The following is a 107,404-nucleotide window of genomic DNA, read 5'->3' as shown; positions in this document are numbered from 1 at the left end:
TGGTTATTAATTTAACCATTTTAAAAAAGTAATGGTAATAAACCTAATTCTTATATTTTTTGCATCCCAGACCGTATAGATTGTAAAGAAAACATGCATTTATATTGTCTAAAAACCTCTTTTCTAGGCGATGACTGGGGCTTATTTAGATAACATTTTCCTAGCAAAACGTTTCCATAAAATATTGTTGAATTTATAATTAAAATACATTGTTCTTTTTATTTTTACTACTGATTCTCTCCTCTGAATAAGACATTTATAAGTAGTATTTTAAACAGCGTAAAAGTAAAAAAAAAAACAGTCTGTTCTGTTACATTATGAAATTTTTTACCTTTGCCAAATTACGCGGATTTTTTATGACTGTGACGTAATACTAACAAGGTAGCTGACGTCATTAACACAGAATATTGAATTGTCCATGTGTTCGTTATTAAGCAATTTGTAAAATCATTACAATCAAAAATTATCTTTAGGCTATTGCTTATCATTAAAAGAATAATCACTGCATTTTGATACTTGTAAGCAAAAGTTCTGGCGTATCAACTGCACAAATTTGACACAGTTCTGGCAGTAAGAGGGTTAAACATGTGACTATGTTGGCCAATTCTAAAATGTTTTCACGTTCATGAAACCAATTTTTAAAAATAATGATGTCATGAACCCCCCCAACCCCCAACCCCCCCCCCCCTGCTTTTTGCTTGCGATTTATCGGCTCTTGAATAATGATACTATATATGAAAGAACTTATTTTCTTATTTATATAAAATCAAATTTTGTAAAAGAGGAAAAGGCTTTACAGATGACAGGTAAGAAAAAACTTGGATAAAGTCGAGACTGTACACATAAAAATATTTCCTGTATTTAGGCAAGTTTAATTTCGCCACTGATAGAATTTACTCTTTAATTCCTGAGGAAATAAAAAAGAAATTTTACTTGGAAATAAGATAAATAATAAAGCTAGAAAGCTGCCTGCTCTCATTTGTTGCATAATGCATGTACAAATACTTTTTTTTTAATACCGAGTATCTATTAAGAATTCAATCAGATGTTTTACATGTAATCTTCATGTACGTAAAAGACATTAGTAATTTAAATAATATATAAATTTGAATCTATGGTTACACTCATTTAAAAACAGTTAAATGACTGATAAGAAATAAAAGACAAGCATATTTTTCTGATAAATTAAAATGAAGAGCCAAATTTAGGAAATGTTTCTAAATTTACAGTAAAAACCGATCCCGATCCGATCGAAAATAATGCAAAATTAACAAATTTATCAAACTAAAGGCACCTGCCACCTATATAACATGTTAAAAAAATAAATCAAGTAAGTTTTTACTCATATTACAACAAAAGAGCCAAATTTAACATTACAATTATAGTATTTTTTTCTTTATATAATTCCGGTCGGGATCGGTTTCATTTGGGAAAATTATAAAAAAAAAAAAAAAAAAAAAAAAAAAAAAAAAAAAAAATTTGACTCCTTTTATTTCTTTCAATATACCTGTTCCCACTGATTTTATTGAGTGATTCAAAAGTTTGTACTTTGTATTCATAATAACATAAGAAAAAAAATCTGTCCTTGTAATGTATTGGGTTTTATAACGTAATGAAAATTGGATACTGAATTCAAAAAGTTACTTGCTTAACTCAAATTTGGACCATATAATTTTTTTCTAAAGAAGTATAAATTGGAGTCTTATTCATTAATAAAATAAAAGATAAGAGTCTATTCTATAAATAATATTCATCGACACATCCAGCTTTTTAGTATCTGTTACATATAAAACAAAATAAAAACGTAGTAATTTTTTTTACCCTTATGTTGACCTTTTTGCACTTAAAATTAAGCATTTACCAAAAATAGGACTAGAGGAGCACTAAAATTTTTTTAATGTTGTCATGTGTAAACACTTGCTTTAATAAGTCTACATGCAAAAAATAATTAAAATCCATGACATGCGATGTGCCACCCATTGCCTGGTTTTTCGGTGGACTGCCTCTTAATCAAAGTCATAAATTTTCAAAAGTAAGTCATGATGACCTACTTTTCAGTCAACCTACTCCGAAGACCCAAGATGCATCAACTGACAAATTTTGATGATTCTAAGCCAAATAATACCCGCAAATATTAAATACAGCCATAAAATTTCAAAAATAGGTCACTGTGACCTACTTTTCAGTTGTCATACTCTAAGGACCCAAGACGCATCAACTGACAAAGTTTGATGATCCTAAGTCAATTAGTACCTAAAATATTTAATTAAAGTCATAAATTTTCAAAAGTAGTTCACGGTGACCTACTTTTCAGTTATTTAATTAAAGCCATAAATTTTCAAAAGTAGGTCACAGTGACCTACTTTTCAGTCTACCTACTCTGAAGACCCAAGATGCATCAACTGACAAAGTTTGATGATTCTAAGCTAATAAGTACCTGAAATATTCAATTATAGTCATATAAATTGAAAAGTAGGTCACGGTGACCTACTTTCAGTTGTCGTTTTTTTGAGGACCCAAGATGCAACAACTTACAAAGTTTTAAGATCATGGGCCTTAAATGTCCAAATTATGCCTCTAAAATGCTTTGATATCAAATGCCTGCAAAGTTCAAAAAAAGTAGGTCACTGTGTTTTATGGCCTCAAGATGCATCATCTTACAAGATTTTTAAATGATTCTAAACCTCTCAGTATTTGAGAATTAATGACCTTAATTGTTTTGAAAAAGATTAGTCATAAAATTCAAAACGTAGGTCAAGGTGACCTACTTTTTAGTCGACATACTCCGAGGACCCAAGATACATCAGCTGACTAAGTTTGATGGTCATAGGCCTTAAATTGTTCAAAATATGCCTCTAAATCATTTTGAAAAAGAATGGCCGAAAAATTTAAAAAGTAAGTCACCGTGACCTACTTTTGAGTCAACATGATTTGAGGTCCTAAGACGCATCAACTGACAAGATTTGATGATCCTAGTCCTTATAGTAAGCAAAATATCAACATTTAAATAAAATGTAATTTTTGGTCAACTTTGAAGTGACCTTGAGACCACGCCCTTTGCCCCAGGGTAAATCCCTGTGCAAATTTTAATCTACAACATATCTTTATCCTTTTGAGTAAGTTTGGTAATAATCCGCTCAGTGGTTCTTGAGGAGGAGATTTCTTAGCAACCAGTACTATTGTTTCTATTTTCCTAATTATCTCCCCTTGTTTAAGGGTCACAACCCTAGTTTTAGTAAAACGGGAGCCCTCAGGCCAAGGAACCCTGTGACAAATTTAACAATAATTGGCCGAGGGGTTCTTGAGTTATGGCCCATATTCTAATAAAGTGCCCCGAGTCGCCCGCGTGGCGCAGTGGTTAGAGCGTCTGCTCTAGAGTCGCGAAGTAAGGAGTTGATCCTTACGTCGCGGGTTCGAATCCCACTGTGGGACGTGGAGACCGGTCCTTCGGATGAGACCGTATAAACCGAGGTCCCGTGTCGCAGTAGGTGCTGGCACGAAAAAGATCCCTCACTGCTCAATGGCCGTAAGTGCCGAGTATAGGACAAAATTTGCAGCTCTCCACCGGCAAATGGTGGCGTCTCCATATGAGTGAAAAATTCTCGAGAGGGACGTTAAACAACATACAATCAATCAATAAAGTGCCCCGCCACAGCATGATACGCCCATCAAATATTGTTCAATTATCAAAAACAGTTTAGAGTGCAAGAAAATCTTGTCAACCTTGATACCCGTACAAGGATTTCCATGATTTTTCCATTCCTTATAATATTTGTTTATACATCTCCTGTGGTGTACGCATTAATTTTAACAAATATTACATTATAGATCCTCAACTGGTTGTGTTAGAGCTTGACAAATGCCCATCTGCAAGATTCATCAGCTGACAAAGTTTGATAACTCTAGGCCTAATAGTATTAAAGTTATGAGCCGGACACGAAAAAGCTAACAGACGGACGGACGTAATACGTCCCGTCTTAAGACAGGCGTATAAAAAGTTACGCACATCGCACAAGTGGCCATAGCATTAGCTCTTTGAGCCTTTTAAACCCCTGAGCCTTTTAAACCATCTGACGTCACAAATTATTTCATTAAAAATCAAATATGGAATGCCTTTTCTGTGTCATGGATTTATATAATCTGGACTTAATTAGAATATCTTGATTTACATGTATATACCATGTTACAATCACATTTATCAAAGCTACAAAACTTCATACATACACAGTCAACAAAAAGAATAGAGTTACGAAGTTAATTTTCAAATTCGATTTGATAATAGAAATTTATATTTACATGTGGATGTACATTTTCAAAATCTTAAACCCATGATGTTTTTCCCTATCATATAATGGAAGATATCTATTACACATTCTGAAAATCCCAATACCAAAATACAAGTATATATGTATATAAAATAATAATTTCACACAGGAACTGATTACTCATCATTTATGCACATACATGTATCTACATTTACCATTAACATCACACACTAATACACATGAAAAAAAAAAATCACAAAAATGATTTGATCGGGACAATCAATATTTAAATATCATTGAAATAAATACTAAATAGAATGCTCCAATAAATTATCAGCACAAATATGTCCATCAAGACCAGGTACACATAATTAATTTGAAAAAAATCTAAAGGGAATAAATTCTATCCAAAAAATCACAGTCCATCATTTATCAAGCTTCAACAATAAGCAAAAAAACAATAATTAGAATTGTGCAGTGTGGATTTTTTTTGGTCCCTTACATGGGAACAAGAGCAGACAACTCTAAAGGTCTATACATGTCACAGCACCAGAGAGAGTCTTTGTATCCACACGAAACTTCCCCTTGGTTTTTACTGATTCCTGAAAATAAAAAAAAAAGACAAACATATTTCATGGGCAGAATAGCCAGGGCATTTTGAACATAAAACTTTAGAGGGATGTACATGTAAATGAAATGGTATAATAATGGTATAATAATTACTGGTAAGCAGCAATACTTTCAATTCTAAGAAGTTTGCACAGTGTACTTACCCTTTGTATTTGAATTTTCATCATTTCTTCCTTTAACTTTTGTAAGAGAGGTTCATTTGGTTTCTTTGAGCGGACTTGGGACTGCAATCCAGTTATGGCATGTTCCTCTTTCTACAAAACACACCAAGTTGTAAATGAAATTTTTCAAAGTCTTAGCCAATATTTCTAATGCCCTGTTCACACGGAGAGTTTAATTCGCAGTAAATTAATTCAAAGTAAACTAATGCGAATTAAACTAATGCGAATTAGATTGCGTTCACACGAGAGCTACTGCGAAGTAAACTAATGCGAATTAAAATTATATTTCTACAGTAAGGCTATTCTGTAAGCCTATTATGACGTCATTTTCAAATCACGTCACATTGTGCAGAGCAGGTACATTTTACATAATGTCATAATGTCTGTACACATTTTATTGATTAACATAATTTTCTTTGGTTTTCCACTCAAAAATAGCACAAGTTCCTATATCTGACCACCGACAAGTGGTCTTTGACTTAATTCTGCCCTTACGCATGCGTCAAAATTTAATTCGAATTAGCTTCGCTTAGCGTTCACACGGAGCTAATGCAAAGTAATTTAATGCGCAGTAAATTAATTCGAATTAAACTAATTCACATTAAATTCTCCATGTGAACGCGGTTCAAATTTAATTCGCAGTAACTTACGTTTAATTCAAATTAAACTCTCCGTGTGAACAGGGCATTAGTATAACATCATCATTCTCAAGCAATTGGTAACATAATTCATAGACTACATATACAACCTTCATTTAACTTTTATTTTCAAAAATCAATTATTTACTAGCATATTAAACATCTAAAATGAGAATAAATTACATGTAGGAATGCCAGCAAACCAGAAAATGAAAATTTCCAAGAATTTAAAATAATTAATAATGAATTGTCAGAGTATCTGACGAAAATCGCTCAAGTTTTTGCCAACACAATAATAAACACAAAAGAAAAAATGAAACTTTTTGGGCCAAAAGTACGATGAGGAATTCTTTTAATAGAGAAATTATTTTTCTCCTTTAATAATTAATTTTTTGGAAATGATTTATGCAGATTATCTGCAATATTCCAGTAAGATCTGGAGAGACTGATGATCATGTTCACACAATGGCTATTATATAGTATACATTCCTGTTAAAATACACCTCTCTTTCAAAAATGTGTTTCCTAATTGAAAAACAGATGTACCGACCAGTGAAAGTACATGAATTTCTTGATAAATATACTAAAAGGAAAAAGAAACACATATATTTGATTGATCTACAACATCATGGTTAAAATAGTTTTGAATTTATTTGAGCTTTAAATAATGTCCAGCAATCGATAAGTGATACAAAATCATTCAACCGTGACTCTAGCTGACTCGACGTGAGCACGAGTAGTTTGCATATGAGCTTCCAGAGGAAAGCCACATGGCTGGAATTCTGGCTATGTCAAACTAGTTTTTGAATTTCTGAAAATGTCAGGAGAGAATTTGTACAGATTTTGACCTTGAAAAATGCCATGCCTAACTGAACTTCAAAGAGGTTAAGTAATTGCTTTACTTATACAGGGACATCATCAGAATGAAATTGATAGGGATTTTATGTGTCATACTACTGTATTATGGCTTAAGTGAGGACTCATGTTAGCAGGAAGAATTATAAACTGTCCAAGAAGTGGTTATCCTCGGTTGACAACTGAACGTTAGGACAGAGAGAACCATTCTATCCATCTTCAGAACAGGTTTCAAACTGCAAGTGACACTGCTGCTAGCATTCTTGGACGTAACAATGCCAGAATTAGTGAGAAAACTGTAAGCAATAGGCTCAAGAAGGCAGGTCTTAAAGTGCAAAGGTCATACAAAGGTTTGCTGTTAACACTGAATCCAAGGGATGTGTGGCTAGACTTGTCACAGACATTGTCAAAACTGGTTCACAATGCTACAATGGAGGACTTTTTTATGCAGTTATGAATCAAGGTTTACACTTTTTCAAGCAGATGGGAGAAAAAGAGTGTATCGACGTAGATGCAAATGGCCTGTGTAATATATATGGAACTTGACAGTTTTGGTGGTTCTATCACGATTTTTGGCCAAACCACTATTGTTAAAATCAATGGATCTTTAACAGTGTTTACAATACCAATACATCATTTTTTTTAACCACACATTCTCCTGTTTTTGAGCCAAAACAATAGCAGGACAATGCTTGGTCGCAAGTTCCAAGAGTATGATTTTCTTGAGACCAACAAATTATAGGCACTAGAGTGGCCCCATATAGCCTGACTCATCTCCAATTAAGCATTTATGGGCCGAGATGGACTGATGAATTAGAGTTAGAAATCCATTTCTTTACACCACCAATGAGCCGAGGCAAGCCCTTACAGAACTTAGAAGAGTGGAATAACATCCCTATGAAAAGAATCAACCAGCTGATCAATTCCATGCACAAGAGAGTATGAACTGCAGTAAAGGAGGAGAACAAAAGATATACAGTGGCGCCGCGTTTATCCAGACGCCATTTATCCGGACGCTTCACCATCCGGACGATATTTTTTGGGAACCGATTTTTTCCACGTTATTTTGTCTCATTAATCTGGAAATTCGCGTTCCGTATCCGGACGGTCAATTTCTACTACAAAACGTAATAGTTCATTGAAAAATGACTCGTTTATCCGGACGGTAATTTTTCAAGAAACGACTTTTTCACACTTCGCTTGCATTCGTGTTAATTGTTGTAAAAACATTGGCCATGCAGTCAGTTTGAAGACGGTTACATGTGACCTACAAACAATAGCGTCTATAATTAGCGTGTGTTTACCCTAATTCAATCACACGTTTATCTTTAATATTTAGCTTACACTGTGCATTAATTAAATAATAATCTGTTCAAAATCATATTGCTAACCGTATGTACATCAGTAAATTCATGAGAATTTTGGAGAGTTGTAAATAAAATGAACAATAAAAAACGAGCGATTTCTTAATGCTCTTTATCATGTTGATTGCGTTAGTTTTAAATACTGTTTTCCATTTCTAAAAACGTAAATGTATTTGAAACGCTTTTTTCCCCACAAAACAGTTTAGAAAGGTACATAACTGAAGAAATATCTCTATTTAATGTACTACCGTTTACAAACGTCCATTGCTTTAGAAAAGATATATAAAACTGGCGTTATGTACAGAAGTTAATTACGTTTATCAAGGTATTTTTAATGATCGAAATTCAAACTTAGCGTCTGTAGAAAAAAATATTGATAATCATGAAGATGACTTGTGTTTACGAATGTTTTTAATACTTTGTTTGAGTAAGCTTGCAGTTAATTTTATAGTAACCCTGTGTAATGAATATACGGGGTTAGTTTATATTTGAACATTTTTAATGATGATGCTGAACAGTTCTGTCATATCATATGAGCTTCAATAATTATAATATATGGCTAAATAAAACAACTGTAGATCAAAATTTGCTCAGCCCATGAAGTCACAGGCCAAAGAATTAAAATAGGAGGTCTGCATAAAATTGCCCATCCATTTTTTTTTATTGTGTAAATTACATCTTAATATATTTTTTTCTTTAATCAGTTACTGCTTTTAAAACAATAAACCAAAATATAATTTAAAAGTTTTTTTCTTTGCTGTCACATTTGAAACAAGAATGTGCATATATACAATGTACATGCTTAGAGAGTGCTTTTTGAGATGTGATTCAATTATCCGGACGATTCATTTATCCGGACGATTTCGTTGGGGACAGAGGCGTCCGGATAAACGAGGCGCCACTGTATAACTTTCCAAATTTTGAATTTTAAAATTCTGACCCTACTCCCTAAAAGTCAATAATTGTACAGTTAAAATGTCCTTTAATTTGATAATCTGCCTTGATTTATGACAATTGTAAGTTAAATATTACATAAAATTATATTTGGCTCTCATTGTGCTGCACAGTAAATATAGTTTCTTTTATCATTTAGTTATGCATTTCTTTTTCCTTTCACTATATGTTAACATGCATTTATTCATTTCAATGTCCCAGATCAGACACTTTAAACTCTTCAGGCCAATCTATGGCAAGGATACTGGTACATACAGTCAATTTTGTTATCTCAAACTAGATGGGACTGAAAAACAAGAGGCCATGAGCCACAAAGCTCACCCAAGTAATTTTAGCCTTGCTGAATTTGCAAATTATTGGTTCTACTGTGATTTTTATGAGGAGGTTTGAAAATTTTCTCATATAGTTCGATGTAAAACATTAATCTCTTATTGTGTCCCCCGAGGGCCATGATTTGAACAATTTAAAATCTACATCATGTCAGGAAGCTTTCAAAAAGTTTCATTTTTCTTGTACAGTTGTTCTTAAGAAGATTTTTAAAGATTTGTTCCAATATATTCGAATGTTAAACATTGATCCCCTGTTGTGGCCACATCCTAACTCTGGGGGCCAAGATTTGAACAATTTAGAATCTATCTGGAAGCTTTCACATAAGTATTCATGATTTGAAATAAAACTTGAATCTGCACTACCTGAGGATGCTTCCATATAACAATATAAATATGACTTATCAGGACTTTGCTGTTCTTGAAAAGAAGATTTTTAAGATTTTTTCCTTTATATTCCTATGTAAAACTTTGATCGCCTATTGTGCACAATAGACAGATGGACAGACAGATAGACACACTTTTAGATCAGAAAAGCTCACTTAATTGAACCTGTACCTCTGGTACGCTGAAAAGTGCTTTGGACTTCCAAATCACTTCCACATATCCATGGTATTCTAGATATCGATGTTCACATACTAAAGATCAACTGTACATGTAATTACAAAATACCTTTACACTACAAAGTAACAAACACATTAGTGACATTAAAATACACTGACCTTTTTCTCCTTGACACTTTTCCAAGAAGACCTTCCATACAACCTCAATAGAGCACCAAGACTGTAGATATGTGGGTGAAGTTGCTGTAAAGAAAAAAATATCAATTAACACACATTTACAAAACTAGAAAATGTTTCTAATTATGTTCTTTTTCTAAATCTGTTCTTATAAAAAAAAAAAGGAATGTTTAAAGAAAAATATATCCCCTACCTTCTATGGGAATTTTAACTTCAATTTTAGAATGTCGGTAATGAAAGTGAAATGAATTGGCCATCTTCTAGTCAGGGCAAATATAACAGTAATTTTGATCTCTATTAGGCCTGAATATCATTTGGGGGTAATATACTTCTTAGAGTGTACCAAAATTAATGTCTGTAAATCAAAAGGTTCTCAAGAAACTGAGCTGACAATATCTTCCTATGTCTAGTGTCTATGTTGTTTAACCCCCCCCCCCCCCCTTAACCTATGAGCTTGTGACATCAAAAATCAACAGGCATAATCTTCTCCAAAGGGGGAATCAGTCTACCAAATTTGATGACTGTCAAGCAAAGGGTTGTTAAGATACTGAGCAGTCAATATCTTCCTATGTCCAGTTTGACCCTTGACCTTTGATCTTGGAACCTCAAAACCAATAGAAGTTACATTCTCCTTAAGGGGAACCAATGTACCAAGTTTGATGCTTGCCAAGCAAAGTGTTCTCAATATATTGAGCAAAGAATGTCTAGAGTAGTTTGACCCTTTACCTTCTGATCTCAAAACCTGTAGTGGCCAACTACTTCTAAGGAAAAACCAGTGTACCAAGTTTTGATGTCTGTCTAGTAAGGGGTTCTCAAGATATAGAGTGGTGAATATTTTCCTCTGTTTACTTTGACCCTTGACCCTATGACCTAATATACAATTAATTACCCCTTTTGAGGTCAACATAGTGAAATAAGGACCTGAGACCTGGCCCATAAGGTGACCTGGCCTGACCAAGGCTGTGTAGATATTGAGTGGTCAATATATTCCTATGTTCAGTTTTACCCTTGACCTTTGACCTCAAAATCTATTGTGTTCATCTAATCAGTGTACTAAGTTTTGGTGTCTTCTAGTAAAGGGTTCTAAAATTATTGAGGGGTCAATAACTTTGCATGTTCCATTTGACCCCTGACTTTGACAAATCTGACCCTTGACCAAATCTTGTGATCTCAAAATCAATAGAAGTCACCTAGTCCTTAACGGGAACCAATGTACCAAGTTTGATGTCCGTCAAGGAACTGGTTTTCAAGATATTGAACAGGCAAGATCGTCCTATGTCTAGAGTACTGTGACCATTGAATTTGTGACTTCAAAATAAGTGGAGGTAATCTACTCTTCAGTGGGTACCAGTATATCAAGTTTGATTCTGTCAAGCAAAGAGTTCTCAAAATACTGAAGCAGACAACACTTGGTTTACCGACATACCAACTGACCATCAGGTGCAAAGCAATATGCTCCATTTTTCTAGGGGGCATAAAAATTAAGAAGACAATTGTTCTTTATAAAGAAACATACAAAGCTGCAATAATGTATCCCTCCCTAATTTCTTCCTTGAAAATGTCAGTTAAAAACTATCAGGCAAGATTACATAATTTCAGATAGAACATATTCCTCAAATGAATTAACTGAATACATATACATAAAATTTCAATAAACTGAAGTTTGGAAAAGTGGTACTTGGAGTAATATTAAATCCAAGACACTTACCTTTAACATAGCTTGAGCAGCACTCTGCTTGCCTTCTCTTTTATTTTTACACACAACCTGGAAGAAAAGCAAATGCATATATGTCTAGTACTTAAGACAAATGCTCTGAACAAATAAGAAAAGACTTTTCATTACCGTAACAGAGTGTTTTCCGACAGTTAGAGTGTATTCACTCTTCTGGTGCTTCAAAGTTTTGACATCTATTTTACACTGTGTATCACCTAAGCCATAATTCCTAGTAAAAAGAATTCATTTTCAAATTATTCAAATTCTATTTTCAAACATAGGTAATCAAAGATTACGAAGCTCACCTCGACGAATGTTATCTACATCTAAGGCAAATTTCACATCATATTTTTTTCTAGTTAGGGTACATCCCAAGATCAATATCCATGCAAGTTTGATTTAATTATAGACCTGCTCAAAAAACTTTTGACCTGTTTAGTAATCAAGAAAATTTTGGTCAGGTCCAACATCCAAAGCAAGTCTGGAAGTTTTCATCCTTAGATGCACCATCTATGCAAGTTTAATCATAACAGGCCATAATATTATACAGCTGCTCCAAAAAAATTACCCTGGTCACTCACCTGGAAAATGTACGTCAGATTCAGAATCCAAGGCAAGTCTGGAAGTGTCCATCCCTAGATACATCATCCATGCTAATTTGGTTAAAATATGGCTAAAATTCACTCATGTGGAAAATCTAGGTCAGATCCAGCATTCGAAGCAGGTTGGTTAGTGTACATCCCTAGATGCATCATCCATGAAAGTTTGGTCCAGGTAGGGCTTATAGTTACTTGGGAACGAGACTACTCCTAAATCTAAACCTGGTCTCACATGTGGAAAATCTAGGTCAGATCCAGCATCCAAAGCAAGTGTGTTAGTGTCCATCCCTGGATGCATCATCCATGCAAGTTTGGTCCAGGTAGGGCTTATAGTTACTTGGGAATGGACCTGCTCCTAAAACTTTAACCTGGTCACTCATCTGGAAAATCTAGGTCAGATCCAGCATCCAAAGCAAGTGTGGTAGTGTCCATCCCTAGATGCATCATCCATGAAAGTTTGGACAAGGTAGGGCTTATAGTTACTTGGGAATGGACCTGCTCCTAAAACTTTAACCTGGTCACTCATCTGGAAAATCTAGGTCAGATCCAGCATCCGAAGCAAGTGTGGTAGTGTTCATCCCTAGATGCATCATCCATGCAAGTTTGGTCCAGGTAGGGCTTATAGTTACTTGGGAATGGACCTGCTCCTAAAACTTTAACCTGGTCACTCATCTGGAAAATCTAGGTCAGATCCAGCATCCAAAGCAAGTGTGGTAGTGTCCATCCCTAGATGCATCATCCATGCAAGTTTGGTCCAGGTAGGGCTTATAGTTATTTGGGAATGGACCTGCTCCTAAAACTTTAACCTGGTCACTCATCTGGAAAATCTAGGTCAGATCCAGCATCCAAAGCAAGTGTGGTAGTGTCCATCCCTAGATGCATCATCCATGCAAGTTTGGTCCAGGAAGGGCTTATAGTTACTTGGGAATGGACCTGCTCCTAAAACTTTAACCTGGTCACTCATCCGGAAAATCTAGGTCAGATCCAGCATCCGAAGTAAGTGTGGCCATGTCCATCCCTGGATGCATCATCCATGCAAGTTTGGTCAAGGTAGGGCTTATAGTTACTTGGGAATGGACCTGCTCCTAAAACTTTAACCTGGTCACTCATCTGGAAAATCTAGGTCAGATCCAGCGTCCGAAGCAAGTGTGGTAGTGTCTATCCCTAGATGCATCATCCATGCAAGTTTGGTCCAAGTAGGGCTTATAGTTACTTTGGAATGGGACTTGCTCCTAAAACTTTAACCTGGGACGCCGACGCCAACGTTAACGCCGACGCCGGGGGTATAGCATAAGCTCATCTTGACTTCGTCGAGGTGAGCTAAACAAGAGGCCCATGGGCCACATCACTCACCTGAGCATACTGGCTACTGACTACCTGATGATGCTTTCATGTCAATATAACAAATGAATTTGTTGTACTTGAGACGATTTTAAAAGAATTTTCCCATTTATTCCTTTGTAAAAATTTGATCCCCCATTGTAGCACCTCCCTATCTCAGGGGTCATCATTTGAACAAACTTGAATCTACATTACCCGAGGATGCTTCCATATCAATAAGACTAACATAGCTTTTCTGTTCTTGAGAAGAAATTTTTTTTACTATATGTTCTTATGTAAAACTTTCGATCCCCCATTGGGCCCCACCCCACCCCCGGGGGTCATCATTTGAACAAAATTGAATCTACACGACCTGAGGATGCTTCCATATAAATTTGACTCTTCATGGCTTTACTGTTCTTGAGAAGAAGATTTTTAAAGATTTTTCCTATATATTTCTAAGTAAAATTTGGATCCTCCATTGTGGCCCCGCCCTACCCCCGGGGGTCATGATTTGAACAAATTGAATCTACACTACCTGGGGATGCTTCCATATAAATATGACTCATCATGGCTTTTCTGTTCTTGAGAAGAAGATTTTTAAAGATTTTTCCTATATATTTCTATGTAAAACTTTGATCCTCCATTGTGGCCCCGCCCTACCCCCGGGGGTCATGATTTGAACAAACTTGAATCTACACTACCTGAGGATGCTTCCATATAAATATGACTCTTCATGGCTTTACTGTTCTTGAGAAGAAGATTTTTAAAGATTTTCCTATATATTTCTATGTAAAACTTTGATCCTCCATTGTGGCCCCGCCCTACCCCCGGGGGTCATGATTTGAACAAACTTGAATCTACACTACCTGAGGATGCTTCCATATAAATATGACTCTTCATGGCTTTACTGTTCTTGAGAAGAAGATTTTTAAAGATTTTTCCTATATATTTCTATGTAAAACTTTGATCCTCCATTGTGGCCCCGCCCTACCCCCGGGGGTCATGATTTGAACAAACTTGAATCTACACTACCTGGGAATGCTTCCATATAAATATGACTCATCATGGCTTTACTGTTCTTGAGAAGAAGATTTTTAAAGATTTTCCTATATATTTCTATGTAAAACTTTGATCCTCCATTGTGGCCCCGCCCTACCCCCGGGGGTCATGATTTGAACAAACTTGAATCTACACTACCTGGGGATGCTTCCATATGAGTTTCATTTTTCCTGGCCCTGTGGTTCTTGAGAAGAAGATTTTTTAAAGATGCTATTCATTTTTCACTAATTCTTAATTATCTCCCCTTGAAAGAGGGCGTGGCCCTTCATTTGAACAAACTTGAATCCTCTTCACCCAAGGATGCTTTGTGGCAAGTTTGGTTGAAATTGGCCCAGTGGTTCTGGAGAAGAAGTCGAAAATGTGAAAAGTTTACAGACAGACGGACAGACGGACTACAGACAAAATGTGATCAGAAAAGCTCACTTGAGCTTTCAGCTCAGGTGAGCTAAAAATGGTATTATGCAAATAGGAAACAGATTCATGATTATCAAGATTTGCAAATACATGTACATTGTATTAATTTTATAAAGAAAGCCACAGACCTCTTGAGACACTCCAGTAATATCTGAAATGGACTAGGTTGACCTGATTTATTGCACAACTCGTAAACCCTGGGGTCCTCAATTTTAATATCATCGAAAAACTAAAAGAGAAAATTGTAAAATTAAATTTTTCCCATCAAATTACACAGGATAAGCATGTCAATAAATCATTAATTGAATGTACATGATGTGAAGGCACACGTACCGAGAGATCCTCCTCCTCCTCCACTTGTTTCTCTATTAACTTGGACATTTCTGGAATCAGGATACTCAGCGTAGCTTTAGCTGCAAAATCACAAACATTACTTTAAAATTCTATACACTGTACATCCTTATATAAATGATGGCCTATTGACCATGAACTCCTTTACTAGCCGTATCATCAACTCACACACCTGCTTCCATTTTAGCTGCCCTTTTGCTGCCAGCAAATCCTGTACCATACTCAATCTCATTTATGATAATTGTAGCACTGTAAGGATTCTGGGCATTTTCTGCAATTAAAAAGAATCAAAATGTTTGTCTACATTCAGTTCAATTCATTCAGTTAAAATATTCCTTTTTCATTCTCAACTAGAACATTTCAAATCACGCTATCAAACATTAACATGTCTCAAAACCTGTTTTCCTTGGTTATACATTGTTATAGATGAACAAATAATGAATCAGAACTTTTGCAGATGGAAGTATTTTTTTATGCATGGTTTTGACTTTGGGTACTTACCAAGCTCTTTGAAAACATAACGAGGTTGCACTCTCAGTGTATGCTGAGCATATTCATGCAGAATACAAACATAGGATTTCCCTGTTGGATTCAATACAAACTCTGAAACACAAATGGAATACATGTACATGGATATGAAGACACAAAATGATGGACTTGTTTCACTCGATTCCTTTTTATTTCTTTTACCTTTCTTCCTTGGTTTATGGTCTCCTTTTTCTGCTGGGACTTTACAAGTAATCAGTTTGGTGTTGGAGGGCTTAAAAAAGATATACAAATATAGGCCTACTACTCAAATATACAGATAAATTTACAAATAAATATGTCCTGAAAATGAGCACCTCATGGGTTTCTCTTTTTTCTATCCAATACACAACAACATTGGACAGCCAATTAAATGCAAAATTTCTCAGTAAGCATATCTTCCACAAAGTAGAATATTTAATTTTTGCCTGGGGGATGATAGGGTACAATATAATGATTTGATAAGCCTTGTAAATCTACTTACTAGTGCTGGTCGGGACTGTTTTTTAACATTGTTCAAATGTCTTCTCCTGTCCTTCCATGTTCTAAAATATTAATAATAAACAATCTTCAATAAGAGTTCATCACAAAGTATAAAGATTCTTAGCAGTGTAGACAGAGAAGTAACCACAGTTTATTCTAAAAGCATTGAAAATTTGATTCTATCTGTTTGCTTCACTAAATAATATGGATTTTTAAGGTATTAGAGGTGTAACAAGCCATTTCCGGTAAAAATGACGGCATTTACCGAGGTGTCTGACATCGGCAGTTTTCGGAACACTGTACTTTGTAAACAAAAATGGCGTGTCGTCAAGACGGCCTAGGACGCTAACATAAAACATACACTAAAGAAAAGGAATATAACTTAGCGGAGGAGAGAATAAATATGATATTATGTAGAAAACATGTTAATATATTTTGTTAGACAAAATATGCAGTCAAAACGATGATACCTTCAAATACACACTTCATGGGTTTTTCCAACTTCTAAAAATAGCACCATTTTCGAAGAACGAACGAAGTAGGTGCCTATACCTTTCTTGAAAACTTTACATGCACATCGCGATTTCTTGTGATTCTCTCAATATCAGCAAACTGTTTGAGGGGAAAAAATGTATGTAATAGGTAGCATTGCGTGCATTGTAGAATCTGCAATTTATAAGTGACATCCAAATTCCATACGTAAAATATCTGAGATGTTCAAAATATATCAGTAAAAATAGAATGTAAATATGTTTACAACATTAAAGAAAAAAAAATTAATATTAGATATGGGAATAAATGATTTATTCTGGGTTGGGTTAGGGTGATTTTTGTTATTTTATTTACATTAATTAATTTATTTATTTTTACACAAGTTTACTGTTTAGAAGGGGGGGGGGGGGGGGGGAGGGGGTCGAATATTTTTTTATTGATATTTTTTATATACATGTGGGGAACAAATTAGATTTTTTTTACCTTTTGATTAGTGTTTCTGTCAGTATATATTTTAGTCTACATTGTATAGTAATGTTTTGATCTGTAAAGAACTTCATGCACATGGAAGCTGCAAAAATGTAGGTCATTTTGCAAATCTTTGTCTGGGTCAAGGTCACTGTGACGAGGTCAATCTTCTGAACAAATGAATCTGACTAAAGTGAAGTGTATTCAATATGACAATAACCTGTTGTTTATATATGCTCATCATTTCATTAATTATCACATATCCCATGACATTTACAAAAAATAATGGCTTAAATTTTTAGGGGTACATTGCTATGATACAGAATATAGATAAATATTGTGGATGGAATAATTTTTTTTTTTTGTTATATTATCACAAACACACCTTACACAAAATTGATATTGTTTTTTTTATTGATCTTTCCTACCATATTTTTCTTTGACAGAATATTACAAACGGTTTTATGAAAAAAATCGCCAAAATTGTCACTCAAAGAAGACAAGTTCTCTCGATTACAAGTATTCATATATCATACCTGATGAATTTGAACTAAAAAGAATGCATATATGCAATCTGTACTGCTTAGTGTTGCAGCTGAATACATGAAACATTCAACTGTTTGCGACTAACTAGAGTAGAGGTAAAAATTACATCTGTACCTTTTGTCTATTAAAGGTGCACCAGTGGTTAGAGGGTACAGGCATGAAAATAAGTATAGAAAAATTATGTTTGGACAGAATTGCATGAAACTTTGGGAAATACTGCCTGAAGTGTTGTCCATTATAACTAAATTGAATTTAGTCATATTAAAGGTCATGACCATTACACCCCTAATACCTTAAACATAGATATGAAAGATATTTACAGATATAGATAGATATAGACATTTATTATTCCAACAAACTTACTTGAACTTATTGACAGTGATTTTTCTAAATTCAAACAGAGATTCACAGTATTTTCTCAATTCTTCAGGCTCTGTAAAATATGGAAACAGTAAGTGGCAAAAGTGCTGAGAATGGATTTCGTAGAATTAATTTTATTCCATATGCATAATTTAATCATTTGCTTTTTGAAGAAATTTTTGTACATTTTTTATTATATTGTATCTTCTTCAGCATTCTCTAATCTACATGTATCTTCTAAAACACTTATTGGTATAGAGAAATATCAAGATTTTTTAAAATTTAATTTTGTATGTACACCACAGTTAAACTTGTCTAATCTGAATGTGTGTGTATATTACCTAGGGAGTTTTCTTTCTCTCTCTCCTCTGCGTACTCTATCTTGACAGGAAGGCTGGCCAGTGTCGGCTGTGAAGTATCAACAGGCTGCTTCTCTCCACCATTCTCTGCGTCTGAAATGTTGTTGCATACAAAATGCAAGAAGGACTCTATATGGATACAGATATATTGATTCTCTAAATTGCATTTAGTGATTGTTTACTGGTATATTCATGCAGAATCAGTACCGTAATTATACAATTGAGGGACATAGGGATTAATTTAACCAATTCACTAGAACTCAAATCTCACATATAATACGTGTAGAGTAAAATATGGTTATAGCAAACATGCTATGAATTCACGCTTACAGCAAAGTGATTTTCATTCCCTGTGGTTATAAAACATTTTGAATTTAACAGATACAATGAACAAGAGGCCCATGGGCCACATTGCTCACCTGAGCTAGGCAAAAGCACAAATCAGTTCAGTATTGAAAAGATTAGGGGGGCTTGAATTTTAAACTACCTTCCATGTCAATTTAACAAATGGCTTTGTTGCACTTGAAAAGCTTTAAAAAAAAATTTCCCATATATTCCTTTGTAAAAATTTGATCCTCCATTGTGGCCCTGCCCTACCCATGGGTCATCATTTGAACAAACTTGAATCTACACTATCTGAGGATGCTTCCATATCAATATGACTAAACATAGTTTTTCTGTTCTTGAGAAGAAATATTTTTTTCTATATGTTCTTATGTAAAACTTTCGATCCCCCATTGGGTCCCACCCTACTCCAGCAAAGACAGATCCAGGGCCAGTGTGCCGGGCATGCTCCCCCCGTTTGAATTTTTTTTTCATGTAGAACTTATATGTCCATTATCCTAAAATCAAGGAAAAACATCTCTTCTTTGTAAGAATTTGTCAGCTTCCCAGACCCCCACCAAGGCCTTGCTCTAGATCCACTTGGGCTTCAATGCAGCCCCGAGACCCACTGCCTCTACTCCCCCCCCCCCTCCCCTGGATCCGCCACTGCCCCCAGGGCATTTGAACAAAATTGAATTTACACTACCTGAGTATGCTTCTGTATATCAAAATGACTAAACATGATTTTCAGTTCTTCATCAGAAGATATTTAATTTTCCTATATGTTCCTCTGTAAAATTTTCAATCCCCCATTTGGCCCCACCCTACCCCGGGGTCATCATTTTAACAAAGTTTAATTTACACTACCTGAGGGTGCTTCCATATCAAAATGACTTATCATGGCTTTGCAGTTCTTCAGAAGAAGATATTTTCCTATATATTTCTATTTAAGACTTTGATCTTCCATTGTGGCCCCACTCTACCCCCCGGTAGTCATGATTTGAACAAAATAGAATTTACACTACCTGAGGATGCTTCCACATAAATATGACCAATCAGGGCTTTGCCGTTCCTGAGAAGAAGATTTTTAAAAGATTTTTCCTTTATATTTCTATGTAAAACTTTGATCCTCCATTGTGGCCCCGCCCTACCCCCGGGGGTCATGATTTGAACAAACTTGAATTCACACTACCTGAGGATGCTTCCATATAAATATGACTCATCATGGCTTTGCTGTTCTTGAGAAGAAGATTTTTAAAGATTTCTCCTATATATTTCTATGTAAAACTTTGATCCTCCATTGTGGCCCCGCCCTACCCCCGGGGTTCATGATTTGAACAAACTTGAATCTACACTACCTGAGGATGCTTCCATGTAAATATGACTCATCATGGCTTTGCTGTTCTTAAGAAGAAGATTTTTAAAGGTTTTTCCTATATATTTCTATGTAAAACTTTGATCCTCCATTGTGGCCCCGCCCTACCCTCGGGTGTTATGGTTTGAACTAACTTGAATCTACACTACCTGAGGATGCTTCCACATGAGTTTCATCTTTCCTGGCCCTGTGGTTCTTGAGAAGAAGATTTTTAAAACATGCTATTTATTTTTCACCAATTCTCTATTATCTCCCCTTGAAAGAGGGTGTGGCCCTTCATTTGAACAAACTTTAATCCCTTTCACCCATAGATGCTTTGTGACAAGTTTGGTTGAAATCGGCCCAGTGGTTCTTGATAAGAAGATGAAAATGTGAAAAGTTTACAACACTGCCGCCACCGACAACGACAGACAACCGACAAATTTCGATCAGAAAAGCTCACTTGAGCCTTCGGCTCAGGTGAGCTAATAAGGTCCTGACACTTTGCTATCGTGTTTAACTGTATATATATTTTCATGTATTTTTGACTTGAGAAAATGAAATGCAATTAAGTCTATCTTACTATGACTTTCCCCATTACACACAATTTCCTTTGTATTTGTGGTAGCAGCCTCCTTGCCTGCCTTCTGTTTTGCTTCTCTCTCTTTCTCCCTTCTGTAGTATAAACATGGAATGCCACTCACAGGAATGTTGTGTTTCTGATGAAATAAACATAGATTTTAACAATGCCTTGTTCAGTACACATTATCTGAAGAAATTATTTTTGAACATATATACACTCACGGTGACTGTGTAAACATGCATATACTATGCAAAAATACATACAACTTATAGCGTTTGAGACTCAATTCAATGCTTACCCTGACACTTCCTGGCCCTATAAAGTAAGGCTTGGAAAATGTCACCACTCTGGACTGTTTGTGAAGATACACCGGCATACCACTGTTATGTGTGACCAGCACCCAACCCTCGGGTAGCATGTCAAAAGGATCACTCCCTTTCTCTGCAAAATTAAAGATATGACATCCCGATGTCTTACAATGTAACGGGGATGTATAATATCCCTATTTAAAGAATAATTATATAGAATTATGCTGTATTTTGAAAACACTAGATTTTAAGGATGCACCCTGCTTTGACCTTTTATGTGAGAGAATGTATTCTCCAGAATTGACAGACAAATGATTTACACTGTGATCACTATATGTATGCCAATGTATTCAGACACAAAGAGGAGGACATTACTTAAAATAGAAATTGTGAAGGTAAACAACATGACAGAAATCATTTCATATTGAATGTACACAAAATTTTACCATCAGATCATGTGCTGCTTTCTAGGAAAATGTAATTTGTTTAAAAGAATAAACAAAATCACAAATGCTAGAAAACTGAATTTATGAACATTTTTTTAATCATATGCTTTACCTTGCAAAACAAGTTTCTCTCTTTGAGATGGTCCCTCTTCTGCATCCTCAGGCTTGAGTGACTTTTTGCTGACACCCTCTTCTAGCCATGCATAAATTTCGTTGTCATCCAGGTCATCTTCATCACTGTCATATTCCCCAGCATCCTGATCAAAATTGTCTCCCCCATCTTCATTAGTTTCATCGATCACATCAAACTCATGAGTCAAGCCATTCTCATTCAGATTGCCAGCATCTGAGCCCATTTCCTCTGCTACTGCAGCTGCCTGGGTTATTACTCGTGATTTTTTGGCAGCTGGGCACCTGTCATTGTTCACTTTTTCATCATTCTCTGCTGAAGAGTGTTTTCTTTTTCTTCCTACATCCTCTCCAATATCCTCAGTGAGAGTATCATCTAAAGAATCTGCAGTACTCTGATCTTTATCTGAAGACTTGAAATCAAACACCATATCAAACAAATCATCAGACTGCTCTTTGACATCACACGCCTGGTTATCCTCACTGGCAGAATATATTTCACCATCACTAGACTCAACCTCACTCTTGTCAAAACTATCAGGGACAATGTCAGGGGACTCAGTTTTAAACTGGTCAGTACTTGAGTCCAGCAAGCTACTACTACTGGGACTGTCATGGTTAAAAGACTGTTGGCACTTAACTATGTTAAAGTTTGGTATATGGGGTGTCTTACTATCACTGTCTTTTTTACCTATGATCTCACTAACAGACCTGGAGTCATCATCATTGGTTTCCACCTCTGACTGAATTTCTCCTTCCTCAAGTTCTCCATCTGAGTCCGAGTCTTGAGCATCACTGAGCTCAAGAGACTGATTCGCAGCTTCATTGCCACCATCATCATTGTCAAAGTCCAACCTATCACTTGGTGGATTGGACGTTCGAGTTGATGTAGGTGGTTCTTTGGCAAGCAATCCTTCCATTGTTAACTTTCACTGGGAAATTGGACAATAATTACATTATCTACTATGGCCATGAACATAAGCAGAGTAAGAGGAACAACTCCTAAATAAAGGTGTTTTTAAAACTGTGCTTCTCCTCCATATTAAAACAAGAACAAATGACAGTCATCAGAAGTTGAGGAAGATGCACTGCTCGATTGCACTGAGACAGCCAGAGATTTAATAGTTCTCTCTAACTTTGCCAGTGCATATCTGCAAGGCATGATATTTGAAATGAATGAAAGATGAAATGCTAAGACTTACTGAACCAATTTACTCAGCTCTAAAAAAATTCATGTGTCGATGAATAATAAAACTAGACTTTGAAAAGGAATAAGAAATTATAATTTCCAACATAACATGTATGAATACATTTTTGAAGCATATAATTTTTATACAAAATACTAGTTTCCTCATTTATCTACAGATAATGAATGAAGACACAAATGTAAGAATGATACACAAGAATATACAACTTTTTAACCATTCTTTGACATTTTGATTTTTGGTATTAGACAATTACCTGCACCATACAACTTCATGAATTCTTAAACAGGCATCTGTTTTCCTAAAATTGAACCAGTATATAGGTGAATTATGACCTAAAAAAATAAAATATTAAAAAAAAAACTTTGAAGGCAAGCTTGATAGAACTGATGTGATAAACTTTCGTATTTTTTTTTTAAATTATCCAGTTCTAGTTTTAAACTTGCACCCAACAGTAAACTAAAACTTACTATGAAAATACTTCATTTAAACCTAATGCATGTGTACAGGTAACACATGTATTTAACTTTTTTTTTATAGAATGCCTTTTCATAATTACATGTACTATATTTAATTTTTAATTTGGGAAATGGGGAATCCAGTTCATACTCAAAATTTGTAATATGAAAGTTCATGACATCAACTTGCACTGGTGTACATCTGTCTTTTATGGCACAATTCCTCTAGACAAACTGGTAGAGACAATTTCCCATTTCCACAACTGTACACAATACTGAAATAAAGTTATTAATTTCACTTACGAATCATTTTCTGCCTATTAAAGGTAAATTGTATCTTCATGTTTTAATGTGGGAAATTGCATGTTTTTATCCAGTTCTTTTGTTAAAGGTGCCTAGAAACACTTGCATACCAGTTTGTTTACTTAAATGTTGGGTTTCTCAATTTATCTAAAAAATAGCTTCAGTTTAATTCATTGAACTTACATGAAAATCCTTAATAATTAATGACAAATGGCATTCTTTAAAATCTTACAACAAACACCTGAGTTTGTAAACTCCGTTATTGTTTTTCTTTACGTTTTACCATGTGTGTTGGATTTGCCAAAACTGCACGCATCACTGAACATAATCGGACAACACAGGTGTGTTGGTTTTGCTTTCTTAAATTTCTGCTTTGTTTTTTATCATAAATATCATTTATAAATACACCACATATTTCTGCCTTTTCTTAGCTACCATGGATAAATTTCAGTTCAAGAAAGTGCAAAGATGCATGCCAATCAAGCATATCCTCTATTTATAATTTTGACAATTTTCAGATGAATTTACTTAACATGCTTTTTTGATAAATCGGTTTGAAACACTCTTTCAACATGTAGGTCATGAAATTCTATAAAAAAATTTGAAGGATATAAACTCCGAATCTGTTTCCATGTCCCTTTAACTGTTTTAAAGCTATCAGAACAATCTTTTGAAGAAACAGAAAAAAAAAATGTTTTCTAACCGCACCATTTCTTAGGCGTAAAAAAAAAAAAGAAAGCAACTCTGTGATGTTGAAATGGTTTGTTTTAACAATTTTTTTTCTCTTGTTCTTTGCTTAGCCTAGCCTTGAAATTATGACTAAGCATAGATTCTCTGCAAAACTGGCTGTTATTGCAAACTAGAACTGTCCAAAGGGACAAATACCCCCCAATGGGTTTTTCAGAGAAGGTACCAAATCACTAATGTTTTCTAGATGTGAGGTGTTCACAATTTGCTTAAACATTTAGAGTGAAAATTTAATTACTCATTATATTTTTTTTAATGAATGAAACTATGGTGCAGCCAAATAAAACATCAATACTAATAATAACAGTGTTTTTTATTACATTGAAAAAATAGTTTGCAACTATCTGTCATCTTTGTGAGACATGAAACTCTGCAAATTGATTGTTGAAAAAAAATATCATAATTAATTATACAAAATCAAATTGATCTTAATACCTTTATATCAAACTCATTTTAAAAATAAAAGGCTGGTTCCAGTAACTAGTATTTTGACAGACATATACATTGTATCACAATTAAGAGACTTAGACAACAGAGATCTTTATTTCTTTTTGCCCAATTCCCAGGAGATATAGATAAGACCTGCTTGATCAGAGATGCCCTAACCGCTTCCCACAATGAACTCATTAATTAATCTTTAACTGGATGCATGTCCACTCATTACTCCCAAGGGACAAATGGATTTACACTATCTGCTGTGTAATGTAAATACTGTTTTTAATACTTTGTGATTTTTTTTCTAGTTCTAATGAGTAGTTTTAAGCTGTAGTTCACATTTTTGTACAGATGTTCTAGATTCTATGTCTCAAACCTTAGAAATAAACCCAAAATGACTAAGTCAATAAAAATGAAAAAAAAACCACCTGTAAAATGCAGAAAAATTATCAAATAATGTTGAAAATACTAGGTGCACATCTTCATATGGTAAATAATGAGTGTACAATTTTCATACAATTCTATGAAATAGTCTTTGAGAAAAGGTCAGGACAAAACCACATAATAAAAATGAAAAAAAAAAACACCTGTAAAATGCAGAAAAATTATTCAATCATGATGAAAATACCAGGTGCACACCTTCATATGGTGAATAATAAGTGTACAAATTTTTAGACAAATCTATGCAATACATGTAGTTTCCGAGAAACGCTCTGGATAAAAATCTTGTCTACAGACAGACAGATGGACATGGTGATTCCAATATACCCCCCCCCCCTAAACTTCGTTTGCAGGGGATATAATAAGAAAGCACCTTTCTGAAGATGAAATATTAGATATCAAAGAAATTTTTCTCTCTTGTTCTTTGTCTAGCCCTTGACTGAATGTAAATTCTCAGCCAAACTGGCTGGTAGTATTTTAAAATTGGTTGGTGTTGGTGATGAGTACAGTCAGTACTTCAGTTTATTATTTTCATGCTGCCATACATTAAAATGAAAGATATCACCCTGGTCATCCGTTTTCATTTTTTAGCAATAAGTGTAAAAAAAAATCCGGAAAATAACTTTTTGTTAAAGCTGCACAAACTATACATGTGCGAGTTACACTCCACATCCTAGAATTTGGGTATTAAAGACTTGAAAAATGCCTACTACAAGTAAAATTATCAGAGGTATGCAACTTCCCCCATCACGAGCAAACCCTATTTTTTTTGTGACCTCAACAACCATGTGCTCCTTGTTCATCTACTGGTTAACTCCTTTATCCTCAGTTTCATAAATACGAATTCGATTTTTAACCGTTTACATAACAATGCTCAAATTGTTAAAATACATATGACAAAGGTAAATATACACTCAAATATACATTATCATAATATTTTCTTGTTCTCCATCTTGATCATTCTGGGACCTTGCCGGAAATGACGTCATGTGCTTTGGACAGCTGTTAATTCGTACAATAAATTATTCGGAACATTGGTATTATCGATAGCATATTACAATAAAAATAAATTATACAGAGACTTTTCAGTAAAATTACCTCTAAAAATACGACTGTTTTAACCCAGCCTCACAAAAATATATTCTTTGCCTCATTTGTTACTGAAAACTTTCAAGTTCTTCCAATTTTCAATGCATAAATTAAAACAACTTTCTGAACATTTGACTGTGGACGTGTTTTTTTTCCCCTTTTGACCCATTTGACCATGTTTCTAATTGTTGCTCTCTAAAAATTTTGCTATATGAAGTTATTAGGGAAGGGATTAAGCAGAAGTCTCTGACGAGACTGTAGCTCCACTGGTTTGTATTTATAACAGAGGAAGAGGAAAGTGGTATTTCGACTTGAAATTTTGCAGCAGCAATAAATAGAATAATGATCCTTGGTTTAGTCTCTTTTTGTGCCAAGTTAATATTGAAATTGGACCAAAACTGTAGGAGCTCTTTTTAGTAACCATGGCAACACAGTTCACCAAAATCAAAAACGCTACACAGAACTACTGGTATGTATCTTAGTGTAGTCTACTTGTGTGCCAAGTTATATTGAAATCAGACCAAAACTGTAGGAGAAGTAGCATTTTGAAAAATTGTTTACAGACAGACAGATGGACAGCTAGACAGACAGACGGACAGTTGATATACACCTTACTATTGCATAAGCTCTTCTGATCTCTGACCAATAGAGCTAAAAATGGCCTATCTGAAGGGCATGTTTGAAAATTCAGCAACCTCACATGCATCGTCAATTGAAATGTTTTTCTTTCTCTCCTTGTACTTCAACTCTTTGAAGCTTTGGTGCAGACAACGATGCTCTAATTTTTGAATACTGCTAAGAAATCATTTATAAATACAATATAGGGCATGGACATGTATCAATAGCACTAATTCATGATTTCTCCATACCCAGTGATTGTGCTAATTTTTGAATATGCCAATTTATGTACACATACAGTATTTCTGAGAGGGTACCTGGTGTTTGCATCAATTTTGAGATTGTATAAAGCAAATGGTTCTCAAGAAACTGAGCTGACAATATCTTCCTATGTCTAATTTCTGTGTTGTTTGACCCTCGACCTTGTGACAGCAAAATCAACAGGGTTCATCAACTCCCTAGGGGAAAACAGTGTATTGAGTTTCAAGATATTGAATGGTCAATATCTTCCTATGTCCAGTTTAACACTTGACCTTGTGACCTCAAAATCAATAAGGGTACTACTTCTTAAGGGGAACCATTGTACCAGGTTTGATGTCTGTCAGGCAAAGGATTCTCATGATATTGTATGGACTATACTCTGAAATCATTAATTTTCCTGGGGGTTTAATTTGCGTTGTTTTTGAGGTATGAAAAGACCCATGAATTTGTCCACCACGAAATGTAATTTTTCACATATATTCTTCATTCACGAAATCAAATCTCCACCAGCCCATATTTTTTCCTCAAACCATGAAAATTTGATCCCATGAAAATATGTGATTTCACAGTATCTTCCTTTGTCTAGAGTAGTTTGACCCATGACTTTTGATCTTTTTTACCTCAACTTCATAGGGGGAACCAGAGTGCAAAGCTTGATGTTTCTAATTTTACCCTTGACCCTTTACCTTGTGACCTCATCTCCCCTTAAGTGGAACCAAACTAAAAAGTATATGTCCCACTTGATTTATCTATTGAATAAAAAAGTACCTCATTCTGTATCAATTAATCAAGTGTACAAATCTGTGCATCTAATTAAAATTAATGTTAGATCCACTTGCATACTTGCTACACAACAGAGCAAATGAGCGGATCTAACATATAATTTTAATTAGATTGACAAATCTGTGCACTGGAAAGAATTTATCGAAAGTTTGTACACTGTATAGTGTATAGTCAGGTGTACTGAATATTTTTGAATTCAATTTTAGTCTCAAATGAAGCATATCATCTCAAATAAGATAAAAATGTTTCAACTGATCCCTCTTCATCCTAACTGGTATAAGTACATGTAATTCCAGTGAAAGTTCACCTTAGCCCTTACATATAAGTGCATTACATCTCTAGTCACATTTAAATCATCAAACGGTATACACATTTATAAGCTTTGTAACAATTTATTTAAAAAGTAATATATCATTCATCAACAGTGACGTTTTTCTCAATATTGCATCAATGCCCAATCAATGTCATTAACATTATCTACAAAGAAGACATCTTGAAATCATTCCAAAACTCTGTCAGCCTATTATTTTCGTTTGAACAGAACTCACGAAAATCTGCCAACATTTTGTCCTGGAAGGATTCGTCTCCTGTGTTTGGAGATCGCCATCTCTTTGATGACATAAAATTCCAGGACCACAAGAATCCAATTTTATTTTGCGTCACGACTTCAGCAGCTGAGGAGCTGCTGTTCTGTCGAGCTATATAGTCTTTGCGAAGCTCTCCAGCAGATTTTTTACTGAATCTACTGGTTGTTGTTTTCTTTTCTTTGGGTGTTACAATCTGACTGCTCTCTATAAGGATAAACATGCCGCCTGTACAGTGTACATACTGCTGCTGTTCATCTGTCATGTAGTGATGATGAGTCTGGGATACACAGACATTGATTGGCATGAAACCATACCTAAAACGACAAAACAAAACCATACCTAAAACAACAAAACAAAACCATACCTAAAACAACAAAAACAAATCATACCTAAAATGACAAAAACCATACCTAAAACAACAAAAACAAAACCATACCTAAAATGACAAAAACAAAACCATACCTAAAATGACAAAAACCATACCTAAAACAACAAAAACAAAACAATACCTAAAATGACAAAAACAAAACTATACCTAAAATCACAAAAGCAAAATCTTAACACCAGAAAGCACAGTTATCTACATGTAATTACAGGTTATCCAAATTAAAATTACCTGTATATTCAAGATTTATATGGTTGTTTATTCTTATCTAAGGATGTGTAAAATAAATAGGAATTCTAGAAATTATCTTTCCCGAATTGTGTGAATGAAAAGCTTAAGATGTAAGCAAAGAATATGTACCTCTTAATGATTTCATCTTGAAAATGTAACAGTTTCTTTGATTTAGCATCTGGGTCCAAATCTGAAAAGAAGCATGAATTTGTCTTCTTGAAAAAGTAATACAGAAATTTACTAACGGTGAGTCTATGAATATTTGTACATATGAATGTACTAGTCAGTTAACTCATCAATGAGGCCCACTCACCATGAAATATTGCTTTTCCTCCCTGTGCTAGACTAGCAATGTCCAGTGGAATAAAAATGGGTCCTCTCAATGGGTCAGAGTCTGGGGCAGAAGGCAGGGCAAAAGGGTCCCCTGGGACAGGAAGAAGGTGAAATCCACAGGCTTGGGCCTTGCGCCCCCAAGTTGTCACCTGTTAGTAGGTTTGTACAGTGGACTCTTTCAGCATTAATTAATAGCTTTTCTTTTACAATAATAGCAAGATGTTAACATTTTCAATTACTTGCATGGAAAATCCTATATTCAGTTTAATGCTTAAATCTTTAATTAAATTCAACCTTAATAATTGATTTTACTAATTACATGTATATCAAAAAACTTACTACATCTGCTATTTAGATTCAAGCATATAGTTTGGAGTTTTGCACCATTAGTGACTAACCATAATATTTCATAAATATTTTACCAAATCTCCAAGAATGGGACCTGTGGCAACCATCCACTGGAGCTGTATTTCAAATGCAGCATTGGGGCTGTAGTAAGCATGGTATTTGGCCGACGCCCACTCTGGGCGGTCACTCTTATTATTGGAATCAACATCAACATGGACATACTTGTGAGTTAGTGTTGCTGAAATGTGCAAATTTTAGGGAAAAAAAGCCTTACAAAAGGATCAGATGATTTCAAATACAATATGATATATGTATATGGTATAATGTATGACAAAATATGTTTTAGATGATATTCAAACAATTGACTATATTAATTTTGGTTTTTACCTTAAGTTAGTTATTTTAGATTTGTTTGCCACAAAATTAAATTATCAAAAATGTGCAAAACTATATTCAAAAAATCTATTTATACACTACATACAGTATGGAATGCATCAATTAAAGTGCTTAACATATTTTAAAAACTCTTACAAAGAGGAAATAGTAGTTGATTATATTGATCAAAATACTGAAATGGTACATTAATACTGTGAATTTTTATAAAAAAATTTATACAAGAAACTAAAGTAAACATTTTGTAGAGTACCAGTTTTAGGATGAGATAATGAACAGAAAACCCTACATATGAACTTTCATCATGAAATATTCAACATTATATCTCATTAAATATATCTCCATACTGGAAAAATACTGCTGATCTGTTCATGCAACATTCAATTTTTCAGTTAAAATTCAGTATTTGTCTCAAATGGAGATTGCATTTAAATTTCATGCTGAGCAGATTTAAAATAAAGATTGTTTAAAATTAAGAAAGTCTTAGCAATAAGTTTTACATATCCAAAATATCCACTGCCCCTAATCTACGATGGAACATCCTAAATACAGTACCGGTTACTTCTGTTCACACACGGATTACATGTACAGAGTTTCATCCTGTGAATAAGGGCAATCATTGAAAAGTTTGATATCAATATACAATGTACCATGGATTCAAATGCTTCCATATATTCAAACATTTGCTTTCGAATCAGTATAATTTTTTTTTGAAGTTCAACTGCATAGCAATGCCACATACAGTCAATTTCTGGATTCCAGTTCCCTGATAACCCTTTCAAAGTTGGCTTTAAAATAGATAAATGAAACCTAGAAAAGAAATAGGGTCAATACACCTTAAAAGCCAGAACTTATGTATGCATTAGAAGTGTATAAATTAAATGCATGTAATTAAACCCCTGCTTTTCTGCAAATTAGGAAGCATTTAAAAATGAAGTATATGTGGCCTAATTAGCTGGATGTTTAAGGAAGCTCTAAACACTAATGAAAAATGTTTTGAATTTTGAGAAAATTGTCTCATATAAAGGCGTACATATTATGTTGTTCATTTTCAACATAGGATACCCGACATATTTCTCCAGGAAAATTATACCAGTATTCAAAGACAATGAATAGTGATCAAAGTCACTGTTGTTTACTTACATTAAGGAAATGTAAAAAAAAATAAATACTTATCTATTTCAAATTGTGTCATTTACTTAAGATTCTAGTTTATTTCATCTTACATCAAAGGGCAGATCACTTTCACAATACCTGTGTAAAACTACCATGGAATTAGAACTCTTTAGTGAGCAGTATCTAGAGCTTCCTTAAAGAAGTTTTATTTGCCACTGAAGACAATAACTCTTAGTTACACTAAAATCTATATATTAATTTTTAAAATCTATACATTTAATGTTAACAGCATGCAGTTATACAGTCTGAAAAAAAAAAATTCAAACCTTCACTAGCTCCTTTTTTTTACAAAAAGGAGCTAGTGAAGGTTTGACTGTAATCAGACTGGCAGTTATAGTCTCTAAGTCCATAATTTAGAAAAGCTGCTTATTTTTCGTATGAAGTAATTTAAGCTGTTGAAAGTCATATAATTTGAAATAAAATTTAGCTTCAAATCCTTTGAAAATAGCATAAAATCAGTATTTTCTTATCATACCATGGTAAATATTGATACTGATATTCTAATCAATGACAGCCCTATCTTGAATAAGCAACCATATCAGCAGGGTTCCACTTACAATGGTTCTTCGCATAACAATCTTACTACGTAATCCAAATAATTATACATGTAATCATGCAAATTCCACCATTACCCACAGTAACCATAGATACCCATACAAAAAGCTATCTGACCAATGAAAGCAGACTTTGCAGAGCTAACTATATGGACTGGTGACTTCGTACAAAAGAGATTTTAATATTATAATAGCTGGTCATATTGGTGGAAGTAAATTTTAGCTAATTTCAATGGCTAATTTGTGTCAAAAGAACCGACTTACTTAGTTGTGGCTTACCGAATTTGTCATGAACTTACATTTAATTTAGATGGCAATAGCAATGAAGAATCAGTATGCAGATTGGGCTAGAACTAGAAAATTGGCCAATCAGCAAAGGTCCCCCCAGAGGGATATGTATCTTTGGGAGGGAGGGGGTAAAGGGATTAGAATATGGTAACTTGATAAAGAAAAATTCAAAATGGAAATTCAAAATATATGAAGAATATGAAACAACTACTATTATTATTAAATCTAAATATATTTCCTAATTGACAGAATAATGTTTTATCCAACTATGTAAAAAAAAAAATTAACAGTATCCTTGGGAATAAAAAAAGAAACCATATCTCATTATTTTTTTTCCTTTAAATTAAAATTCAATTTAATGTGCATTTGAAACAGAATAAAGAATGCCTTTTAAAAGATGCTAGCCTTCAGTAAATAACATCAACCTGACAAGACCAAAGGACCGTGACGTGCAGAAGGTGTTACCCGTAATTAATCTTAATGTGACAGATAAAGTTCTGCACCTTCTACAGCAAGCCAGATAATTAACTCAAGGGGGGACTCATTATAGCTTTAATCTTTTTATACAAACGGAAGTTAACTATAGGATAACTTATGTATCTGTGCCAGATCATTCCTATATGAAGAATGGCATCTACACACCACCCCAGCTCCTACCCAGATGTCATACACAATCAACCTTGGTATCACACAAAAAGCCTGGTGTCTGTTGACAACTAATTACTTAGGACATTGTTTAGTTTACATGGATGTTCATTATATGAGGGGTTATCAAAAAAATTAATGGACTAGTGCAATAAAATTAAAACTACTTAAGGTATGTCAATGAATTTTTACACATTTTTTAAACAAGTCAACATCTTTTCCATTTACAGAATAAACTGAAAGACATACAGCTTATCTCTGAATAAATTGTCAATGTTTTCCTAAGCAAAGGTATGACCATGTGGCACAACCTCAAAATATGACGTACCAATGGTGACAGGGCTTTTCACATGAGCATTTGTAATCTTATTTTCATGTTAATTGACATATGTGTGATGAGACACAATTGTTCTATAAAATTTATGAGATCTTATCATAATTTCAATTCAGAGTGCTGAAAATATATTAAGAAAAGGGGGGGGGGGGTCTTTTTGTTGCACTTTATAGTTTCACATGCAGAAAAACTTGCATAGACTATGAAATGTTTGAACAGGCCGGAGTGAGACAAAATAAGTCCAGATTACCTATTATTAAATGGCAATTCAGATTCAGAGAGAGGACAGATACATTTAATGCTGATTTGCTGTCCAGGTGTCCAAAGTTAAAAGTAACATTACTTGTGTGCTGTAGAAATTGATATCTGACAAGCAGATTTAGCTGCCAAAGTCAAGTGAAGATTTTTATCTTTTTTGTAGATCCTTTTCCAATACATGTACTGTGTTTTGAAATCAGCTGTTCATGAAATTTTAAAATGTAATAAACAAGATGGGTTTCAGTCAGTATTTAACTTCATGGAGTGGACATTGTGAAGCAATGACGTTTTCAAACATCATTAAACTCAACTGCAATAGTACCAGGTGATCATACAATGTCTTTTGTATTTAATGATAAACTGGCAAATTGTCAACATATCAAGCTAAAACTATCAACATGTCTTAAACTTTCCTTATAATTTTTTTAAGTACAGCCTACAAAGTACTGAATTTATTGCATCAGTCCACAAACTTTTTGATAACTCCTCATATGTATTTTTGCTTATAAGAATAATTTAGGATATTAAACAATTTTATTTTAAAAACTGAATTTTTTTCGAAGTTTCTCCATTTCAATATATAATTTGAAAACAAAACATTCCAAAATCATGCATTTTATATGCTTATATTTTGAGGTATTAGTTGTGTATTAATAAAAGAAAATTGTGATACATGTATTTAAATTTTGTGCATACTAATTTTTCTCTAGAATTATTAAGGATTGTCAATAAATGATACTTATATTCAATAATAATTAAATAATAGAAAATTGTGGGTAAACACAGGTACACTGTATATGTGCAAAATCTAAATAAGCTCTTAATTTATCTATATAGATCAGTAAAATTACAAAGAAGAAATGCTTTTACAAAATAATTGGTCAGATAGGCGACTTTGAACATACAGAGAAAGTGTCTCGGCCTACCTTTGAGAGCACACAGGTTAACTCTTGAACCTGTAAATTCACTTTGTTATAACAAGCCTCATCTTTTATATTACAAAATATATGAATCAATATCTAATTTCATCTTCATTTTTTCTGTGGTATGTCATAAATTAAGTTTTTAACTGACAGAAGTTAGCATGTACATGTAATAAAACATGCTCTAAATTGTACAATATAAACATAAACAAAATCAAACAAATAAGTCTTTAAATATAATGTTGTTTAAGTAATTTTTTATCATAATATTTTTGTAACACTAATTATCATCAATAATATATTGAAGTCCTTGTGTTAATGGGGAATTTTATGGCTATGTACTGTATGTCTGATAAGTAAAATTCTGAAATACACGAATATTGAAATCTTACTAGTATAAGTTTACTGCAAGACCACAAAATTTAACATATAACACGTACATGTATACATGTAAACGATGGAAACTGAAGAAATCAATTCCTTACAAATACTTCACATTTTTAACAATGATAGAATTCTGAATTTGGTAAGTTGACAAGGTGAAAATGTTGAGCTTTATTATAGGAAAACAAAAATGATTCAAAGACATGCGTGTATGTACATGAACAAAAAATGCCAGTATTTCAGAAATCAAAATATGCAAGCATGGGATTTGGTATATATTCTTTGTAAAGGATGTTTTGTAATAAAGCTGCTTTTCCATAATAGTCTCGCAAACTACTATAATACAACCCTAACACATACAGATATTTGTACATTATATACATGTTTATAGACCTGATTCACATCAATTATATTTAGGTTCTTACCCAGCTGTTGGCCCCAGCCCTGGGCCTCTGAGTCTAAACCAGACAATTTTTGCCAGTTGTTGGTTGTCTTATTAACCCAGAGCTCGGACACCTGGCATGGAGACTCGTCCATCGCAAACAGTGGCACCTCAGTTCTTTCTCGCTCCACAGGAAGAATGGCTACCTCACACCACTCATTTTGGAACAAATAATTGTAAATTGGTCCATACACATCTACAAGAGGATAACAAGAAATTAAAAAGACAGAACTTCTTCTCAAAAGATTTACTTCTTTGTAAGAAGTGACTCAGTAAAGTAGAATGACTGTTAGGTTTCTGATTTTCTCTGATTACATATATATGTAATAACAAATGATGTTTCACCTGAATGTGTAAAAAACTAACAGGAATCAACATCACTTACTCAGGTAAATGTATTCACATGTAAATGACCAAATACATGTACTGCTACATATACAAGCATGAAGCAAAAAAAAAAAAAACCCCAGAACATTCCATTCTTTGATGTGACATTGATGGAAGTTTACCAGTTTTTGGTTTATCTTTTGGTGACACAATGTTGTACAGGTAGAAGCCATGGATGAACTTGTGATAGGGATTTCCTGAGGCGTGGCAAATAAAGTGTTCATCTTGTAGTCGCTATAAATTAATGAATATCATTGTGTTGGACAGAAATGGCTGACAGAATATTTCAAAAATCATTTTCAAACCCTTATATTCTTATGATATTTGGTAAAAGTACATCAAAAAGCAGATTGAAAAAAGCATTATACACCTCCACTTTAATATTTACATCAAATACAGTGTTGTCATAATAGTCTAGTCAAACAAAGTGAAAACACAGAGTATGTTCAAAAATTTTTAAAAACAGATTTCATACAAAATAAATTTATATCTGAAGGTCAACAACTATTTAACCCAAGCATACATGTACCACAATTACATATCACTACTTGCTCTGTGACCCTGACCTGCATTAGAGTGGTGCCACTAGAGATGTCCTTGACCTCCTGTATATTTTGTATACACCAATCCACCGCCTCCTCCGAGATAAAACAGCTCTCTGGGAGACCAGTCTGCCTAGGAATCATGGGTAATCCTGTCCTGTGATACACATAATAAACAGGATACAAATTGAGGTAAATTCACAAGATTTACATAAAGAATAACCATGTCAATCAGTACTGATGTAAATAAAGAATACAGTAGATGTAAAGCATTTTCATATTTGTTGTTTGACTTCTGGATGATATCTAACAATATCAAGAAACACATTTCAAACAACCACTTACTGGGGGTCTCTCATAGCTTCTATTAATTTTGATGATGGCATTGATGTTGACAATATTACTACTTCTTTCTGGCTGTAATGACAAGAAAATAAAATAATAATATCATGTGAGTACTCATTTTTGTGAGCTTCATATTTTGGTGTTTTGTTCTGATAGTACGGTAATTCATTATTCCTCTTTATATGTCAGTAGCAGTATCAGTTGATGTATCCCCCCCAAAAAAACAGAAACCCCACCCCCAAAATCCTCTTACCTAGATGGTGAAGTTTGCTGGTCTGAAGTAGGGGTACTAGATGCATTTTCTCCAGAGTGCTGCTTAAAACAAAACACGAAAACATCCATTTACAATCATTTGAGGCTTTCTAAAAGCATCTGTCTTCAGATATTAAAACAGATGTTATAAATCAGAGAATGGATGTTTACCTTTGGCCTTCTAGCCTGTGCAGTTCTCCTGATTTTGTTAAGAGTTTCTAAGAAGCGAACGAATCCACTGATTAACTGATGAAGTTCCTGTTTACTTTTCATCTGATAGATATCACACCTTAGGAAACAAACAACAATAATTACACACGATATCTGGTAGATAAGATATTACACCTTAAAAAACAAACATCAATAATCCACCTGATATTTGGTAGATATACCTTTAGAAAAATCAACAATCACACCTTATGTAAAGAACTATACACAGTAATGGCAACTTCCTGTCCCCATAAAAAATCAAATTTTGAAAATCTTTTTGAAATGTGCACAATTGTAAATATTGTATATAATATCTGAATTAACAAAATGGGGAAAAAACGTCATTTTTGTCTCTGTGACATCACAAACTACTGAGATTTCCCATTATTTTTTTCTTTTTAAAGAGAAAAATCCCAAATTTTGTTCAATGTCGACTTTATTTTTAATAGAGCGCAAACTTGCTCAAAAACTATTTCAAAACATTTCATTGATACTATCAATCTGCACATTATATCAAAAGATGGAGTATGAGCAAACCTGCGCTCAATTTTTTTTCCAATCAAATTATTGACTAAAAACTCAATTTTCTTTTGAAATCATTGCTCAAAACATGCTTGTGAAATGTTGAATTTATGTCATTTTTTGATATCATATCTAACTTACATGTACATCATCACAGTGGATGAAAATGGTTCATGCTTTAAAGTCTGTATATAACCTCCTAACTTTAGTTAGAATATAATTTAAGATTTCCCCATCAGAGTTTGATTCTGGGGGCATATATTGGCCATTATCAAGTATAGTTTGTTGTGCTCCTAAAACATGCATTTAAACAATTTTAAAGGAAAGAAATATTGTTTCAATCATTCAGTAGCAATACAGAGATAAAAGCTTATTTTCTTGCTGTAATTATTTAACAGAAATTACATGCACCTGCATAAAAAATCCTGTGAGTATTAATGATGACAATCTACTGATCATAAATTGTGCCAAAAAAGTGATTGTGTGGATCTAGACTCTGGTTGATATGCAATACTGTTGACAAATATTTTTCTTTGTTTTAACTATCTTGTCTCATTTCTCATAAAATTGATACTAGTACACATGAAAACATACATGCCTGGGTATAGATATGCATAAAAGTGTTTGTTGCTTAGGAAAAGATAGAAGCATTCAGTAGACTGGAAAAAGTTAAAAAGAAATATAAAAACTTATCCAAAACTCTGCACTGACCTAGGGCAGATCCTGGTGGACACAGTTAATATCAAATAACCACATCATACAAAAGAACAAAATTGAACAAAAATGATATTGATAAACTATATAGTATTCTGAGTATGTTGTCATTTTAATTAATTGCTGTTTAATTGTGAAAATGTATTATTTTGAGATTATCTTATATTTTCATCACTGTATTGTATTTACATCCACTGAATATTTTCTCCTTTATTTCTTATGAAATTGCTGTTGATCAATCAATAAACACAATCAACTCCTAAACTAGTTAGATCTAGTTTTTTTTAAACCATGTCTATATGAAAGTTTTTTAAGAAGGGTCAAAGGTCAACTGTTTCATGGCCCTTCTGACAGCAATCATTGCAAAAAAAAATTACATATCATTTCATTGTTTAAATAAATGATAACTATCCTCCAGAATATCACAATACTTAATTAATTGATTAAAATAATGGTAAAATAAAGGAAGTCAAAATAAAAACATAATTATTTTTTAATTTGGGATGCTTTATATCAAACTCATGGAAATACACTTACTAAATTTCTTGTATTGAGGAGATATAGATATTACTAGAACTCACAATTACATATATGAGTGAGAATTTCAAGTGCAATAAAATTCATTGGGAAAAAATCCAAACTATGTATGTATTTAAAACTGCACTTGTAAACAAACATATCTTACAGTTTGGCATAAATCGATCTCAAACAAAAATTAAGCAGTTAATATTCACATTTAATGTGTCTTGTGCAAATGAACAAACTAAATATTAATAGACAAAAAAGTTTAGGACAAAAATCCCAGTGTTACCTATCATTTCCCTCTATGATCTTTCTGGTAGCTGGATTATTACACGGCAACAGAAAAAATCTCGCTTGCCAGTACTTCAAATGCTACAAAATGAATGTAGCAACATATTAAAATGTGCATCCTACCTTTTTCATACTGAAAATCAAGTTCCTCATGTACGAAATTCTAAACTACATACATCTAACAACCCGTAGTCACCCTCCCCACGAGTACATATGTACTGATCGAGATAGTTCCAGTTGTAATTCTCTAGTTTCTCATTTTTGAATTGACTCGTTGAGATGTCATAGCTCAGTGAGTCAGGGACCTGAAATCGGTACCTATACAAGTGATTCATCTGTCTCTGTTCATGTCTGTAAAACAAAACGTGAATTCTAGCAGGTGTACAAAAAATAAGCCATACCAAATTTTAACATTTCATTTATTGTTGCTTGCTGTTGGCCCCTAAAACCTTATACAACATCTATAATTTTATAACTGTTTCCAAAATGCTCATTTTTTATTGTTATTTTCACTTTGGGTTAACTAATACTGCAGTTGATTGTGTATACCGTAAGTCATTTAAAAATTGCAGAACTTATAGAGTGCTGAAGTTACCTTGGTCTGTACTGAGTGACCTGAATGGTCTGTCCACTGAGGGTCAGCTTGTGAAATATCAATCCAATGCTTAGGTAGATCTCCTCCTGTTCAGTAAAATAGAGCTGTGAAACTTAGACCTGTACTCCCAACAGGGCTACTCAACAAAGACCTGTGCAACTTAGACCTATAAACCCCACAGGGCAACTCAACAAAGAGTATACTTGAAAACTGAAATTAGTTTGGAATACTCTGTACTCTTAAATAATGATAATATTTCTAGTTATTCTTGTGCCCTTAACCTAACACAAAATCATGAAACACTTTCAATCTTGTTATAAATATAGCTACTTCTGATTGGTTTTCGGCACCATATTTTTTCCACTGACCTGCGGTCCAGACCTGGGTCTGGCCCTGATGAGACTAGAGGTCAATGGGTACTGAGGACTAGACCCAACTGACATCTCTAAGGATTGTTTGTCGGACTTCTTCTTAGTAATGATCTGGAATCCCTGGGCCAGCCTCTGGGAGATCAGCTCCCTGAACAGCTCTGTCACAGACAGGGGCTTCCTTCTGTAGAACTTTTCATCCTCTGAGGCTGGGGGACTGAAAGGGGGACAGAGAGTAAAGATCAAACAGCTTGTTTTGACACCAACTTCTTCAATAAAGATGTCTGTAAAATTCATGATTTTTCAAGGGAAGGATAGACAAACAATGACAATTAACAGTATTTAAAGTTATTTGGGAAACATGGTAATGTAAATAAACAAATTTATTACTACCCATAAGAGTGTTAATATCAGTGATACACTGAATAAAAAGTATCATCAGTACATCATATAAACACTAAAACTGTCCAGAAGTCTGCTGTAGTTTTGAATGATTTACCTGGAGTAGTACTCGTTGTTGACATCCTCTGGTATTAATGTGTACTGAGATAGAGTGTAATCATTCTCCAGACTCCGTTTGTCTGGGAAGTAGTCAGTGGTGATGGGAAGAGAGGCGGGCATTGTCAGGGATTTCCAGTCCACACCTGAGGGAAAAAAACAATAATCTTACCTGGACAAAGAAATAAAGCTGGCAATGAAATGTAGGAAAATTTATTTTAATTATTATCAAGTTACTGATTTTTAATTTAGTTGGACACCTCAAATTTTAAACACATTTACCAAAACATAAAAATAAAAATTGTAAAAATGAATAGAAGAGGCAAATACAAGAGATGCAGCCACTGCACACAACAAAACATTGTCTCAACTGAGAGTACCAACCAAAGCTATTCTGGTCTATAAGGTACAAAAGAGTAGAATATTTGAAAAAAATATATAGATAAAAACAGATAATCAGATCCAGGGAACTAACAAACTTTTTAAAGCTCAATATTGGATTTTTTATAATGTCTAAATCAAGAAATCCAATTAAGACTGGGCATGTGTTTTTTAATATAAAATATTAAATCATGCCTAAAAGACCAGAATGACTTGGCATTGATTATATTAGTAATTAAAATTACAGGCAAGCTAACAAACCATGCACAGCTACAGTTAAACAAGAAGTATAAAAAGAAAAGTCCCTTCCCAAGTCAAACAGAAAGATCTGTACATAGGTCACTTCAGAGGTCAAAATTGGCCAATCAAAGCAGTATTGTATCATTTAAGCTTTTCATCTATACCACTGAACTTAAAATCTGTTAAGTACATCTGATTCTAAACCAAATTTACAAAAGCCATGGCATCTACAGTAGTTCATATCCATATCTTTACTTATTGAAAACATTCTGCCTTTTATAATTCTAGGAAGCAACTTGTTAGAAAGCTGACTACGATAAAGACATGTTTAGTTGATATGTAAAGTATGCATATACGACATTTTTATGTCTAATTATACAAAATTTTAATTAATTATGCTTCCCATATTGAAATGTCTAATTATTGTCTTTATTGGATGAAACTGTTCATTTAATCTGTCATTCCTTTTGAAACATATTCAATCAAAATTAAACTAAACTTTCATAGCCATATGCACTTCAAACTCACAATGTGAATGAATAAAAAGCAACAATAAGTATCCGAAATGTCAGATCAATAATATTACATTTAATTCATCAAAAGGAGTGAAGATAAATGCTTTTTCATGCAACACAATGCACCGAGGTTTTTGAAATGATATACAAACACTACACAGTGATGTTTGACTTTCAAACGCATGAATGCATAAGATAAATTACATGGTTTATGCTCATACTTATTCCAGCACAGAAATTTTGCGAATGTATGTCTGCAGTTAGTATTGGCTTGACGAGACAGGAATCATTTTGATATCCATGTGCGGGAAACCAGTCCTGGCCTGAAATTTACATAGCACAAAAATGTTCGTCAGCACAAAGGGCAAATGGATGATGGTCTTTATACAATATATATATCAGATAGTGTTAGGTATATAGAATTTATCAATTAGCTTTACAGTGTACCAGTGGTGTAATAAAATGTGTGTTTGGGCCATTCCAAGATTTCTATGTTTTCTATGTTAAATGTCTACCTATTCACAAAAAACACAAGTTGAAATATAAAACACTTTATAATCATAAAAATGACATTATGAAGGGGATCTGATTTCATTATTCTATTTTTCTTAAAAACAAAAACAAGGTGGTAGATGTTAACTATATACCTAATTTGACAGATTCTTAACAAATAAAGAATAAAATGGACAGAATTCAAAGATTTAACCAAATTTTCAACTTCTGGACTACTAATACTATAGATTCCTTATTTTACGGAAGTACCGGTACTTTATATAGCAAAATGGCTCTTAAGCGTCCAATGGGGAGAACAAAAATTTGAGAATGGATGATTAATGGATAAATTTTTCATTGAATTAATCTCCATTAAAATAAAAGTGAGAAATTTTATTTTGCGAATGCTGCTTCTTGCAAAATTATGTGATAATTAATTCCTCGCATATATTTGGGATTCTACAGTAGTGTTTTTCTGATCTAGGATGTCACAATTCAAGGTGCATGTGGATGCTAAACAGAAAAAAAAATCTTGGAATGGCCTTACTAAAAACATTAATAAAATTTTAGAAAAGTTCAGGAGGGTATGAACCTAGACTTCTCCAAAAGGCACATTTCATGAACTGCATTTATTGAGCTATTCATGAAATAAATGAATGTGTGATCTTTTAATTTATCAAACAGAAATCTCTAAGGGAACAAATATGCATGTGCAGCACAGGAAGAATGCTGCACTTATCAATGATCATCTGGGTCATTGCTTTTTCTAAAATTCAAAACTTTGGTCTTTTAGTGGAACAGCATTAAGATAATGAAAGAAATTTAGATTTCATGGGATAGAAATTTAGATGTATTGCTTTGCTTCATGTTTACAAGAATCAACTTTTTAAAGATTTTACTATACTACTCATGTAAAAATCCCTTGTCTCAAATTTGCTACAGTTAAAGGCTGAGATATGTGCAACAAAATTTGACACCATATAGTGATGCTACATGTATCTTGCATACATGGATATCAAAATTTGAATGGATATTAAAGTTGAAAAATATAAAGTTGATGTTCTTGAAAAGATGTTTCCAATATAGCTTAATATAAAACTATTTTTTCTAAGAACCTTCCTGAATCAGCAATATTTTTTGAACTGTCTCATCCAAAAGTGTATATCCTAATTATCATTTATCAGATAGGGTTGACCTTGAATTTGACCCCTATAACATGCAGATATAATACATGTTTACAAAACTGCTACTTGCTAAGACAGAGTACCATTAATATTACGTCAAATATACAAAGTGCAAATCAATAACAGTTCTTATATTAAGAAATCCATATACATGACATTGTAGGATTAATTTAGAGAGTAACATACTGAAAAACAAATATATTTATTTAGAGGGCCTTAAACTAGTTACAGGACAGCTGTTATTACACAGAGAATAAGATGCATGTACAAGAATATACAGAAAACACATCCTTAATATAAATCATTCTGTACATATACCATTACAGATTACACTTAATCTAAATACAAGTCCTCTCTTTGTTGATTCATATGCCTTATCAGATAATACATATAAAAAATGTCTTGAAGGATTTCTGGGGTGATGATAATTAAAGCCTGGGACATCACAGAGACAAAGACAAACATTAAATGAATGGACAAAATGTGTATAATATATACATGTATGTAATTTTAAAACTGCCAAATTCATGCTTATATACAAGCCAACTCAAACATTCATTCTGCCCTAAAAGTATGACCACCCTCATAGAACCTGTCAAAGCCACATGCATGTTCTAGTTCCAGTGTTTTCCCGAAGAACCGGCCACCGGCCAAATTGACCACTTAAGTCGTTAAAAATGCCACTGAGATATCAAAAATTTTAAAAATAATTGTTGTAATGTCTACAAAGATTTTTTTTCATAAACCTCACCCATAGCCTATAACAATTGATATATAACATTTTACTTTGAAATAAAGGGAAAACACTGAGTTCATATGTACCTAACCAACCCTATAAGTGCTACATGTATGTAATGTTAATCAATAATGCATATATATGTAAATGACCTATACATGATTTATATTTGAGTGAATTTAATTATGCTTATCTTTCAATCAGTTCCAGAATATCTATCTACATAATTGTTGAAATGTACTTGTGTATAATGTTATTTTTGAATATGATTAATATGTACAATTGACTCTAAAAAACACATTGTCTTCCAGGTTTGGTTTCACTTTGATCCTCCACACACACCTACAGACTAGAGACTGCTTACACCTCAATGGAACTTTTCTGGGATATCTACTGCTTACACTTCTATGGGACATTTCTGGGATATCTTCCTAACCATATAATCATTAGTCTTCAATTACACACATGTAGTGACAATTTTGATGATAAAAATGCCTTAATTACAGGTAGCTTGTGACAGAACTATATATATTAATCTTTGGAATCATCACACCTTAAAACACTCCAAGAAACACTGCAAGATCAGTGCCAGATACTAAATATACAATTGTATATAAAATATAATGAAATCATTCCCAAGATTGAATTCCCTAAAGCTATGTATGCATGCTTAGATGTATACACTCTGTAAATCATAGTAATTCTTTCTAAACATGTACATTGTAGATCCGTACAATAGATTCTGTGACATGATTGGTTCTTTAAGAATCTAATTACAGAGTTTCCTCTCTTTTGGAAGCCCATCAAATAGCAACTTACATGTACTTACATGTATTTGCGAGTACTGACAAAACCCCTTATTGAAAATAAATATAATTTGTACATATATCATAAAATAATTTCTTATCTTTACTAGCCAAAAAAGTTCATGATAATCAAACCTTTTTTAAACACTTCAGTTCTTGCACTTGTATTTCCTTTTCACATTGTAAAATTTATGATGAGGGAATTGCTTACTGATATGTGATGAACAGTCTAAGGGCTTCAATCTACTGATAGATGTGTTTGTTAAACTTAATTGTTAAACAGAAACAATGCCCAAAAACATACTGTATCTATAATATGATTAAAACTTATTCACATTAAGAGAAATAGATATCATGCATTTCTAAGAAAATTGTAGAACTGAGTAATCCTCTCATGGGTTTAGTCCATATTTGAAGGTGAAGTTAAAAAATAAAACATGATACAATCCTCATGACTTTTTTAGTCCAGTATCTTTCAGACCTGTATTATTGGTCTTATACAGTCAGAGCTATCTTTCATCTCAGTGCATCACAGTGGACATTAGATATAATCCAGAATGTATGCTCTTTGGTGTATTTTCATATGAGAAATAGTCAGAAACATTTACCTGTTGTCATATCTGGGCTCCATTCTTGTTCCCCAGTTGGGCCCCAAAGATAGGATCTGTTTTCCTTCGCCTTGTTCTTTGTGACCTTCCCTGCCTGTAGACCCAGGTCAAGGACACTGCTGTTGTTGACTGAGCCTAGAGAGGAGCCCTGGGGAAGGCGTTCTAGATTATGGACACTGCTAGTCGGAGAAATACTCTTACAGCTGTCTACAGAACCCACGTAAAATTTCTCCTCAGAAACCAAGCCACTGGCAGTATGATTCAAACTGTCAAATCATAAATTAACCCATCCTTATTACAGGGGAAAAGATCTTTACTTGCATTCATACATTTATTTAACCTCTTTTCTGCCATTTAAGTAATGTTAAGCATCTTAGATTTTCTGAACAGCATTCAAATATGCTTAATAACTATGTTTATTCTTCTTTGTTCTACCTGCTAGGTTCTGAGAACATTTTCTCATCTTGTCCAATGAAGGAAGGCTGTCTTTTCATGTCCATTGACAACTGGGACATCTAAAAGTAAATCCAATTGTTATATATACATGTATGTGTACAATGTCTGTACCAATCACGACTAAAGATTAAAGGATACTTATGATTTAATGATAATGAAAATCAAAAAAAGAAAAACTATACTTCATTTGATGACTGGAAATTAATGTATGGGAGTAATACTGGACAGAGAATTTTCCAAATACATGTACATTGTAACTACAATGTACAGCATATAAATGTCTACTGTTTTTCTTTACCTTAAACATACATGTAGCACAGTGGAAGTACATGCAGGTTACTGACTTGCATTACAGAGTATTCTACTTAATCTGATAGTCTAGTTCTTAAACTTTTTCAGACTGATTAACTGAATAACTTAACTGCTCTATTCCAAGTCCATAAGCCTTTCCATTGTTATGATCATTTATCAAATGAGCTTATTTAGATAATCTGCTTTTTTTCCTTGATTTGGCATCATCACATTTAGGTAAAGCATCTATAATCATCTTGGAACAAGTTAACAAATTTCACTGTTTAATAAAATAGTACATGTATTTCATATAAAATCTTGCAAAATGTTCCATGAATTCTAATGTTTAAACATAGTAGCATAAAATATTTTATATACAATTCAAAATCTTATATACAAGTATAATACATCCCCGCTCAGCCAAACCTCACAATAGGACTAAACAATATCCAGAACCTTTGCTGAGGGATGAACAGAGTCCATGGCTCTTTCTGACCTACTTACCTTTAATGAATCCCGGCTGAGCTTGCTGTCAAGTAATACAGAAGAATCTCTTTTATTGTAAATGTGAAAATGGTGGGTTTGTACAGCAGCACCTTGTGGATCTAAATAATACAAAATACAGAACAATATTATAAAGAAAAAGTTTTAGAATGCCAGGTCAGCTTCATCAAGTATTTCATCCAATGTTGTTTTCTTTAACATAATTTGACCCACCATCAAATAAAAAATGTCCAAGGTCTTGATGTTTATCAAGGAAAGCAAGGCTTTTTTGTCTCTAAGTTTGAAGATTGTGGGGTAAATTGATTTCAGTCTGCGTGATTGTCCATCTGTTTGTCAACTTTGACCCTTACTGTAACTTTTGAACTTAACAAGAGACTTCAAAATATACTGTTGCATGATAATTGTGGTATTGCTCTTTTGTAAGGCAAAATGATATAGTTGGTGAAATATGAATAAAAAAAACTGTTTGATATACATAATTTAATCATCTGTCTACAAAAACTTTGCCAAAAGTTATTAATTTTCCCTGCAAGAGAGTAGTACCACAGTTATTGTGAAAGGGCTAATTGGCAAAGTTGAAGGTCAAAGGAAAAAACAGGAGCATTAAATAATGATCACATAACATGGTCAATCATAGTATTATCACAATCAAGGGCATTGTGTATCAAAACACTGCACCTTTTATAGCACAACTAAAATAGACTGCAAATACATGTACATGTACAGTATGTAAAATTTGTATGGAGGCACAAAATGTTGGACAAACACAGACAGAAACAAACTATGGCAGTTACACAGGGATTACAAAAATCAATATCAACCTGTGGGGAAAGCATGCACCCATCTCCTCCTGTTTGATGTCATTTTGAACTGCATCCTAGAGGGAGCAAAAGGGTTGATGAGAGCTCTGCGAGACTTGGCCTGGTAAATATGCTTCCTTGAGTAACCAACAGGAGACTCTGCGCTGCCAACAATTCTCCTCGAGAAATAAGTCTCCTCTGCTTCAAAGGACTCGTTTGATTCCCTACTTGGAACTTTTTCTAATAAACAATACGTAATAGATATAGTTGTAAAGAGCTGCTTAAAATCATTATCTTATTTCAATAATTTTTAGTGTATTCAAAATCATCTTCATCATTTCTGAAATAGATTTAACTTAAGTGATACAGCATCAAATTTAATTCTTTTCAAGTGTGTTTGTAAAAGATACATGAACATGAATAATCTCTTTCTTAATAAAACTGTTAACCAACAGAGGAACATATTACATACTGATGATAGGGTAACATCCAACAGAGGAGGATAAATCCTCACTGCTGCTGGAGCGGGCCAGGGAGGGGATGTTGATGGCAGGTGATCCCCTCCTCTCCCCCTTCTCCACCACCACACTAGGGTAGTCATCGGATACATTTCTTTTACGAGGTTTCTTTATCTGTTTGGCCTCGGCCAATGTCTGGGGCTGTCTTCTTGAGTGGTAGGGACTCTTTAGAGACCTAAAGCAGAGGAGGTAGAAAATCTAGCGACACTTACAAAAACTTTTGCTACAAAGTACAACTATGTCAGGTTTTGTAGTGGCATTTCAATACTTTTTATGCTATAAAAGCACAGAGGAAATAATGAGGAAATTGTAAGAGATATGTTACAAATATACTGAAAAGCAGTGTGCTTACCCAAATCTAGTTGAATTGGGGGTGGGGAGTTTCCAGATTTGAGCATCATACTCATCATAATCTACAAATGGGAAATTCCTGGAATCTTCATCCTCTGCCTGATTGTTTGAGGGACGGGCAATTAGTTCTAGGGGGTGACAAGAAATAAACAATGTATACATGTATATGTGGTATACATAATACATTGTACCATCAAATTCTGCATTACTGTTTACAACTTTTTTTCAGCTGTAAATACATTTAAAAGGGTAAAACAAAATTCTAACACTAGAGAAAAATTGATGCTATGCACATTAAAATACAACCACATTCCTCAAAATCAGACAGATGTTTAATTTGTATAAACATTTTTCTTTCTATGAACAAAAGGTTTGTACATTATACAGAATACTGATTTTGTTTTAGTTATGCATAGCAGTTTATTTGCTTACTTCTTTCACTAGGTCTTCTCTGATCTTCATACTTAAATTAAAAAACATTTTTAAAATATATCCATTTGGAAAAATAAAAAGGCAACATACAGTCATCTTACAATCAAGTTAACATAAGTCATGAAACTATAATTTACTTAAGGTATGTCACTCGTCAGCTTTTTAGAAAAGTTCAGTCAGAACCTTTAACTTCAAAACTATTTATTACAAATCAATATTTATAACATATTTGAATTAAATAATGCAAATTATTCAACATTCAAATAAAAAACTGCTCAAAAATTCATAAGAAGCAAGATTTATGAAGGACTATTTCTTGTGGTGGAAGGATATTTAGAAGAAAATTCTTCAAATCTACACCTTTGCTGAATTTGAAATCTTGGAACTTTAGCCCCACATATTTTTACTTAGAGAATATTTTCCGTTATGATATGCTAAGAATATTAAATATAGGTCTCAATTTATATTTTTAGAACTAATTTTACACATTCACTTAACAGACTTTGCCAAGAAATGAAGATATATCAAAGAAGTCAAGATAAAATTTACACTGTTTTTTGCTTGAAAATCGCACATTTTGACCAATATCTCAAAATTTACATCACTGACCCCAACTTTTACTTTCAATATTTTAAACAGCATGATACTTCCAACCGATCAGCACTTAAGACATATAAAGTTTGATACAAGAAAATATTTATTGCCTAATTAGATTTTTATTACCCCAAAGATGATATATTTTTAGTGCAAAAAGGTCACACAATAATTTATGCACATTAATTTGCATGATTTGTTCCAATATAAATTTTATTCACACTATTTTATGTAAAATAAGATTATATTTATTGTCGTAATTACATCTGATAAAATATGATAAAAGATAAAAGTGATTAACCAAAGAGTTAAAATATAAGTGCAAAAGGGTCATTTTCATTGTACGGTAGCTCAGCAAGATGCACACTGACCCCCCATTTTCTTTGCGATTTTGAGTCATGCTATATGAGTGCTTATCTAAAATATACTTCTCAAAAAATCCTTGATATAACTAATTTCACGAGTGACATATCTTAATATATTAAGTGTATTAACACATTTAATTTGTTTAGAATAAGACACAAATTTCTCTACATTTTCCTTAGTCTCCTTCTCAGATTATAATGCTTACAAATTCTGGGGGTGGTTTAATTCTTGGGATGAAGGATCCTTGTAAACGTGCTTTTATTTGACTTTTGGAGATGTAAAAACTGAAATTGTCAAAAACAGATGGCTATTAAAGAAATCTTTACATGCAAATGAAATCTTTAGTACCAATACTTAAAATGTTTACATGTACACGTAGTTAAGAAATAATGTATTTTAAAAACTTTTATTCGGATGTACATGTAAATACTGGTTGGTATGTGATCAAATCTACCATAAAGGGATTTGATCACGTGACCAGCCTGTACACATATCAACATTCCATTAAATGTTAAAAAAAATGATATTTTATTATTTATATTTACAATTGTGACTGCTTTCTAACAAATATTTGCATACTTTAGTTTTAAACCAATGAAATTATATTTATTTTTCGAACCTCAAATGTATACATATGTAAATTCAATGTGTTGAACATGTCGTCTACTTATGGCATCACTGTGAAATTACACTGATGGTTAATGACTTAACAATGTAATTATAGGCTGTGTTATATCAGGGAAAACATTTACAAATGTAAATATATATAAATGAAGTTGATTGCAATCAGATTTAGTGTTGTTACCTGTGATTCATCCAGTGCGGTATGTTGTAATCGTCTCCCACCTCTAATGATGTCTTGGCATGCTTGTTATGGAACTGTATGAAGAAAAAAGGTGCCCATACATTGATCATTAAAACATCATCAAATAACATGTAGATTATCTATAGAAACATACCTTGAATAGGGGGGCAGCATGAAGGGGTTGTTCTCCCATACACACCAAGTCACTGCCCACCCCTGTATAAAGAAAAACAGGAATATGAAGTTTAATCCAGAAATGCTACTTTCTTTAGCATTTTAACATTGAGGGTCATTCTTTTTCTGATGTTGTTTTCACTTTACATTCTATTTCTGCTTCATAGTTACTTGGTTAACAATTCTTAAACTTAATTAACACATGTATATGTAAAATTGCCTAAAACAAAAATCCTCACACCAAAAAATACATGTAAATTGGTATTGTTTGAACAACATAAAACATAAAGAATATTGCTTTTACATGTATATTTATCAAGAACTGGGTGCTCAGACTTTGGTGCTGAATGTGGAGGATTAATAATAGTGTGTATGACTGCACAATATTTTAGAGGTACAAGTATGAATATACAGGTTACATGGTACTATTTTAAAACTACAAAGTTGATTTTCTAACAAATTACTTACCACAATCAATGGTCCTTTGCTTGGTGATATTGGCTAGTTCCCTGTCCACCTCAAACACACCAGCTCCCGGGGTGATCACCACAGCCACCTTACCAGTTCTATCAAAGTTCCTGTCAATGTAGTAGCCCTCAAACACTGCAAAGTAATACAGATTCATGTATTTAGGTTAAAAAATTCATTTAGGCAAATATCATACATATATAAGAAAAAGTTTGATACAAGCAATGAACCATAATCTAAGGAAAATTAACTCTTTTAATTTTACACTTTCAGGATCCAGTTGTATCAATATTTAATGAATGTTGACAATTGCAATAATTTCCAGATCCATACAAAATAAAAAAATCTAAACATAAACTTACAGTTCAGAGACATGTTGAGTGTCTCCAGGAAGTTGCCCTGAGCTGCTGTGGAGTTGTACGCTGTCGGGACTTTCTGCCCTCTCTGTTTATGGTAGTTCAGAATCTTCTCTTTATACGAATTACAGAGTTTACGTAGAAGCATCATAGTGGACGTCCAGTCATCATATCTCTCATTCTGTACTACAATCCTTCATACAGAAAAATGCCCTCAATAATATTCAGAATTCATTACCAGATTGTATAAAGAAAGATATTGTAATACATCAAGACACTTTCATATGATACTACTTGCTATCAACGACTGTAGGTGTGGGACAATTTTTACTCTCAACTTACCTATAAAAGTCCTGGTAATATCTCCCCTTGTAATCACACACAATACAGTCTCTCATATATTCTGGGAATTCCTCTACATTCAGACAAAAATATACATTATAACAAATAATTTGTTCCCCAAACCATTTTACACATTCCATAGTATTAAATTAAGGTATGAGGATTTGACCATACCACACGGCATGTTACATGGTCTTATAGTAACCAGGGGTGTGCAATTACAAAAATTAGTTACTAGTCCGTCGGGCTAGTGGCAGTAACAAAGTTACTAGCCCGTGGTTGAAAGTCACTAGCCCATTAACTACCGAAAACAATACATGTATAAGTATAACAAAAAGGAAAAAAAAAAACACATTTAAGTTGAAATAAATAAAACAAATAATGGTTTGCGCTTTGAAATTGTCAGGTACTTCTCCCTATTTTTATCGACTGTAAGTGTCACTGAAACGACTGGCGATAACAACACACAATACATATAGGTTAAAACGAATTTAAGATTATGATTTTACAACGAAGTTAATTCATACATCAATTCAGTCAACGTAAATATACGAATAGTTTCGTTTTAGATTTACTAGCCCCGACAGGCTAACGCAGTATAGATTTATGATAGCCCGACCTCTTAAGTTGGTAGCCTCGGGCGTCGGGTGATGGTAATTGCACACGCCTGGTAACACGAAGCAAATCAACAGTAGTAACTTTAAATGCATAGGAAATTATTTACATGTATTGTGGTATTTATTCTTGTCATCTTGTAAATAAAAAATCAAGTATCTTACCTAAAGACTGAGCTTTATAAAATGTTCTTGAAAACAAAACAATTGTAACATCATGAAGACAGTTCTGCTCCTGTTGATGATTAAAACAAAATGTTTCAGTGTGCTTAACACATCCTGGTTTCAGTAGTATCTAGAACACAGTAGTATATTTTACCTTCCATTTGGCAAACAGGTCAGTATATTTTACCTTCCATTTGGCAAACAGGTCAGTAAGGAAGCCATTGAGAGCTTTCTCAAAGTAAAGATCTTCTCCCAGAATGTCAAAGTCCCACATCTCACTGCTCATCTGTATAAAGATCTGTACAACAGCTGTCGAGGATCTGTACACAATCTGAAGGACCAGTATTCAGTAAAACAAAGAGGATATACATACATTATTTCCCATGTAGCTTGTAACACAAGCTTTGATTGGATACAAAGTCAGGTGTAAATTTCTGTATACCTGACTTGAGCCGGGGGCAAAAAAAAACGTGACGTCACAATGCATAGTTTCTCTATGATAAAAAGCAAAATAACATGACATCAGGTTGCATTGTAGGACGTGGTATAATCTTATCGATAGCTTGAAACACAGTTGATTTGACTTGTTTACAAAGAATTTATTTGGGTATAGGAAATAAATTCGTTATCCAGGTCCAATCAAGGGTGTATGGGGATTTACCCCGGGCTGTATTCCATATACCCTGCTGTCTCAGGGTGTATGGAATAAAACCCAGGGTAAATCCCCATACACCCTTGACTGGACCTGGATAACTAATAATGTACATGCACAGATCTCAATAGCTTGGCAATATGGTTTCTCTCATGATATTCAGTTCCTCTGATCTTACATTTATCTGATTATTTTCCAATATATTTTAGAGATATATACTCAGGCATGTAATGAGTTAGATGTAAGTACCCTGGTGTCCTCTGTTATTGTTCCACACATGACCCTCTCTCCTTTAGACCACATCTCCATTACCTGAGGTCTTAAAAGAACCAGAGTCTTAGTACACTGCATCTATTTTTACTAATTTCAATATTTTTTTTATATCAAATATATTTTGAAGCAGAATTTTTGTGATATGTCATTTGTCACTTACTAAAGCTGAAATTCTTTCTGAAAATACATGTATTTTTGATGAATGGTTTTTAGTTTCATTTCTACAGTCACTTCCAAGTAATCCTAACTACAAGCTTATTACAGGGTGTTTTTAAAAGAAAATTGAACTGAAGATTAGCTACATGTGTCTCAGTTACCTCATTTCAGCATGCTCTATCTTTTTGTTGAGATAGACACAGCTGTTAATGATTCCATTCCTCAACCTCCAGAAATCGCTGCGGCTAAAGTACTGATCCTTAAACAGCATCTCAACCAGGTCCAAAGCCACACTCTGAAAAGACACATTAGACAATCGATCAGCTTTAAAAAGAAGTACAATGTACACATATGTATCAAGTTTTACAAATGAATATCATGTAGCAGTATTTTGGGTCAACATTCTTCTTCTACTTGTTTTATAAATGAAGTATAATTTAACAGTACCTTTGGGTCAAGTTTTTTAACAATGACATCTTTGTATGCTCTAAGCTGGAATGTTGAAGCAATGTTTTGTGCAATGCTTACAGTTCCTATAACAAAATATTGATGTTCATGTAGTACATTTACATTTTGAAACCTTATTGTAAAGCATACCTTTCAAGAGTTTATTCTTTATCCTACTAAAATTAACTATGGCTAATTCATATATCTTATTTAAGAATGTGTAGTTTTGATTACTTTGTCACTATATAAATCATTCTATCAATATTTGATATTAATGTTCACTAATAAAGCATAACAATACCTTTGGGTTGAAATTCATCTGATAAAGATGCAACTTGCAATAGGAGGCGACTTTAAAAAAACGAAAGATAGATGTGTTTGAGAAATAAATCCCTACAGAATTCATCTTGAAAGCAAAATGTTAAACCCGAGTTTTTTGTCAAATTTAATTAAAGTTTTTATTTTCAAAAAAAAAATAAAAATAAATAAATAAACAGATTAATTAATTTAAAAATGAAGTTCTAATTCTTATCTTTATAGAACTCTGCTTGATGCAGTTATGCTTGTCATTTTATTTCAATGCAATTAACAAATGACCCATATGTTTCACTGTCTCACATTCTGTCTGTTATCACCTGATCATGCATCGTCAACATCAAAATCCACTTTGGACATATACTGATGAGGAAACTATTTACATGCAAACAGTGAAATGTTAATGTCCAGATGTAAAAATCTATGAACTAACCATCATACTTCCACAATGGTTTTAATTTCAAGCTGGTCCAGCACAATCTCTTGATTTTAGCTATATAGCTTGAATTAGCCATATAACTTTCTTTAGCTATTATAATATCTTGATTTAGCTATTTTATCACACTTTTCCCTTAAATATGTTAATTTTTTCAACCTGTACCAAAAGTTGCATCTTGCATGCATGTAAACATTGCTTATCAAATTGTGTCTCCTTCGGAGACTTTGTATTCAAAGTTCTAAAACATTTGAGGCTATATAAAGCAATTGATTTGTGACCTTAAGCTAGCTCACAGTTACTTGTTGAATGAAATTATATAGGAGGTCAATTATGCTTAACAAGATAATTTATTGGTAATAATTCAGCACAATGTGAAGCATTCATACTTATCCATGCCTCAATGCACACAAGTGTACATGCAGTTATGATATTAGTCATCTTATGCTTAAAAGTATTCAAATGCTGCAATGTTAGAATGTACTATCTTTGATTTGGGTTGCTTTTTTGATAGTCCATAGGACACATATGAATAATCAAAAACTTGCAACTTTTTATCTATTCTCACAAAAAAAAAAACACTTCTGTGAAAAACTGCATATAAATAGCTTTTAAGCTTTATCAAGCTATTCTCTTTATGTCCAGAGTAATAGAAATAAAAACTAACCTTTCCTCATCCTCAATATGATAGATTTCAACAACATCACCAACTGCTACATCTGGCACATCTTTTTGATTGATCAAGATTTCTTCATCTAAAATATGCAGACATATATTTTTTTTTATAAATAAGATGAAATATAAAACAATGATGCACCATTTCCTTTAACGCATAAAAGTTTATTTATGTCGGTGTTAAAAGAAATCCTACTGATACTGCTATTTTCGCTATAGTTTCTCTTATGAACTCTCAAATTCAACGTTTTGGCCATTGCTTCTCCATTGCAATTTTCATCTTCAATGTTTTACAGACGCGTTTGTTTTAAAGCAAAACTGGATAATATAAAACGCAAAAAAGAATCAGATTATTTCTTAAGCCCGAAAGTCATGAGGAGAGCATCATTGCTTTCAAATACTTGTTGGATGATCAAATCCTTATCAAGACGTAAGTGAAATTATCCAGAAATACTTACATTTATGAAAAGCTTGCTTTTAACGACTTAAAAAAGAACACGAAAGTGATAATGTTTATAAGACTCGTAGTGAAAAGTTTTTTCCTAGAGGAAATTCGAACTTGCTTATAGTTTTATGTAAATTGGATGCTCTTTAAAATTTCTTTAAAAGATCCTTCAGTTCTAGAGTAGATCATCATGGATACTATGTAATTGTTATTTTCTATTGGAAATTAAACTTTTTTTGATTTTGCTTGTAGTTTTGAAGGAATCAACCATTTAAGATAAAAAGTGTAGATTCTGTAACGGGAAACCTGTACGTTTCCATGTTAATCCAGATTCAGTGATTTACAGAGAGAAACACATTTTTAAAGGTTAACAAAGGTTTATTAATGAAATAAATAAATAAATAAGTTACAATTAACAATATTACAAGTCTAGGGGATGGTGGATACCTACTCGCAGCTTGTCTCAGTCTAGCACTCATCTAATCTGGCCGTTGCGAACGTCACGGTGGTCAGGCCAGACGTTGTCCCGAACGGCCTGACACACACGCAAAGTTGGCAACGAACCCGACATTAAATGTAGTATAATAATAATATAATAATAGTATAATGTTACACAACACAATATTACAATAATTATTCATATTAATACGTGACTAGATACATTGTAATAAATAACAAAGATTTAATAACATATATAGACACTATAAATCATCCACCATTATGATTACAATTCTATCAGGTCTAGGAAAATCACTATATTTAGCTATATAGCTAAATCTACCTATATAGCTTTATTTACCTATATAATATAGCTTTATTTAGCTATTTCAGAGTAAATTTCTGTTTTATGAAAAGCAGACAAAAAGTCGCATAATGAGGCAGTATTAGTTTTCAACTTTGAAATGGACTGAAAACAATTCACCAAAAACCCACTTTTAAAAATGTTTCTCCTTTTGTGCAATTGCAATCAAAGATCTTAAAGTTTTGGGGCTATGTATAACAGTTTATCTGTGAATAAGCAGCTACTTTAACAAAGAAAAGCAGTTTTGGTCAACAAGATAATTGATTGGTAATAATTCAGCACAATGCAAGGCAATCACACTTAGTCATGCCTCATCGCACTTCCAGCAGGGTTTGACACTTACTTTTTAAGGCTTTAGTCCAGCCGGACTAGTGCTTCATTACTTTTACTAGTCCGCACGCAATTTTATTAGTCCGTCAAAAAAAAAAGGAAAAAAAAAAAAGAAACATCAATGTTTTTTAACATTAATTTAACGTGACAATTAATATATGTATTATTTTTTTAAATAAACAATAAACAAAGTATTTATATGAAATTAATATATTATTCCACAGATTCATTGAAATCTCGCAATCAGCAAGTATACGATCGTATTCCCGATCTCGTTTTTTATTTATTTATTTTTTTTTTTGTCTTAACATTACATCTAAAACGTCCAAAATCTTTCTTTAAAGTGTCATACTAAATCATGATTGCTAAAACCTTATACTTCATATCGATCAGTCGAAAAATTAAGCGCTGAATTGACCCAGCATTGCGTAACTACCCGCCAAAAGCTGGAAATCTAAAAATACACGCGGGGTTTTCCAGTAAAAGTTGTCGAGAATCGAACATCGGTAATTTATTGATATTGTTTTTCAGAAATTTTTATTGGTCCGTTCGGACTTATTAGCCACATATTTTATTAGTCCGAATGAAAATGTATTAGTCTGAGACTAACGGACTAAGGTTAGTGTCGAACCCTGCTTCCAGTAATGGACAGCTATCCAAACAATAGAGATGCATTTTTTGGTTAAAAGGTGTTTAAAAGAGGCAATGTTTTTACTATCTATGCCCTAGGATGTTTTTATCAAACCTTTTTAAAAAAATATCAGCCATAATTTTCATGCGACTTTTTGTTTGCTTTTCATAAAACAGAAACTTATTCTAAAATAGCTAAATAAAGCTATATTATATAGGTAAATAAAGCTATATAGGTAAATTAAGCTATATAGCTAAATATAGTGATTTTTCTGGACCTGTCTATTGTATCATATGGGTACTGGAAGTTAATGTAAATATATATTATGTGCATGTCTTTTTTGTACATGCACATGCTACATATTGACATTAAGGTGGTATGGGATACCAAACAAAACTTCTCCTACATATTTATGTACCCAAATTAGAAGGATTTGAAATACCCCCACCTTTCAGTATATTAAAGTGTAATTTTAATAATTTTTTAATTATTTTAATGAGAAATACAAAAACGATTTTTTTCTTGCATAATTCTTTTTTCATAAGCTTAATATTATAGGCAGGCGTTTGCTAATATAAAGTGTTTATAAAAACAAAAATGACAAGAAATATGTCTTAGTATTTTTTTTAATTTTCAACAAAAAATAAGCGTTAAAAAACTGGGAAAACTTTATTTCTTGAAAACAGACGGATAACATTTCATGAAAGTCTACAATAAGAATGTATCTTGATATGTTAGCAAAGTGAAATAAACAAATTGAAAATATATATATAAATGGAAAATATAAAATGCATTTAAAATTTTTTGAATTTAAAGATCCGAGCGGAAGAGTTATCCTTCTTTATTTTCCAAGGGTTGAAAAAACCTGGGTGCTATTTTAGAAATGATGAGCATTTTTTCCCAACCATAAAAAAATCGCACTTTGTAGTTTTCAACTTTGAGCGGTTTTGAAAACAATGCATGGACAATCGCTTTCCAGGACGTGTCTTGTTCAGAGCAGTTGCATTCATCTGAACGTTTTGGGACTATATACAACAGCTAGCTGATTTGTGACCAAACAGTTACTTCTTGAATTAAATAACAAAAAAGTCCAGCTCTGGTTAACGTGATAATTGATTGGTGATAATTCAGCACAATGTGAAGTAATTGCACTTATCCATGCCTCACCGCACACAAGGTGCTGTACAGTTACTCAAACAATTGAAATACAGCTTTTGCTTAAAAGTGTTCAAAACGTTGAAATGTTGAAACTACCTTTTACAGGGGTTTGCTTTTTTAAATGTCCGTTGTACAATTATAAGTAAATTTATATACTTGCGATTTTTTTGTCTGTTTTTACTTAAAATGCCGACTTGTGAGAACTTGCATTGAAATAGGCTTCAGAGTGTTCTTTTCAACGGTGTATCTACAAATTTTGACCCGATAATAAGCACTCATGCGAATCAAAACAATACTTCAAACGGAAATACGTCATAACGTGGAGGTATCCCATACTACCTTAACTTCCAGTGATGTGGTATCATTTTATCATGCAGTAGACAGATATTCTTATCAGTGTGGCAGCTATAGTCGAGATTCAATTAAATTGACAGTGGCCATATAGCTTAATTATTTGGTTAGAGCACATGATTTGTGATGCAGGGATCATGGGTCCTATTCCTGGTCCAGCCATACATTTTTTTCCTTTCCTGTTACATAATTTGGTGCCTTTGACCACCCCTGGAATCACGTGAAAGTCCTGCCAGGGGCAGAAAAGAACTTGGGTTGTGTCTTCAGTGGTTGTATGTTCGTTCCCCCTAAAATTTGTTTGCCCTTGACTCTGTTCACCCTTATTCTCATTCGCCCAGAGTCCGATCGCCCTAAAACTTGTTCGCACAGGGTCCGTTTGCCTTATTTATATTGCAGAAAGTTAAATAATTAACCAATGGATTTTTTAAAATAAATTATATACCTGTCCTATCAAAGACCCGACAGATCAACCACAGGCCTCTGAATTTCTATCAATAAGCCATTATATGATTGATCAGAGTGATATATATACCCCCTCTGTATATGAATACATGTGTTTTTATTTATAGAGGGGGTATATATATCACTCTGATCAATCATATAGCGGCTTATTGATAGAAATTCAGAAGCCTGTGGACCAACAGAAATTAACCTCTCAATCCTTTCATTGTTTTCAAAACATAACGCAGATTGTAAAAAAAAAAACAAAACAAAACAAAACACCGATATGATCTCCTAAATTACATTGACATTATTAACAGCTGATTAAGTATAATGAAGCCAATTAAGCATGTAAAAAGCATTAATATCAAATGTGAATTATTTAATTAAGATTCCGGTAAAAAAAAAAAATACTGTATCAGCATTTGAAAAAAAAACACCAAGTCATAAAATATTGAGTAAAATTAATAATAAATGTTAATATTTACTATATATTGTATATATATTAGGGCGAACGAGATATAGAGCGAACAAGAATAATGGCGAACGGACCCTGCGCGAACGGACTCATGCGAAGAGGTAGATAGGGCGAACGAACCTGATACCTGTCTTCAGTGCAAAGACCTTTAAGGAGGGAGGAATGTGGTAGTCAGATAGATTTGATCACTAGTGGCCAGATAACTCAGTTGGTAGAGCACCTGACTCGTGATTTAGGGGGCCCGGGTTGAATCCTGGTTTGTTCTGTCATATTTTCTCCTTGATCTTAGCTGATACAGTTGGTGCTGTGCCATGCCCTGGAAGTGACAGGTGAAAGACCTGCCATTAAAGAGTCTAGTGGGTTTGGTGTCTTTGGGAGCAAAGACCTTTAAGGAGGAAAGAATGTGGCAGTCAGTACAGATTTGATCTCCAATAGTCATATATGGCTTAGTTGGTTAAAGCATCTGATTAGTGATTCAGAGGTCCCAGATTCAATTCCCAGTCCAGCCATACATTTTCTCCCTTCCTGTTAAAAGCAAATTGAAAAAATCTCAGAATATTTTACTTTAAATGAAATTTCTTAATACTTGTACAATATGCTTAATATAAATGGAACAGTTTGCATTTAGACAAATGGTTACAATACAGATAATAGGTACACATGTACTTGATTTTATGCCAATCTGTTTCATAGTCACACACCTTCTTAATTTCTACTGGTAAATAAAACCATATTTAAAGAATAAAACAGAACACCAACACTTCATGAGAATGCAGCAGTAAATTTATTTTTTGACTGGTTTTGACCCAAGACATCATCAGAACAATCAACATGATCAAGCATGTAAATTTATTTATTGACGTAAAAAAAAATGCAGACAACATTGCTATAAACAAAATAAATGTGTAAACCTTCTTACGAAGTGTTGGTGATCTGTTTTATGACTTTAAGTTTACAACTTTAGGTACAGACCCAATTGAATACTGTTCAGTGTCCAGACATGGGAATCTAGCTTCCACATTTCCAACCTTAAGGTGTTGGTTTTCAGGTTGTTTTTGTAAAAGTATATTTTTCATATGGTATGTAGTATAAAAGTTGTAATGTTTTATATAATTTAAGAGACTTCTTATGATCTGTTTAGGTGTAAAAACATTCTGACAGGATCCTGGATTGAGTTATGTATTAGAGTGCTCTATTGAAATTTGTTAAAATTTTATTTTGTCCTATGAACCACTTGAAGGCCTGTCCCAAGACATAGTATACAGATTGTTTTAATCAGGGTTGCATGTGATTAATGCAATCATTGATAGCGAAATTTATTGGCTTTGTTAACTTAATTTACATCATTTAAGATTTTTTCATACCTCACTGTGAGACCTTTGACTGTATTATATAAATGCCTTTTAAACTCTCAATGAATTAAAAAAAAAATATGCTAGGTATGAAGACAAGTTTTCATAAAATCTAGTTGTCATTAAAATTATATAATAGGTATGTATTTTTGGAATATCTTTCATATTTATTCTAATTTCTGCAGTTTAAAAAAAAGATTGATTCTAGTAGCACCAGGATCATCCCACTTTGTTCATGCTGATTGCCTTAAGAATATTATTGCCTTTACAACCCTCTTTAATAAAAAATAATAATTTTATTTTTAGCACAAAATTATGTTCAAAGTGCAAGCTATATGAAGATAAAGACACTTCCAAATTATGATGGTAAGTAGTTTATCATCTTTTTCATGTTTATAGGAATATATTATACATGTACAATTATGGACTTAATTGTAGGTCGATATGTGGTTATAAGGACCCATGTCAAGAGATATTGACCAAAGACACAGAGAGTGATATCGACCAAGCTTGCAATGCCAATATCACTTTCTGTGTCAGGAGTCAATATCACTCGATATATGTTCTTATAACCATGTGTTGACCATACATTGAAATCCATAATAGTCAAATTCTTATGCATGGTTTCAAAGTGCTGGGGCATTTCTTTGGAATCTAAATATTCACCTAAAGTGTTTACTGCTAGTTTGATAATTGTTCAATTATTTTCGCTGTCACACTCTCCATAATATTTTCAAAGTACTAGGATTGGCCAAAAAATGTTTTGACTTTGACAAAGTTGAGATGATCTTTTGCTATATCCCCTCGTCCACCCATGTCAACATTGTTGTCCCTGTTTAATTTTTAGGAGCAAGTCCATTCCCAAGTAACTATAAGCCCTATGCCAACCAAACTTGCATGGATGATGCATCTAGGAATGCATACTACTAGTCTTCCTTTGGATGCTGGATCTGACTTGTATTTTCTGGCTGAATTATGAGATTAAAGGTTTTGGAGCAGGTCCATTCTGTAAGCCCAATGGTGACAATACTTGTATGGATGATGACGCTTCTAAGGATGTGTACTACCAATTTACCAAACATGCTTCTTGTGTATAATTTGAACTTCTGTACATTGTATATTCTCCAGTGACCAGGTTAAAGTTTTTGGAGCAGGTCCATTCCTAAGTGACTATAAGTGGTATGGTGACCAAACTTGCAATAATGATGCATCTCAAGTTGCACACTACCATACATGGTTCAGATCCTTTATTATGCCCCGCCATGAATATGGCCGGGGCATATAGTGTTTGTCATGTTCGTCTTCCGTCCTTTTGTCCTTCCGTCCTTCTGTCTGTCCTTCCGTCACACTTTAGCTCTGTTAGCTCTGTTCAAAGCTCAGTTCCAAAGAAACTATCCAAGATATTTTTATCAAACTTCATATGCTGATAGATATTGATGAGAGCTATGCAACTGCATCAATATTTTTCGACCTTGACCTTTCCTTTGACCTTGACCTCACTTTTCTTAAATTAGTGTTTAGCTCAGTTTTAAAGATACCATTCAAGATAGTTTAGTCAAACTTCATATGTTGATACATACTGATGTAAGCTATTCAAGTGCATCAACATTTTTTTACCTTGACCTTTCTTTTGACCTTGACCTCACTTTTCTTTAATTAGTGTTAAGCTCAGTTTTAATGAAACCATTCAAGATATTTTTAACAAACTTCATATGCTGATACATACTGATGAGAGCTATTCAACTGTATCAATATGTTTCACCTTGATCTTTCGTTTGACCTTGACCTCACTTTTCTTTAATTAGTGTTTAGCTCAGTTTTAAAGAAACCATTCATAATATTTTTATCAAACTTCATATGCTAATACATACTGATGTAACCTTTTCAATTGCATCAATAATTTTTGACCTTGACCTTTCCTCTGACATTGACCTCACTTTTCTTAAATTAGTGTCAAACTTCATATGCTGATACATACTGATGTAAGCTATTCAACTGCAGCAATATTTTTTTACCTTGACCTTTCCTTTGACCCTATATACACCCTCGGTGGGGCATTCATGTCCTATGGACATATTTCTAGTTTGAACTACATTGTACATTTTCTGGATGAGTGACCAGGTGAAAGGTTTTGCTGGAGGTCCATTCCCAAGTAACTGTAAGTGGAATTGTGATCAGACTTGCAATAATGATGCTTCTCGAGTTGCACACGACCAGACATGTTTCAGATCCTGGATCTGACCTACACCTTCTGGATGAGTGACCTGGTGAAAGTTACTGGAGCAAGTTCCAATCCCAAGTATACCAGGTATATAAGCCCTATGCATGAATGATGCATCAAAGGATCAGTCTCAGTGCCAGCCCGGAGCTGACCGAGTGACCAAATTACCGGTAAAGGTTTTGGAGCAGGTCCATTGATAAGAAGCTATAACGCCTACTTGGACCAAATTTGAATGGATGGTGCATATAGGAATTCACATTTACTAGACATGCTTTGGATACTGCATTTGACCTACCTGGATGAACTGATTTACATTTTCCATGTGATAGAAACAAAGATTTTTAGGAGGATTATAAATCCTACCAATACTAAACTTGCATGGGTGCATCTAAGGATGCACATTACCAGATCATTGATTTAGTATGAGACATTGTCTTCACTTAAAGATGAAATTTGTCGAGGTGAGCTTTGTATTCTTTGATTACCATTTTTTTTTTACGTTAGAACGGTAAATTACACATGTTGTACGTTAACATACCGGTATTCCACATTTGCCCTTTTTGCATCAACATTAAAACTGACGAATATCACATGATGTCTTATCAGCCAATGAAAATTAAGACAATAATCTATTTATATACCTGGTAATAGCAGTCAAGTATCTTCAGAAATGGTCAAACCATATTAAATTTTGCAAAATATTTGATAATGAATTGTTATAGATGCACAAGACTTGTATTCTCTTGTCCAGTAACTTTTGACTTTCATCTTCGAAATTTTATCCAATTTGTACTTGTAATATCTTACCATGTTCTCCCTATTAAGTATCTTGGGTGCTTAGAAAACTGCAAAAAGGGGGCAGTTATTTGGTAGTTGTGTTGAAATTAAATGAACTGATTGTTTCAAAAGTTAATTCAAGTGTATGCCCTAACAATATTAATCAAAAGTTTTATGGGTAAAACAAGTTGTTCAAGATTGTGTCAATCACTCTTGCTCCGCTCACATAGGTCAGTGGCATGGTCAATTTAATCGAACATATTCCGATTTTCAATATGTTTTGCATTAATTTTGCATGTAGATCTGATGGATTTAGAAAATTCTGATGAGACCATAAGTTAATAAAGGGGATCCCTTATTCTAAGACGATCGGAAAATACCTATACCGGGGTAGGGGTGTTTAATAGGGAGAATACGGTAATAGATATAACAAATATGCATGATAAGCAATTCTTGTGTTTTTGCGGATCAGATATAGAATTTCCTGAGAAGAAGAAATTGCGATTGGTTGATAAAACACCCCAACCTGTTAAGAATACTAACAGTCATGTAGCAGTACAACAGAGGAGTGAGGCTAAATACTGCAGAGGACCAGATGTCATCAACAACAGGCTTATATATGGGCAATACGGAGTACAGGTAACTGATATATGAGTAATATGAAGTACAGGTAACTGTTATATGGGCAATACGGAGTACAGGTAACTGATATATGGGTAATATGGAGTACAGGTAACTGATATATAAGTAATATGGAGTACAGGAAACTGGTATATGGGCAATACGGAGTACAGGTAACTGATATATGGGCAATACGGAGCACAGGTAATTGATATATGGGTAATATGGAGTACAGGTAACTGGTATATGGGTAATATGGGGTACAGGTAACTGGTATATGGGTAATATGGAGTACAGGAAACTGATATATGGGTAATATGGAGTACAGGTAACTGGTATATGGGTAATATGGAGTAGTGATTCAGCGATAGTCGCCGACGATCGAAAAATCGTCGTTGAAAGCTTGGCGATGCCGACAATCGATAGCATAGCACCAAAATCGATAGTCGCTATATATATAGCTACTTTAAGCATAATGCTAAATCTTAATATATATTATCTTTTTAGGTAGTGTTTCCTTTTTATCCTTTTGTACAAAAAAGTCACACTAATTATTTTTATGTATCTTCCATGTGCACACATACAATGTGTCCGTTCGCCTGTACTAAACAATGCATTAAACTGAGTCAGTGAATGATTCGTAAAAATGCTTTGAAAAATATCATAATGACTAAATCTAAATAAAATTCCCTTCCATTAATGCAAGTCATAATTATTTTATGCAACGAAAGAACTGACGACGAAATAAAGCTATCAAGAGCACCACTCTCAAAAACATCGTTTTTTAACCTGAATTTCCTCTGCTCTCACACTTGAAACGATATTTACAACTTTCAACTCACATTCTGTGTATTATTTTTTTTTTTACAGTTTAAACAATTATAGGTCAGTCAGAAGTGAAACACAAAACTAGTGTGTTTTTTTTTTATTCTATAAAACGAATGCACAAGAAGTATTGGTATTTTTATTGTGCATACCCATATGCTGTGTCAGGGACCTATATACTAGTATATAGGTCCCTGGCTGTGTATACAAAAATTATTTCTCTGAATAAACTGATAGATTCAAATATGATTAACATTAAGAAGGTAGACAATTTGTTGAACTGTTCTTTATATAAACAGGAATAAATTAAAAAAAAAAAAGAAGAAAATTTATCTTTTGAAAAATCAAAATTTTTAAACAAATTAATTTATCATCTTATCAGTAATTTAGTATAAACATGATTAATGTCATAACAAATGAAGCACTTTGTTTACATAGTTATCAGTTAAATAATAATATAAAACTAAAATTCCTTTTTATTGGACTGAAATTTAAGTAAGTGTAATTCTTTCCTTTAATAAATATAGTAAAATATCAGCAGATTCATTAAAACTTAAATACAGGCCTACATCTTTACTTATCAGTTATATTTAGACACTAGTGCCTATAACTATAAAACATAATACAGGGCTTTTAATTATGTAAATAAAAAGAAACATAAGAAATCTGAAATGTCCGATTATTTTCGATTATGAATCGAAATGGTGTTTCCGATTCGATTCGATAATCGATAGTGTTTTCCGTCCGATTCTGAAACACTAATATGGAGTACAGGTAACTGATATATGGGTAATATGGAGTACAGGTAACTGGTATATGGGTAATATGGAGTACAGGTAACTGGTATATGGGTAATATGGAGTACAGGTAATTGATACATGGGTGATATGGAGTACAGGTAACTGGTATATGAGCAATATGGAGTACAGGTAATCAATATAAGGACAATTTGAAGTACAGGTCACCAATATTTGGACAATATAGAATGCAGGTAACTTACATGTGGACATTATTAAATGAAGAACAAGTAACTGATACATGGACAATATGAAGTACATGTATAAGTAACAAATAGAATTACAAGAAACTGTTATATGGGCAGTTTGGAACAGAAGTTACTGAAATCTTAAAATAATGAGACACCGATGTTGATACATTTTGCAATTTGATAAATTGTATAAATCTTGCCTTGTCCATTTATACCAGTATGATGAAGATACCATTCTGTGATTTCTTTTGTAGGCTCTGGATGGGGGACTGTTAACAGCCAAGCATTTTGATGCCTGGCGATTGTACATCAATGCTAAACTTACAAATGACATGTTCGCGGAATGGCGAGTGGAGCCTCCATGGAAACCAGTGTCAAAAAAGGGTCAAGGAAAGCGTATGGGGAAGGGGAAAAGCCCCATTTCACATTATGTAACCCCCGTCAAAGCAGACCGTATCATTATGGAAATCGGTGGAAAAATTGAATTAAGACAAGTGTATAGAATGCTTCGTCATGTTGCAAATCAGTGTCCATTTCATGCTAGAATTGTGAGTGAAGAAATTCTGAAGAAAGAAGAAGAGCAAGAGAACTGGATCAGAGATAATAATCTTAATCCATTCTCCTATAAGTACTGTGCCAAAAACAATTTTCTGGGAATCAGGAAAGACCTCAGTCCATATGATTTAATCTTTTTTGGTAAATACAGGTAGATTCACTTAAGTCTTATCTTTATCTTGTTTAAGAATAAAACATTTGTTTTAAATCACTGAGCATTTTGCAGAGTGATGCTGTTTTTTTGCTCTTGGTTTCAGATAAAAATGTAACGTGCTTGGTGGAAAGAAAAATTTTATTATTATAAGTTCAGAAAATAAATTATTTGTATAATGATTAAAGTTATTTTGCTGTTCAGATAATAATTTAAAAAAATAATAATAAACTTTATTCATGTATTTGTTTCATTTGTTTATGGAGGATTGTGTTACAAAGGAATGAATGGAAACTCCGAATTACATAACTAAATATTTCTAAAGCTGCAATCTTTAATCTGAATATCAAAGAAATTTTGTCATTACATTCAATGGCATAGGGCAGGCACATAGAATCGGGGTGGGGTGGAGGGGGGGGGGGGTACATTAAACTGCCAAAAAGGTATTTTCCAAAAAATCCGGAAATCTTTAAAAAAAAAAAAATAAATGTCTAAAATGAAAATAAGAAATGTCGGAAATCAAAATAAAAATTGCCGGAAACGCAATGCAAAATTCCGGAAATGGAATGCAGTGAATTAAAATCTTCCATTCAAAACCCCTTCCATTCAATGTCTTGAAAATATAAACAAACATGTCCTTAGACAATTTTTGAAGGTAATTAATTTCCAGATGGTGATTTTATAAAACTGAAGAGCATGTACAACCTAGATAATCAAGTAATTCACGCATTTATCAAGCCTGTAGAAGACGGGGGGGGGGGGTTGCCCCCTCCACTTTTCACTTTTTCTGAGTATAGTATTTTGCTACTAGTATTTTAATTTCCTTTTCTTTTTGTTGTTTTGAGGTCGAGAACTGTTTTTTGCTTGTCAGACTTTTTGGGAAGTTACGCCCCCCCCCCCCCCCACTTTTGAAACCATTGCTATGGGCCTGTTTATTATGAAATTGAGCCCTTTACATGTACATTCACTTAAATTCAATTCGTTTATTTACTAAATAAGTGACAACATGAAGGCACATTGTAAATACTCCTATTAGGTCATATACATATACATGTTATACAATATACATACACATGCACTTGATTGAAAGAAAAAGACACCCCCCCCCAAAAAAAAAAAATGGGGATTATATATATATATATATATATATATATATATATATATATATATATATATATATATATATATATATATACAACTTCAGACGTATATATACATGCAGACTGTACAACTTCAGACGTATTGTGCAAATTAATTTTCAAGAAGTGGTGTAAACCAAATGTGGATTCTAAAAACCCGAAGAACTTGTGAAAAATTTAAAATCTCAACATTTTTCAAACTTCAAAACACCCAACGCTTTACACAACCATTCCCCATGATAAATTAAAGAACATGGTTTTAAAAGGATGCTGGAGTTCGTCATTGACAGTATCTATGAAGTCTTTGGAGACCAGATCTTCCAACAATCTATTGGAATTCCGATGGAAACTAATTGTACCCCTTTATTAGCCGACCTACTTTTATATTCCTATGAAGCAGAATTTATTCAAAAACTTCTACATGAGAAGAAGAAAATTCTTGCTGTGGCCTTTAACTCGACACTTAGACATATCGACGACGTTTTATCAATTCACAGTTACTTTCATTTATATATAGACTCGATATATATCCCAATAAACTCGAAATAAAAGACAATACAGAGTCTGTCATATCTGCTTCGTATTTGGATGTTTTACTGACTATAGACGATAATGGGCAACTAAAACGAAATTATATGACAAACGAGGTAACTTCTGCTTTTCCATCGTCAACTTTCCATAGTTATGAAGTAATATTCCAACGTCACCTGTATATGGTATTTATGTCTTCCAACTGATTTGATATACAACAGCATGCTCTAAGTACGATCGATTTTTAAACCGAGACAAGCTACTGACAAACAAGTTGATGTAACAAGGATTTCATCGACCCCGTTTAAAGTAAGCTTTTTGCAAAATTCTACGGTCGTATGATGACCTTGTTTGTAAATACAACCTTTCCTTGGGTCGTATTTTGTCTGACATGTTTCATACCATTTGTTAGATCATTACTCTTGTACTAAATTTGACTAGGGAATGTTCCGTATACCTGATCAACACATAGGACTCACGGCGGGTGTGACCGGTCAACAGGGTATGCTTTCTCCTCCTACGGACCTGATCCCGCCTCTGATGTTTCCAGGGGTCCGCGTTTTTGCCCTGTTTACGATTCGTTTTGTGTACTGGATTTATGAGATTAATCACAGTGACTTCGTTATCTTCACATTTTACACTTTGCATAACTATTGAGAACTTAGATCGATGTTTAAACTAAACAACGCACTGAATTTGTTCTTACATTTTCATTTGCAGCACGTTGGCGTTATTAATCTTAAGGCTGAACCTTTTCAGTTTAAGATATAGACAGGAATCTGTACAACAATAGGTTAGGTAACAGCTGGGGAAGCCCATTGTCGTATATACTCAGATTAATGTATTGACAAGGTTATTGTCAGATACATCGATGAAACATGTTGCATTAATAATTCTACGTAGAAGCGTTATCTTTTTCTCTTTTTTGTCATTTTAGTTTCTACCTTCTGCAGGGTGAGTACGATATATATACATGTATAAACATATCTTGCTTAAGGAGACTGAGTGGTCAAGATCCACATAAAAATATGAAAATATTGCTAATATAATATAGGAATAAAAATTGTTCTTGGACTTTATCGTCGTTTTTTGTCACCAAAAAAGTCAAACAACAAAATAGAAAAAGATTAATTTGTGAATTTGTTGTAACCGATCTTCTTGGCAATAAAATTTAAGTTAAATTTATGCAATTTTTAATTAAATACTATAGACCAGATCCATTGTTCAGTGTCATAAACTTCCTTAAGATTTCCATTGGTTTCTTTTCAATAAATGAGTTGGAAAAAAGTAAGTGAATTCCATGCATGTACATGTAACTCCATCTTTAAGTCATCAATGTTTCAATGTCTTAAGACTGGCTATATTGATTAAGAGAGCTCTATATATCTGATTAAATTTCTTTTGAAATTCACTTCTTTTAAAAGAGACATTTTAAAGAAAATTCAGGGGTTTGCCGTTTTATCTAAGATTGATTTAAGAGTATCGTTTACTGGGGTCATAGTAGTACTGGGTAATACTTTAAAAAAAGAAAATCAGCGAACGACACTTTTGTAAACGTGTTTTCGGAGCAGGAGTTATATAACCTGTTTGAAGTCTTCGAACACGCATCACAGGAAACTAATCAAACTTCATAAAGGACAAGATAGGCTAAGACACCTTCTTGACCCCTGGTTTGGATTGTCTCTAAGAACGATGCAGTAGTTTATATTTAAAAACCTGCTGTCATTCCTGTTACAGAATGAGCATTCGATTCCAATTTACCGGATACACAAAGGTGAAAGAAAGGTTACAAAATATATCACTTTCAAAATTTTCTCATTTTTATGCAAATTTTTATCGATTTTAAAGAACATTTTGTTTCAGAAAACACAGAGCAAAAGCTTGCCTAAATTTATATATTTCATGCTCTAGTATCAGATGCATATTCTGTATAAAAATCACAGATAGGCAACATGTACTCTAGATGTTTCCCGACCCCAAGTAAAATTGAACAAAATTCCATCAGAATTGAGGAAATTCAATAAAATGCCCTACTTTGACATCCTCTTATGGCCTCCGTGTACACTTTGAATCAAAATTAGCCCTGGTTTTAAAATAAGCTAAATTTAAAGTTAGTTTTAACTATCACAATTTTAACTATGTTTTGATTTTTATATATCAAATACGAAGCTAATTAAATTCAGCTGTTATCATACCTTCAGGGCCGTAGCAACGATTTTAAAAGAAAAGGGGAGGGGGCAACCTCCCAAAAAAGGACACCCCGCAAAAAACATAAACTGCCCAAACTCAAAAATCCTATTTCGCGTGTGTGTGTGAGAGGGGGGGGGGGGGGGAAGGAGTTGGGCCTTTCTCTAACATTTCGGTACATTTTCTTTCAAATGCTGGAATTTGTCTGTGTTTCACCTTACAGCAGCAGAAAAGTTGGGGGTGGGCAACTAGCAACTAAATGAAAATGTACATTTCTTAAATTTCTTAAGACTACAGCATAAGACTATACTCAGAAAAGTGCCCCCCCCCCCCCAACTCGCCGTTCTACGCGCCTGACCTTGTCCTTTCTTCTACATTTTGTGATAAAATAACAGCACGGAAGGTTTGTTAATTTATTAATGCTTTAATGAAGATTATACTTCTGTAAACTATGTCAAAGAGAAACTATATAATGTCTATCTATGCAGCTAAATTCATTCAAACTTTTCATCAGATGAAGACTTGTATTGTCGCCCTTCTTGTCGTCCTGTGTCTGACGTCAGCAATATGTAACGCTTCTCGTTTCTGTGGTAACGGGTTGACTGCCTGTGGTCAAATAAGCCGAATAAAACGGATTCTCTGTGGAGGACTCACCGCATGTGGAGGGGACTTAACCCGAGAAAAAAGAGAGGTGAATTAGCAGTCCCTGTAATCTTGTTTCTTAGTTGAAGTACTGCTCTTAAGTGTTTATGGGTGATAGAATAATTATGTGACAATGTTTTTCAAAATGATATAGTGTGTACTGTACAGTTTATTTTGTCCTTTCGACATTTGATTTTAAACAAGATGTGTTTGTGAAACACTGATGCCCCCGTATGGCAACTTATAGCAAAGGTTAAACTTTCTCAAATTATGGCATGGCAAACGTTGCAATATTCGATCTTTTCCATTTGTATTGTAAAATTTTCCATTTGTATTGTATAATTTTTATTTGTATTGTATATTTTTCATTTGTATCGTATAATTTTTATTTGTATTGTATAATTTTCCATTTGAATTGTAAAAAAATCATTTGAATTGTATTACTTTTCATTTGCATTCTATATTTTCCATTTGCATTGTATAATTTCTTATTTGTATTGTAAAATTTCTTATTTGTATTCGATAATTTTTAATTTGTATTTTTATCGGAGTATTGTTTATTTATTTCGTTTCGAAGGACTTCATTGGTCAAGATTTAGCCCGTCGTCTCAAGCCACGGTCCGGAGTTCTCAATAGCTCTCTCTCCCAGTATGGGAGAGGATCGTACATTTTGGCCGCGGTTTGCAACGATGGATTAAGCCCGGATTTAACGATGAAAATGAGCGAGATGTTCCGGTTGCTCTTAAAAAGCAAACTGATGTATTTATGTACATGTTTGAGGACAGCCATTTAGATGAAAAGCTAGCGCTGACAGATTGCAAATAAATAATCTGTCCTTAGACAGTCCACTCCCCCCCCCCCCCCCCACGAAATGGAGTTAGTTTTCGGGTTTGGGCAGATTTTCTTCTTCTTTTCTTGTTTCTGGTCATCTTGGACATAAATATCTCTCCTGCAAGAGCATGGAAATAAATAATCTAATTCGACTAGATTTGCCAGACCACCCCAACTCCTGAAAAGTAGGAGTCCAGTTCACTCGAAACATATCTCACTTGTTTGAACACTATACTACAAAAAAAGACTTAAACTTGACCAATGAAATCCTTCGTAACAAAAAAAAAAATTACAATCTCTCGGATACAATACAAATGAAAAATTATCGAATATAAATAAGAAATTATACAATACAAATAAGAAATTATACAATGCAAATGGAAAATATAGAATGCAAATGGAAAATTATACAATTCAAATGATTTTTTTTACAATACAAATGAAAAATATAGAATACAAATAAAAAATTATACAATACAAATGAAAAATTATACATTACACATGGAAAATTATAGAATACAAATAAAAATTATGCAATACAAATGGAAAGTTATAGAATACAAATGGAAAATTATACAATACAGATAAAAATTATACAATACAAATGAAAAATTATACAATACAAATGAAAAATTATACAATACAAACGGAAAATTATAGAATACAAATAAAAATTATACAATGCAAATGGAAAAATTTACAATACAAATGGAAAAGATCGAATATTGCAACGTTTGACATGCCATATCAAATGCAAATCAAATATGTTGAAACCCAAAGTAAGGTCTTGTCTCGAGGAGTAAAACCTTTGAAATATAAAAGGCCTACCAGAGTAGCAGCAACCATTGAATAGATATGGAAAAGGTAAAAGTTTTTGTTCAAAAGTATGTCAAACATCAAGGTCAGGGTCAAAATTTAATGTTGCCAAAGAAAAGGCCTTCTCCCAAGAAATACACAGGTGAAATATGAAAGCCGAAGCACCAATCGTTCAAAAGTTATGGCCGATGTTAAAGTTTTCCAAAAGTAGGTCAAACTCCAAGGTCAAGGTCAAAGGATCAAAGTTGTTGGTATCCAAAGAAAGGCCTTGTCACAAGGATTACATATGTGAAGTATGAAAGCCCTAGCACCAACCGCTCAAAAGTTATGGCCAAGGTTCAAGTTTGGTAAAATTTTGCAAAACTGGGTCAAACTCCAAGGTCAAAAGGTCATAAATGGTGGTATCCAAGGAAAGGTCTTGTCATAATGAACACTCATGTCAAATATTAAAGCCTTACCCTTGACAGTGCAATAGTTATGGGCTAGGTTAAAGTTGACAACAGGCAGACAAACAGACAGACAAACAGGACAAAAACAATATACCCCCAGGATCTTTCGATCCTGGGGCATAAAAAGCTACAAAACTTTCGAGCTCTTTTGCGGATAAAAGATTTAACATTGTTGCTCTATGAAATTCAGTATTGTAAATAACTTTTTCTAAAAGAATCTTATGTGAGACTCGCAACTCGCCAAAGTACATGTGTTTATATTAAATTCTCGGGAGGAAATGCATGAAATTCTTAAATTTAAAAATTGAGTTTTGTTTCAACACAACGGTGAACTGCACAGGCGGGATGTACCTGTACATATAAAAGTAATAAATGAAGAAATTTTCTTATTACATGTACATGTAGTGATTAAATGAAGAAACTTTCTTATCGTGATTAGCAAAATTTATGTCTCTGACGACTCGCCAATAAAAATACGGCTGTATTCGTCTGAAATAACCTTATCTTGGTCTAAGGGTTTTTCTGAAATATGTGGAAATTTTTTTCTTTGTTTGCCGATTTAAAATTTATCTAAATAAGATCAAGAAAGAACAAACTGTGTGCAACTCTTTGTTTTTCAGATAAGGGACAACGTTAACATGAAAGCATTTTCTCCCTGAAACGAAAAAGGTAAAGCATCTTTATAAATGAAAAATGTAACATTAATTATATCTTTACAAATGATTTCTGTAGATTTAGATCAACTTTGCATCCGATTATGTACAGCCCTACATTTTAAATCTATAATTGTTTTTTGCAGAAATAAGTGAAGCTAACGCTGATGGAATAGAGTCTTGTACAGATTTGTGTATGAATAACTGTATATCGTTTGAATTAAAGATTACTTGTTATGTGTGCTGTTTTTTCTCATTCTTCTGAAGATTTAATATTTATCTGCATGTATCAATTTTGGAATACGTGCATACTTTATGCAGTAAGTAATTATATACAGGTTTTCTTCTCAAACCCCTTTTCGCTCTGCTAGGAATTACATTTCAATGTTTTGCAGGAAAGCGGCGAAGATAAAGCTATTTTTTTTTCTTAACTTTTCAAGACACAAGCATCAGTTTAGCATTATATCGTCTCAAAAAAGATAACTGATGATTTTTGTAAACTACTAGTATCTTTTTAAATATGAGATATGTATGTAATCCGAGTTGAAAATTAAACATACCAATTGATAACTTAATAAAAAGAAATAGGCCTATTTGAAATCTTGGAGATAGTGTCGAATTTTGAAGATAGTGTCTCAAAGTTTCAATTTACAATATGATATATTTCAAATTTTTAAGCCAAAAGTACCTGAAAATATCTTAGGTAGTATTTTAAAAGAGGGTAGAGGGCGAGGCCAGAGGCATTTCATCTTAAAAGTCCCCTACCGGTGAAACCGGAGGGGACTATAGGTTTCCTCTGAGTCTGTCCGTCCGTCTGTCTGTCTGTCCGTCTGTCCATCTGTCTGTCTGTCAGTCTGTCCCACTTGGTTTTCCGCACTTTTTTCCTAAAGGCTTACAGATATTGAGCTGATTTTTGGTATGTGAGTGTATCTTGGTGAGTTACAGATCAAGTTTGCATTTCGTTCCGCTTCAATGATTTTTGAAGGAATTACGGCCTTTTCAATTTTTAAGGGTTTTCCACAATTTTCTTCTAAATGCTTTCAGATATTGAGCTGATTTTTGGTATGTGACTTTACCTTGATTAGTTATAGATCAAGTTTGCATTTCGTCCCGCTTCATTGATTTTTGACGGAATTATGGCATTTTCAATTCTTAACGGGAACCAGATTACAATTGCCGGTAGGGACTAGTACTGCTAATGCAATACTCTCAGAATGCTTGTTTTACATGTGAATTTCCTAACTCTAAAATGCTGAAGGGAATCCATACCTCCCAACCTGGATCCACTGTTGCATTTCATATTCATGTACTAGTATCTGTTATAATTAATGTACAATCAGCATTATAATGCTACAATCAGTATCTTAATGCTACAATCAGTATTTAAATGCTACAATCATTATGATAATGCTACGATCAGTATTTAAATGCTACAATCAGTATTATAATGCTACAATCAGTATGATAATGCTACAATCAGTATGGTAATGCTACATCATTATTTTAATTCTAAAATCAGTATCAGAATGCTATAATTATTTTTACAATGTAACAATCATTATTACATTTCTATAATCATTACTTTTAATGCTACAATCATTAAAAACAATGCTACAATCAATATTAATTTTACAATCAGTATTTTGATGCTACAATAATTAATTTAATGTCTTAGTAAGTATTCTAATGCTACAATCATTATTCTAATACTACCATCAGTATAAGAATGCTACTATTATTACCACATAACAATTTTTATTACAATGCTATAATCAATATTTTAATGCTACAATCATACGACAATGCTACAATCAATATTATGACGCAACAAACATTATTGTAATTACTACAATCATTTTATAATTCTTTAATCATTATTATAAGGCTTACATCATAATTACAACACTATACAATAATAATTATACTGCAACAATCATTATCACAATGCTACTATCGTTATAATAAAGCTACAAGTATTTTTATATTCTAAAGACATTAACCATATTATAATTGCTAAAATCATTCATATAACACTACAATCTTTATTTTTTTGCTACAATCATTATTTTAATGCTAAAATAGGTGTTATATTGCTAAATTATATATAAGTACGATGCTATACAGTTATTAGTACAATGCTATAATCATACTTTCATACTTATATTACAATCATTATTATTTAAGGAATGAAATTAATAGCTACCAAAGTTATACTGGTATAACCTGGGTTGGGACTTTTACACTTTATAAACCGCGAAGCGGTTTATTAAAAAACGTAAACTATTCCAACCCAGGTTATACCAGTATAACTTGGGTAACTATCAAATTCATTCCTTATAATTCAATTACCATCAATAAGTGTAAAAATACAATTTCTCCTTCAAAAATGCCTTCAAATTGTACGTATTTTAAATGTAACTTCAAGCCGATTGATACGTTCTTGACGTAAGTCATTGTGACGTGAGCAACCCAGATTATACGATATATTCTATTTTTTTTTTTATCCAATCAAATGACGCGTTACAACCAAAATTAAATTATACTGATCTAATCATTATTATAATGCTTCAACATGAATAAAATGCTTCAATCAGTATTTTAATGCTACAATCAATGTCTTAATGCTACGAAGGTTGTCCGGTAAAATCGTGTTCAAGTTGTGTAGAGTGAAAAATAATCATCACTGCGTTCTAAAAATTTCACTACTCTTTAGTACGTTTTTCAGCAATATACATAGCAAATTTCAAATAGATAATATATGCTCAAATAAACAAAATATGAGATTTTATGCTATGTAAGGTATCGCTTATGGCGCACGAATGATAACGTCAAAGTGTCTAAAGCAGCGTCACGTTTCCTCTTTGCTAAAAAAAATGTTGGATAAGTCACACTTCAATTCGGGAATTTCATCGATGTTCATACTTGAGTTTCCCTTTATTCCTCCATAAACAGTCGAGGAACCAATCTTGCACAAACATGGGATCTTCTAGAGATTTATTAGTAAGTTATGGACAGTATTCTCACTATCATTCAACTGGATAGGTAATCTTATATCGACGAACTACAATGACATCATCTTTCGCTATTGTTCTACCCGGGGACTCCCGATCAAAAAGCTTCCGCTTAGAAAACTACCATTTCACTTGTATTCTAAAGATCTAGTGATATTTTTATTTTTATATTCTTCTATAGTCATTTAAAGACTCTTAGTGCGTCATTACTGCATCTAAATCAAACTGAACTGCTCTCCAGTGTGTCGTAACGTCATGAAACATCGCCATTTTTCGTGTGTTGTGTTTATCATATTCCTATTTCAAATACTCGGGAAATTGCTAAAAATTAAGCAAATGCCTTGAAATTTTCCGAAAGACGACATAATAGATAGTGGATTAAAAATAGGATAATTTTTACCCCAACTTTATCTATTTTATATTTTTTTCCGAAATAATACTCGTGTATTCTCTAATGAATGACTTTTTGATCGTGCGCCGTAGGACCTGGCCCTGTGCACATTCAAGAATAATAAAATCTTTATTTCTGTCTATATTTTATATAAAAAAATTAAGATGTTCTGAAATATGATAAACATCTGCTGAAAATTTCAGCTTAATGCGCCCATTATTTTCCGATATAAATGCTTCGTCCACGATTTTACCGGATAACCCTCGTATAATCAGTATTTTAAAGCTAAAATCAACATTTTTTTAGTATCAGAATGCTACAATTATTACTACAATATAACAATCATTATTACAATGCTGTAATCATTATTACAATACTACATGTACAATCATAAGAACAATGCTACAATCAATATTATGACGCAACAAGCATTATTAAAATGCAGCTATCATTATAATAACGCTACAATTATTTTTATACAATGTAATTTTAAAAAAACATTACAGTGTATCATAAATCAATTATATAACACTACAATCTTTATTATTCTGTTACAATCATTATTACAATCATGTCACAATCATTTTAACAATATTCATTAGACTTCAATAACAGTAATATTGCTACGATATCATCATAATGCTACAATTATTATTATCATGCTACAGTCATTATTATCATGCTACAGTCAGATTTATAATTCTACAATCATTATAATAATGATACTATCAATGTTTTAATACTAAACTCATTATTGTCAAGTCATTATGATTATTATCATATTGCCATAATCATTTTCATTATTACAAGGCTACAATAATAATTACAATGTTACAATCATTATTTCAATGCCATTATCATTTTTATAATACTATTATTATGATGCTACAATTATTATTGTAATGCTACATTAATTCCGATAATGCAACAAGCATTATTACCATAGTGCAATAATTAATTTAATGATACAGTTAGTATTTTAATGCTACAATCATTATTACAATACTACAATCAATATTACAATCTTACAATTATTATAATAATGCCACAATTATCTTTCATCGTGCAATTGAAGTAGATTTGTACATGTTCTTACATGTATAAGTTTAACTGATGTACAGCATTCGTTAATTAACATAGCATAGGCTCAGACAAGATTTGCTGCATTTGATAAATCAAGATTTGAGACACAGTTGCTATCTGTTTCATCCTTAAAAACTGTTGCCGTATAACATAATTACCATAAACTAGAATATAGGCAAGTAACATATAAACCCTTTATCATTTAAAACCCGAAGTTTTATAAACAAGTATCATGTATCATGTTTTAAAATATATTGAATTTGACTTTGCTCGGCTTAAAAGTCTTCTTGTGTACGAAGTAGATCTAATTAGCAAGGCTGGTATCCATAGTTAAATGGTGGCTAGAAGAATGAATTCCCAGCCAGTCTGTTTCAAACGTCCCTCTCTAAATGACCACAAAATGGTTTTGAAAACCAAAATTCTTGCTTTTTTTCTATTATATTGCTTTGATGATTCACCTAACGACTTGTTCTTTAACCAGAAGAATCTGAAGGTTTAAGTTTAAAGAATATTGTATCCATTGACTAACCCCAAGTGGGGGGATTTACAATATTTCACTTACTTGTAGCGATAACTCTTAAAAAAGCAGAACATGTATATTTTTCTCGCACCACAAAAATGAACAAGACCTACTCATACACTTACCCCCTCTCCAACGGAACAGGGGATGGTCTGCTGATTCATGGATTTAGTTTAGTTTGTCATTGTTTCGGAAAAATATGATGTACATATATTCATTAATTTGGCAAAAAGCTTATGCATTTTTGAATTTTTAAGTACAAAATCGGTAAAATTGATAGTCTAGCAATAAAATGTTTACGTAATTCAAGCAAACAGACAACTCAATGTACACCTGCCAGACACATTGTGGTAAAACACTAAAAGGATTGAGAATTTCTTCAATGGGGATCAGCATTAATTAAAGCATCAATGGTATCTTGATACTTTTCTTTAAAGTCAAATTGTTTGTAAGACAAATTTAAAATATGAAAGCAATATTACTGATTCATTTACAAAAATGAAGAGTTTACTTTTTCACAACATTTTTTTTTACTACTAGTTATACAAAAAATACCAATTCTCTGACGAGTATCTAAGCAATAGTTCACAAAAATTATTTTCCACTACAAAGGAATATATAGTATATAATGAATGTTTTTTAAACAAAAAATAATATCTTTATGAAACAAAGAAGTTACAGAATTGTGAATTTTTATGATCTTTAACGTTTTTTGTGAAAAGTATTAAAAACCTTTTTTTCTTTTGCAAGAGCTACAGAGAATGCGTTACAATCTAAACTTTGTAAATTGGGATTTGGTCAACTGAAGTACGGATTTCCAGTAGTTGTACGAGTAAAAGAAAAAATAAAAATGTGTGTTTCGATGGGTTTGCTTTATTATTTAGTAAGTAATAATAAGATTCTCGGTCTTCCACTAGACTACAAAAGGCGTATGATAAGTGCCTTTCAGAGATTATTATATATATATAATCAAGGAGAGAAGTTGAAAACTGTCCATTCTCTGAACAAAAGAATTGTCTAGGGGCCGAAGATCCGACATTGGTTCTTTCTACACAGTCTGCGGCGTTTCTCCCACTTAAAACAGGATCACTATTGTCTCATGCAACATTGTATGTCTTCAGAAAGGACGACGAAAGGTATTTTTGCATCTAGCTTGAACTGCTACCTCAATAAAAATGGAACTCAAAGATTTTCATATCTTGTGATTGGTCATCGACAAAATTACTTTGTTAAAAATAATTGTGATTTTAAATATGAGTACTTTCAAGTTGATATTACATGTAAAAAGATGCTGAGGTTCCTCACTGACAACATCTATGTAGTCTTTGGAGACCAGGTCTTCCAACAATCTGTTGGAATTCCGATGGGTACTAATTGTGCCCCTTTATTAGCCAACCTTTTTTTTTATATTCCTATGAAGCAAAATTTATTCAAAAACTTCTACTTGAGAAGAAGAAAACTCTTGCTATGGCTTTCAACTCGACATTTAGATACTAGTATATCGACGATGTTTTTTTTTCTTCAATTAACAATAGTTACGTTCATTCATATGTCGATATCGCGGTGAACTCGAAATTAAAGGTGCTAAAGAGTCTGCCATATCTGTTTCATATTTGGATGTTTTACTGACTATAGACGATTATGGTCAACTAATAGCTAAACTGTATGACAAACGGGATGACTTCAGCTTTTTCATCAACTTCTCTTATTTATGTAGTAAGATTCCAACATAACCTGCATATAGTGTTTATGTCTCCCAACTGATTCTATACACAAGAGCATGCTCAAAATACGATCAATTTTTAAACCAGGACAAGCTACTGACAAATCAATTGATGTTACTGGGATTCAAGGGCCCCGTTTGGAATCAGCTTTTCGCAAATTCTACGGTCGTCATAATGACCATGTTTGTAAATACAAATCTATCGTTCGGTCGTATTTTGTATGTCATGTTTGATACCATTTGTTAGGTCATTGCTTTTATACCGAGTTTGACTACGGAGAGTTCCGTATGCCTTATCAGTGCATGAGACGCACTGTGGGTGTGGCCGGTCAACAGGGTATGCTTACTCCTCCTAAGCACCTGATCCCACCTCTGGTGTTTCCAGGGGTCCGTGTTTTTGCCCTGTTTACGATTCCTTTATGAGATTGAACACTGTTCGTTATCTTCACATTTTACACTTAACACCAGTCTTCAGACCTTTGTCGTCTTAGATAGTTTAAGCATACCGATTATATTGTACAATAAAGCAAATTAATCTCCAAAAATATTTAATGGACACAACTAGTCATATAGATATTCAAGTAGTTTGAGGTAGTGTAGATTTAAACTTGTTCATATCATCCTCATTCTGAGATAGGGAGGGGCCAAAGGTTACATAGAAATATATAGGAAAAATTAAAGTTTTCAATGTAATGTATATTTAAATTGTCAAATTCATGACTTCCAGGGATAACACTTAGTTGCAATAAAGAATTTTAGTTTTATGTAAGAATATTTACATTTTCAAATGTGTTTGTCCGAGATAACAGTATAAATAAGGAAATAGCTTTATACCTTCATAAAGCTATTTACTCATCACGTGACAGAACTGTCTTGTCGCTACTTGCGGCTTAGTAATATACTGGGAGGGGCTTGCAGACAGATTTCTAATTTTAAAATGAGTAAAAATAACGTAAATATCTCAAGCGGTTTAATGTTTTCAACAGAATATTTAGGGGAAAATCTTTACATATACTGGTACATGTACATTTTCTTTTCAAGAACAGTAGGACTACAATAAGTCAAATTAGTACGGATGCAAAAATGTTCATGGATTCAAAGGGTTATTAAAGGAAGCCACCAGTGTTTGAGTATTTTTGAAATAGTATTTGGACAAGATGTTGTTAATATGTTATTGAATATACGTGATGATTTTGTGTTAAAAATTTTAAAATGTAAAAAGAGTGTTATTTATGAAGAATGGTACAAAAGAGATGTGAAAATTATTGATGATTTTTTTCTTTTAGATATCAATGGACAATTAATAAATTTATATATTTATCTTACTGATGACGACGATCTTACTATGGCGCTAATATTTTAACCGTGGCGCTGATTTTTTAACTGTGGCGCTAGAGAATTTAACTGTGGCGGGGCCGCCACGCAAAACGGCCCATGGAGAACCCTGAATTGGTTCATTTTTGTCTTGTGAGAGTTTTATGGGGGAAAAAACCCAAAATTCATCTTGTTTGTTTTATGCAATATAACAGTACATGTATTATTAATGTTATTTCAAAGTTTTTGAAAGAGACGAATCTCTCCTGAGAAAATTTTATAGAGCTACAGTGTCCCTTTTTTTTTTTTATACATACGTTATAGGAAAAATTGATGTCGACTGATACAAAACAAATTTATAAAAGAATTAACACGAAGAATATAAAGCCTACTGCTTTTTTAAAACGGAATTCAGAAATGGTTCTGAAAGACTTCCCAGAAATGGACTAGAAAGGTATTTTTAAAGTGTGCTTTAAGTATCTGCAAATTTTACTGTCCAACGGTTACAGTTCAGAATTTTACATAGAATACTTCTTGTAAATCACTATCTCAAAAAAGTAATAAAAAAAAGATATTTGTGCGTTTTGTAACAATGATTATGAAACTATTTCTCATATATTTTGTACGTGCAAAGATGTAACGCATATATGGAATTATTTATAATGTATAACACATCAAAACGTGTAGGTTTTGATGATTAAAATGTAATTTTTGGTGAGTTTCCTCTTCTGAATTCGAACTATGTAATGAATTTTATATGGTAAACAGTATATTTTTCACTGTTTAAAAAGTGTTAAAATGCATGCCAAATATACATGCACTAGCAGGTTATTTAAAAATATAACCTTGAAAAATACATACATGTATCTGTTAAAAAATGAACTGCTGATAAATGTTGGTGTGTATGGACACTATGGAAAGCTATGGACACTATGGAAAGCTATGGACACTATGGAAAGCTATGTTGGAAATGTAAGTATAATGTAAGTATATTTAAGATGAGTATCAAGAACAAAAACCTGTATCCTTTTTGTCTTTTTTTTTTACATAGCGTGTAAAAAACACAGGCACTTGGGGTCTGGACCCCCCCCTTTTCCATTTTTTTTTTCTTTTTAAATATGGAGTCGATTCACCTTTTTCCTATTTTTGTATTCTAATATGCACTATATGTTATCAATAATGTAACTCTTTTGTCTCTATATGCTGTTTTTAAATATACCGTTTTCGACTGATACATAAAAAGAGAGAAGGCTTGCAACTCTTTTCTCGTCGTCTGCCTCACCTCGCTTAAACTTCGCCTGATTATTTATCTAAAGCATAAGAATACATGGAATATGCATACATCAATAAATTTGTTACACATTCTTCTTCCTTCTCATATTTCCATTTAATTTTTATGTGCCCCCGATTTGTAAATATTTCGATTAAATCAACCGCATCTAGGGTTAATTTTGTTGGTAAAAAATGCTAAAATATTGAATATTGTTTATGTTAGTATGAGTGAAGCGTGCGAGTTGATGTGTGTGTGAAACGTTTCTGGGAAATATTTTCAGATCACAGAAATAAAGCATTATAAACAAAAAATAGTAGGGAAGCATCCTTATGCAGTGTCAATTTATATTACTTCAATTAGCCACCCCATGGGATAGGATCAGACCGCAATAAGGGGTCCAAATTTTACTTTAATTCCCATAAAGAACAGAGCTGCAATTTATTAGTATCACCATGAACTGGAGATTCATATTTGTTCAAATTATAACCATTGCGCCTAAAGTGAGGCTAGGATAGGGTTCAAAGTTTTATGTGGAAATGTATACAATACACACTTCATAACTTGACATCAAGCCTCAATATACTGTTACATGTAATTAAAATTCAAAATTGTTGGACTTAAAGTTGATGACTGCAATAAACAGTTTCGTGTTTAAAACTGTGTACTGTATATTTTAAAATTTGTGACCCTGGTGGGCGATGTGGTCCATGGGCCCGTGTATAATCTTCAGACTCCATGGTTAATGAATATGCTCAACTTAATCTTTGAGAAGTAAACATTTACTTTATTTGAATACTATATATATATATATATATATATATATATATATATATATATATATATATATATGCCATTAGAGTACATATGCACTGATCGGTATAAAAATTGACAGTTTTCTAAGTAAAATAAATAGGTCATATATCTGTTTATCGAGGTAGCAGTCACAGATGCCAAGTACTGCACAAAACATAAATAAATAAAATGAAAACATGCTTAATAAATATTGTAAAACAGTAAAGGAAGGCGAATGGCATATAAATCCTAAATTAATTATCACAAACTCCAGATTTTTGGCAGAAGCAAACACAAATATTAATGTTTTCCGCCACAAAAAAGTTTCTACGTACAAAGTGTGACTAATTAACAACAAGTGAAAAGAGATTTTTTCTGAATGATCCAAGTTGTAAAATAGAATAACACAAACCTTGTTTAATCCTTACTTTTATGCTTCACACAAGAAGAGTTCCATACTTTACTCGTTATGTCGTATACAAGATACAAGATACAAGATATTTTATTTACCAATCAAGGGCCTCGAGAGGCATTTCCACATTTATAAATGCACAATTTAAACATTATTCACAATATACATTGTTTTTATATAAATAAATATATATACCAGTAAACAGTTACATAGACAGTTATGACAGATAAAATAAGATTTACGCGTGCACGATTAATACTAGCTGACTAACGCCAAATGAGTGAATATCAGAATGCACTTATTCGTAGCAATAACACCCATTAGAAAGTATTGCACACCTCGTTACGAGCAACCACAAATCGAACACGATCTACTCAGAAGTTAAATGTTCGCCCACAAAACATGTTCTCCTGTTTCATTAAGAACCTTGTCATTGTTAAGTATCAATCAAAATGAATGTGTACTCTGGAAAGAATACTTCACCTTGGTTGTATCCCACTGCATCAAGACTTTGGGATTAAGGAAGCTCTAAACACTAACAAAAAGTGCTTTTTGGACTTGGATAAAAATATATCATATAAAGGTGTGCATATTGAGACTATTTAGTCCATTTCCAACATAGAGTACCTGCCTTATTTCAGCACGAAAAAAATATTCAAAGACAATGGACTATCCGTGAACAGAAATCACTGTTGTTTACTTATATTGGGAAAATTAATGGAAATAATGAATTTATTTACTTATTCTTGCTCCAATATAATGCTAAGAATATTTTAATCTATTATAAATTGTGTAATTAACAGTAAAGAAGCATTTTTGCTATCTTACTTCTAAGGACAGATCACTCTTACTGCATAAAACTACCCAACAAGTAGAACTCTTTAGTGTGCAGTGTTTAAAGCTTCCTTAAATTAAGGTGCTTAGACACAGATTTGAACTTAATATTTTCTCAAATTTTCTGCATAATATCACGACTTATATATTGCAATAGCATTTCACACGAAAATATAATTAAAAACTTATTTTATCTGGAAATTATTGGAACTACGAATTCCGGGACGCGTTTGATTAACACATCTTTGCACTTAGACAAATTTTAACTTTATCCTTGATATTTAAGAAAAGAAGCGATTTTGTTATGTATTAATGAAAAATATTACATCTATAATCCAGAAAATTCAGAGTAGAAATGTTCGAAAGCAAAACCGACTCACCAGTATTGTCAGTCCGTGCTCTGTGATGTGTACAGAGTTTAACAAATTGAACACACCCGTGAAACGTAAACTGTTTTTTGTAAACAGGGCACGAGCTCTGTTATTGTTAATGTTTACGATTCACAGGGTGTGTTTAATTGTTAAACTCTGCACACACCACTGGGCACGGACTTATAATACTGTGAGTGGGTTTTGCTTTCGAACATTTCTACTCTGAATTTTCTGGGTTATAGTTTTAATATTTTTTCATTAATACACAACAAAATTGCCACTTTTCTTAAGTATTAAGAATAAAATTAAAATATGTGAAAGCGCAAGGTTGTGTCAATCCAACGCGTCCAGAAATTCGAAGTTTTGATAACTTCGAGATGAAATAAGATTTTTATGATATTTTAGTATGAAATGTTATAGCAACATATAAGTCATGAAATTATACGAAAATTTGAGAAAATATTAACTTCAAATCTGTGTCCAAGCACTTTTAACAAGGTTAGACATATGTCACTGAGAGATACAACATAGTTGTAGTAAAGAAAATTCATAAGATGCTTTGCAGGCAAAAGTTTGCAAATTAATTAAATGATCTCTGATTTTCGCTCTTTAAAATTTTACTTTTGCTCATAATATAGCAAATAATATCAGTTTCCATCTATGAAAATTTATAGACAAAAATTGTCTTGATTGATGAAAGATATTTCTTCTGAATCTTATCATGTGAGCTAGCAAAAGATAGTTGCATGACACCACATGCTATCTATCTAACAAAATACACGTATACAAAAAAATAAATCTTATGAAATAATAAAAGTGTATCAGTATCATAAATCTGTATTGCTACAAATCATTTCTTGTTATGAAGTCCTGACTTTTGTACGTAATTCCGTTTCAAAAATAGCTATTATCAGCTTCCAAATTCAAAGCAATGACCTAGGTAAGATGTATTTTAATTTGTTTGTTTGTTGTTGTTGTTTTTTTTTTTTTTTTTTTTTTTTTTTTTACAAAAATCACAGTAGTTTTATACCGTATTCAAACCTCAATCTACCGTCAAAACAAAACACTTCGCAATGGGTCCTCTCTCACCCATCGTGATCAGGGTCTACAACCATATCTATGATAATCATGTATAGGAAGGTTATCTTGGTAAACAGAAGGGATATACCGTCATTCTTTGACATTCCCCTACGTTCTCTTCGTTTGTGATGAACTGTTTCTCAGTTGTTGAGTAATAATGGCGGTGTTAATAAATTACCTGACCCATATAACGTTGGCAGTGGTCCCATTGTATCATTCCAGAGAGCCGTCTGGGCTCGGCTGGGACGCATTTTCAAGAGTAGTGTGTTCTTCATAAAGAGCAAACAAACCAAAAATTGATGCCAAAACTTTAAAACAATCCCTCATCTGTTTTGATCTCTTCAATACTTTGCTCTTGTGCAACGAATTTCGCCTCTGGAAAAGCTTAAATACCCATCTCACCGTTCAGTTAATCTCGTTGACTGAATAATTATGGTTTCAGATAAATTTCCATAATTCTTTATAAAATATTTTTATACAATAACATTTGACGATTGTAAATCAATTTCATATCTCGATAAAATTAATCACCATTGGAATAGATGCTGCCAAGTGTTTTTTTTTTTAATGTGATATAAACAAACACTAAATCAATTTTTTTCTTAGGGAAGTTTTCGATTTTCCCTCATCAATTCAATGACAGTAGATAGCATTCATCTAGCGTAGCAAGGATAAAACATAGATTATATATAGAGAAATCATAAATAAAAATCCACAGTAAACAATTATTCTGTCTGGCTTTTTGTTAGAGCCCGTCTCAGTTCGACAATCTTAGCAGAATATTCGAATATACGTTCGGGACCCCTTTGACTTCTTTAGTACATAGGGAATTCTAAGTCTCTCCTGAAGAAATGCTTTCACGGCATGAAAACAAAGGTTTGAATCGTCTAAAAAAGAGGAAAATTCCTGCAAGATGATCTCAGAATAACAGGTTGAACTAAATAACCGCTGCAATAATTTTACCCCAAGGCCACTGAAGTGTACAAGGGTAAACTCAATTTACGAGAACTAAATAACCCAAGAATTGCACAATGATAGACAAGGGTTTACAACTAATTAATAAATTACAAGGTGTTGATGGTGGGCGAAAATAAGAAACTATGGCATGAAAAAACTAATACTTGTTAATTTATAAGGGTTCTTTTGGGTTTTCTCGATAATTGGATACAAGGTTATGGAGTTCTACAAATTAACTATTTTCTTGGTAATAATTCTTTCATCAAAATTTTTAAGCAGCGCTTTTTTACTGTGCATTAACTCAAGAATGCTCAGATCGAAGTTACCTGTACGTAGTTTTATTTGTCACAATTTGATTGAAATAGAAGTATATATCAGTAAATTTTGGGCGAATCTTAATCCCTGTTGAGCAATGAGTAAAGGAAAAATTTACCGAATGGATATGTTAATTCCCATCATACCACACTAATTCAAAAATATTTTTATTTTATCTTTATTTGAGAGAACAATCGAATCTTAGAAAAAAGGTTTCATTTGATAAATATTTAGAGATGATGTGGGAGGGTGCTCTTTCCACAGCTGAAAAGTCTAAGGTCTTGTCGATCAATTTGTCAATTGAATAGCTTGGGTAATTATTCATATTTGTTACTTTATCAATTGAAAATATTCTAAGATTGTAGGGAAAATATGAAAAAGAAATAAACTCCTACGTGTGTATTAATGATTTCTAATCAAAAATGCTGAGGATGAAATTACTTTGATACGGCCTTGTCGACAAATAAAAAATGAATAATTAGATTTAGTAGATGTATACATTGACCTTGGGCGGACTTCCCGCAAACCATAAATTACTCAAGGTCATTGGTAAGCCAACAGTGAGATTGTTTTTGGTGATTCACATAAGCCTGCATTGCTCACCCGGATTGATTTCCCTTACAATAACCGAATGTTAAACAATTATAATTATTGTATTTTCATTAAAGTTTATTTTGTGAGTGCTTCATTTTCATGTTTCCTTAAATTGCATTTTTGCTTTCCTAGTTCGGTTTTGTTTTTTCTTGCTTCAAGATTATTGGTAGGTAGTATTTTTCTGTGATTATTTGTCTAGAAATGACTTTTGTGACTTTGTGATTATCATTATGTTATTTAAAAATGAAGAACTAATTCAGGTTTTTTTTTCCTCAGTAAGCACTTTTGATAATATATGCACATTTTAACTTCAGTCTTCATATATAATTTTGTTGTTACAAAAGATAGGAAAAAAATTATTTCTGGAAAAATATTGAAGTGAACATCGAAAGATTTCCTTAAAAGTTTTATCATTTTTCTTTCATTTATTTTCCTTCACGATCATCTTAAACCTAAAATGAACATGTTGTCTAAGCAGATCCCATAAATTTATTTATTTATTTATTTAATTTATTTAACCTGTACTAAAAAAGATCACTTAACCAAGGCGTCCAAGTATAGCCCCGTACGTTCTGAGGAAATTTCTACAAACGTTAAAATAGTTTTGGATGCCAAAGATGACAGTTACAAAGTGAACACGGCTTATCCTTCATCAAAGAAGACTTTTGCAAAATGGAAATCGACGAACATTTCAAAAAAAAAGAAAGAAAATTAAAAAAAATTATGAATCAAGAATAGGTTAATTTTTTCTAATTCAAGTACTGAAATAAAAATTACGTAATACAGTAAAATGCAATGCACCTGTACAATAACAGTCGTTTCTTTGATGTACATTTTATTTTAGGATAAAATCTCTATTCAAATGTAATCATTACTCTAATGAAAATGACATAAAACCTCTTTTATCTCTGTCAGCTTTATGGAGTCTGGAACAAAATGAAACTTCTTACTTTGAACTGATAAGAGACTATGGAATATTAATTAGATTAGCTCATAGAATAAATGAGGCTGCACGCCTTTCTGATCAGTTTTTTTTATTTATGGTAAAAAGTAGTTCTAGACATTGTGAATCATTTTAGACACAGTGAATATATATCTCTTAATTATTTAGTACCAATATAATCCGAGTATAAAAATTTGAGACTGAAACAAATTTTTTTCTAGTATTTCTTATTCATAATTTCAACATTAGTTTAATCGCCTTCAATAGACAAACTTCCACATCTGCGTTACCAAACCCATACTAAACAGGGTTCAAAACCAAATTTTGATGATCCTGATAAAATCTTTCAATTAACATAATTATTTAAATGTGTCAAGATCAAATTGTAGGGGTATTATTCATAAATTCATTAATAACGGTATGTTTGCTATGCTTTACGTTATAGTATTTTGCCAGATGATAGTAAACTATTAGATATAGGTCTGATATACATATCACAAATTAAGATTTTCAGAGACCGATTGCAATTTATCCGAGATACTAGTCCGTAATTCGGTAAATTACTGACAGGAATGTATATTTCTTTCCATATGTTAAACATTTCTTCCGTTTCGATTTACTTAATTGCTCGTTGCTGATTAGAAGCTGCCAATGCGAGATTACATTAAAAGCAATATTGTAATTACGAGTAAAGTTTAATTTGCACACAAATGATCCTCCTCAACTCACAAGTCCGCCAGAAAAATCTTCAATGATCCTTCTTTTGCATTCCCTGAAAACAATATCTTGCCTTTCTTCATCTTCACATTCTTTGGGTGCCACATTTATTGAATCTTTGGGAAAATTAAGTCATAACAGATTTTCAGCAAGTAGGGACATTCCTGAGTTACAACATTGTAATTGTTTGTGTACATACAGATGAAAATCGTCGTCTTTGATCTCATTTCATAAAATAGCAATGTATTTTCATAATTTGGGGATTTCAAATTATTTATTACTCTGTTCTGTTGATAAGGACTGTTTTTTTTCTTCTGAGTTTCTTGGGTATCAACGCAGATTTGCAACCAATTTGAAAAACTAAAACATGTAAACATTTAATGAGAGTAATTTTATTTCAGGAAGTGCTGACAAATACTGTGAACAGTTTGGTGAGTTGATGAGTGATAATTTTATGAGTGTGGTTTGTGTCATATAAATGCATTCACGTACATAACAGTGTTTACATTCAATCCATGCCTTTGGCTAGCATTTGTCGAACTAATTGACTTCAATAGAGCAAATATTTAAGTTCGACAGACAAACATAAAGGTCGACAGCTTTTTAGCTATTCAATAACATCAAAGCTCCGGATTTACAAACCGTCACGTGACACCATAGTCCATCGTCTGCCGCCCGCCGCCGACATTTGTACTTTTGCAAATAAATGATGCCAGAAATAGATTTTACATATGGATTGAACTCACCAATTCCCAGAGCAAAGGTTTAAGGAGAAGAAACCTGACCAGCTTATGTTCAGCAAAGTGAAACATCACAGATTATTAGCAATATTGGTAAAATCGCCCCAATCAGTTGCCGGTGACGCAGGTGGAGGTTTGCAAAAATTCAGTCTCTTCAAGTACAAAATAAAACAATTTTCAGGAATTTCTCGAGGTTTGTTCTCCGATAAAAAAAAATATCCAATCACTGCACCCTTTGAATTTCCAAACCAAAGAAAGATGATTTTTTGGCTTAAATTTTTTTCTAGAACAGACATGCTTGTATCATCTTTCTTTTTATCTGAACATTATTTTTCCCAAGAAAAACAATGTGTACTTTGGAACTAGTGTATGAGAATCTGCAGTGGAAAATTAACTCAAATTACAGTAATTGCCTTAGTTCTGGTCTGATGCAAGATCAAACAGACTAATCCGTGTTCAATTCATCACATAAAAAGCTCAATCTTTATAATATATCTATGGAAAAAAATCTATGTGACTTTATTTTCATAGATACTTTTGAAGTTTCTTCTTCTTGAAGTGGGCTTGACACTGCGAGTCTTGAAATATTATACTGATAGTAAACTTCTAAAATAATCATGAAAAAATTATTAAGGCTTTGAATTGATATATCGTAAGTAATCATCACGTGACTTTCCAGGAAAAAAGAAAACACGGAGCTAATTTTTAAAGGATTGAGTACCGGTTAGCCTTAATTGAAATATGATAAAGTACATGGATCCATTAAATGGCTTTTCTTTTCCTACGCAAAAAAACTGTTTCAATTAAATGGCGTTCTCAAAACACTTCACCTATATTAACAGCTGATTACTGTCTGTTCAAAAAACGTGTACTTGTGATCACACAACATATGTTCATTTTGTCTGCTATAATGTACATGTCATGAGTGGTGCAGTTGATCCCAGAGACTTTACCTTCCTTTAACTCTACAGTACATGAAACAGAGAGAATACTGATGCATATTCATGCGACTCAAAGGGTTAAATTAGGAGAGGGGGGAGAAGATATTTGACAATGGTTGCAGACTATACAAGATTAAAATCTACATTGTATTGTACCTATGACGTATGTTTTCTGTAAATGATGGGTAAAAATAATTCTAAATGTCATTAACTTTTATTAATTACTTTTGGAGTTAATTCTTAATAATTACTTTTAGAGTTATCTTTATATTGGTAGATATTTTGTTTTAAAAAAATCCATATTTTTTGGTCCATATTGAGCTGAGTCGAGTGAAACAAGCTACATGTATATGATTTTAAGCAGCTTTCTTAATTTTCCTACTAGATAAAGATACATTTTTTCCACTTAGGTCAGTGTTGGAATGGATGGAAGAATGGAATTGGTTTTGTGGAATTTGACAATTGGTAACAAAGTATATGCCAAAGTATATAAGTTACACGATAGAAGAATTTCCTTATCATTGCACTACCTGTCATACGATGAAAACGGTAGCTATGGATTTGTTCATGGATCTAGATTTTATAAAGAATTGTTCAAGCACCTGTCAGGACATTGAACTAACGTCATTGAACCTCCTGTTTGCTGTTTCATGGGAAGTCCTATCAAAATTGTACATAGATCACTAAAATATATACAAGATTGAGCACTGGTATATTTAACTCAGTCTCTCAGTTTCGTGTTTTAATAAAGCGTGTTTGAAATGCTCTGCAGACTTTAATTAAGAAGTGTATTTCTTCACAAACGTTCAAAAGAGGATGGAATGTTTTCAGGATAAAACACCAACAAGCTCCAATAAAAATAAACCCCAGTTTCTTTCAGATTCTCTTAAGACCATACCAAAATCAGCAAGATCGCACTGATACCAAAATACAAAAAAATCTTTTTTTTTTCTTTAAAATTTTTTTCCTTTTAATTTTTTTTCTAAAAATATCCTGGAATGAGATTATTATTTTTTTTTTATTCATGTTTGTCATATTTTGTTACGACGGGTGATCAAGTATGCAAATGTAATTCATGATACAGAATTAATTAACATACGATGCTAACATCACTAAAAAGTAGGGATGTCAACGAATATTCATTCGATGAGTTGATATTCGATATGAATTTTTGATTCGAATATTCGGGACTTTTTTTCAGATTTCACACAAAAGTGATATAAATTTCATGATTTATTTTAACTGGAACAGTACTGAAATTGCTAGCGATAAATTTCGACCGCCCGATTTCTTTCTATTGTGTTGTAAATTTTGAATTTACTATGTGGATGTACGATGTAAATGCAAAATTTACAACATGATACTTAACTACTTTCTGACCTTGTAGCTCTAGAAAATTATTTCGTTTCAAGTAAGATGTTTCAAAAGCATAACTTTATCCCCAGAAATTTTTGGCGATATTTCAAAAAGGGTAGTACTAGACATTTAGTGACGAACGCTCGGGGTTTCCTGAGGTTCTTGATATGGCGGTACCTGGGCATAAAGTCCCCGTCATTAAATACGAAACTGAAACCCTTCTTAGACTGTCTAAAAAATGTGAAGAGTGTACTCATTAATTAAATTAAATTTCATTGATCATTGAATAACACGTTTAAAGGAATCGGTTTATGTTATATAGGGCCCAACTTCAGAATAAATACGTGGATTACTTGATTATCTCGGGCTGTGCATATTCCTAAAATCATTAAATAAGTTCAGAAAAATGTCTTGTATTTAAATACACGTTTTTAAATTTGAACATAATCTTTCACTTTGTAAGTCACTTGGAGCTTCAAGATTTCATGCATTTTTTAAATAATGGTTGTTTACACTCAAATCAATATATTTATTTCAAACAATAACAAATATCGAATGTAGAATTCCCTTCTGTGCACAAGTCTACACCTAATTTTACTTCCAAATACCGACGCAAAAACTGTCCCCAGGGTAGGACGATGCATGTTGAAAATAAACCAGATTTTATCGAATAGATTCGAATACGTTCATTGAATACTCGAATATGATTATTGACGTTCATACAAAAAAGTAAACTTGATGAGCATTTTATATCGACTTAAGGATTTGGCCATACGTCTTATGTTTTAGAGATCAACATGCAGATGAAATTCAGATGGTATATCAGCAGACAAATTCTATCAATCTTGGCAGAAAATGCTTTGGCACTATAAATACGCACATCCTTTATTTAATATAACAATGGAAAACATGAAGACAGGAATATTCCTCAAAAAGCTTACATTAACAGACAAATGAATGCTGCATCGAGAGGAACATCTATAGTGGCAAAAACCATCATTAAGCCGATAATACAGAAATTTCCTTAATACCGTCTGACTGTAGAGACAGCAAACAGATTAGCCACGTTTAGCGTTAATTGTATTAAAGACACCTTGTGTGTTCGCCTTCTTGTCTGTTTTCAGAATTCTTCTGGATTAATCACTCACATATAATGACCTTATTTACCAAAAATCCAAGCCTTAGTACTTTAGAAGAGAGTACTAAATATGCTTTCAACAACTATCCCATTTTCCTGTACAATCCTAATAATTTGTTGATTTATCATGTCGTATAAAATAAATTGACATTAATAGTTTTCATAACCATTTCCTCTTTACGCTTTAGTTGATGAAAATGTATCAATTTTAGGCTAGAAAACATCAGGTACATAATAAACAGCACTTTATTTTTTAACAAATACAACATGAATAAGGTGTGCTCTTTACCATCAGTTTGACATAATTACGATGCAAAAAAGCACGTGCATGGACGCGCTTGAGTTCTGACATCTGGTTGTATATACCAACGCTTTTCATTTCCTGTAATCTTATTGTTTTATTGCTGACAAGGTCAAGGTCATATGATCAGATTTATCATACATGTACTTACTTTGTATTGTTTGTTCATAATTTCTTCCAAAAATGTCATAAATGTATGGGGGATCTTTCTTGAAGCTTCCCCTAAATACATATACGTATGCGCGGTTTGCCATGGTAAAAATTTGATGCAGTTCTTGTATTTAGTACATCAATTTAAAGTGTTGGTCCCCAACGTTACCTACTGATAACATCGATACAATCTACTGACCATCAGGACACCTATGTATCGTTATTCATCACTAGTTGTAAAGCACTAATAAATGTCCATATTATGTGCATCATTTGCCCTTAACTTTCGTCAGAAGATACATTAGCCACGAAGTCTTCACTTCTATTGGAAACTTCAGTTTGTGCATTGGGCTCATCGACTTCTAAAACCGGAAGTTGAAGTGCCAGGTGACCATTTCCCAATGTAAATGAGTGAGCTTTTCGGATGTTAGAATCATTTGGTGGATGAAGACTGTCCTTTGGTTGTCGTGACACATGACGTGGTTGTAGCGACTGTGTCCTTCTTAAGCTACCTCCAATGTCACCATTTTGATTATTTTTCCTTTGCAAAAGAGACATTCTAAAAGAAGACGATCTTCTTATACTTCCTTTTCTTTTGTCTTTGTATCTTAAATGTTGAAATTTCCTTCTTGTGTAGATGTAGAAAGAATTTCGAAGAATTTTATTTCTAATACCATATACGGCCCCGTTTGTCATTGGGGCCGCTTGATACAAAGTAGTCACAACTGAAAACACTGTCGTGTGAATGTATTCTCTTCCAATAAATGCCTCAATAATTATCACAATGGAATAAGGAATGTACGTGAGCGCAAATGCCCCTATTAACTGAAATATTGTCATCATTGCTTTGGTGCCTTTGATTGATGATGAATTCATTTGAGTCGCTTGACTGTTTGGCGCGATCGGAACTTGCACCACGCAAGCCATTCTTACCATTGTTGCAGCGATTCGACTGCTTTGAGTCCTTGCAATTTTGAATATATGTGTGTAACAGTACAACATCACAGAAAGAGGGAGATAAAACATGACAATCATAACAATGCCTAAGTACCAGTGCCCTGGAATTTGAAGATGGTTTATGAAACAGATTCCTTGGATTCGATGAAATACGTACTCATTTCCTCCTAGTAATGGCGGAAGCGCTATCACAATTGCAATTAGCCAGTATGCACCAAATAAACAAGACATCTTTTTTATTGTTGCTGTTAATGAATGATGCAGTGGAGATGCAATGGTGTTATACTTATCCCAGCTTAATCCAGCAATGGTCCACGCTGTCACTATTGTAAAGCTTGACTGTAAAAATCCATAAATTTGGCAAGAAAGGTCTCCTCCAATCCAGCGCCCAGTGAGAACGACCACTGCAGAAAACAACGTTGTAATCACAGACGAAAATATTCCAACCACAGCTAGATGAACTAATAGTATATTGCGGACGGTCCGTAAACGACGATTTGGGACTATTGCAATAATGATAAAAACATTTAAAGCAGATCCAACCACGGTAAAAATAAGCAATAAGACTCCTGGAACAATATCAGGTCCTCCCCTGTCCCAAATTGGAAAAGACTTTCTACCGGATGGTTTGTAAACAGTATTGTTGAAGGTTTCATCCCAAAACGAGTAGTTCACCCGGTTAGAGAAATTGTTAGCGTGGACGATCATGTCGAGTTCCGCTCCACCATGCCGGCAGACATATCATATGGGTGCACTGATACTCGTACTCCTGTTTAATTCATTATTCATAGCGGTCATCATAAGGCTAATATTTACAACGCATAATCAATCGAAATCCTATCTACGGGATTTTATCGTTAAATAACTCTCATGGAACTGGGCATGGAACATACAAAACAACTGTGTCTATCAGTCTACCCCTCCGAAACTCAAAAAACCTACATATTCTCTTTCCTGTGTTTGCTGATCCAATTGCTGACAGCTGATTGGCAATACCACGCGTTTTACCACTTTCAAAAGCATTCGTATATATTCAATCTGTAAAGTTGTGATTTGGCAGTACTCCACGGCCCTACCAAATCAAGAATCTTCAGAGATGCATCACAACACATCATTTACAAGCCGGCGGGGGTATCCCATTAGCACATATTTACACTATTTGAAAAATAATCAAGTACCTTCAATCCAATTGATATATAAGTTGTTGAAAAAGGAGAAATTCCCCGAAGATGCGTTGGTGTGGAGCTGCAGAGCTTAGACTTCGGCGAGAGCAGACACGGTGTGCTTCGCTGTGAGGCATGAAACCCAAACCTTGATCATTCCCCCCGCTATCTCCCCAGTTTTCACCGGTGCTGTCGTTTTATTTTTAGAACAGAAGCTCTTCGTGCAGGGTAATCACTACCGAAAAATCTGCAAAAGTTGGTAAAAATAGAATCTTGTTTCCTGATGGCTTGATAGGTCCAACGACCACAGATATTTCAACAAGGAAAAAAATTATTGCTCTCATCGGACACCTTGATCAATTTACCACTGAGTACGTAAAGCAATTACGATTTCCCTTATGTTAACAGAATACATATTATTGACATTATCTTGATTTTTTTTGTTCAAGATTTCTGTTTGGAATTTATATTTGACAGAGAAGAGATAAGAAGCATACCTACCGACGACTTAAGTGGCATCCTCGCCCCATTGAGTTGAGTTTCTGATACATAGAATGATTACGGTTTTCCAATAAATCGCTGTCTCCCGATTCTAAGCAGAATCATCACGTCACTCTCCGTTCTTGTTTATGGTACGTAACGATTGTTGGACTCCCCTTGGATTTGTCCTGTCCACCAACCTCCGTCACACTTCGATTTTTTTTTTTTACGTGAGGTTTCCTTTACTTTTGCTAATTAATCACGTCTAAATGTTCCCAATCCGGCGTAGATTTGCTTTAATTACCATGAAGTATCTTAGTGATAAAGATATTAGTTATAGGGAATTTGTTTGTCTAATTAAGTAAATTGCCTCGATATGATACTATTAATATTTGATTGGTTTTTTATCAGCAAACATATTCCATCATAAATCCTGTACTATGAAACATGAAATGACTAATTATAGCATCTGCAGCCACGATCTTTCTGAACATTTGATAAATTGTATTTGGATATGGACTGGGTGACCGGTAAGATTATTTTTTTTTCAAATCAATATTAAGTAATATGTTTTAAAAATCTGAAAAAAAAAAATCAATTTACTCAAAACAATCTTAAAATTAATTCAAAGTAATGATGGAAAATCATATTTTGAAAAAGTAGTCAATAAATAGAATTAGAAAAAATTGCTTCCGTTAATTTCACAACACGTTTCCTAATTTTTTTTTTAAAATCTATATAGTCCAATATTTGAACCAGATGAATGAAAATTTTAACACATTTTTATTACATATTAAACAAATATGACTACATGCCATGGGAAAAGCCCCCTTCCCCATTCTGTATTATTTTAAGTAGGACACTGTCTTTGATGCTTGTAAATTAATTATTAAATGGTTACTTTATTTTATCTTAAAACACAGTGTATTTAAGTAAGAGACTGGGGGTACTATTCTTTCATTATCTCTTGATGTATAACTTTTTCCTGTCAATGTATGAAAATGTTTTGTATAAACCGTATAGACAATGGAGTTTAAGTCTAGCTATCAATTCTAGTATACTTAAATTTCATTGCACAACTTAGACTAAATGACATTAAATCTTCCGTAATGTACAAATACCTTTAATTCTTTTATCTTGCTTTATTTACTTCTATTAAAATCACTACCATTTCGGGTGCTTCATACCCGAGGAAGTTACTTAACTAAACCGAGCTGATATGGGAAGCTTTTTTCTGACTGTTCTTTTCTGGTTTGGAATCAAAGGGTGACGCGACAAATTAATTAATCCTGATATCAGATAATTTTTACAAAAAAATCTCTAGCCATAAGAATAAATGTTATTTTAATAGTTCGCATTGAGTTTATTTGTGCATAACAAAACCTAGCCAACATATTACTAAAACTTCTATATATCTGACCCTTTACCAAATAATCAACCCTATTTCTTACCCTTTACTAACACAGCATCCCTACCTCTAACCCTTTACCAAGCAATCAACCTATAACAATAACCCTTTACTAACCCAGCAACACTACCTCTGCCTATGCAAGTAATCAACCCTACCTCTAACCCTATTCAGACCCAATACCACTACCTCTGATCTATACCAAGGAATCAAATTTACGAACCCAGCAACCTTACCTATACCAAGTAATGTTAAACAACCCTTCAACCCTACCTCTGACCCTATACCAAGCAATTAACAGTACGTCTTACCCTTCACCATCTCTAACCCTAAACCTAGAAATTGACTCCCCTTACCTTTCACTAACTCATCAACCCTACCTCTGACCCTATACCAAGCAATCAACTCTCCTCTTACCCTTCACTAACTCATCAGTCCTACCCCTGACCCTATACCAAGCAATCAACTCTACCTCTTACCCTTCAGTAACTCAACAACCCTACCTCTGACCCTATACCAAGCAATCAACTCTACCTCTTACCCTTCAGTAACTCAACAACCCTACTTCTGATCCTTTACCAAGCCATCAACTCTCCTCTAACCCATTACTTTCCCATCAACCCTACTTCTGACCCTATACCAAGCAATCAAATTTACCTCTTACCCTTTACTAACCCATCAGCCAAACCTGTAACCGTTAAATAACCCATCAACCCTACCTCTTACCTTTACTAACCCATCAGTCCTGCCTGTAACCCTTAATTAACCCATCAACCCTACCTCTTATCCTTTACTAACCCATCAGTCCTACCTGTAACCCTTAAATAACCCATTAACCCTACCTCTTACCCTTTACTAACCCATCAGCCCTACCTCTGACTATACACGCATAACTCTTTAACCAAGAATTCAAAAACTCACATTCTCCGAAATCAGATGGAGTGTGGTCGCTTTAACCGAAGTACACACTATAGGAATTTATTAGTGTTTCTTGTAAAGTATTCATACATATTTTATCAAGAAAGGTTGAACGTTTCCAAAATTGGAACTGTTGGTAGTGTATGCTATAAAAATAAATATTATCGTAACCAGAAATGCCTACAAATTTTCATAAAGTAGTTGTGCTGTGCTTCAAGACAAAAGTACTAAATTAGTTTTGTCTTAAAGCACAGCACAGTGATGATAAATATACATATATGTATTAAAATTACCGAGAAATAACAGCAAATGATAGCATATTCTTCTTCATATAACTAAATCAGTAAGACACACCATTTTCATATAATATCAATCCGCTAAACAGACGCTTATACCTAATTATTTACCTTTTTTTTCAAAATGAGAGCTGTGTGTATATAAAACCAAAAATTAAGTCAATGACCCAATAATGCCTTAAAACATAGGGTGAAAAATCATATGTTAAACTACACGCAGATTCACCGAGTGCCCTGTTCTCATTTGATTGAAATCAGAGGCTTGATCGATGGTTCGCTGCATTGTTAGTTATTATCCTAATTAGCAATGCTAAATTTAGCTCCAGAGTCCAATCAAATGGCATTGTACTGCGAAGTTAAATATTGACTCATTAGAAACTCCCGCCGGTCAGAGAGTCGTATTACATCACTCACGATGTGAGAACGCAGCCAAATCTCGTCAGAAAAGGGGGGCGAATGTAGTAAACACTTAACCGTTTCATCACTATCAATCTATTATTTATATCGGATAGCTTATACAGAAGGTCATTGTAGTATATATATAACAAGTATTCCAAAAATACACACCATTTAGTGCGAACATGGAATGAAGTATGGTGGCAGCTTATTATATAACATGTATTTTTGGTACTTTAAAATGCCTTTTAATATTTGTTAACATGATAACCTAAACAATTGGAATGCAGCGGAAACAAGGAAAGAAATTTATCAACATTTCAGTTTCAGCAGCATAATATCTTGTCTAATGGGTACAAAAATAAATTAAATGAAAGTTTAGATGAAAAGGTGAAGATAACGAACAGTGATAGATAAAAAAATAATATTGTAAGGATCTGTCAGATGTCTAAAATTTTACTATGGTTTACTGTGTAATCATAGTAGGGCGGGTGGACTTTACTTGTAATATTATTTCATGCGTGTCAAAACGTTGTGCTAGAATTGGTCAGGAATGTTAATGTTCGCATTTATTTTACATACTATGAATTAGTTACCCTTCATCTTAAATCTGCATGTATTTCTTGAGTTAACTGTCATTATCTTAGTAATTCTACATGTGTAGATTAACTGCAACACTTTAAATCATCTGCTGCCATGCAACTTGTTTACATCCTGTCTGCCATCTTTATCGGTGCATGTTAAGTAGATTAGTTTCGTATTTAACCTCATGTTATTCATGTTACATTACTGGCATAATTACTTGCTATTAATTATGTTAATTATTATTGTGATTTCTAATATTCATTTTAGTAATTGTTATTCCCGATTACATGTGTCTAAAACTTGTACTATATTTTTATCCATCCGCGATATCGTCTGCATACTCAGCAAGTTTACTTCTGTGAAATTTACAAGTTTCAGAGATAAATTGTTTACTTACTTATTATAGACACATCTTTTGTCATCCATATTTATTGATTATTTTGTCTTTTCACAACTTAATTCCTGGGTTTGTTTATAATCCATATTGTACGACAACTTTGTTTGACAGTACGACACGATTTTTATTTTGTACGATGTCGTACATTGTCGTGATTGGTGGAACGTCGCCGTACAGCATTTGTATTGGTTGAAACTTGTCATGTGACCCTTTTCCGAAGGTTATATATAAGGGGCGATCGCATTATGTCATCAGATAATTTGCCGAGTTGTCAGGAGCGTAAATTCAAAGTAAGATCCAAGATCCGCCCATATTTTCACCATAGCCATACTATTGTGATTCCAGGTGAGAAAATGTTCGACAATTATCTCCCAACACACTGGACACCTATTTTATTGTAATTAACTCTGGAGATCATCCTACTAAAGCCATTGTACCCCCCCTTTTTTTTAATAATAGTAGCCTGTTCGGTAGACTCCACCAATATGAATTGTGCCTGTTCAGATGAAAACTATATTATGCATGATTAATAAATGTTATTGAGACCAAGATGAATCTTATGTTTTCCCTATTACCAAGTGACCAAGGATTTTAGTACAGGAGTACTGCCAGTTATTATTTTGTAGCGTCCCCAACTTCAGCTTGGCCATTCCCGGGGAGCTTACAATATATATGAATAATAATAATAAAAAACAAAACAAGATAAAAACAAAGAAAACAAAACAAAATACAAATTACTAGTAAATCTGTGAACAGGGCATAAAACACACGAACCCCCGGAAACTCCAGATGTGGGATCAGGTGCCTAGGAAGAGGAAGAAAACATGCATGCATGATATATGTTTATTGCACTTTTAATTAATATCACTATTCAAATTTGTTGTTTAATTAAACATTTAATATTTTTCATTGTTTCTTATTTGTAACGAGCAAATAAATTGAATAATGGAACTTGTGTCATATTATATTTATATCCACTGAATATTTTCTCCTATATTTCTTATGACAGCCGATTGCCAGTATCAATCCATTGACAAATCAGAAGTCTCTGACCAGACTGTTGCTCTACTGGTTTTTACTTATAACAAAGGAAGAGAAAAGTATTTGGACTTGAAACTATGCAACGGCAATAAATAGAATAATGATCCTTGGTTTAGTCTTGTTTTGTGGCAAGTCATATTGAAATCAGACTAATACCATATATAGCCTTTTGAAAGAAATTCACAAAAATTTCTATTTTTAGTAACAATTGCAACACTATTCAACAAAATCAAAAAGCAATATTAAGAATTATGTATCTCAGTGTACTCTAATTGTGTGTCAAGTTATATTGAAATAAGACGAACTGTAAGAGGAGTAGCATTTTGAAAGTATTTCACAGAAAATTTTATTTTTAGTAACCATGGCAACACAGTTCATCAAAATTAAAAACTGATACACAGAATTATGTATTTTACTGTAGTCTACTCGTGTGCTAAGTTATAATGAAATCAGACCAAAACTGTAGGAAAAGCAGTGTTTTGAAAGTAATGAACAGAATTTTCTATTTTTAGTAACCATGCCAACACCAGTCACCGACATCAAAAACCAATAAAGAGAATTATGTATCTTGTGTAGTCTACTTGTGTGTCAAGTTATATTGAAATCAGACCAAAACTGTAAGAGAAGTAGTGTTTTGAAAGTGTTTCACAAAAACTTGTTTTTAGTAACCATGGCTCTTCTGGTCTCTGAATAGTAGAGTTAAAGACAGATCTAGAATTACGTATCTTAGTGTAGTCTATACTTGTGTGAGAAGTAGTGTTTTGAAAGTGTTTCGCAAAAACTTCTGTTTTTAGTAACCATGGCTCTTCTGGTCTCTGAATAATTGAGTTAAAGACAGATCTAGAATTATGTATCGTGGTGTAGTCTACTTGTGTGAAAAATTATTTTGAAATCAGACCAAACCTGTAGTAGGAGTAGGATTTTAAAAGTATTTCAAAGAAATTTCTATTTTTAGAAACCATGGATTTATCGAATTCAAAAACCAATATATAGAATTATGAATGTTAGTGTAGTCTACTTTTGTGCTGAGTTATATTGAAATCAGTCGATAACTGTATGAGGAGTAGTCTTTTGAAAGTATTTCACATATATATGTAAAATATATAGATACATGTAAAATACATACAAATACATACATGTAAAATAGCCTTTGCTACGTGTTTTCTAATACATGTAAAATAGCCTTTGCAACGCGTTTTCCAGTGCTTTACAATTGATAAACAAGAGGCCCATGGGCCACAACGCTCACCTGAGTCAATATGGCCCTGCTGTTCTTCGTCAGCAGATTTCTTCTCCTATATATTCATATATAAAGCTCTGATCGCCTGTTCTAGGCATCCCCTCCCCCAAGGTGCCATGTTTTGAATGAAATTGAATATAATCCTTTTGAGGATGCTTCTATCTTCATATACCGGTAATTAACCATGATTTTGCTGCTCTTTAAAACAGAATTTTAAAGATGTAAAAAGGGGTGGGGGGTGGGGTGGGGGGGTTTGAATGTGCACTACCTGAGGAAACTTCCATATCAATATGACTGATCAAGGCTTTGTTGTTCTTGAGATTAAAGAAGATTTTTAAAGATTTTTTCTATATATTCCTATGTAAATCTTTCATCCCCCATTGTGGCCCCACCCTACCCCTGGGGGTCATGATTTGAACAAACTTGATTCTATGCTACCTGAGGATTGATTCCATATCAATATGACTAATTGTGGCTTTGTTGTTCTTGAGAAGAAGATTTTTAAAGATTTTCACTATATATTCCTATGTAAAACTTTGATCCCCCATTGTGGCCCCACCCTACCCCCGGGGGTCATGATCTGAACAAACTTTAATCTACACTACCTGAGGATGATTCCATATCAATTTGACTAATTGTGGCTTTGTTGTTCTTGAGAAGAAGATTTTTAAAGATTTTCCCTATATATTCCTATGTAAAACTTTGATCCCCCATTGTGGCCCCACCCTACCCCCGGGGGTCATGATCTGAACAAACTTTAATCTACACTACCTGAGGATGATTCCATATCAATTTGACTATTTGTGACTTTGTTGTTCTTGAGAAGAAGATTTTTAAAGATTTTCCCTATATATTCCTATGTAAAACTTTGATTCCCCATTGTGGCCCCACCCTACCCCCGGGGGTCATGATCTGAACAAACTTTAATCTACACTACCTGAGGATGATTCCATATCAATTTGACTAATTGTGACTTTGTTGTTCTTGAGAAGAAGATTTTTAAAGATTTTCCCTATATATTCCTATGTAAAACTTTGATCCCCCATTGTGGCCCCACCCTACCCACGGGGGTCATGATTTGAACAAATTTTAATCTACACTACCTGAGGATGATTCCACATCAATATGACTAATTGTGGCTTTGTTGTTCTTGAGAAGAAGATTTTTAAAGATTTTCCCTATATATTCCTATGTAAAACTTTGATCCCCCATTGTGGCCCCACCCTACCCACGGGGGTCATGATCTGAACAAACTTGAATCTACACTACTTGAGGATGATTCCATATCAATATGACTAATTGTGGCTTTGTTGTTCTTGAGAAGAAGATTTTTAAAGATTTTCCCTATATATTCCTATGTAAAACTTTGATCCCCCAATGTGGCCCCACCCTACACCCAGGGGTCATGATTTGAACAAACTTGAATCTACACTATGTAATGAAGGTTTCACATAAGTATAAATTTTTCTGGCTCAATGGTTCTTGAGAAGAAGATTTTTAAAAGATGACACCAAATTTTCACCAATTCTTAATTATCTCCCCTTGGAAGAGGGTGTGGCCCTTCATTTGAACAAACTTGAACCCCCTTCATCCAAGGATGCTTTGTGGCAAGTTTGGTTAAAATTGGCCCAGTGGTTCTGGAGAAGAAGTCAAAAATGTGAAAAGTTTACAGACGGACGGACAGACGGACAGACAGACGGACTACAGACAAAATGTGATCAGAAAAGCTCACTTGAGCTTTCAGCTCAGGTGAGCTAAAAATGAAGGTACAATGGGGAAAATTGGGTTTTAACAAAGCCTTTGACCTTTAATGATGCTATCAGTTCAAATCAATCGTAGTTTTGAAGCAGGCCAAATCGAAGGCATGGTTACATATGTATATGTTGACTAAATGTCATAAGCCAAAAAAAGAATTTTTGCTACAGAATGTTTGTACATGTATAAACTTCCCAACTCTTGCCTCAATTGTACCAGAATTTGTGATGTTTGGTTTTCCACATATTGGCACCAAAAACAATAGCTACCCCTCCTCCCTACATGAAATAGGATCTTGATTTGCCAGGGAAAAAAATTTGCCTACTGAATAATTATTCGTTTATTTAATTACTAGTATGTACAGTGTATAACATGTACAACTATATTGTACATTATCATTACTTTTGTTTGTCGACAAGGTATTTTGATCTTGTCTTTCGAGTATCCACAAAAATCTGATCCCCTCCAAATCTGAAAAAGCTTTTTACATGTATGTTTCTTAGTGTTTGGTTATGAACCTTAAAGTTTGCAATGTCCTCGACGTCATCCAGAAATGGAAGCCAACAGGACAAGTAACCTAGCCAGTTCATCAACAATATATAGAGATAATGTTATATCTATAGTTTTTTAAACGTTTTGTTAGAAATAA

At 33.3% G+C, this 107,404-nt stretch overlaps 4 protein-coding genes and 1 long non-coding RNA gene across 11 annotated transcripts; 2 read left to right on the top strand and 3 right to left on the bottom strand.

Moving 5' to 3' along the window:
* Window positions 1-4,110: 4,110 nt before the first annotated feature.
* On the bottom strand, window positions 4,111-26,324 carry LOC133197493 (microprocessor complex subunit DGCR8-like). Of its 2 annotated transcripts, none has more exons than XM_061333563.1 (18): window positions 26,284-26,324; window positions 23,232-23,276; window positions 21,754-22,702; window positions 21,186-21,328; window positions 20,888-21,023; window positions 18,609-18,719; window positions 18,271-18,340; window positions 16,403-16,463; window positions 16,084-16,153; window positions 15,895-15,996; window positions 15,566-15,664; window positions 15,376-15,455; window positions 15,171-15,271; window positions 11,777-11,876; window positions 11,642-11,698; window positions 9,916-9,999; window positions 5,039-5,149; window positions 4,111-4,867 (listed from the first exon to the last, which is right to left on the bottom strand). In XM_061333563.1, exons 3-18 carry the CDS (start codon window positions 22,688-22,690, stop codon window positions 4,790-4,792), a joined length of 2,340 nt encoding a protein of 779 aa, XP_061189547.1. In that variant the 5' UTR covers window positions 22,691-22,702; window positions 23,232-23,276; window positions 26,284-26,324; the 3' UTR covers window positions 4,111-4,789. The 2 variants fall into 2 exon arrangements, with proteins under 2 accessions (XP_061189547.1, XP_061189548.1); XM_061333564.1 differs by lacking the exon at window positions 26,284-26,324 and adding an exon at window positions 23,585-23,682.
* A 2,158-nt stretch (window positions 26,325-28,482) lies between these two features.
* On the bottom strand, window positions 28,483-56,068 carry LOC133197491 (GATOR1 complex protein DEPDC5-like). 6 transcript variants are annotated; one of them, XM_061333557.1, is made up of 39 exons: window positions 55,986-56,068; window positions 55,782-55,869; window positions 54,665-54,714; window positions 54,364-54,449; window positions 54,078-54,211; window positions 53,737-53,806; window positions 53,023-53,166; window positions 52,836-52,905; window positions 52,057-52,129; window positions 51,721-51,908; window positions 51,359-51,493; window positions 50,871-50,932; window positions 50,717-50,790; window positions 50,117-50,195; window positions 48,952-48,982; window positions 48,521-48,647; window positions 48,123-48,343; window positions 47,672-47,890; window positions 46,851-46,951; window positions 46,035-46,114; window positions 45,600-45,865; window positions 41,995-42,096; window positions 40,639-40,783; window positions 40,140-40,356; window positions 39,772-39,857; window positions 39,353-39,527; window positions 39,175-39,257; window positions 38,361-38,372; window positions 37,089-37,206; window positions 36,919-36,980; window positions 36,666-36,737; window positions 36,345-36,477; window positions 35,901-36,012; window positions 35,375-35,587; window positions 34,569-34,598; window positions 30,069-30,232; window positions 29,627-29,795; window positions 29,443-29,503; window positions 28,483-29,011 (listed from the first exon to the last, which is right to left on the bottom strand). In XM_061333557.1, exons 1-39 carry the CDS (start codon window positions 56,044-56,046, stop codon window positions 28,588-28,590), a joined length of 4,737 nt encoding a protein of 1,578 aa, XP_061189541.1. In that variant the 5' UTR covers window positions 56,047-56,068; the 3' UTR covers window positions 28,483-28,587. The 6 variants fall into 6 exon arrangements, with proteins under 6 accessions (XP_061189541.1, XP_061189542.1, XP_061189545.1 ...); XM_061333558.1 differs by having other exon boundaries at window positions 36,919-36,977; XM_061333561.1 differs by lacking the exon at window positions 34,569-34,598.
* Window positions 56,069-56,135: 67 nt separating this feature from the next.
* Window positions 56,136-68,159, top strand: LOC133196520 (large ribosomal subunit protein uL16m-like). The gene is made up of 4 exons (XM_061332394.1): window positions 56,136-56,219; window positions 62,084-62,143; window positions 65,248-65,414; window positions 67,464-68,159. The coding sequence occupies exons 1-4, from the start codon at window positions 56,162-56,164 to the stop codon at window positions 67,917-67,919; spliced, it is 741 nt and encodes a 246-aa protein (XP_061188378.1). The 5' UTR covers window positions 56,136-56,161; the 3' UTR covers window positions 67,920-68,159.
* A 2,332-nt stretch (window positions 68,160-70,491) lies between these two features.
* On the top strand, window positions 70,492-75,401 carry LOC133196519 (uncharacterized). The gene is made up of 4 exons (XR_009722368.1): window positions 70,492-70,539; window positions 72,287-72,463; window positions 75,131-75,179; window positions 75,310-75,401. It is a non-coding gene; the product is annotated as an uncharacterized LOC133196519 (long non-coding RNA).
* A 20,495-nt stretch (window positions 75,402-95,896) lies between these two features.
* LOC133197490 (histamine H2 receptor-like) lies at window positions 95,897-98,897 on the bottom strand. The gene is made up of 2 exons (XM_061333556.1): window positions 98,741-98,897; window positions 95,897-98,486 (listed from the first exon to the last, which is right to left on the bottom strand). Exon 2 carries the CDS (start codon window positions 97,782-97,784, stop codon window positions 96,399-96,401), a length of 1,386 nt encoding a protein of 461 aa, XP_061189540.1. The 5' UTR covers window positions 97,785-98,486; window positions 98,741-98,897; the 3' UTR covers window positions 95,897-96,398.
* Window positions 98,898-107,404: the final 8,507 nt, after the last annotated feature.

Source organism: Saccostrea echinata, unplaced genomic scaffold (genome assembly GCF_033153115.1).
Source record: "Saccostrea echinata isolate AGI-Se365-2 ecotype Australia unplaced genomic scaffold, CSIRO_AGI_Sech_v1 ptg000030l, whole genome shotgun sequence".
NCBI lineage: Eukaryota > Metazoa > Mollusca > Bivalvia > Ostreida > Ostreidae > Saccostrea > Saccostrea echinata.
This window is presented reverse-complemented; position numbering and strand designations above follow the sequence as displayed.

Excerpts from the sequence above, each read along its gene's own strand:
- LOC133197493 (XM_061333563.1), bottom strand. The coding sequence starts at position 22,690 with ATGGAAGGATTGCTTGCCAAAGAACCACCTACATCAACTCGAACGTCC. Across the intron at positions 18,720-20,887 it reads GTGTAATGGGGAAAGTCATA|ACGCAGAGAATGGTGGAGAG; the intron begins GTAAGATAGACT and ends ACAACATTTCAG. Across the intron at positions 16,464-18,270 it reads ATCACTGTCAATAAGTTCAA|AACATGGAAGGACAGGAGAA; the intron begins GTAAGTTTGTTG and ends TTAATATTTTAG.
- LOC133196520 (XM_061332394.1), top strand. The coding sequence starts at position 56,162 with ATGAGGAGAGCATCATTGCTTTCAAATACTTGTTGGATGATCAAATCC. Across the intron at positions 56,220-62,083 it reads GATCAAATCCTTATCAAGAC|CACAAAATTATGTTCAAAGT; the intron begins GTAAGTGAAATT and ends TTTTATTTTTAG. Across the intron at positions 62,144-65,247 it reads GACACTTCCAAATTATGATG|ATATAGAATTTCCTGAGAAG; the intron begins GTAAGTAGTTTA and ends TTTGCGGATCAG.
- LOC133197490 (XM_061333556.1), bottom strand. The coding sequence starts at position 97,784 with ATGATCGTCCACGCTAACAATTTCTCTAACCGGGTGAACTACTCGTTT.
- LOC133197491 (XM_061333557.1), bottom strand. The coding sequence starts at position 56,046 with ATGGCCAAAACGTTGAATTTGAGAGTTCATAAGAGAAACTATAGCGAA. Across the intron at positions 39,258-39,352 it reads GTGACTACGGGTTGTTAGAT|CATTTGAAGTACTGGCAAGC; the intron begins GTATGTAGTTTA and ends TTCATTTTGTAG. Across the intron at positions 35,588-35,900 it reads AAAAGATAAACCAAAAACTG|ATGTGTATGGACCAATTTAC; the intron begins GTAAACTTCCAT and ends ATCCTCTTGTAG.